Source organism: Enoplosus armatus, chromosome 1 (genome assembly GCF_043641665.1).
Source record: "Enoplosus armatus isolate fEnoArm2 chromosome 1, fEnoArm2.hap1, whole genome shotgun sequence".
Taxonomy (NCBI): domain Eukaryota; kingdom Metazoa; phylum Chordata; class Actinopteri; order Centrarchiformes; family Enoplosidae; genus Enoplosus; species Enoplosus armatus.
Genome location: NC_092180.1, coordinates 2,076,646 through 2,192,519, shown reverse-complemented (window position 1 = coordinate 2,192,519; position 115,874 = coordinate 2,076,646). Strand labels below are relative to the sequence as shown.

At 42.0% G+C, this 115,874-nt stretch overlaps 9 protein-coding genes across 12 annotated transcripts; 4 read left to right on the top strand and 5 right to left on the bottom strand.

The window, feature by feature from the left end:
• The first annotated feature begins 25,674 nt into the window (after window positions 1-25,674).
• Window positions 25,675-42,325, top strand: dis3l (DIS3 like exosome 3'-5' exoribonuclease). Its single transcript, XM_070902699.1, has 18 exons — window positions 25,675-25,804; window positions 26,548-26,701; window positions 28,340-28,468; window positions 30,076-30,211; window positions 32,351-32,518; window positions 32,881-32,959; window positions 33,118-33,297; window positions 33,858-34,027; window positions 34,427-34,588; window positions 35,357-35,607; window positions 36,726-36,818; window positions 36,922-37,210; window positions 38,006-38,241; window positions 39,017-39,171; window positions 39,436-39,614; window positions 39,703-39,848; window positions 40,811-40,982; window positions 41,170-42,325. The coding sequence occupies exons 1-18, from the start codon at window positions 25,675-25,677 to the stop codon at window positions 41,491-41,493; spliced, it is 3,153 nt and encodes a 1,050-aa protein (XP_070758800.1). The 3' UTR covers window positions 41,494-42,325.
• Window positions 42,326-42,571: 246 nt separating this feature from the next.
• On the bottom strand, window positions 42,572-46,734 carry tipin (timeless interacting protein). The gene is made up of 8 exons (XM_070909559.1): window positions 46,715-46,734; window positions 45,449-45,596; window positions 45,257-45,350; window positions 44,473-44,548; window positions 44,245-44,367; window positions 44,087-44,141; window positions 43,492-43,722; window positions 42,572-43,243 (listed from the first exon to the last, which is right to left on the bottom strand). Exons 2-8 carry the CDS (start codon window positions 45,585-45,587, stop codon window positions 42,975-42,977), a joined length of 987 nt encoding a protein of 328 aa, XP_070765660.1. The 5' UTR covers window positions 45,588-45,596; window positions 46,715-46,734; the 3' UTR covers window positions 42,572-42,974.
• Window positions 46,735-48,140: 1,406 nt separating this feature from the next.
• Window positions 48,141-54,376, bottom strand: lctla (lactase-like a). Its single transcript, XM_070903225.1, has 13 exons — window positions 54,250-54,376; window positions 54,000-54,160; window positions 53,306-53,393; window positions 52,985-53,094; window positions 52,770-52,898; window positions 52,579-52,674; window positions 51,736-51,790; window positions 51,481-51,642; window positions 50,398-50,672; window positions 49,406-49,532; window positions 49,088-49,287; window positions 48,938-49,001; window positions 48,141-48,256 (listed from the first exon to the last, which is right to left on the bottom strand). The coding sequence occupies exons 1-13, from the start codon at window positions 54,374-54,376 to the stop codon at window positions 48,141-48,143; spliced, it is 1,710 nt and encodes a 569-aa protein (XP_070759326.1).
• A 3,300-nt stretch (window positions 54,377-57,676) lies between these two features.
• Window positions 57,677-60,937, top strand: crybgx (crystallin beta gamma X). Its single transcript, XM_070903236.1, has 6 exons — window positions 57,677-57,720; window positions 58,182-58,230; window positions 58,365-58,486; window positions 59,427-59,562; window positions 60,015-60,154; window positions 60,740-60,937. Exons 1-6 carry the CDS (start codon window positions 57,677-57,679, stop codon window positions 60,870-60,872), a joined length of 624 nt encoding a protein of 207 aa, XP_070759337.1. The 3' UTR covers window positions 60,873-60,937.
• Window positions 60,938-61,679: 742 nt separating this feature from the next.
• On the bottom strand, window positions 61,680-63,943 carry LOC139300254 (G2/mitotic-specific cyclin-B2-like). Its single transcript, XM_070923323.1, has 8 exons — window positions 63,917-63,943; window positions 63,592-63,705; window positions 63,111-63,404; window positions 62,873-63,031; window positions 62,562-62,798; window positions 62,063-62,203; window positions 61,869-61,979; window positions 61,680-61,790 (listed from the first exon to the last, which is right to left on the bottom strand). Exons 1-8 carry the CDS (start codon window positions 63,941-63,943, stop codon window positions 61,680-61,682), a joined length of 1,194 nt encoding a protein of 397 aa, XP_070779424.1.
• Window positions 63,944-65,195: 1,252 nt separating this feature from the next.
• Window positions 65,196-78,003, bottom strand: cars1 (cysteinyl-tRNA synthetase 1). 2 transcript variants are annotated; one of them, XM_070921416.1, is made up of 23 exons: window positions 77,959-77,980; window positions 75,535-75,762; window positions 74,110-74,201; window positions 73,394-73,482; window positions 73,207-73,303; window positions 72,621-72,719; window positions 72,013-72,162; window positions 71,300-71,440; window positions 71,120-71,208; window positions 70,911-71,032; window positions 70,516-70,628; window positions 70,274-70,402; window positions 70,035-70,164; window positions 69,760-69,863; window positions 69,548-69,645; window positions 69,157-69,346; window positions 68,607-68,675; window positions 68,222-68,303; window positions 68,004-68,084; window positions 67,685-67,752; window positions 67,159-67,218; window positions 66,985-67,068; window positions 65,196-66,670 (listed from the first exon to the last, which is right to left on the bottom strand). In XM_070921416.1, exons 1-23 carry the CDS (start codon window positions 77,978-77,980, stop codon window positions 66,542-66,544), a joined length of 2,466 nt encoding a protein of 821 aa, XP_070777517.1. In that variant the 3' UTR covers window positions 65,196-66,541. The 2 variants fall into 2 exon arrangements, with proteins under 2 accessions (XP_070777517.1, XP_070777601.1); XM_070921500.1 differs by lacking the exon at window positions 75,535-75,762 and having other exon boundaries at window positions 77,959-78,003.
• A 122-nt stretch (window positions 78,004-78,125) lies between these two features.
• On the top strand, window positions 78,126-85,401 carry pex16 (peroxisomal biogenesis factor 16). The gene is made up of 11 exons (XM_070902365.1): window positions 78,126-78,381; window positions 79,593-79,628; window positions 79,980-80,056; window positions 80,434-80,567; window positions 81,039-81,139; window positions 81,945-82,022; window positions 82,117-82,272; window positions 82,931-83,003; window positions 83,642-83,761; window positions 84,182-84,246; window positions 84,626-85,401. Exons 1-11 carry the CDS (start codon window positions 78,249-78,251, stop codon window positions 84,682-84,684), a joined length of 1,032 nt encoding a protein of 343 aa, XP_070758466.1. The 5' UTR covers window positions 78,126-78,248; the 3' UTR covers window positions 84,685-85,401.
• Window positions 85,402-86,448: 1,047 nt separating this feature from the next.
• Window positions 86,449-96,217, bottom strand: arfgap2 (ADP-ribosylation factor GTPase activating protein 2). 3 transcript variants are annotated; one of them, XM_070902344.1, is made up of 17 exons: window positions 96,145-96,217; window positions 94,149-94,267; window positions 93,845-93,917; window positions 92,947-93,078; window positions 92,004-92,084; window positions 91,497-91,587; window positions 91,063-91,119; window positions 90,453-90,497; window positions 89,627-89,679; window positions 88,900-89,036; window positions 88,554-88,685; window positions 88,223-88,351; window positions 87,948-88,100; window positions 87,705-87,831; window positions 87,437-87,531; window positions 87,052-87,172; window positions 86,449-86,931 (listed from the first exon to the last, which is right to left on the bottom strand). In XM_070902344.1, the coding sequence occupies exons 1-17, from the start codon at window positions 96,214-96,216 to the stop codon at window positions 86,911-86,913; spliced, it is 1,638 nt and encodes a 545-aa protein (XP_070758445.1). In that variant the 5' UTR covers window position 96,217; the 3' UTR covers window positions 86,449-86,910. The 3 variants fall into 3 exon arrangements, with proteins under 3 accessions (XP_070758445.1, XP_070758436.1, XP_070758453.1); XM_070902335.1 differs by lacking the exon at window positions 90,453-90,497 and having other exon boundaries at window positions 87,052-87,176; window positions 87,444-87,531; XM_070902352.1 differs by lacking the exons at window positions 90,453-90,497; window positions 93,845-93,917; window positions 94,149-94,267; window positions 96,145-96,217 and having other exon boundaries at window positions 87,052-87,176; window positions 87,444-87,531; window positions 92,947-93,170.
• A 2,022-nt stretch (window positions 96,218-98,239) lies between these two features.
• On the top strand, window positions 98,240-109,096 carry LOC139288736 (scavenger receptor cysteine-rich domain-containing protein DMBT1-like). Its single transcript, XM_070910140.1, has 13 exons — window positions 98,240-98,352; window positions 98,698-98,900; window positions 100,487-100,624; window positions 101,454-101,571; window positions 101,897-102,083; window positions 102,825-102,966; window positions 103,085-103,240; window positions 103,558-103,613; window positions 104,004-104,179; window positions 104,276-104,676; window positions 104,789-104,885; window positions 105,368-105,596; window positions 107,189-109,096. The coding sequence occupies exons 1-13, from the start codon at window positions 98,320-98,322 to the stop codon at window positions 107,395-107,397; spliced, it is 2,145 nt and encodes a 714-aa protein (XP_070766241.1). The 5' UTR covers window positions 98,240-98,319; the 3' UTR covers window positions 107,398-109,096.
• Window positions 109,097-115,874: the final 6,778 nt, after the last annotated feature.

The window sequence follows — 115,874 nt, the reverse complement described above, 5'->3', positions numbered from 1 at the left end:
CTACTCCACTACATTACAGGGAAGGGAAATGTTGTTCTTCATACTCAACTACATTTATGTGACAGCTACTAGTTACTTTATAAGACTTTATATTAAAAACATATTATACAATGCAATACGAATGATTAAACCAATGGTTCCCAGGATTTTCCCAAATCACAACAAAAGCCATCTCATGACACGTTACAAATAGAGCAGGTCGAGCCCGACTCTTTATAATATTATTACAGAGACCCGACAGTTTACATGAGCCAGCACTCGAGCAGAGACTCTAGGTGGGCGCTCGTCTGCTTTCACATTGCATGAAAGCTAAAAGTTGTACGTGAGAGAATTTCTCTCTCTTGGCATTATGTTCCTCAACAAAAGGGGTTAGCAAGTGGAAAGAAACCGAATGTGTTAGCAAGTGGGTGTAAACCAATATGGAAGGAAAAAAACATGTAATTGCTGTAATTCACAAGAGTGGCACAGAGCGGACCATTCATAAAAAACAAATCAGCAGGACTAATGAGATAGAATTGATACAGCAACATCGACTGTCTGTAGGTAATGTCATAATACAAAAAGCAAAAGGGAAAGCAACGCAACTAGGGTGCAAATATGGAGATTTCCAAAAATGTGAACAGTGCAGCACCTGATTCACAAAGCAATGAAACGTCTGCTTGGAGTGATCCGCTGTTATTTTCTGTGGAGCACGAGGGGGGGGGGGGGGGGGGGCGGCTGAATGCACGTCAGGAGAAAAGAGCGCTGTTGAAAAGTTGAAATCTCCTGTACTTTATGCAAATAAAATAGCAGGGCACGCATGCACTGCTGAGAACGCCAATCAGCAAACACGGCTCTGCAAGCAACAACTCAATATGGGTGCTGTGTGTCTGACACAACCAATTTTGTTTGCACAGAAATCACTCACTGCTTTACATAAAGGTTAGCTACAACAGCAAAGGCAGCAGCAGGGAAACAGCAGCCTTTACTGAAGCTGTCGCCTTTTTTTTTTATTTATTTTTTTTCCTCAAATGGGAAAAACTGAATCTCGGTGCAAAAGAATTTAAGGTAGCGTCGATTTTTTTAGCTTCATAGATTATTATTGTTATTGTTGCACGTGTCACCACCTTTACAGCTGTGACGCAAGAGGAGAATTTAAGGCAATTTCTGACCAAATTATTACCAAAACCAGTCTGAATTCCCAACAGCCTGAGAGGACAAACATCTCCACTGAGGCGCCTGCATCTTCTGCCCAGTGAATGTTTCCTGGGAGTGCTGTTGACGGCAGCTGTGGGCATGACAGTGACATAAGACTCCACGGCGGACCGATTCCTCATGCCGTCGGGCCGTTTCAGCGGCTCACACACTGACAACCCTGGAAAATCATGGCGATGATGAATAAACCCCTGAGTGACAGAGGAGGTACGAGCCAAATTCCCCCACCCACGCTGCCCCGTAAAGGAATGACATTATGATGGTGGTTTGTGGACAACTGCTGGAGTGTTCTCGTTATGTGTAATGTGAGCGAGGCCATGAGGAGACACTGAGAAGTCAGACAAGATGCTTTTTTTGTTGTTTTTCTTACAGGTGGCTGCTGTGTGGAGGCAGGCAGCACACAGGTATAATCAAGGTGAGGCAGTGAAGGATGAAGACTAATTATATGAATCATATAGGAAGACTGTTTTTCATAATGTCCTGATAATCTTACCTCTTGTCATCTAGTTTAGCTAGTTGGCTACCAGTGTGCAGATATTCAGATGTTCAGATGAAGCGCAATAACAAAATACTGTACATACATGAGAAATACTCCCTACATGAACATATAAGCCCAGCAGAAAATACTGTTAATTAATCACAATAACGCAGAACCATTGTTTATAATAAAATGATGCTAGAGCAAAATCCCCTCATCCCAGAATTACTTGTATCATAGTTTCCCCAATAAAATGAATGTCTCTAAGGACGAGATCCCGTCAAATTTTGACAATAATTTACGTATCATATATTACGCATATTCCTCAGAGGTATCCTGAATGAACTAAATGGATGCTTTAGTTTATTAGCCTTTGTCGGAGAAATTCAGCTCGTATCTCACAGCTGGGGTTAAATTCCCGCCTGGTGCCAAGAATCTTTCCGATGGGTTAAATGTTCTTTTTTCCTTATTTCAATGTGAAATCCTGAACGTAACTTTGAGGAAATAGCTTCAGTTGCCTAAGTCACCCTGACTTTAGCGTTCCAGCTGTCCACAACAGTCAATGAATGCTTCTGAACTGCGTTGTGTGTTTCGGCAGCGTTAGCCTGCAAGCTAACAAGAAACACTGGCGCCTTTGTGTTTGCCTTCTTACTAAAAGTGGAATCAAAAGGTGGATATAAACTGTAGGCTAAACTCGTCCTGACCTATCACAAGTTTACGGAGCGTGACCAGAGATAAGTATATATAAAAGGTGTTAGTTAGACACGAAACGCAGCTTACCTTGAGACACAGTGAGCGTGATGAGTGGTGATCTGTCGTGAAACTGAGCTCCACCACAAGAAAAAGATGACGATGGTGAGACTGGACCTCAGGATGCCTGTGTTTAAGACAGAGAGGAAGACACTAAGAGCTAATATATAGTATTACCATGAACACACATATACATATATACTGTATATATTCTTATCTTTCAGGGATTCAGATAAAAGTTGTATTTTTCACAACAGAAGTAAGGAGCTCTCCAGGTGGTGCAGGTTTTCACTCCACAGACTGTGAAAGTTTTCTCCAAATGTTGCACTGCAACAACGTCTTAATCATCACCTTCTCGTTAGATGCACCCGAGGACACCAAAACTGCAGAGAAGTCACTTCCTCAAATTAATTCAATTTCAGCACATACAGGTAGGAGCTTCCATCTGATATTCCTTAGGATTAGAGATAATTCAGAGCCATCAAACATTCAGTCAGCAGTGGATTTACCTGAGCTCTGCCATATTTTATCACTGCAGCTCGTGAAAAGTACAAAAACTCTCCAGTGTGTACGTACAGTATGTGAATGTGCGCCTGCTCGTGGGAATGTATGTTTCTGTTTGTGTGCATGTGTGGGCTTTGTGTTCACTGGGTGCTGTTTTTCATAAGCAGCAACCCGCAGCGACAGAAAATCAATGAAAACACTGTTATTGTTAGTCAAACAATATTTCCCTGGGCCTGATGAATGTCTCAACATCAAGGTTTTCGCAGAGCAGAGCTGTCAGACGGTGAGCTTAGACAGAGCTGCCGAGATGCGGCACAGACACTGGTATTATGAGTTTACAGGGGAAGAGGATATGATGTATCGCAGTATACAGAGAGACGTACGCCAAAATAACTCTATTAGAACAAACAGTCAGGAAACAGATCAGATCAGTAGTTTCAGAGGAAATACACGAGTCATCCGATTTCATCTTTACGCTACGTAGAAGCACATTAAAGCTTTCTCTCCAGAGACTTTTTAGTTAGCATTTAGTTTAGCTACCAGTTAAAACCCTCAACACTTTATGGTCTTCTACTGCTATATGTTCCGATTTATCCTTTCTTGTCTTATTGGACTGATCCTCACAGAGATGCTTAATCACAGCTCTCACTATATCATAAGTTAACATCTGATTTGTACTTCGTTAGTGTTTATGGACAGTCTTATGGACTTTTGTTTGTGCTGCATCCTATGTCTCTATGTTATCCAGCACTTTAGCTTGACTGCACGTCAAATGAAAACAGGCCTTACTTTTAGATTTTAAACTGGGTTATTAAGACATCTAAACATTTTAGGACATACTTCAAAGGGTATAGTCTTCATGGAGTGTCTCTTGGTGTCAAATATATATATATATATACACACACACACATATATATGTATATATGTATATAGAAATGTTGTCTTAACATGTTGTCATGCTCAGTGATTGTGATGAACTCAGGTGTATCCTTGTAACTTCTTGATGATGTCACTGATTGTGCATCACCAGGTCACACTGTCACAAAGGATTAAACTGAGATACTGTTCTTCATCCGCCTGGACTTCCTGGTGGGCCACTGAAGGTGACGTACAGTCACTATATAGAATATGTTTCCATCCAAATGGTGCAGAGATTTTAAAAGAATGCAAATCAGTGTCCTTTTCTGTTTTCCAAATATTCCAAAGAGGCCTCAGAGCTCCTCTGGAAACTTCATCGTGGCATTTCATTGTCGCTTCCCACCTAATGTGGTATTTATGGGTCGTTCATGAATTATTTTTCTCCTCTGGCCACACGTACCCCTCAGTGTTTCTGTCTGGTTTGTACTGATGGGGAACAGAAAAACACTGATGATGTGTCAATGAAATGACAAGCAAGACATCAATACATAACGGCTGCATGCATAAACACTAATTCACCTCTCCCTATATAACAGACACTCAGTAGTTCACTCTGCAGAGAGTAATTCAGACACTCATGAATCATCGTCTTTTTCACGGCTGTAGATTCACAAAACACTCATTTGTGCGAAGATAAAATGTGTCACATTGCTTTGCTTTTTTTTCGTTTTCCACAAATCCACAAATTTCACAATTCAGACACTCAAAATAAACCTTATTTATAATAATAAATCACATATTATAAATGAATAACACGATATAGTAAATAGGGTGTGAGTTTGGACACAGACCTCAGCCAATAAAGAGAAAACTTCAGACACACTTGGTGAAGAGGTGACGGGACACGAGGACAGAGAGAGAGACAGTGTCCCCGGCTGAATGGAGAGTATGTATCTGGGTCACCACAACGCCCCAGCTGTAGGATTTGATTTCCATTCATGTTCGTTGTACGCACACATTCAAAATATATACGTGAAACAGGTGGACAGAAGCCTCCTGATTGTGGGTCTCTAGTCTTGACGTGGCTTTGTCCCACAGACCGCTACCCCAATGTGAAGTCCACTCAGACTGGAACTACAATTTGTCTGAGTCCATCCATTTTTTTTTACATTTCAGAAATTCTTTTGTACACTTTTCCAGTTCTGTGCCTCCCAAAAACTCTGCCTGTAAACGTCTTTCATGGTGGAGAGTTTCTGCTCTGATCTGCAAATAAAATAAAATTCCATGTGCGATTTTTTGTAAATCAGTGACAAAACGTCCGAATTAAAATGCAGAGAAAGAGTAAGGGGGGTTCTGAAAGTGCAGAAGAAGAATAGTGTCACTGCAGCTAGAGAGGAGAAAACGTTTGGGTCTAATTTACCCGACTCTGTCTAACAAACACATCTTTCCCTGAAACAACTCCCTCATTTCATGACACCATGGATATCTCTCTCCTCTGGGCTGCTTCCTGTAATGAACGCTCAGCAAAGGTCATCATCCCCCACAGTTTAATTAACAATGTCGATCCCAGGTTTTCCCCCACAAGTTGATTCACATCCACACCCACAACCAAACTGTGTCCACACACTCTGGCTTTTGAGTTACCAAAGACCAGTAAAGCCATCTGCAACCATAACAGACCTTTAATATGAGGCTCACAGCTTCATTGACCAGTACGCTCCCCCGTGGCCAATACTCAGCTCCACCATGATGGAGAGTCAAAGTTTGCTGACAGTAGAAAGAGACCAGTCGATCTCCTCAGTGGTCTCCCGGGGGCTCTTTGGTAATCTTAACTCAGAAATGACGTCAAAGCGGCGCCCGGTTTATGAGACAGTTTAAAAGGCTACTCCTGTCAAACACGCTCAAACGCAACCAAATATGTGTTAAATGATCCTTAACTGCTATCAGGATGAGGAGTAAGTGGGTCAACACGCCTCAGCAACATAAGAAAGATGCTTTTTATGTTTCAGCAACGACAACAACAACAGACTCAACAGAATTAATAAATTAATTAAGTGGTTCATCAAAGAAATATTACCACCACCTCAGATCTTCCACGAGCAGGATCCTGTTATCCTCAAACACATTTAATAAATCATGAGCGCTGTCAAAGTACTGTTTTTATTTTCTACAACCAAAACTGACACTAACAGGAAGCATATCTGACAGCCAGATGACGACCTTCAGCAAAGAGAGAAAACTAATTAGTTGCTTGTAGATAAAATAATCACATTAATATTAGAGATTTTTTTTACTAATCAACACTGACTCACCATCACCGCGAGCTTTGGTTAAAAAATCCTGAGCACAGTCACGAGGAGCTGTTACTACGATGGTGGAGTTAGTGGACCACGACCTCGGTGACCCAGAAGAGGCGGCTTCTCTCTCTGCGCTGCGTCTTTAAGAGCTACGCTCAATTGGCAACGCACCAATCTGTGAAATCACCCTAATCCGCCCATTCACCCTTCATCTCGCCGTGATCAATGGTCACCTATGGGCAAAGGGGAGCTGAGGATGGAGGGATGGTATTGATGGTCATGGAGTCCGGTCAATAAATTGATCACTTTAGTCCCTTCTATCTTTAAGACACGCTACTTTTGTTGATTAAGGGGTTCTTGCATTTCGCTGCAGATGGTTTTCAAATATTACCTCTTATTAAACTTGCAAAACAGGCTCAACAACAGAAATCTCTACAGGTCACGAAAACTGCAAAGTGAGAACTTTGCTGCATCTATAATGCGCTAAGTGACTTAAAGGATAAGTCTGGGCATCTTCTAAATATTTGTTTTTATTGTCAACAAATCCAATAATAAGCATTTGTAAAGCCCTACTTCACTTCACCGCTGCGCTCCATACGTCACCAGAGGGGTCTCAAACGAGGGGGAAGGGTCCGAGTGGAGCAGAAGATTTCAAAAGGAAAGCATTTGCCCTTCAGACTCCACAAATACTATTCACAGAGAAATCCATTGGCAGTTAGCCATTTGCTTAACTGCCAATGGACAGACAGTGTTTCCAGCAAATGGTTCCAATATGTGATTATAAAGTGAGATCATCAGTGTCTTCATATCAATGAAAAATATGTATTATGCTGCAGTTTTCTGAACACAGAGTGGTTTGAAATACGTCAACAAACTTTATTTTGCATTATGTTTTTGTTTCTATCAACTGACCACGCAATGCATGCTGGTTACCATTAAGGAAGTGAATGAGGACTTGTTAAACCACTATAAACACAGCAAAACCAAAAAGGCGTCGGGCCATCTCTCACTATTTTCCTGGCCACTGTAGTTTTTAGCAAAAGTTACTCAGACAGGAGGAAACTGTGCACTTGTTGGGGACTATTTTCAGCGGCGGATGAATCCACATTTGGTGCTGTAGTGAGTATTTGTGGCAGCAGGACGGTGTGTGCGGGACTGAGTCCAGATAAACTACAATGTGTGTGTGTTCACGGTGATGAAGGAACATGTCACCAAGCTTCTGCATTCCAACAGCTCTAATTTTGCTGACCTTATCCTAAATGAATGAAATGAAATGGCATCAGCACCGAGCACATGGCTCATCACACCGTCATCACAGGTCTAAGAGGTCGTAATACGTCCTTTTAAAGTAAACATGTCGAGTAGGATATTGTTGAACGTCTCATTTGGTGTCTAGTTTGACACTGAACCAGCCACATGATGAAATGACACTGTGCTGCGTGGTGATCAGAGTCATCATATATCACAACAGTGCATCATTACAGTACAGTGCCACCACAGTGGAAACACAGACATCCTGGCGTCTCTAATGTGGACAACCTTCACTTCTTAATAGTAACAGTTGTCAAGTTTTCCAGCTTTGTGGGGAATCAGAAAACTGCTGTCTCTTACTGACTGGGTTGCTTTCTTGAGGCTTATCACAAGAGACAGTGAGGGGAAAAAAAATCTATATTTCAAGATGAAACTTTAAAGACTTTCTAGAGGCAGAATGCAGTCCACCCTGCCTCCTATAACCCCTCACAGTGCATAATGTCTTTGGCTCCTGGGGCCATTTAACTTGAACTTAATGTATAATTAGCCCCAGGAAAACCCAGGCTTTTCCTGTTTTGCTGCTCCCTCTTGGTATCAAGGACAATGAAGTAATAGCTTTTTAGGAGGAGCTGAGTGTGCAAGAGAGTGCTGAGAAAGCATTTCTGCCTTGCAGGACAGAGAGGCCTGATGAGGGCAGTGGGCGAGTGAAAAGCATCCATCATCTATGTAAACATGTTATACTACAAAACAGCACAATCTCTTAAAACGCAGCTAAATCTAATCTCAGAGTGCAATGAGATAACATGATGTTCAAGCAATTCTGCAAGTGCAGCTATTGACATGTACACTGAGGAATAATGTTCCACACAGAAGGCAGCAGGAAAAAAGACTGAAGACGACTTGCCTGAGCAGCGACGATGTCATTTTTTACGCTCTTCTTCACATAAGCTGTTGTCAACAACATAAACTAATGGCCGTCCAAAAACAAGGTCTCACCATGTGAATCACCAATCAATGTCATGCTCTACCTGAAAAATAGGAGCACTTCAGGATAAATGGGCTTCCTCCTCCTCCTCCTCCTCCCAGGTTTTGTGTTACTCTGCTCTTTGTCTGGTTCTTAAGAAGGTGGGATGGAGAGTTCAATGATGTTTTGAATTATATGACAATAAACCATCTTGGTTATGTTCCCCCTCCTACGTGCCCTCAATTGTGTTCACAATTCATCAGTTCTCAGAAGGTCCCATTCAACTAAATTGCTGCCAAACAAAGATGAACTCACCTTGTTGCCCTCCTCAATCAAATATGACACTACATGTAATCACCTTCTCTCCCGGCGTCCTTAAAGCCTTTCATGCGCTGTGAGAAGGATGAAGTGTGTTAACCCAATAACATTCAAAGACAAGCAGATGTGCAGATCTTTTTGTTGTCTCTTTTCAAGGATCCGGCTCAAGAGTTTTACAACCTCCATACAACTGAACATTTTTTGTAATAGCGTGAGTCGACCCGGTGGTGAATCTTGATTGGTCACAGAATTTCTTCATCAATAAGTTGATTACACAACTGTAAATGTTTCTCTGCAGACGGATGACGGCAATGACTAACAGCCGGTTACCTACTAAAGAGAGAAAAGACTAAGAGTCTACAGCCATGCTAGCTGCTCTGTTTGGGGGTACTGGTGCGGCAGGGCGTTAAGCTAAATGAAGCTAACATTAGCGTGGCAATAGCCTAACAATAATAATAATAATATACCTGTCTGTAGGTATTGTTTACTGTGTTCACCACATTAGTTTAGCATGTCAGGATGCTCGGATTTGGAATGTCTTTGGTTTTGTGGGTCTTTAGTCATAAACTAAAGTTTTGGACAAATTGAAATTTTGACCTGATGGTGCTGGATGTAAAGTTAAAGGATCACAAACGTTATTACAACTTCACCTTGTGGGGAACATGAATATCTCAACCAAATTTCATGACAAGTTATCCACGATGATTTGCCCAGCAGCTGTTGAGATATTTTCACTCTGAAACCTAAAAATGTAAACCAACTGGTGGCACCAGATCAGTCGTCCTCAAAGTCAGCCGTATTCATCCTCTGGGGACCGTGAATGTCTGCGCAAGATGTCGCGGTGATAGTATAAACCTGCCGACCGACCGGCGAGCACGGCTAAACGTTTCGAGGCACCCATAACGGACATCAACCACGATGGTATAAAATGGAAATCCATGCCACAGCTCAGGAACACAGTCTGCCTACGTTTAAGTCGTTGTTCTGCCCACACATTTCTGGTAAAATGTCCTGGGTGTCCCTTTGTAAGACGAAACAAAACTCCAGCGTGCATCCATACATACTGTGTGCTGTGCATGCTGCACCTAAAACCACACCTTTATTTATTCTACATCCAACTGTCAGACATCTGGGGTCAGGAGGTGCACTGCACAATAAGGAATCAGCAATATAAAGCGTTTCCAGTAACAATGATCCAAAAAGTGAAAATAAATACTGCAGAGTAGATTCTGTACAGGAAGCATATTTAACCTAAAACTGAATTCCAGCCAACAGACAGCTCTGCTAATTCCAGTTTATACCACAAATCTATCCACCATGATTAGAAAAATAATCCCTTCAGTAATTGACCTGCTTTCTCAGATGACATATTGAGCGTGCACGGTATGATGCATTACTAAAAATCTCCAATCTTTCCAAGTATCTCGCAGTGTTAATATACAAACTAGTACACATCCTGCAAATGAAAGAAGGATCAATGTACAATACTGCATAATGAGTACAAGCTGTATAATGACTGCTGGTTACTTTCCCTTTGAACGTATGCCTGAATGAGGTTGCGGTCTGCAGAGCATAAATAGTTGATGTGGCCTGAGACACACACACACACACACACACTAAGGGGTTTCTGAATCATGGGTGCCCCAGTTTCTGTTTTTCTATTATGGAGCCTCTCTCAGGACCAAAGCGGACTGAACGAGATGTGGGGGCGGGCAAACCCACAATGACAAATCTGCACAGTGAGTGACAACAGTTACTGACATGGTCGACAGGGTGGTTTGTTTTGTTTTTTTTAAATCACAAAATGCTGTCATGACATGCAAAACTCAATCTAAGTGACGAAATCTCAGGACGCAAGACAGCCAACACAATCGCTCAACTATTCACACCACAAGATCTGCTTTCTTTGTTAGGCTACTGTATTCAAATCCGAACCCACACCCCAGGCTTGAAAGGCATTTATGTCTAAAAGTACAGTCACAAAGAAGGGGGTGAAGGCGATGAGCTTTTATCAAGGTCTGCAAGAACAAACACCTGATGCAAACTCTCGACATCCAAGCAGGAACTTTTCTCCCGAGAGCGCCGCGATGTCAGCTGCGTAATTCATGAGTGAAGCCTGTCAGGCAGCCGAGCCGCTGTGAGGTATTTCTGAGGCCCAGGCACAACTCGCACAACTCACTCTCTGCAATTTGTCAGGCAGGCCGGCCCCCACTGCACCCACCTTTACATTGATTAGAAGCCTAAGTATGATGCTGATTAAGCACTAGGCTTTAAAGGTTCAATCAGGAATGTATCGCACCATATAGATTTTGTGAAGACTTGGATAGTATGTTCTGGAACTGTTTGACTTTGACTGAAAATGCTTCTTGAAACTTTCGCCGTCCGATCAGAACAGTAAGTGCAGGTCAGATTTAGCCAAAAATATTACCAGGTGAACATACAAATGATGCAGGACCCCTTTCAATCACAAAACACACATAAATTACAATACGATGTCGTGTTTACATACATCACATGTAAGCTATGCATGTACGATTAAGCACATTCAAATCATGAACTTGATTAATGACAACGTATTTGCATTAGCAGGAAGATACTGTATGTTGCAAGTTCTCCCCAGGCCGAGTCAACAAGTGTGTGCACAGGTAGAGACGGACAGACACCGATATCAATACATCTAATGAGACACAGGAGTGAAATACAGTTAGATTAGAGTGAACCCTGCGATGGTGAGGAAAAAACATCCAGCTCTGAAGACAATGTGGTGCTTTTTGGATTCGAAGACAATGACGGGCGGGAAAAGCACATTTATTACAGTGCAAGCAAAGGTCACACAGAATACGTAAATATAAAATATAATGATGTTCATCCAGGAGATTAGGATTACATGTTTGTGTGACATTGTGCCTTATTATTTTCAGGTTCTTTATCATTATTATTTTCAGTTTTCAGTCGCAGTTTGGTTAGGGTTAGGAAGAGATCATGGTACTACTGCTAAACAATTCACCGCGTGTTGGAAAGGAAGGAAATCTGAAGGCAAATTCTTCACGCGCCACCTGCTGTAAAGCTGTACACGCGTCGAGCAGCAGTCGAGGCAAAAATATGAAACTACTTTGAGGCCACAGCAGATTTATTGTTCAGCCAAACTATGTAATTATACAAGAGCCTGTCGGTTTATTCATGAAAGGTCCCGGAGGATCACACGGGACTGAAGGATGGTCTCACCTGTTGAGTTTCAAAGGAGGAAAAACTATTGTGTGCTGGATGAACAATGGATCGTGAAGTAGCCCCCCCCCCCCCCCCCTTAATAACTGACTAGACCTCAGTGTTACATCTGGCTACAGGTGAGCTGTAAAACTTTAATTATACACACAGGACAACTACTGCTCAAAGGTGCTCCCATTAACGGCAGACAAGAGCCTCAGCTGATTATTCTTAAACGTAGCGTTCCATGCAACTGGACAATAAAAACAAACAGTGACAACCTTATTGTTTGGACTGCGTGCGTGAATATGTTTAATAATTTCATCATTTAACATTTCCAAGAATCTCGGGACAAAACAATAATTCTCAATATTGAGATTTTCATTTTCAGACAATTGTGCAGCCCTAACGAAGATTTTAATTTTGACCTTAAATGACCAAAAACCTTCATCATCATCATCATCCGAATACTTTATTGATCTGATGATGCTTTAAGGACTAAAGGAGAAAAGTAAGAAAAAATAGGAAAACAAACATCATCAAAAATATCACAATCGACAGACACAAGTGGAAGTTTCCCAATTTTACAGGACAACAAGAAATCATTTCCAAGCTCAAAAACGTTTATAATGTCGCTTCAAACGCCTAAAGAATCCCTTTGACCATGAGAGCGATGACACAGCGGGCTTCACAAAGAGGAACAACAGACTCTTACTTCCTGTTTCAGGCTGAGCAGCAGTGACTAAAACAGTGAAGGTCTCCGTCCTGCGAGTTCAGTACACGTTCAATACGTTGGTGCGACAGCTTCAGTCTGCCTGCCACAGAGCGCTCACCGGCTCCACATCTGGAAAATAATGAGTTACAAATTCTTTTCTGACAGCTTTTCAGACCATGATATGACAAATACAGACACCACCTGGGATTAATGGGCTGCTGTGGTGTCAGAGTCTGTAGCTGCTCCTGTTTTATAGATGCCAGCTTCCTTTAATTGTACCTTTATGTTTCCTGCTACAGATGAAGGTTTTACTGTGTTGTTAGTTTATCTTTTCCTCAATTTTAGCCTTTTCTATTTTATGGGTGCAATTATTTAACTTCTCTAATTTGACTTTATACACACACACACACACACGTCGCGTGCAGATAAATAGATTTATATTTTATTGATCCAGGGGGGGGAATTTAGGTGCTGATCCAGTGTAAAATAACCAACTGTTTATCTTTGCCCAGCAGGAATCTGTTGTCTAAACGGGTTGTATTGTTTGGGAGTGATTGTAGACTGCTGGGTTTGTAGCTTGATACACACACACACACACACACACACTCAGCAGGGTGTACATGAGATGCACAGTGGTCACAGTCAGCACAGATTTAAAGAGCTGAAGAAAAAGAACGCAAAGACGATATCATCGAAAATGCTTCCTCATCCCCATTAAAACGTACAGTCCATATTTTCCCAGATGCACAGGACAGCTGTTCAAGATATATTTCGGGGTGAAAATGTTGTATTAGGATCTGTCAATCATGTTATCTTTGAAAAAACTTGAGGAATTAGGCATCTTCTAGGGTTTAGAAAATGATGAAGATGATTCTCCCCCTGCGGTGGTGTAACTCAGATGTAGTACCTCGGCTGGAGGGAGGGTGTTTTCTCTGCGTTCTGCTGTTTCAACAAATACACTAATAGTCCTGGTGGCAGCAGGATCATTAGGAGTCAACACTGAAAGACCATCACTGCCACCAGCTGAGATTTGAAGGTTGTGTCTTTTATCTTTTTGGCCTCATCATCAGTGCTTCATCATCAACGGAGGACAAATGTTTGAAATCACTTTGTCCTTAATAGTTGTTGCTCTTATTATGAAGCGTTTAAAAGCAAATCAAGATTCATCGCAACTTCCAACTTGAATGTGAACACGCTGTGTTTAGATTAGATCATTGATCATTGAAGATGATTATCATCTTCATCCTCGGCAGAACTTCTTTAGTATTCTGCTCGACGACATTTCAGCAGCACTAACACAGTTAAAGGGTGATCTGCCTGTTCAAACGAGCCTTTTACTGTCGCTATGTGCTGCGGCATCTTTAAATCATCACCGGTTTTCAAAAGTCACCTGTAGTCGTTTTTAGGCTAAAAACACCTGTCAACTGCTGTTAGTTACTCAGTTTCCACGAGACAAAGGAACGTTCACATTTTCATCAAGGTTATTGAAAAGTATCAATCAGAGGAAGGATGCAGGAAGGTTTTCCAGGCACTAAATATCCCTCAGAGTACAGCAGGGTCTACCATAAAAATGTAAAGAATATGTCAAAGCTGTAAATCTGCCTCTGGCGGGCCGTCCTCAGAAACTCCACCAGAGAGTCTGTGTGCGAGGGGGAACCAGTGAGTTAGGGAGGCCCCTGAAGAGAGGCAGCGATGAAGGAGCACCAGGGCCCCCTGGTTGAGGTGGGAGACTGCAGCTGCTGTAACTCAAGTTACAGTTGGGTGCGTGTTTTTGCAAGAAGGTATGTTGGAGACCCCTGAGGTTCTACAATTTAGCTTTTCAGCTATCACATTGCCGCGCGACTATGAAGCTGACTATGAAGAGAGGTGGCAGCATCATGCTGTGGGGGGTGTTTCTCTGCAGCGGGCTCTGGAAGGCTTGTAGAGGTTGAGGGTAACACGAAAGCAACAAAATGTAGAGAAATCCTGGAGGGAAAACCTGCTGTAGCCCCCCGAGAGAGCTGCCAATTGGGAGAAGATTTATTTTCCTGCAAGACAATGATCCCCATCGTAAAGCCACGTCCTCACAGGAACGGCTTCAAAACAACACTGATGATGTGTGACCTCCAAAGGATCACACACACCTCAGACGCCGTCAGTGATTCAGACGGGTCTGAGTTTAGTAGGTGGGATTACGAATGGCAACATTATCTTTCTACATAGCTGGCAAGCTACATCCATGAACACAGAGATCAGGTTCAAATCGAAAGAAAATATGTCCCTCCCTCCCGACAAGAAATCAGCTGACATGAACACAATGTCAGCAGGTTGAAATGTTGCTCTTTCTACTGAATAATCTGAAGAGGATTAAGTTAAAAATTGCTACTGGATTTATACAACACAAGTTTTATAAAGGGATGTTTTCTGATAGAAAGTTGGTATTTAGAGCAGCATCTATATACACATCCAGCAACATGCAAACAGCTCCCTGCTACGGCCGGAAACAACACCGATGGATGAAAGTGAAACAAAACGGTAGCATGGAGGAGCATAAACCCAAAACAACGAGCTGAAAGAGGCTGAAACGCCCTGCAGAGTCTGTGGGTTTCTCACTACCCATTTAACATTACATCATTTGAGCTCGAAGTCGTGAAAGCGCCGCATGTTTAACACCTGAAGGAAAATATACGTAACTTCCAAACTATTAAAGTTATAAGTCCTGGCAGCTCAGTCCAGCACACTCAGCCAGAGCTGAGCGATAAAGTCCAGTCCCTCCTCTGAAGGCGGTCTGCTCCCCTGTGCCTATTGACAGACAGTAAGAGGAGTTAAGCCAGGAGGCTGCGGGTTAGTGGTGATATTCCCCTGGGCGAGCTGGCACACATAAGAAGACATATCAGCACTATTTGTAAAAAGTCACACACAGCCCCGCAGAGGACGGCCCACTTGTCATTGAGATAAACTGGCTAATAATTGATCGTCAGAGAAATGAAGGGAGGGCATTGGGGTTAGAGTAAACCCTTAAGTTATATTGTGTGTGTCTGAGTGTGTGTGTGTGTGTGTGTGCTGTGATGGAAAGACAAGAGTTAGCTTTAGCTCAGCTAGATTGTAGGATTTCTTTAATGGGAAATGCACTTGCTGCATAATAATGCAGGCAGCTGCAGGCTTTTCAGCTCTAACTGACCGACTGCATCTGCTGCCAGGGCACGTGGTCTTCAGATGGTCTGAAATTATCTAAAACAATGCGACACTTCAGGGCTCGTCTTACATGTTTTATATTATACTGATTAATATTGAACTTCGCTGATATAATGTGCCTTTTTATCCTCGTGTTTACGTATAGGCCGAGACTTCAAGTCAAAATACAGAATTGATTTAAAATTCAGAAAGGTACTTGTACTAAAGGTCGAAACCATTGGATTTACTGCGCAACAGCTGAGAGGAGAACGCACGAACAACGAATCTCTCTCCAGAGGCCCGTGCTGCGAATCAGGATCCGGGGTTAGCGAGGTAACTTCAGGTTTAACCCTTCACTTCTTCCCGGGGGGGACATCGCCATGGTAACATGTACTGCACACCTAACCTGCTCCGGAGCAGGTTTTGTTCAAGATAACAGATCAACTCGTCATCACCAATCACAGAAGATCCGTGGAGCTCGAGGCGGATCGTGAGAGGGTCTCTTAGGGGGGGGGCAAGTTGTCATACACAACACAAGAATACACCGAAACATCTGTGGACTTTTCTCCGATATTGAATCAATGGTCATTAAAGGCCGTACAGACATCCGTGGTCACCGGAGAATGACGCTTACTGACTTTTCACCAAGAGCAATCAGCAGGTCCAGATTCTTAATTAACCAGCAACGTATCTCAACATCTACTGGAAAGATTGGCACAAACGTTGGTGCCGACGCTCGTGGTTCCCAGAAGATGAACCCTGATCACTTCGTTGAGGACTTTTCATCCGGCGTCAGGTGGAACCTTTTATTTGTCCAATGCTTTTAGTTTGAAGCTGCAGCTTTGAGCTGAGAGATAAAAAGCTTGTTTCCCTCCTCTTCCTCAAATACACTCAGAGGCAAAGTGAAATTCAGACCTTGTTTTGTAAAAGACAGCAGATCTCCTTTCTCAGATATATTAATACTCCGTCAGCGCGAGGTTCATGTGTTGCCATAGCAACCTACACCACATGGCTTTGTTGTCGTATGACACCTTGAGGTACTTTTCATTATTCACGAGGCCTTCTTGATTTAATTTGCATTCAGCAGAAACAATCTAGACTAAACGCTGGAGTTTTTCAGTAGTTATCTGATATTTTGTGTAACTTATGATACTTTACACATCACATGTAGATTTGGTTAAAATGTTTCTGCAGCTTTTACATCAAACACATCATCTGTAGATGTTGGTGACACACACACGTTGCCATGGCCGCATTCAAATCCAAGATACACAACATTTATGGATGTGTTTAAATGTACTTTCAAACCCTTTAATGCTAACAGGGCTTCATCACCCATCTCCTTATTAAATGCACGCGTATCCAAATCCACCAGCATTTAACGCCTCTGAGGATTGTCAGTCATAATTAGTATGTTGTTGCAGCCCTGCTGCTAACATTAAAGCAAAAGAAAGCAAATTTATCTCCAAAGTTCCTTCAGATATTCGCTTTAGAATTCACATCAGAGCACATGAAGGTGTTTCCAATGCGCAGCAGCGCACCGCAATCAGCACTTTGCTTCATTAGCAGACTGAAGGTCATCAGTGGTGTCGTAGCTCATATGAAAATGCTTCAGCAGATTCTCAGTGAAATAAGGTGCAGCAACAGCAGCTTTAGCTTAAGGAAAAAAACTGCATTGAGACTTAAATTACTGACTAAGGAGTTGTTTATGTTCTCCGGACCCACCAAATGCCAACCCTACCCCTGACCCACCTTCACGAGGACGGTGCAGACTGACTGATCCCAAGGTTGCATCACCAACCGGGCAGAGCAGGCACGCGGCCCCACAACTCCCAGGTTATCTAAACCACTTTCAGGTCATTTTTAAATAGCTTTTTGTGCCATTTTTGTGCCTTTTTTCAGATAGTTTAAAGTAGAGAGACGCTAAGGGGAGCTCAGGTGACCCCTGCATTGTTGCCCAGCCTTCAGGCCCCGCTTCAGAACCTTAGATGAAACACAAATGCTGTGTTTAATCAAATTATCACAAAGGGTGGGGTACCATTCCAGTGTAGAAATACAGATTGGTTTCTGGGAATGTTTAAATATTATTTAAGTACATTTAACATCATTTACAGTCTAACTGGTGGATCAGCAACAGATGTTAAAACTACTGAATCATCAAAAAGCAGAGAGCACCTTGTTGTGTTTGGTTAGCAGCCGTCACGCCGCGGTCGGTAACTAACCCCAGAGACTCTCTGCAGACTGTTGAGTGTCAGAAAAGAAGGAGGATCGCTTTACAAAGAGCACGTCTTGCTGTGCTCTGCTGGACTGAGTATAATCCTTATAATCTATAATGCTTCCAGCTCTCAGGCTCTTCTATGAGGGAAGCTGTCAAAGCTGGTTAGCTTGAAGTCGACAACTTCCTCTGAAGGCCCCGTCCGAGGAGGAAAAAGTAACACTAAGACGAGGAGGCTATTCAGCCGGCAAACACTTCTCTAATCGGACTTGTGTTTTCTTTCAGAGGACACTGACAAGCGCTCCCTACATGTTCGGCACACAGTCAAAATAAACGGCAACGGCAGAATTAAATCCTTCCCTCACTCAGCCCCGGTGGATCTTCAGTGTTGCAGGGTGATCTCTGCTATAATTTAGTTCCACTTGTCTCCCAGAGCAGGCGAGGTCATTACTTATTACGAGGAACATAATGACTCGGATTGTCCGTCTCTCGGCTCTCATATTTAATGAAAGCAGTGGGAAATGCCACAAAAATCTCACACATGAATTCCCAGCTGGCATCATTTCAGGCTTTTTGGTTACTGTTCGGATATATGCGACTTGATTTGTAGTTCGGGGACCCTGTCGAGTCCCACTGTTGTCTGCTGGCTGTCTGCATAATTCTAAAATACAGAATTTAGTTTTTTATTCGATTGATTTTAGGATAGTACATGCATTGACACTGATTGGCAGCAGACCTCATCAGTTACATACCATCATAATACTGGACCACTACATTGGAGAGACGAGGTTACATGTGGCTGCCTGCATGTAAAACCTGCTTCAGGCTGCAGTCCGTGTCTTATAACAATCCACACCAAGCCAAGAGAACTCAGACCAGCAGAACTGCGACCAGCGCAGACAGAAGTGACACTAAGAGAAGAGTCGTGACTATGGAGAAACAACGTCTTGATTTATTAAACAGCAAAAATAAATAAAGAAATCAACAAATAGGCTATGTTTGGTTTGTTTGTGCAATGTTGAGGATATTTGTTTTTAATGTTCCCCAGGTTTGCATCAGTCTTTGTCTGTGCATTGTGAAGCACATTGTGTTGCCTCGTTTTGTATAAAATTTAAATAAAGCTTCATTACTATTATCAGACACAAAGCAAGGCTCAGAAAGTCAACACCTAAAGCACAGCAGGTCTTTCCCAACACAGAGGGGCTCGCTGTTAAGCAACTGAAAGGAATCTGGTCAGAACGGAGAGAGAAAAAATAGGACAAAAAGGGTCCATGCAGATGCATTCAGTCGGTGTTATTTTGTACAACTCTTTGACAGTTTGAGTGAACCTCACAAGGAGGCTGCACTTTAACTTTATATTCCACACGTCCAAACTACGGGAAGTCATCTAACCGTGTTGGTATGCAATGAAAACGTCAATCAACTGACCAGGTAACACGAGTCTACTATAATTATTAAGTGACCAACCGTTAACATGTCTGATCAGGGGGCGTATGGACAGACGCTTGTTTTAGATTCACCACACTCCATCACACGGATTCATACAATGATATACCGGCTATAAATAACGTCATGGATTTCAGCTCCAACAATGTCTACGTCACACTGTTAACAACTATTAAAATGGGCGTTGTAGACCTTAAGGAGTATGTAGACGAATACTTTTAATTATCGATCTCTAAAAGTTGTGCCTTCACCCCGACACGATGTGGATAATGTTTGTGGTTCTCACAGAATTAATAATTCAACAGCAGCATCTCTCTCCAGGACCAGTGTCCTTGTTACTCTGGATGATCCACAGACCCCCCCCCCCTCTGAGTGCTTTTCATTGGAACTACTTTCTACCATCGTTACCATTAGAGGTGATCTGTGTTGGTGTCATTTAGGTGAACCAATCATCTGCACCTATGTGGCCTGTTTCCCTCTGGATGCAAAACTTAACTTGAAAAGTGATGCAGAAGTGCCTTAAACCTGCGTTCTTTCTCATGGCCAGCAGGGGGCGACTCCACCGGCTGCAAAAAGAAGTCTGGTTGTATAGAAGTCTATGAGAAAATGACCCGACTTCTCACTTGATTTATTACCTCAGTAAACGTTTTCCTTCAGAGTTCATGGTCTCAATCGCCAGTTTGAGTCCTCTTCAATACAGCCTGACGTTCATTTAGTACATTATGGTCCCATTTAAAGTAGAACAGAGGATGAAGAAGGGTCTGCTCTGGAAGCAGTTCGTGATGATGTCTGATTGAAGTGAAAACTGTCAACCAACGATTAGTGATTCATCTGTCGATTATTTTCTTGATTATTTTCTCGATTCATCGTTTTTGTCTTTGAAATGTCAGAAAACAGCGACAGCCCAAGCTCCATCTCACTACGAGACAAAGACCAGCAGCAAATATTCACATTCGAGAACCTGGAACCTTAAAAAAAAAAGACGATTAAACGACAGATTCATTTTCAATTAATCGACTTAAATATTCAGTTCTACACATTCATCAATCACCAGATACTGAAGAGAACATGAGACCGTGACTGAAAACTGAAACTGTTGTCTTCAAGAAACTACACGGCCCCCCCTGCCCCCCCCCCCCCCCCTGCAACATGCAGAAGCCCCTGTCTGTTTTGTGTATAATGTGTTACTCATCCATTTGCCCCGAGGAGAGCATTCATGATGTTTTGTAATGGTCAGCTCCATCACCCTCCTTCCTGTCCACTCCAAAGTGCCCACCAGGCAGAACCACTTAAAAGTCTTTTATGTTGCTTTTCCTTCTTTTCTTTTCTCTCCTCTGCGCCGCCTTTGTTGCAGCATGAATGCGACGCTGAGAGCCGATGGGCGGCTGGCCTTAATGGTCTCTCCCTTTTACCTCCACCTTATGAGCTATTTGAATTTCATGACTGATGTTTTGCCATTGCCTCATCCCGAGAATGAGAGAACAAGGCTCAAACTTCTTGACAAAGTCTCTCCATAATTCATTACTCCCATCACTCACACACACCTTCTCAGCCCGTTATGCTCTGGAACACCATAAATAATGCTCTGGATCTCCATCTCCATTTCTAATGGGATAAACACAACATATGCACAGGAAAGCATAACCCAAGAAAACAGGGAACTCCTAAACTCCCCCTCCTCACACCCTGAAGCTACTTGGTATTCATTCTTTACCATCTTATGTGCGATAATGCAGCATGAGAGATTCAGCCAGCCACGGGCGCTGGAACTCCAATATAACATGTCCTTGAGAAACAACAGCCGGTGTTCTCCCATTTATCAACACTGATTAGATGTATTGATCTGACAGAACATGGAGGATTCCCAGTTGAAAGAGCTCAGCAGACTGGAAACCGCCGAGGATCATGGTCCGACCAGACTGAAATAGACGGACCACTTCAGACTCTCACCCGGCGTAATCCGCCTGTCAGGTGAGGTCAGCGTTTAACAGCGTTGTGCCAGATCTTTGTCGTCTGGTAAATACACAGTAATATTCTGCTGTCATATTACATTTTGCATGAATTATCTGTTCATGTTTGGGAGATAATAAAAGGAGATAGTTGCAATAGACAAAATCACAATATACATATTAAGAACTTCCTTTCAAAGTAAAATAGAATAAGAAAAACGTTCTGACTGCTGGCATGAAGGTAAAACACGTCACAGCTTAGTTTTGAATCTTCATAAGACATTTGAGTGTAAAATAGAACTTTTTTTTGCGCCCAGAATCGTTTATCTTTTGCAAATATTGCCTGATGTGCTCCGGGCAGCATTTTTTTTCTCCCTCCAAAATGAGCATGAATATGAATATGAATAGCATTCTGGGATGAAATAGGAATGGAAATGGAAAGTGGAGTTTAATGTGTTGGTAGACTGACAAACAGTCCTTCCAACCGTCTGCACAAACATCACTGAATGTCAGGGACAAAAAACGCTTCCGTGTGCTTCAAAAGAGGCCCAGAGGAACGGGGTCCTGCTCGCTCCAGTATCCCTCCTGTACTCTGCACCAGACCAGGTGTTTAATGGCTTTGTGGCTGCGAGGAGCAGTGGACTGTTTGGTTTGTATGCATGGGAGGGCAGCTGGCCGGGAGGAACTATTTTCTGCTGGCGACACACTTCAATACTCTGCCCTCAACAGCCTGTTATTCTTTAAACAGGGACTGGAATTATGTTTACCATTAAAGGGCTAAATCACAAGTGCAGGCGAGTGGAGGGAACAATTATTAAGATGTGGCCCACAGAGCCGAGTGTTGTTTTCACACGGGCCTAAGAATAAATTCTCAATTAATGACTCCTACTACTGCAGCCACAAATAATTAGCTAGAATACTGAAGGCTTTCCTAATCATTATTAATTCATATTTGATATTTTTTTTTTCCAAAGAATGGCTGAACATTTTGTCTTAATTTACTCCCACAGCCTCCTGTCACATCATAAGGAAATCACCTCAATTTTTTATGGCTCATAATAAGAGCTTGTTTTGGCAGGTTTTGACATTAAGTACCTTAAACGTGACAAAACTTCAGTGTCAGAATTTGCCATTACGTGGTTCAAAACCAGCATGAAAAGTCAAATTTGCATTTTCGCCTTTTGCACCGCAGCTTCACGAGCATTGATTGTTAAAATCATGTAATAATTTTCAACCACATCAGAACTGCAGTCACCTGGATGACCACAGGGTTCACGTCCGTATCAAATCTCTCTCTTCCTCACGCGTGCAGCCATCTGCCATCGGTCGCATTTAATCTGATGTGTCAACAAATGCAGCTTCTTTTTGTCTTGTGCAGAGTGCAGCCCTCTCCTGCACAGACTCACTCCTGGCAACTTCTGAGTCCTGAAATGCTTCTTCAACTGAACTGTTGACCCACCACCATCACCACCACCACCACCACCACCACCACCCAAGCCTCCCACACAGCATCATCTTAAAAAGTAAAACTCATTTAATTAAAGTAAGAGCTCAGGAGTCGTCAAAAGCTGCATTACTATTATTGCCAGGGCACATTTGTGACAAATGTCTCCGTGACATATTGCACAGCACATTCTCCAACGACAGCAGCTCAGTAAATGGAGCTACTTGAGGAGGGAACACGAAACAGGAATTGAACAGCACTTCTCTCAAGCACTTGCCAGCTCTCTCTCTCTCTCTCTCTCTCTCTCTGTGTGTTGGTTTACTTTTGACGACCCATTGGCTTTGAGCTGTACATGCAAATATTGTGAATATTCCATTTATTAGAAGTATTGAAAACACTCTTCAGAGAGACACGAGCTGACAGCTCCGCACACTACTGTGTGTGTGTGTGTGTGTGTGTGTGTGTGTGTGTGTGTGTGAGGAGTCCTGCAGACCAGCTGTTGGCTCACATGTGCCTTGCTCAAGGTCGCCATCTAGTGCTGACTGTGTGTTACTCCCTGTGACAAGTCTGGAAATCCTGCAACAGCAGCGACCATCCCGACCCATGTCATTAAGATCAACACCTTTTGATCAGCTCAGTCCAGACTCCCAGCTGGGAAACTGTCTCAGTACACACCAGTGGTCTGCAGCCCTCAGCAGCCTCACTGTTTAGGTCGCAGCTCACTTTCTCTGTCCCACCGTCGACTTGATTACAGTTAATTGCATTCACCCGTCGGCCAAGGTTGACTACGTCCAGATTAGGTGACTGGAATAAAACGCAGCAGACCTCTGGGACCTAAGAACTGAGTCAACTCGCAGTAAATAAAGATAAACCACAAAGCGACTGCTCGTCAAGAAAGCACACACTTATAAACTCATAAAAAATACAGTTTTAGGCAAGCCAGCCTCATAATGACGCCTCAAACACAGACAGTGATAATATAAATACATAATAGTGGGTTAATTAGAAGTGACAAAGACAAATGAATATAAAGCCGTGTGATTCCTTCTTTATAAGAAACAGAAATAGTGTTTACTTTCCTTTAGTCTGAGGTGCCCATTTAGCTCAAATTTGAAGCGAAGAAGCAGAACATGCAGCTTATTTCAGGCCATAAATATCATCAGAGGATCTATCAGTCTGCTGCAAATCAACCACAGTGTTTGCAAAGTATTGTAATTACAACCAACTTCAGCCCGTTAGCCTGACAACACAGCAAGACGTGCTTAAAAGAATAAAGGAAGAATATTCCAATGATAAAGTAGAATATTAAAAAAAAAGCCTTCATGAGTGCGATGATGCGACTATAAAAACATGAAACCACACACTTCCTCTGAGTCAGGTTGTTCTTTGTGTTCGTTAGGCGTTTATCTGATCGTCTCTGTGTAAAACAAGTCATTTAAAAGCCGACAGGATGAACAATAACAGCTGTAGAGCTTACCTGCGGCAGGGATGCGTCCTGAATAAAGTTCATTCTCGTGGACTACGTGCAGATAAATACGCTACGAGGTGAGCGGCCTCAGAGGTGACTCGGAGGAAATCATTCTTAAAAATTAAAATGTCTCAAAGATGTCGGTCTGGAGACATGAGTAAAGTCCTCAGCATCCGTGTCGGTGTAGTTGCCAACTTGAGCTCAGCGCGTCCTCTCTGCCGGGGCTCTGCTGCAGCGTCTCTCCACCGCGCAGCCAAAGAGCAGCAGCGGCAGCGAGAGGAGCAGCCCCGCCTCGCCGCCGCCTTCGCTTGTGGAGAAAACACAAAGGTTTCTGCGGTTTATGACTCAACAATTTGAGTTTCTCTATATTGTTGGACAAAAATGAAATAAAACTACAAGTGTCAATTTCATACTTGATAATTTGAAGAATAAAAAACACTGAATGAGCATTTACTTGTCAAGTTGCCATGGCTAGCATGCTAGCAAACATGTCACACATCCAGCAGAGCAGCATGGCCATCTGTTGAAATTGAAGTCCAATATGGTCAACTCCTGAGACAATAACTGTCTGTTTAAATATTAAACTTTCACCAGTCGCTCCTTTATATCTGCTCTCAGACATTTTGTATTCATGAGGAAACAGCTTGTATTAGAGGCTGTGTTCACGGCTTTAAAGGGAGCACCGTTGTTTTGCGTGTGTTGTGATTGGAAACTCTAAACATGTAGCTAGCTGCTGAGTAGATTATTGTGGTACATTACCTGTACTGATATAACCACATGCAATACATGTCCCGACCACCAGGGGCAGCGCTGAGCACTCCAGTCGGCGAGCTGCGGTCTAAGGGATCCGCCATCTTGGATTTTACATGGGTTGTATTGATATTAATGGAAATCACCCACACTATATCAGATTAAGTTGTGTGTTGTTGTTTTTTTTACTTTACAACCGCCTGTCATCGACCTTTTTTCTCCGGAAATATCGCCGAGAAGTGCAGCTTCCCCGATATTCATTCAAATGTTCAGCACACTTCCGTTAACAAACTTTAAAAACACCGATTACCTGGCATGTTGGGTTCACTGTAGACTCGGATAGCCAGAACAATCTCCACATTTAGCAGATAGCACCACAGGATTGTGGTACTAGTGACCGTCCTGCATCAGGAAAATACTCGGATGTATGTTTTACATGGAGGTTTGGCTTTTCTGTTCTCTAAGATGCAACGTTATCAGACATTGGTGATTTCGGGATTGTCAGAGCGTTAATAATTTCTCTTATGTCCAACAGCACGTGAATGCCGCAAGAGAAGGACCGGTTTGTGCGTCATGACGTCAGCGGGCGTGTGTCGGCTTGCGCACTTCCCTGGAGCTCAGCGTGAATGTTTACAGGCGTCGCTTCCCGCGCTGTGACAAAACAGCTTGTTTACTGGAGGAGCTGGCTCCACATGGCTCATTCCTGAGCTCCGAAGATGATAAAGACCGAGAAGATCCTGCATCTGAAGAGCTGCCGGGGGCGGAAGGTCCGTGTGGTCCGGGAACATTATCTGAGGGAGCAGGTCCCCTGCTACAGCTCCCTGTGTCAGGCGGACTGTGACAGCGGTAAAGTCAGCAAAACAAAGGCTAACACACAAAACAGCCTTTTGTTTACTTTTACAACGGACCGAAAACACACTGTAGCTAATGCTACAGCTAAGAGCGAGACAACAACCCAGACTCCCTTAATGTATTGATGAAACTAAGCTAACGTTACATACATTTCTTTTTGTTGTTGTTGTTGTTGTTGTTGTATACAGAATGTGCCAAAGCTAGCTATTAGCTGTTAGTTTTCACCTGGTGTTTGTGTGGAGAAGGTGGATCATTACACACTGCAGAGACAGTTGATGAGTTAATGATGCAGGTATAAGGAAAGGAAATATATGATCAGATGAGTAATGAGCAGTGTGTCATGTGCTTTAATCTTACCAGTAATACCTGTAATATTAATGCAAATACCAGTTACATTATTTTTTACCTCGAATGGTGTCAGAATATATTAACTCACAAACACGCTTGATGAACCTTTCAAACTTGTACGGGTGGATAACATATTAACTTATGATCGTTATTTTATCAAAGTTAAACTGATCTTTAGCAACAAGACAGGTTGCACTGAAATCCACACAAAAAGGACGGTCGCATGGAATCTTTAAAACAGAAAATCACAGTCCGTTTGCCAGAGATGTTGGACTGGTTATGATGAGCAATTTGTACTCATCTCCTTCAATAAGTGGTGACGCTTGTAAACAGTGTAGTGTTTAGTAATAAATCAGGACACAACCCTGCTTCCCCCACTTCCCAACCAGATGGCAAGGTGCTGCCGGGAGATTTGACCCACTATGTGGTACCTGATGTTGGAGTGGTGGTTGACTATCTGGAGATCCTGGAGTTCAGAGAGCTGCAGGGCATCGTCTTCACCCAGACTGCCTGCCAGGCTGTGCAGCACAGCAAAGGACGCAGGTACTCTCACACCAACATGCTGTTAATGTCCTTTTAGCCTTGCACTTAGTTGTCTATTATCATGTCAAAACTAGCATACTGGGGGTCAGCAAATACAAACATTTCAGCTTCAGGCATCCTGAAGGCAACAGTACAGCTCCTGTGGTGAAGACCTTTTAAAGGTCCCATATTGTAGAAAGTGAGATGTCCATGTCTTGTTTGATTATAAAGCAGGTCTGGGTGCTGTATAAATACTGTGAAAGCATCAAAACGCTCAGTCCAGGGAGAAATGCACACAGCCCCTTTTCAGAAACTGCGCCTTTAAACGAGCCGTCAGGACCTCCGTAAGGTTGTGATGTCACAACTATCACCACACTCAGCCACACCCCCAGCAGGTCACCTGATCCAGGCACAGCACGCCCACCAAGTACAGGGACGCTCATCCACCCGCTCAGTCGGAGTTATTGGAGCGCTCTGCTCAGGACGACTCTTCAGGTCTTTGGAAGCTGTTTCAGGCTTGTTTCAGACAGACGGTGAACTGATGGGCTGCAGAAAGGACCAGCAGAACGTACATGACTTTTTATAAACTGTGAATCATGAAGAGCTACTGACAACCTACCTGCACAAGTGTGCACGGAGTGGGTAGGGGTCAACCTCATTATATCAAAGCTCTGCTGACGAAGCTAAATGAGATCTGGCCTGTGACTTGAAATACCTGTCCAGCACAAACACGCAGGAGTGCTTTTGACAAACTTGATGAACACTGTAAATAAGGAGTCCCACATGACCTCTGGCTTGGGTTTTTTTTATTTGTGCTTACGCTGCCGTTGTAAAATGTTGCATCATTAATATGATGAAGCTTCACTTTTGATAATGTTAGGTAGACATAGCTGGTGGAGCATATGCTGATGCCATACTGTGTCAGTAATTGCAGTTTTCTGTTCACTTCAACACGCACTCTGAGTGTGTGTTGACACAGTGTGTGTCTGTATGACGACCTGTGAGTTTCTTTGCTTTTCTATCAACCCAGAATTTCATATCTAACTGTAATTGTCTCCCTCATATGTAGGAAGATACTGTGAAGTCCATCATACGGTGATGTACTCTTGTTCTCTTTTCTGCCGAGAGTAGGATGTGCAGATTGATACCACTGTCATGTCTTTATGGTAAATATGAAGTTGGAGTGCAAAGGCAACACAATCCTCTACCAGTACGCAAACTCACTAATTAACACGTTAGAGTTTGTTTGTTTAATCTGTACACAAAGCAAAGTGTGAAAACAACAGATTTTGGTTTTACTGGACTGATGTACTGGACTGATGTACTGGACGGATGTACTGGACTGATGTACTGGACTGATGTACTGGACTGATGTACTGGACGGATGTACTGGACTGATGTACTGGACTGCTTCTTGGTTGGGTTCCTTTTACACTTTGGTTTTTGTTTCGGATTAAAGAAATGTTGTCCTGGTTACTGTAGCTTCATATCTACTGTACAGACATGAGAGTCGTATCAATCTTCTCATCTAACTCCTGGCAAGGTAGGGAATAAGATGTCAAACTGTCCCTTTAATCTGTTGTATTAATGTTGTAGTTGTCTCTATGATTTGGACCTCAAGAGTCTCTCCGTGTTTTCTGTGGGTGTCCGTCTTTGAAGGCAATACAACCGTCTGCGAAACCTGCTCAAAGACCCTCGACACGACTGTGTGCTGTTTGCCAATGAATTTCAAGAGTATTCCTATTGTCCGCGAGAGAAGGGGGAGAGCCAGGAAAAGTGGCAGACCAGGTCAGTGCTCATTACATCATTACATTACTCAGTACACTAAGGTACAATCAGAACCGGCAGCTCAGGTTTATAGCTAGGATTAGCATGGGTCATGTAGTTACCTAGAGAATACAGGATTTCATAGCGATGTAGTTCACAGACAGCAGAAGCTCATCAGTGAAATAATGTGGTGTGTAGTCGGGATGGCACCATTTGGCCTAGGAAACATCTGTAGCTCTGTCCAATCAAGAGCCATCAACTAAGTAAACATCCAAAAGTGAATTAAAAGTATTACTTTGTTGACATCTCACTCCGTAACTCTGCATATCTTGTTTGTTTAATGCAAAATTTGTGCAAAAAGTATAAAAACAGCATTTTCTACGGAGGGTTACGTGCCAGACTATTTTCTTGGCCACTAACTCTTGGAAAGAAAGCGACGAAGTGTTGAACTTAGTACTCGTTAACTTTGTGAGAACAGTGTAAAGTAGTTGTGATGTACCCGCTCCTCTGGGTCCTCCAGCAGATTTTAGATGAAAGTTTAAAAATGCAGTTTAGTAATGCATAAACCCTGAATTCTTTTCAACTTTAGTTCAACTTGTGCAACAGAGGCTGGTGGTGCAGAACCATATGGCGCTTAGCCCCCCCCACCCCCACCCACTGACTAAGCTGTCAATCAAACACTCATCTCCAAAAGGGCTTGAGGGCCATTTCAGTAATTCCAAAGATGTTTTTCCTCCTCTTCAGGTAGAAATATATAAAACAAATACAAAAAGAAAGAAAGCAGGAGCACTTGAGAAAGACAAATATGCAGCGTAGACTTTATTATAGCCTTTGTTAATTCTAATAAATGATATTAAAGAGTGTCAAGATGTTTTGAACAGTATAGCACACCTCCCCTGCAGAGTTGAGCACATAAGCCACAAAGTGGATGATGTTTTTCTTCCATTCAATAATAAAATATTGAAATTTCAATCTCTGCCTACGGTCTGATAGACAGAAGGCTTAGACGATGAAATGAGTGCTGATGCTTTGATTTATCTTCATTGATTTCCGCCTGCAAAAAAAATAAGACAAATAGCCAAAATCCATGAATCAAAAGTTCAAAATTATTATCAATAAATTTTTAGATCAACCAGTTATTTCAGCTCCACTGTGGCTGCGTAGATTAAACGGTCTGCCAACAAGGAAGATGAAAGGTTCAGTCAGCAGCTACTGTCTCCCTGTTAGAGCCAAACCTTCCCTCTAATACAGAAGGAAGAGATAATCAGGCGCAGTAAAGGTTCTGTTTACCGCCGTGATTTCATTAAGAAAGATGTAGTCCTAATGCTGTGGCTCTTGATGATGTGGTCCACCAGTGCTCTACGTTATGCTGTCCCCAAACTTTTTAGTTTACTTTCAAAGAGAGAAGGCAGGAGGTGCAATCTGCTGTCATGAAATGAGTTTATTGTATAAACAAGACAGTAAACGGAGCCGTAAATGACGTCTGTGTTCTTTATAGTGTTGAGTTACAGGAAGTGTTAATGTATACGCCAGAGTAACTAAATATAAAATATCCACGTTTTTACAGGCAAGCTGTCTGCGTGCATCTTGTACTTGTGAATTAACTGTGTGTGTGTGTGTGTGTGTAGGTGTGTGTACTCTGCAGCAGTATGGTACCATAACCACCTGGCAGGTATGAAGGATATAGTGATGATCACAGAGGACCAGGAAGCCGTGGCTGAGTACAGCAGCCTCAACCCTGGAGTGTACGTCATCTCCGTCCAGGTACAATGACGTAGCTGTGCGTTACCGTTCACACCACGTAAGGCTAATCTCTGCACTGCTGGACAGTGGGAGGTTTTGTTGTTCTGGCTCCAGCACACTGGATTTGAAATGGTGTTAACATCGATTGTGGTTGAACACTATAGAAGTTGTAGCCCTGTAATTTTCCTGCTGCTTTGTTCAAAAGGGGCAACGAGTCCTCCGCTGTTCAGCCAGCACTGATGTGAACAATACATGTTTACAACAGACAGTCTGCCTTCTCCTCCAAATAAGTTTGTCTGACCTGGGGGTTTGTTTACTTCGCCCTGCCAGACTTGTTTTTAGCGATTGTTTGGTGATCACAGTGATGTCATGTGGTATTATAAAAGGTATTATTGCCAAAACTACGAAAACAATAAACTGGAATTGCCCTTAAATTACAATGTGCTTGGAATCATTAATTTGAACAACAGGAATCTGTAGTACAATAACATGATACGATCATATCTTCACAACACAATTGTAAGTGAATGAACTATGATTAAATCATTTGAATTATCGCCCACGAAGACATCACAGAACTTAAGTACTACAGAGGATGCAGTAAATGAGTCAATAGACCAACAGAATTATGTCTACAAACTAAGTACAAAAGACTGTCAAACATCTAGAATTTTACATCAATAATATATTTAATACATGTATCTCCAAATGGTCTCACTTCATTTACCCTTAAATCCTAAATCTTGTTTATGCAACAGCACATAATGTGAAATTTGTTGTACTGTCTAATTGTCTTGCATTGCCAGCCGCCGCGTATATATATGCTCCTCCATATCGCTCCACTGAGCTGCCTGACAACTAATATGCTGTTGGAGTAGTGAAGGAAGAAAATGTCAGAAAGAGTAAAGTCTCACGGCCGGTTTAAAGCTTTGATGAAGCAGCCACAGCGCTAAGAGTTGTTTTAATGGATGAAGAGCAGTCGTGTACTCGTCTTGTCTACCTGTTAACAGTCAGTCATGTCATTATAGAAATTAGTTTATAATGTTGAAAAATCAGCTGTACAGTTCCACCTGTGTATCAAGAGATCTTGGTAGCAAAAGAAAAAACAGTTCCTTTCCTGCTTGTATTTTTCTTGTTTTCAGCTGGGAGCTGATATACAGCGCTTAACAAATGTACCAGACCACCACCCAGTGGGAGGTGTTTGCCCCCGCTGCCCTACATTAACAGTAATACTGATGACCAAAATATTTGATGTTTCTGTAATGGTTAATCCACCAGTATGTGCAAGCCAAGCTCTTTAATCAAAATGATCTCTTTAATGCTAAAATATAATTATTGTTGTTATCCATGAATTCTCAAATTTACTGTTTTACAAAAAAGCAGAAAAAAATAGTAAAGCACATTATTATTTTTTGATTGAGATGCCAGATCACAGTTATTTACTTGCATTCCTGAACAGAAACATTTGTTTTGTGGTTGCAAAGAATGCAAGCTGTCATCAGGGCCAAAGAAGGACTATTTAGTTGTTCCAGTTTGTTGTTTGCCTAATAAATAACAACACAATCTTTAGTTTGAAACAAGTTTTTGACAGATTTCTAAAATATTTGTGTTTTCTCATTTTTATGACAGGTGGTCTAATAAATGTGTTAAGCACTGTACATATATGTGTTTGTGTGTGAGAAGTGAGTCTATTACAGTTTACAGATTTGCTACAACTCTGATTCCCGTCTCCGAATGGCTGCTTCTCCATAGCAACGGCAGCCGTGGCTGATGAGGATGAAATGACTAAAACTGGTGGCCATAACGTGAACCTATAGTGTCATTACAACATCCAGGAGACTCCCGTGTTTCTTATGTTAAAGAACATTTAGGATATCATTAATTATCACCTGCCGCTCCTGATACTTTGCAATCCACTGCTGACTCAGCTGTAAAAGGACCACAAGCAGGGAAGTCTTTAGAACCAGGGAGGCTAAACACAGCCTTTTATTTTGAATATGAAACTGCATTGTTGTCCAAATTGTCTTTATAATAGAACTCTACGTGAGTATTTTGTCATAATTGTTATGCATCATTAACAACACTTAAGGTAAGACCCCGACCCATAATGCCAGTCATTGTTTCACGTGTTCCTGAAACGTGTCTCTCTTTATTTGCCAGGACTTTTTGCAGAACTTCTGGCCGGAGCTGCAGGCGGCTCATGAGCTGTACAGCTCCATTTCCCAGGCGCTTCAAGAGAAGGAGAGCGACGGCTCGCAGAAAGAGTTTGCCGAACATCTGCCTGCTGAGGTCCTGGAGGCTGGAATCAAGTCTGGACGGTACATTCAGGTACAGTACAAGTCCACCTACCTGCTTTATGTCTAGTGAGTCTTTCCTTAGAACTGCAGTTACGACGTTGGAGAAGAAAAGAAGTTCTGGAAAAACACAAAATATCAAGTGCAGACTTGTGCCTGGCTTTGCCTCACAGGTAGCCACCAATATGAAAATCATCTTGCAGAGACTTGAAACTGAATTAGGTAATTCCACAAGTGGTCTGAGTGTTTTCAGTGGCGATGGTATAAAGAAAAGAAAAGTCATCCACCAAAAGAAGCTTCAGGGACAGTTGAGTGTATCTCAACCTCCCAAATGAAACTAGATTCTTAGTATTTCTAATCTCCAAATAAATCACATCTTTCTTTCCTTCTTATCAGGGTATTCTGAACGTCAGCAAGCACCGTGCTCAGAATGAGGCTTCAATCATGACCGAGGGTTTGTCCAGCAAGAACATAGGTGCAAAACTGACGACATACTGAATACAATACTGCCCACATTCAGCTTTCATTCGCTGCAAACAAACTCCTCATTTCTGGTGACTGGATTTGTCTCCTCTCTTTGACTCATTCTCCTGACCCCCCCCCTTTCTGTGTCCTCTCTGCCACCCCCCTCAGATATGAGTCGGGGCGTGTTGGTGTACGGTGGTAAGAATCGTAACAGAGCGGTGCATGGAGACTCGGTGGTGGTGGAGTTGTTGCCAAAGAGTGAGTGGAGAGGGAAGGTCACAGCCCTGACGGCGGGCCGGGGGGAGGAGAAGAGCGGAGAGGAAAACGAGAGTAAACCCATGCCGACAGGTGGGACTGCCCATAGTCACCGAACTCATGATGCTGTTATATTGTTTGTGTGTTTGGATGAACCCTGGACTCAGTTCTGTGCTTCCTTGAGGTCTAACACATTTAAAAACCTGCATTGTTTACATCCGTGTTTGCTTGCAAGCTGAGAAATTGTTGGCGTATTGCAACTAAAACAGTTCGCAGGAATATGTATCATCACGACAGCCTCAAACATTTCGTCATAGCGCCGTTAGAGGTCAAAAACTCCACACGGTACCTTTTAATGCAGGATACTTTAATACTTTAAACGTTAAAGTTCAACGTTGACTTTCGGAAACAAAACAATCAAACTCAAAGGTCCACTTCACTGAACGGAGAGCAACGCATCAGCTGAAAGCTCTGAATGGATTTAAGTGGACTTTTTGAGATGAGGCAATTTAGTTACATAAATGTTTAACACTTTTCAGATTCATTCATTTTATTCAGTATTTGTTAAGATAATCAGAAGCCAAGATAAGTTTGGGCAAATTTTAATATTGCAAAAGTGTCTCAGTACTGATGTCTGATGTGAAAATCCACAGGCCGTGTTGTGGGGATCCAGCAGAGGAATTGGAGGGACTATGTGGTAACTTTCCCCCCCAGGGACGGGACTCAGTCCCAGAGCAGGAATTCCCAGCGCATCCTGGCTGTGCCCTGGGACCATCGCATCCCCAAGATCCGCATCAGCACTCAGCAGGCTGACGCTCTGCAGGTCCGGTTTTCCTTCATGTGGCCTCTGCTTTATTTACTCAGTCAGACACTAACATTGGATTGCTCTACACCATCAGCCGTTCTTATGACTGGATATCTTATTATTTCAGAGTTTATGTGAACTGTCCGGGTTGAGTCATTCGGTCACTTAGCTGGCTTTTTGTTTCTACGTTAACATCAAAATATATCTTAAAATATAAATAATGTAATCATGGTGAAAGAAACATGTTTCCATTAAGCACAAACACGTGGAATAAAAAACAATAGGGAGTGAAGGGAGTTCATCTATGTTTCCCTCCAGTTGGCAGCGGCTGAAAGAAGTAACTGAGGGAATGTATAAAATGTCTAATGTCTCAAAATGCGGCCAGTGTTAAACTGTGGTCCCTGCTTCTTCACCCAGGACCACAGAGTGATGGTGCGTATCGATTCATGGGAGAGCACGTCGCTCTATCCCAACGGCCACAGTGTGCGGGTGCTGGGTCGGGCTGGAGAGCTTGAGACGGAGGTCCAGACCATCCTCATAGAGAACTGCATCCACGTGCCTCCCTTCTCTGATGCACAGGTCAGAAAGGAAGCTTCTCGCTCTCTGAGGTTAAACCACACTTACATTATACAAACGCTCACTGAAATTAAAGCTGCATTAAGTGCTCAGAGGCAGACAAACTCCTCAACAACTTCTGACATTTCATTGCTTACACAGTCGTTATAGCTGAGACGGCAGCAAATCATTGCCTACTTGCACATTTAGCAGACACAGTTGTGTTTTCGGGCACCTGATAAATGTAAGTGAAATCATTTTAGTATCCTTAAACAGAAGGATAACATGTGGGGACACTGCCACCTAGAGGCCATGTCCCCGAACACTGAATATATAGGTATGTATGTATAGGTACCTCCTATTCTTTGAAAAGGACATTGACCAGATGAGGACACTTTAATGAATAGTTTCGATGCTCAGTGTGTCGTACACAGAACAGTGGAATGGCCTCGTTGAAACTACGTATGTCCTTTTTCCTTTTAACTTCGTACAGCAAACATCCTTTTTTCAAATGGCAGTTCAAGGGCTTGATAGAATTAAATGACCTTTTCTTTCTGCTCAGATTCATATTGCTCATTTTATTTAGTAAAGAATGGCCTCTGGTGAAAGACGTGTCTCGGCACAGCGCACAATATCTGCTGCTGTCTTCTCAGCCCAAAGCACAGGCAAAATAAATTATTCATATATGTCCCATCGCTTTGGCTCTAGTGTTGCACAGCTGCATTTGTGAGGTTTTCGAGACCTTATGCAACCGTGTGTTTTCTACCTGTGACTGCGTCTGTCTGTCCTCAGCTCAGAGAGATGCCAGTCAACTCTCCCGAGAAGCCGTGGAGGATGGATCCTGCACAGGTGGCAGAGCGGCGGGACCTCAGGGAGAGTCACCTGGTGTTCAGCATCGACCCGCGGGGCTGCGAGGACGTAGACGACACGCTGTCGGTGCGCAGACTCGCCGGCGGGGAGCTGCTGGAGCTGGGGGTCCACATCGCAGACGTCACCCACTTTGTCAAAGAGGGCTCGCTCACTGACTTGGAAGCACGTACAAGGTAAGGAGGCGGTGGGATTATTGCGTAGGTGCGATAGAGAACGGGGTGGAAAAAATACCAGAAACACCTCACAGCACCTTGCAGAAGTTTTCAAGGAAACTTTCAGAAGCACAAAGAGGCCAGAAAGTTGCTGCCTGAATGTCTGTTGCATCAGTCACACACTCCTTTAATTTCTGTAACGTGGCGAGTCTCAAAATCATTACAACATACACAGAAAAGAAGCAACAGTAATCACAAACAACACTGACTTCTCTGAACATCTGCTGAATCAGATGTTTCTCAGGGCAGAACAGCAAACTTCAGGGTGAATAAAGGGCCGAAGCACACGGACTGATCGCAGCCTTCAATAGTTCAAACACACCGATATTTTAACACGAGTGTCTCTTCATCGGAGCCAAAAAATACATTTGGGGGGAAAAAAAGCTTTAACTCTCCTAAAGACAAGGTGGTGTCGAAACTTTGGTCTTTGTGGTTTGTTCGGTGTGTTCAAGTCCTTTTTCCCTGTGAATGTCTCTGAGGGTCTCAGTGCTGTCTGGTAAAGTGTCTCTATTATTTTGTCCGCCCCTTGTGTATAGTGTAGATAATAATAACAGATCTAGTCAGTGCTGGATCACTTTGGCTTCACATGCAGTTTAGAATTCAGTTCAAAATTCTTTTGATTACATTTAAAGCGCTCCAAGGTTTTACTCTGCTATATATTTCTCCTCTTTTAACTCCCCCCCCCATTTTTAAACGTTTTCTTTTTTGATTCAGTGGTTTTATGTTCTGTTTGGCCTTCAATGAAGTCACTGTATTTTATGCAAACCCTTGAAGCATCTTGTAAGCTGTTTCTGGAACCTGCTATAGAAATAAAGTTTATTTTCTAACTTACTCCCTTTAAATTTTAGAGTTTCTGCATTTTCAAGTGTAGTTTTAAACTTACTCACTGGAGTGTAAGAATAAAGAAAGTGAAGAACATTTGCATGAAAAATAATTACAGAGCATTATCAATTGTTGCTGTAAGTGGTCCCAGCCTCAGTAACACAGAGGAGGTGGAAAAACCAGCGGACATTTTCAGGAAGATGCAAATATCACTGCTTTTTTCCCTTGACTTCCTTCTCATTTGGTCTCTTTCTAAGGGCTACGACCTACTACCTGGCGGACCGCAGGTACGACATGTTGCCTGCTGTTCTCAGTGCAGACCTCTGCTCTCTGCTGGGAGGAGTCGACAGGTGCGTAAACTCCACGTCTCCACGTTATTTTGTTTTGGAAGGTGTTTTAGTTAATTAGCACATTAAAACATGCGGTCTGTACATCTGTGTGCATATGTTCCAGGTATGCGATGAGCGTGCTGTGGGAGCTCGATGCACTCACCCTCGCTGTCAACAAGGTGTGGTACGGTCGCACGCTCATCCGCTCCTCCTACCAGCTCCACTATGAGCTGGCCCAGGCGCTCCTCAATGGAGAGCAGGCCGAGGTGCCGGAGCTGTCCGAGCTCGGGTCTGAGGAGAAGGACGCTAAGCTAGCTGAGCTCACCGAGGCTCTGGAGACGCTGACACGTGTAGCCAGACACCTCCGGGCGCAGAGGGACAGAGGAGGCGCGCTGGAGCTGGAAGGCGTGGAGGTATGATTGGTTTCTTCTTTATTCTTTTAATCAAGGAACTATCCTGTTCTGTCAAAACAAAAATAATCTCAGGGGTTTTGTTTGTATGGAAGCAGCACCGGTTGAAGATTTCATCATCAGAGTTCCCGTACAAACAGTAAATACAATATGTGCCTTTGGCTTGGACCAATATAGTGGAGTTATGTTTAAAACCTGACGCCGAGGCCAGCAGAGAGGTGTTCGTCTTACTTATTCAGTTGGAGTATTAGTAGAGGCTGTGTGAATACGGAGCACCACACTGTGAAACTGGTGGCTGCTCGGTCATCCGTCAAAACAAGATATGAATTCTTCTTGTTGTTCATCTACAAGCTGCTCTCTAATAAACTGTCCTCTGCCTTATTTAGATATGTCTGATAGACGGAGTTGTATTGCAGTCGGTGTCATCATTATTAATTACATGGCGGTAGTTTGTGCCAAATACTGTAGGTTGCACAAAATATCCATTATTTATTTAACCTACTGGAATAAGAGCATCACTATTACCTTCCTGTGTAGTTGTGAAAATATGTAATTGTGACATTTATTATTTCACGATGACATTTTCATAATGGAGCTCTATGGCACAGAGGAAGAAGATATATCAGATATTCTTTAAAGTGTTCTTGTAAAGACGGTGAAATTGTTAAGAAACACGCTTCCAGTTCGTTCCCAACAGATCCCAACCTACCAATACCACATTAAAGTCCCCATGATACCCACATGATCTTTTAAAATCCTCACATGTTTGAATCAAACGGTTTCACCATCCCTCCTCAGGTGCGTGCCCAGCTGGATGAGGAGAGGAACATCACAGCCCTGGTCCCCCGTCAGCCCCTGGAGGTCCACGAGACCGTGGCCGAGTGCATGATTTACGCCAACCACTGGGTGGCGCGCAAGATCCAGGAGACGTTCCCTCATCAGGCCCTGCTGAGGAGTCACCCGCCACCACGGCAGGAGTTCTTCAGCCAGCTGGTTGACAGCGCCAAGGCTGGGGGATTCACCATCGATACCAGGTGACTGATTTTATGAGTACACATTGTGTGTTTTCACTCATTTTACATACAGAGGGGTCCAAACGTCTGAGACCACTAGTCAAGATTCTTCTATTTTGCATTTGTGGACTGTGGAGGAAAGTCCATGACAGTCAGGACTCCTTGGTCTTCTTTGGTCTTCAAGTAGTTCTTGCAAAGCTCTGAGGTGTGTTTGGGGTCCTTGTCCTGCTGCAGTATGAATTCCTCTCCACAAAGCTGCAGACCAGAGGGTACAGCAGGTCCCTAAAGGATGGAGTGGTGCTTCTCCTCGGTCAGGGTGTAGTCGATTCACTGCAGGGGTCCAGCTCCAGAGTGAACGAGCCTCCGATGTCATCTGAACGCACAACGTCATAACTTGTGTATGTTTCTGAATCCTCAAACTTTGTGATTATTTCCAGGTTTACGTGAAAATATTTGAGATTTTCAATGTGGTCTCTGACTTTTGGACTCCACCGTACGTGTTGTTTTGGAGTCAAAGATGGCTTCCACTGCTCTCTGCCGGTGAAAATCTCCAGCTAAACACAGCTGAGAGGGGCAGCGAGTCAATACATTAAAACTGTTGCACTCAGTGGCGCAACAATTACTCGACTGACATGATTTGTTACACTCTATTGCACTATCAAGCCAAATTCTCTCTTTGTCAAATCATGATTTATTCTCCCTGCGTCACGGTTTGCCTCCACATGACAGCTGTAGCTGTCAGCACACACTCAGTTTAGAGAGGCGGATATTTGAACAGGTAATTCTGTTCCTGCAGGACCAACAAGGCTTTAGCTGACTCTCTGGACCAGGCCGTGGACCCACAGGACTCGCTGGTGAACAGGCTGCTGAGAATGATGGCCACTACAGCCATGTCACAGGCTCTGTACTTCTCCACTGGTCTTCTGCCCCAAGACCAGTACTACCATTACGGTACACGGGACAATACCTTAACAATATCTCCAGCCTTTAATGTGTTATTCAGTAGAGCTGCATTTGGATGTCTTTGTGGTTTTTCCCAGACTTTCAGTGTTAATGAGGGATCTAGGTTTGCTGTACTGTCCCGTTTCTAAATTTCTAGGATTTGATGCGGTTATTTAAAGAGTAAGATATTTTATTTTAGACTAAAAAGAAGATTAGAAAATAAAAACCTTTTTACTGGTGAACTGTACTGATGTCTATTCTTCTTTCACTTAGGTCTTGCTCTAGACCGTTACACACACTTCACCTCACCCATCCGTCGCTATGCCGACATCGTGGTTCACCGCCTTCTCACCGCAGCCATCGACATGGAAAGGGGGGTGGACCCTGCGAAGGCAATAGCCAGTCACAAAGAACTGGAAGAAATGGCTCAGAATATCAACAACAAGAACAGGGTCAGTGTTGTTCGTGAGTCTGATTCTTATTATATATGTATGATACTGTCGGCCTCTGCTGACCTCTGACCTCTGTGTTCATTTCCAGGCAGCCCAGCGGGCCCAGAAGTTGTCCACAGAGTTGTTCCAGTGTCTCTTCTTCAAAGAAAGAGACCCTCAGACAGACCAGCGCTGCGTGGCGGACGCTGTCATCTACTCCATCCGAGACAACGGCGTGTTGGTGTTCGTCCCAGAGTAAGAAACTAACTAAAAGCTGAGGATGACAATGCTGTACTTTTTAAATAACAGCTCACAAATATATAGTTTTATTTTATAAAAAGGCTCAGTAAGTTCCTAAAACAGCTGCGCGCTGCTCTACACGTCCACATTCAAATATAGACGGTCAATGCAAAGCGGCACATGAATATTGATGCGTATAAATGAGCCTGCTGATCAACGGTACGTCACAGTGAGTCACGAAATACTGAGCGGACGTTGATTTAAGATTTGAGTTGCTTATATCTTTTCATGGGATACACTACAAACGTAAATAACACTGCTGGTTTTAATGTTTATGATGACATGGCTCTATAATTAACGTGTGATATTAAGTGAAATGAGGCGTCATCATACAATCTGGCTTCAGTTCACCACCTCACCATCCAAACTGTTGGTTCGCGTGGCTCAGAGTTTACTGACCGCCAAGTCTGTTTTGATTGATCACAACTTTTTCTTTCAGGCCCCGTTTTGTGCGTATGCAGCGGTTATAAATGAGACCCCGGTTATTGTAGTTTTTATCAAAAGTTACTCAAACAGGGGGAAATAGTGCATTTGTGAGGGACTATTTTCAGTGGCGTATTAATTCACATTTGGTGCTTTAGTGATTGATTTTAAACAAGACTAAATGTTTTCTCAACAGTATTTCACTGACTTAATTTCAACACAAGATTTGTACCTGCTTCACATTGAAATATGGTTATTTTAATCATTTTAAAAACAACATTTATTTATGTGACCTAGACGTCTAAAACAAAACTTTCACTCTGGCCTCGTTTTCATCCTGACTGTCTCGAGATCCTTTGACCTGCCAATGGGATGGTGTGGCTTTAATAAGCAGAAACATCGAAGAGACCCTTCTGCAAAATATCTGGAAAACAAAATGTACTGATTTAATAGTAAAGTTCCAGCAGTCCTGACGACACCTGTGCTCCGTCCAGGTACGGCGTGAAAGGGCCGGTGTATGTGAAGAATCGAGAGGGCCAGGTGTTGTCTGCAGGACAGGACGGCAGCTGTGAGTGGCAGAGCGGCTCCGTGCGACGACACTCAGACCACATCACCACCACCTCCGGCTGCGGCACCTCCACCTTCAGACTGTTTGACCACATCACCGTGAGTCGCGGGACAGTTGTTATAATCTGATATTATGTGTATCCATGAGCTCTTTCCATGATTAGTTTTTCACAGATATGTTGATGACCTGGTTTCCTTAATGAGTTATTAATTTCACAGATACTAATAAATATTATTAATATATGTATTAATACTGTGTGACGTCTGAGTCCTCTGCTCTCCACAGGTTCGTATTTCTGTCCACTCGACACATTGCCACGCAGACAGCCTAAACCTGGAGGTCATCAGCAACAAGCCCCACCGCAGCGCAGAGCCCCGGCAGCCCCGCTCCCAGGGCCGCAGCCAGCTGGTCCAGGAGGTGGTGCGCCTGGCCGAGGAGGCGTCCCAGCAGGCCCAGGAGAAGGCGGCCCGGCGGCCCAAACTCTCCAAAGAGGAGAGAGAGTTCAGCCAGAGCAAAACTCCCAATCTGTACTCTCTCCTGGAGGAGGTGAGAGAGCTGGCTCTGATGGACCTGGAGATGGCGGCGCAGGTGTGTGTGACGACAGCGTAGAGCAGCCGCAACACGAGCGAGTGCCGTTAACCTACATCAAATCAGCCACAAGCAGAGGAAGCTCCTCTCTTTCACACGTGGACCGTGTTGCGTTTCTTCAGCCTTTTTCTAATCATGACGGCAGATTTGTAGTTATTTATTATCCGCACACTTTCCATCATCTGAAGGACAAACGCTTGACGATGGGAAGCGTGGATGAGGTCTTTGATCAAATGAGAGGAAGAATATGATGATTGTGGACGTTTTCATCATGTTGGTCCAAAGATAACGACCACAGACTTTAGTTATTATGTAAATACAGAAGAACTGTTGGTTAAAGTGACGGTGATCATCGACTTGCTCATGTTACGAGACGGTGAAAATAGTGCACACACTGAGACGTTAAATGATATGGAGCACTGACTTTTAATAGCTACTGACACAAAAAAGCATATACTAATACATGAATCATGATTCATTATTAGAGCGTAAATGTATCAAACATGCTAATAAATCAAAGTTTGTGCCAATTCAAGTATACATTGTGTGTTCTGTTGCGTGATATAATGTTTTGGCTGTTAGTTTACATGAAATTATTGCACTTCACAGAGTTAATCAAGCTTTTCAGACTTTTTGAACACTGCTGCCAATTTCCACTTTTTCCTGCAGCGGTCTCACCACCGCCCACAATAAGGTTTAATTTCATACTGAATTGCATTTAGATTTTTACTGAATTGATGGAGTATTCTTGTAGTTGATGCTTCTTTGTATGAAAGTTAAGTGTTTGCACTGAATCTGTTTTTGTAACATGGCTGATTATGTCTCTTTGGTTTTGTAATTAAACCTGTTTGGATGAATACTAAACTCTCATGTCAGTTGTAATTTAAGATATTATTCAGACATCTGGTCTGAATGAGGAATGACTGTACAATGCTGTTTTTTCACTGTTCGTACAGACCTAACACACAGAGTAAAGTTACGCCACCGGAGCTGAATGTCTTTAAAGTTTTACTTTGACTTCAGCAACCTCTCCACATTGTGAATTTATGAATTTATCACAGAGGTGTCCTTATACTGAGCAGATTCAATTTACAAGGAAATGTTTATTGTTTGGCATTTTAAAAGCACTGGAGAGGACAAGATAAAACGGCTGAACACAGATTTACAGACATGTCCTCAGTGTAAGCTCCAGAAAAGACAAGGATTTAATAAGTTACTGCACTGATTACGGTACAACATGAACAACAACAAGGCGCTCTTTAACTGCAGGCAGCCTTGTTCTTTATAAAAACCTGTTTGTAGTTCCTGACATGAAGCTTCTGCTCTTCAGGTATAACTGACATTTGTGAAACTGCTGCTGCCACGACAACAAAACACCAAAACATGTGGGATCAGTGCTTAATTATACATATCTTTCAGACAGGAACAAGGGGAACAGGAAGTCTGCATTTGAACAAAGTTAGCGGCTCCTCATCTCAAAGAGTGTGTGCTGCACTTCAGCATTAATCTCCGTCCTCACACCCGCTGCGCTGAAGAACCTGGCTGAGGCTGGTTTCATCCTCTTTCTCACGCTGAGGTGATTCGGCAGAAGGCTCAGAGTCTTTGAGTGGAAGCTGGCCCGGTCGCTGTGTGCTGCTGCCGGCAGGCTCCAGGTCTAAATCCTCCGCCTCCTCATCCTGATCTTTAGAGCTGTTGAGGACGTTTGCAGAGGAGACGGATGTGGGTTCATCTGCTGACGTGGTTGAGTCAACAGTCTGGGAGTCTGAAGGATCTGGTGGGGAGCAGGAGGAGTTACGCATAGTGACATGAAGAAGAATCCAAAGTTAAATGTTGTGCAAAGAGTGAAACTTTTAAGGAACTCGGACGGTTCACTTGAACTGCTTTCCACCATCAAAAATGATCATCTAGACATCACTGAAGGGAAATGATGTAATTTAGCACGTGTTTGAGGTTTGCCTGCATCATTTGTAGGAGATGACATCATTTGATTATTATATATACAGATGAAGGGCCTCTCACCTGTTAGCTGCTGCTGTCGGGCGAGCTTCCTCTCCAGGGCCCGCTGTCTGTTCAGCTCCATGCGTTTGCGCTGCTCCTCGGTCAGGGAGGGGGCAGCTGGGGAGGGAGAGGATGGGGCAGCTGGAGCCGGGGTAGAGTGGACCGGCCCTTGCAGGTCATTAGGGAAGACTGCCTCGTTAAACGGATCTGGATCCCCAAAGACATGTGCTTCAGGAGGTGCCTCTTCTTCACCTACACAAAACATTTTTTTCACAGAAGAGATTTAGAGAGTAAATTTGAACCTCGTTCACTCTCATACTATTATTATTTTCTGTGTGGCCTCGTACCCAGGGCTCCTCTCATAATTTGGGGAAGTTCCAGGTTTCCCTCTCAAATCAAATGAACACAACTTCCTGAGACAGAGGCTTAATGTTCAGTGTGCCGCCACATGGGATTAACATGAGGTTTCAACTGATGTTTGTGTAATTGAAAAGTTTCATATTATAGTTTTTTTATATGCCAATATGGTGTAAATATTTCTTGTTCAGATCAATGTATCCCTGTCGTAGCACCATGCATCTAGATAGTGTGTTTTTTGATCTGTTAACATCTTTACCCATATAATCTTCGTGTGTCAGTGGCATGTCCAGACGTATCCGTTTGAGACACGTCTGCCACAGGAAGAAAAAAAAAAAGGAAAATAATTAAAAACATTGAGGAAACTGTAGAAAATACATCTCATTGAAATATTCAGCATCAACATCTTCATCCCACCTGCACTTCCTTCTTGTTGCCGAGCTTCTCCACTCTGTCAACAAAGTCTTCAAACTGCAGTTTGGGGTACAACCTGTGGGCCCAGTTCTCCATCTTGTGCATCAGCAGCCGCAGGTCCTCAGCCTGGTTGGACAAAACAAACACCTCAAAACGCTGACTAAATATACATCATATGATGCCAGTATGAACTACTCCACACACATGTGCTGTTTGTTTGTCAGCTCTCACCTCGTGGCCTTTGCCTTTGAAACGGACATTATCAAACAGCGTTCGCAGAGCTGGAAGTCCCCTTTCTGAGATCAACCTGAAGAAAAAAGTGTTAAGATCAACATTATCATTCATTAGGACGTGTTTCTGTAGACGTGATGAATGTACGTCCAACATTCACTCTCCTTTAGGCTCCAGAGAAAAACACATCTGGCTCTTCAGCTGCTAAATGCTCCACTATGTGCACCGGTTAGATGCTAACTGTGTCCGAGCAGGTCGTCTTCAGTGAGCTTTTATGCTGAAAACAGCTGCTGCAGCTGGAAAAACAGTTAATGAGCTGAAAGAGGCTAGAAACACTGTAGAGCTGAGGGGAGCTGCAGAGACAGGAGGTCAATTCTCTGTGAGTTTATCACTATGAACAACCCCTTTCACAACAGGCATGTAATCCATTGTTTATATTAAAAACATGGTTAGATATTATGGAAGGTAATAAAACCGTCTCCTCCAGGATCTTTTGTGATGACTGCAGCCTAAAATGACTGAATCTGAAGCTCTTCCTGTTTCATCTTTCTTTGCAGTAAATTGTAGTAATGTTTAAAACCTGCAAGTCAGCAGGAAACAATGTGACGGTTAAATAATTCACTGTTTCTCACAATATGTAATGAACAATAAATCATTTCATTACAGTTTGAAGCAAAACATCAGCTGACGACTCAATTTACTTTTGTTATTCTGCATTTCCACGAACTGAACTCCTCTGCCCTGATGTTACTGGTGTTACTGGTGTTACTGGTGTCTGAGGTACCTCTGAGAGTCCAGCTTGGGCTGCGGCCTCTTCACTCCTTTCCTTTTAGCAGCAGGAACCTCAGCCAGCTTGGACACCTCGCCGTCTTCCTCCTCTGTACATGACAACAGCACAGGCGGTCAGCATCACTTTGTTGACAGGTCATTCTCTTACTGTCGGCATTTTGACAGCAGCCTGCATGCCGCTTCTCACCATTTCCAAAAGGGTCTCCATCCTCTTGTCCTCCCTGGCCCGGGGAGTGAGGTGGTGGGAGGGGAGGGAAAGCTTCATCATCTATGCTGTTGTAGTCAGGACGGTCAAATAGGCCATTTTCCATTGGGTCAAGCATCATGTGTAACTGCTGGAGGGGAAATAAAATCTGTATCAGCCACAATCAGCTTTAAAAGCAATAATGGTTTTAAGTTCACATAAATCTGACTTCTGTTTGGCTGCACACGAGCTAGCAGTTCATTTACTGTAGTACAACTTTGAAAACAGATGAACATGATTTACTTTGGTTTAAATCTGTGTCAGTATATGTCCGAGACGCTCAAGACATTTATACTAAACTCAAATTCAAAATTAAGATAGCACTGATTACACACAGTACAATTACTGAAATACTGTACTCACGTACAATTTCAAGATACTTAATACTTCTACTAAATGTTGTACTCCACTACACTGAATTGACATTTATAGTTAGCAGTTACTTTACAGATGAATATTGTGCATAAGAATATACGACTGGCTTATGAAATATGATGCATTGTTATACATGTAATTATTATAATTATATAACAGGATAAAGTTTTTAGTAGCTTCACCTCAACCCACTACAACATTTTAAATACTCCTTATATGTTCACTTATAAAGTATTTTTATACTGTAGTACTGCTCGTCAAGAATATGAATACTTAATCACGGTTCCTATAATATAACAGCATTTCTATTTTTCAGTTGTTCAGTGTTGAAGTTAGTCTTGCTTTAAGTTGTAATATCGAGTAGTTATATCGGCCCGGTATCAACTATCGCTCCCGTTAGCTCATGATCGGTATCGGCCATGACGGATATCAGTCGCCCACAGGTCCAGCCGCTGGAAGGCGGTAAACTCAATCATGGCCGAAACACAGAGTGAAAAGACGGCCGGTCTTCTGTATTTCACCGTCACACAGGGAGGCCGGGAGAAGCTGCACAGCCGGGGTCAACGGGACATTTGTCTGAACGTTGGCCGAACCTCACTTTATTTCTGAGAAACGTTTCAAGTGTTAGAAAAGAGTGAACACCGCGCTGCTAAGCTAACTTCACTACGAGCTGCTGATAAGATACTGTAGCTAGGTAACATGTAAGCTAACATGTAAGCTAACTGCTGTCAGCGAAGTGGTAAACAATAACGAGTCAACCACAAGTCACAAAGACGATAGTAGCTTATTAAATAAGCATTGTAGTTCAAACGAAATGCCACAATATTGTCATACCGGTTACGGGCTGTCTGGTGGGCGAAGCAACAGGCAGTGCTAAGCTAGCGACATCAACTTCCGGTACCAGCTTATTTTTTCAACAATAAAGTCCAACAGAAATGAACCTGAACTAATACCAGTGGACGTATGGGGAAATACCATAGACTGTATATAAAGATGGGAAATGCATATGAAATGAGTACAAATCCAATTGTCATGCTTCAAAGCGCGCCATAAGAAAAGTATTCAAAACTACTTATCAAGATTTTTTTATTTAGATTTAAGACTTGAATTCAGAGACTTTGTAGATCTGAAAACAGGACAAATTATGAGTATATATGAATATTCTGAATTACTCAGTCGCAGTAAGAGACTTAAGATGTGTAGATAATGTAAAGATCTGTCTGTCGATGAAGATGACACGTAAAACTGTTTCTGATCACCTTGGTAGGTTTTTGTTAATTCAGAAACATACGATTTGGGCTGAAGTTTACACCCAAACAAAGACTGAAAACATCATGCTTATATGCTTTAATTAAAGGCCCATTCAGTATTTTTCTCCCATATGAATTTAGGTTTATTATACAGGTGAAGTGATGGCTGTTTCAGTGCTGTGTTTGCAAACATTACTGATTATAGATAAGCTTTTTACAACATCAGAAAACAAGTTTAGGCTCTTTTATTTATATAAAAATTAGTCACTTAAACTATTTAAACACATCTTGAGTTGTGTTTGAGTGTGGTTCAGGCATCAAAAATAGTTTATTTTAAATAAAGATGTACTGTGATAAACCATAATAACAATATGTACTCATTTGCCATTTCCATTATGTTAGTTTGCCTGTGTCCATTTCCAGGGCTTTTAATTTGAAGGGTAAAACGCTGTACAGGAAAAGGTGTTTCTGTGAATTTTGTCCGACTTGTCATGTTTGTGTCATGATTAACGCGCAAGATTCATCAGCACAGAAGTTTCTCACTCAATAATCAGCAGAATTAAAGTCTTAAAAATTTATTTGAGATTGAAGTTTATGATCCACAGAGAGTACAACACTTTATCTCCATCACTCTTATTTCTTAATCTTACAAACTTGTTGACAATAAACCACCTCCTCTCTGCAGTTAGCTTGAGTAACCTATAAAACTTAGCTACGTCAAAAACCACACAAGACCAGTTTGTTGAAAAATAAAAAGTCATATACCAAGCTTGAATTCATTCCTCCAGAGTTGTGACGGGCACCGGCCATTTTGACTCAATGGTAACAACCTGAAAAGGTGTTTATTCAAAACAGAACAGCAGGACAGTTAAATCAACACAATGCTCGGGACAGGATAAAGTTTTACACCTTTGAAGTCACTCTCAGGTTCATGTCTTCGGCTTCAAGGCCACTGACGTCTGGTTTGATGAAAACAGACTGTGTGTGTGTGTGTGTGTGTGTGTGTGCTCTCAGAGGCGTCCACGCAGCAGGAACATGAGGAAGATTGCACTGAGGAGGATGCAGAGCGTGCACACTGTGGGAACCACAATCTCTGTCACCATCTCCATGTGGCCTATCAGCGGATCTGAAACACAGGAATGGAAATGTAAGTAAACGTCAACCACAGCATTTATAGCCTAAGCTCATTTGCAATGCAGATAAACAAGAGACGGTACAAAACAAACTCAACAGTAGGTACGTACATTAAAAACACAAAAGTCAACAGAAAAGTACAGACAAAACAATACAAGACAGAAACTACTAGTAGTAAAACTATAAGTTGCATTTCATAAACCATTTGAAATATGCTCCTTGTAAGTGCTAATTAGCTAAAGCTAATTTATTTATTGTTGGGTAGTTTGTTCTAAAAGAGTTAAATGTGTCATATCTTCTAAGTAGAATGTAGAAAATAAAATCTTAATCTGCAAAGTGACTCATAACTGCAGCAGTGAAGTGTAGTGGCTTCAGTATTCGAGGTATTTGCCTCTGAAATGAAGTCAAAGTATAAAGTAGCATAGCATAAACACTCGTGTTGATCTCACTCAGAAACGCTTCAACTTTTGTACCTAAACTTCATCATGCACTGGCCAAGCCTTTTGCATTCCTGCATGTTCCTGATTTCCCTGGGACTTTCTTCTAGCTGGAGGGGCAAAACAAAGAAAAACCCTGTTAGATAGCGGAATAACAAGCTTGAGACAGAATCTTTCTTTGTTTGGCCCCACCTAGCTTATCACAGCCTACATCTTTAATGCTTTATTGTACTAACCTGCAGCCAGGAGCTGGTTACTGGAGGAGCAAGTCTCTACGGCTTTCCTCTTCCAGCTCTCCACCTGTAAAGATCAGACAACCTCAACAGTTGATCAACATATTCTGCTCCGGAGGGATTTTTAACGTGGAGTGTGTTGTTGGAGTTTACCTCTCTCTGATTGGGAAAGCCGTTAGAGCTGATGATGCGTTTATAGAACTGGACTGAGGCCTTCGGGTAGCGTGGTTTGTTTTTGTTCCTGAAGTCCACATAATAGAGTCCGAACCTCTCGGAGTATCCTTCATCCCACTCAAAGTTGTCGAGGAGAGACCAGGCGGTGTAACCCTTCACATTCACCCCGTCCTTAATCGCTGTAAGTTGAACCAGCGGAAGAAACAAGCACATTTAGTTTGAACGTGGCAGAAAACACACACACACAGTAAAATCCGTCTTTTTTGATGTTATCTCTGAGTTGAGTTGTTGTTTCACCTTTGAGCATTTCATTGATGTAGTCTTTAAAGTACTGCATCCTCCAGTCATCACAGAGGTCGGTGCAGAGCATTTTCTCTGACACACCGTTTTCTGTCACGTATATCATGGGGTTTCCATACTGAGTCTGTTGAAGAGGCATTATATTACATTCAGGTTTGATGGTAAACATACTGATGTGTTCATATCATTACGTACTTAGATTTACTTGTACAATATATTTATACAAGTTATTATTTGTATATATATGTGACATTTCTTGAATACATTTGTTTTTATATTATAAATTTTTCTGTATAATTTTGTTATTTGATGATAAGATGGATAACTACAGAGCTGGAGCCAGTAGGTGATTAGCTTAGCTGAGCATAAAGACTGGAAGCAGGGGGAAACAGCTAGCCTGGCTCTCTGCAACGTTCAAAAATATGTATGCACAGAAGTGCTGGGCGGATTGATTACTGTTGTTTGTCAATAAATAATTACACTAAGAAACTCCCACTGAAACCGTTTTTACAGTAATTGTTGTAATTAAACAAACAAGATATAACTTGATTATTGACCTTCAGAGTCGCTGGTAGGTGTATTTTTGAACTTTGTACAGAGCCAGGCTAGCTGTTCCCCCCGCTTCTAGTCTTTATGCTAAGCTAAGATTATCACCTCCTGGCTCTAGCCTCATACTTCACCTACAGACATGAGAGTGGTATCCATCTTCTCACCTAACTTATAAGCGAAAAATATCAAACAATTCCTTTAAAATTCCAGTGCTTTCAAAGCCATCCATTGCTTTTTTAAAAGCTTTTAGGTCCTTGTTTTATTTGGCTCTAAATTCTTCGCATCACATGACTTTGGATGGCCGTGAGAGCCATCACATATTAGTTTGACTCGTAGTACAAAAACCCAGTTTTCCCAGAAACATGAAAAGATTCATTCTATATCCGACGGGTCTTATACAGCTGGATATCTAGATTTGTATTCAAATTTGTGTCGCGTACCTTGACAAAGTTCAACAAGCGTCGGAAGCCCCAGGGAACCGAATAGAGCCACTCAGAACCGGGATCAGGCCATTGTGGGTCAACCAGCTCAGCAAGGTCACGATCTGCAAAGTAGCTGTCTCCGAGGCCTGATGGGTAATTCTTCAGGGTGACGTAGCGAGTAGTGAAATGGCCGAGGCCCAGGAAGTCACAGGTCCCCTTGATGTAACTCTTCTCCTGAGGCGAGAAGACGGGCAGCCGTGAAGCTCCCAGGCCCTGCTGGCCACTCTTCCTGCCTACAGGTTCAAAATAATAACCAACCAATAATAACCAAATCTAAAAAAACAAAACATTCCCAACCACGTATCAGCCCTCAGATCTTCATCTTCATATAGTTCTTTGAATTTGGTCCTTGTGCAGTTTCTTCTTCATCTATCTGACACAGTTGTCTGTGAGACTTTCTGGTAGTAATTGTTACAATTTTATCAAATGCATAAATCATTGCAAGAAATATTCGGAAGACATCACAAAATGATTGACTGCAAACTAACAACACGCGCTGTTTCCTGGAGAAAAATGTGTGACTATGAACATGCATACATGTAAATAAACACACTGCATCAGCAGGTCGATTCTCAATTACTAATTCCTAATTCATTCGTTTTTCTTAACTAACTGTGACTAAAACCTTCATTCTAACCTCATCCAAACTGATTCAGGTTCATGAGCCTTCTTACTAGTCCTGCTGTCATTGTGAGGCAGGAGATCTAAATCCACACTCTTCTCCTGCAGCTCGATTCAGTCTGCAGAATCCTTTTCTGTCTTGAAGACCAACCTCTTCCAAGAGTACTTGCTCACCTAATATGCTAATATTTGCTAGGCACTTGTATGTTATTTCAGGCACCTGCAAGGCTTGTGGCCCTCGTGTCACGTGGAACTAAATGTTCTCAAAGGCTTGTCCTTGATCTCCTGCGGCTTGGATTGTACCTCGTTAATATGTCGCTAAATTACTAAATATTAATGTAAAGTTCCACCACCACCAAACCAAATGACAGATGCTGACATTTTTCCAGTGAGGACAGAAGATATCATGAGATGACGTACCGATATAATCTTTCATAACCTGGGGGTAGTCTCCGTTGAAGATGGGAGTAGCAAACCATCCCATGTAGAACTGGATGTATCTCTCCGCTGCTTCAATGTCCCTCTGGTTGGTGATGTCCACCGGTTCCCCCCAGTCAGCCGTCAGCGAGATCCCAACCAGGCCTGGACACACACAGCAACTTAACAGTCCAGCAGGTGGAAACTTATCTTTGACTTCAATCACAAACAATTTGTGCCGTCAGTTTTTCTTTTTACCTTTTTGTTTGCTTCGCCACTGCATGTCATAGGTGTGCCAAACTTTAGCATGTGCCTGTTTCAAAGACAGAAGGGAACTGTGTCACCTTGATTAGTTGACATTAGTAGAGCATGCACCTGCAGCCAGGTGGAAGACTTATTCTCTAAGGCTTCTCCTCAATCTGCTGTGGCTTCGATTGTACCTCATTTGTTCGTCACTTTGGACAAAATGTAAATATCGTATATAAACATAATTACAAGACATTATTAAGGTCATCGTAATATTTGCTAGTTGCCAGTGAAAGATGACTTTGATATGAATATTTTAAAAAGCCCTCTTCAAATTGCTTGTTTTGTCAAAATTGCCAAAAATATTTAATTTACAGTGTTGGAAAACAGAAAATCTTCACATTTAAAAAGATGGAAGCAACAAATGTCACCACTTTTGTTTGATGAGTGACTTAAATGATTAATCAATTTATCTTATCGATAATTAGCAAATCAAAAAACCATGATAATGAACGATATTCCCGCACAGTGAAAAAGGCCAGGCATTTGGCTGCTTTTCAGTCCGCAGGGTTAAATCCTCGTCCAGCAGACGACCGGCCAGTACTCTTATGCTGGACTATCTATCGAAAGCTCAAGATCAGCTACTAAATGGACTTTGTGGTGAGATTGTTCTGTCTAAATAGATAAGCTCTTAAAAGTAGATTTGGACACAGGGCTCATCTACTAATCATATTACGAAGACAAGTGGACATGCAGTGAAACTGGGACATTTAGGTCCCGCTGCCTGCGTGGCTGGGTTTATAATCCGGCCTTGGACACCAAACTGGACACCAACCATCCTCTCTTGAGTTTCACCTTGATAATGTGGTGGGCAGCTTTGTACGCTCCTGTCCCCTTCAGCTTCAGTCCGGGTGCATGTTCCCCTGTTTCATATCCCTCCACAGCAATGGACTGAAAACACAAGACAACACCCTCTGATGTCCAACTCAAAGATTACATCTGTTCACAGGACAGCGAATGCACCACTTCTCTCCGACCTGACGTACCCACGGGTTGTTGAAAGTGATCCAGTACTTCACTCTGTTTCCAAATCTTTCAAAGCACAAGTTGGCAAAGTCGTTGAAGTAGTTCACCATGCTGATGTTCTGCCAGCCGCCGTACTTCTCCTGTAACACCTGGGGAGTAAAACCGTGTTAGTATCCACGCTGTCGCCTCCAAGCTGTGAATTCAAAACAAAAAGTTCAGTGAGTTCAGAGCTCACCTGCGGTAAATCCCAGTGGTACAAAGTAACAATGGGTGTGATCTTATTGTCCAGCAGCATGTTAATCAGGTCATCGTAATATTTGATTCCTTTCTCGTTGATGTGTTCACCTGAAAGAGTTGGAATAATAAACGATGTCATAGAGCAGAGAAAAGCAGGAAATCCTCACATTTAATAAGGAATATTAATGCTGATTAATTTTCTGGTTCAATAACCAGCAAATAAAAATGACAACATAGTAAATAATAAAACATTTAAAAATGGTAAAGAATGACTTTCCACCACAGTGAGAGAGAAAAAATAGGTCAGGTATTTGGTTACTTTTCAGTCCGCTCGGTAAGATCCTTGGCCAGGAGATGGAGAAACGATAATGATTCAGCTTCATGTCCTTCATCAAGGTGATGTCATCCTTCAACACAAACAGCCGAACACATTTTGAAAATCTTTGCAGTTGGGGGTGAAGACAAAACAGAAAAGCTGTAACTCTCATCAACAGATGTTCACAGATGAGAACTTCGATACCACTCTGGAGCCAGGAGGTGATTAGCTTAGCTTAGCACAAAGACTGGAAACAGGGGGAAACAGCTAGCCTGGCTCTGTCCTCTAAAGTTCACTGATTAACATGTTATATCTTGTTGGTTTTAGCTCGCTTGGACAGTCCAGGCTAGCTGTTTCCCCCCCTGTTTATGCTAAGCTAAGCTAAACGTTTCCTGGCTGTAGTTAAATATTAATTTCCCCAAATTATTTAAATTCTAGTGGACATCTTAACGTTATGGAGAAAGGTGTCTATAATAATGCACATAATATTTCCATTTGATGGAATAGTGTAGCCATAAAAAACATGGGTTTAAATAAGTATTTCACTCAGTGTGTACATCATATAGCTACAATGAAGAGCTGAAATATGTATGATACTGTCAGGAAACCACTTAAAACTAAAATGAAGAATGTGTTTCAGTATATAGTCTGTGCCTTCTCCTTTTCTGGAGAGGTGCTAAAGTCTTCTGCATGTCACCTTGAATTTGTAGTAGCCCTCACACGACGAGTCTCCCGTGTCATTTAAGAATATTTTCCCCTTTTTGTGGGCAAATGCATCCCAGATGCTCATCCCTTTGCCATCTATGTTCCAGGCTCCTTCAGTCTGATAGGCGGAGCTGCCAGCCCCCCAGGAGAAACCTGCAGAGGTAAACAAAGCAACGATAAATGTCAGCGCTTTGCAGTTTACTTGTTTACTTTGGTAATGACTTTGGCGGTTTGTGTCGTACCAGTCGGGAAGGTGCCGTAGTAGAAAGACGTCCTCTCGTTCTTCGTCCAGTCAAAGTCCTCACTGGCTGACACACACAGCACCAGTGCAAGCACATGGTACGGCCTCAGGATGCACCGCTGCAGCATCGTGGTCTTTGGCAAGGAGCTCACTGTCTTCAGTTACACCTAGAGGACAAGAATGACCCAGTTTGAACTCTGATTTCACAGATATCACGGCCCACATGCTAATGTTAATCAAATACCTGTCAGAAGAGCTACAAGGCTGCTGCTCCTGTTAGTCTACCCTGAGCTGGATGAGTGGACGCAGGTCACAGCACATACAGACATGTTAAAGTAAAACAGAGATTCAGAAACTCACGCAGAGGTGTCAGGTGTCCACAGGCTCTGAGTAAAACCATCCTAACTCAAACCCCAAACCTCAGGATCATTTGTTAAATATCCACTGAAAAAGCACCCAGTCATTATCAGACCTCATGGATATAAAGGAAGAATCTAGTTTCATTTCAGCCAGCTGTAAGACACGCTGACACAAAACGCTATCAGAGACAGAAAGTAAACCAGCTTGTCCAGCACAGTCAGGATGAGCGACATCTCAAGCTGTTGTATATCTTCAGTGGTGCAAAAGACGGCCAAGATTAAGAAATAAAAGTGGGTAAAAAATGTAAAGTCGCCTGAACGTCCTGAGCTGTTTCCCTCCCTACATCTGTCCCTTTGCTCAGTGTCTGTCTCAGCCCCAGCTGCCTCACTCAGAACCACATATAGATGTCTGACCTGCTGCACGTCCTGCATTTGTCTCCGCTGGAAACTGCTCCAAAATGCAAGAAACGTCCCCAAGCTTCTGGACCTAGTTAATGCTCCCCAGTGTCACCGGCAGGTTCACTGCCAATGTTACAAAAACAAAACAGAGTGAAGCATCCAGGACATTTTCTGCTATTCATCAGCACACACACAGCCACGACCAGCCCCCCCCCCTCCACACACACACTGAATACCGCTCCATTTGAAGTCAGTGGAGTGTGAGCGTGAATTTGCTGGGGCCAACAGATCTTTTGGAAAAAGGAGGGATTTTGACACTGTAAGCAAAGTTAATGTCAGTGAGCCTGATGCATGTGCAGCTTGGTCTCTAACGTTTTATGTTTTCATGGCTTCAAACTGTATTTAGCTGTAAAACACAACAAGATATTCAGCACTCGGATGTCTTTAACAGTGAAAGACAAGTAGAGATCAAAAGATGAGCCATTCTGGAGATGAGTGTCTTTACTCTTTATTCTTCACATACATGGGGTGGACACAATAACAGAAACATCTATACAATGTCACATAGTCCACTACAATATCCCCGCCAATATAAATACTTCATATGTGAAGTTTCAGATTGTTGTTTTTGTTAATGAACGCGTCAGAGAGGAGTTCAGTTTGCGTTATATTGGAAACTGTTTCTATCTTTTTGTGGACCAAATTAAAAGATTTTGTTGGACTGAATTTTCATTAAAAACAATTGATGAAAAACAATATTTCCTGAGTCAAAAACATTTATTCAAAAATAAATGTGTAGCGTGTGATGTGCATAATTAAGCTCCTTTTACTGTGAAAAACCTGACAATGTGGTATAATGTGCTTCTTTATTCTACCTTTAATGTTCTCTTTTCTTCTTTTTATTGTCCTGCATGCTTTCTGTAGAAATGATCTCAATACGTTTGTAATATTCATCTAATACTCAGTTTTTAGAGTGACTCTGTCTTTATTAAACCTCCCGAGAGCACACTGACTGTCAGTAGTTCACTGATGGACAGGTTTTAGTAGACACTTCTTAAGGCATCTAAGAAAAGAGCATTTGTTGTGACGTTTTCAGGAAACAGTCAGTGTTATCGGACCAGAGCGAACGATTTGATTTAAAACTGTCCACTCCCTCAACAGATGCCCCATCAGGAGGGTAGGGGGTCCTATTCCTCCTGAAGTCTATGATCCCTTGAAAAGCTCGCAGCATAATATAGATAAACAGATTATACTAGAAGCTACATATCACACAAGCGAGTTAACAACTTCACATTAACAGCCGATTACATGCTGTCCTTTTTATTTATGCAGAACTACACACAGAATAAGTTGTGTGAGTTTTCAGAGTAGTCTAATAGTCTCCTCGACCTTTTGGTTTTGCCTCTGTTACTAATTGTATTACTCTTCCATGTAGTGGTGGGAATCACCAGAGGCCCCACGACACGATATTATACTTAAGTCACAATACAGTGATATTGCGATTTTAAACATTTTGCGATATGCTGAGTATTGCGATGACAGACATTGCAATTTATTACCTTTTTTTTCAAATGCAAATTATGTAATCTGTTTTATATAATAAGATAAAGTTTTCAGTCTGTTCATTTCAATCACTTTCAAATGTTGCAGCTGACAAACTGAGCCGTTTGTATTACAGTCTACATCGTCCAACCTACCTGAATGCAAACGTGTGGACTACAGTACTATTACTGTACTATTACTGTATCCCCGCCCCTACTATTGTACCTTATTTACTTCATATTGTAAGTGTATTACTGATACTATGGATATCTACTCTGTACACAGTGGACACCACCCTGCAGCTCTTGCTCGTTCTGCTCCAGGCCGAGGGGCGACACTTTGTGATTTTGGGCTGTATAACCTAAATTGACTCGACTCTCAGAGAATATTTAATGAAACAATATGTCAGATATGTAAATGATGTCTACATCACATCACTAAGATTTAAATGTAAACCAGGCGGCTGAACCATCAGCTGCTGCTCGCCAGTTACACAAATGTGCAGCAGTGGGACTGTCGGAATAGTAAAGTCTAATCTGTACATTCAGGTTTACAGAGGCTCTCTGACAGCCCCCCCCCCCCCCCCCCCCCTCAGGGTCGCGACCTCTGCAGTGAATACAGTGAGCTGGAGCTGGCCCTGCACAAAGCTTGAATACAGCCATTATCATAAGGTGCATTGTTTACGGAGCATTGTTGTGAGAAATGCTGAATTGTTCAAAGCCAAAACTGTTGGCACTGCACTCTCACATTTACATGTCAGTGTGTGTGTGTGTGTGTGTGTGTGTGTGTGTGTGTGTGTGTGTGTGTGTGTGTGTACAGAAGCTCTGTTCTCTCTGCTCCTTGTGTTTGTATATCTGCATGCACACATCTATTTCAAATGCTCTGCGTGTATGTTTTTTTTGTGCTCTGCATGCGGTTGCAGTGTTTGCAGCTGATGATGTGTGTGTGTGTGTGTGTGTGTGTGTGGACAGAGAAGACAACATGAGCATGGTTGTTGTGTGTTTAGCATATCAATGGTGTCCAGGGCCCCGACGACTGTTGCAGAACCACTCTGAGCTTTCCAGTACCTGTGGGCTCACCTCAACTTGCTATATTTAAGGGCCTTTCTTGTTGCCTCGCAGAGCTGACATGAACATCTTTACTAAGGTCCCAGGATTAGCCCAACAAACCAGGTATGTTGAGAGCGCCGCGCACCAGCCGGGGCCCACAGAGTCAGACCCCCCGGTCAGAGGTGCCCTGGTGGGTGGGCCCGTGGTGGCTCCACATCCCACCTCCTGCTGGTTCTCATGCTCTGCTCTCTGTGACGCCTCCAACACCAGTTTCCCAAAATCACCTGAAGAGTGATGGTTGTCGTAGGAGACACACGTACTGTACACGTGCAAGTTGATGGTTTTAATTCAAAAGACTGAAGCACGACAATCCTTCTGAACCACTAACAGTTTGGAATAGAAATGAAAACTACAATGTTTGTTGACCAAAATGACATAACTACTGACACTTTCAGTGGCTCAGGTCTTCAGTTTCACTTCCACACACCTGAATGTTTGTAAAGTTTCTCTGTGATTGTGATTTTAATGATTGAGCGGTGTGTTAAAGGTATAATTATTCATTAAAAATGCTTCTATATCTACAGCAAGCTGGGGTCTGTGCTCCAACGTGCCTTCTACGGGTCCAGTGGGAGGGTGAGTAGAGTGGAGTCACTCTGAGCAGATGAGGTCCCTTTTTACTTGCCTGGTATCGACTCTATGGGGCTGAATTGTTGGTGCACGTTAACATTCTTCATCAGTCATGTTTCCCGTGGTGTCTCTGCCCTCAGGTGACCCTTTTCGAGCAGCGGAACTTCGCCGGCAGGCGGCTGGACCTGAGTTCTGACTGCGTCAGGCTCAGTGACAAGAACTTCCCAGAGAGATGTAACTCTGTGCAGGTGGAGGGCGGAGCGTAAGTCTACACCACCACCTACAGTCGAGGACGGGTCTCTGCAACACACACGGCTGTCTGAAAGAGACGAGAAAAGAAAACAATAGTATCAACAGTATCTGTAGCCTTTCAGTGGACTTCAGTCATCACACTCGGGTCACCTTTTACAGAAGGGAACTCCAAATGTGTAAAAGTGGATATAATTATACCAGAAACCGAAAACCAAGTGGTTCAAATGGGCATCTGTAAATATGTACTCTGTCATTACATCTAACAAGGAGGCTTTAATATTAATCTGTCTCTGGTCAGCATTAAATATAAACTAATTCCCACTGGGTTTGGTGGACAGATGAACGTTGGGCCAGGAAAACACAGTGATCAAAAACTGATTTCCACAATGAGACAATTAGTCCAAGAAATGAATCCAAACCCTGTATTTACTCAGGTCAAATACAGGTGTACAGCAAAGTTAAAGCTGCACTAAATTTAAAGGTTCCAGGTTGTTTTTATTGTCTCCTGAAAGAGAAAATAGTCTCGGATTAAAGGAACTGCAGAAGAGAGAACACAAACACACTTTTTAAATGTCTAGGATGCGTATAACCACTGTTTCACCCACATTTCAGCGACTATTTCAACACATAGTCAGGACCTGGTTCACTACGAAATATGGATATAATATTGAAACAACAGCCACATGTAACCTTGATGTTTAACATACTTTTCTACCACAGCTGCTCAAAGCAGTACTGGGTTTGGAGTCAAATTGGACTGTTGTAATTGTTGTCTTGATTTCTTCTGTCCACCAAACTTCATGAAATTCATTATATTTAATTCTGTTCAACAAAACCTCAATAACCAAATCTGAAAATCCTTGAAATTGTGTTCAGCACTTGCACATGTTTCTGCTGTGTGCTTCGGTCTTCGGCTCATCTCTCTCCTCTTCTTCTCCGCTCTTTTAAAGATGGATCGGTTACGAGCATGAGAACTTCCGGGGCCGTCAGTACCTGTGGGACATGTCCGAACGGGGAGAGTACAACTGCTACGACAAATGGTGCGCTCAGGTGGACCACGTCTCCTCTGTCCGCGCTGTCAAACAGGTGAAGCATGACGTAACAGTACAGACAACACCGGGGAACACTGACGTAGTTTTAACATCCGATGGAAGATCCATCCACTTTGTGAAAGTGTCAGTAATTTAGTTCTAGGTTCTCCCTGTTCCCACCTCTGTCTGTGTACCCGTAGGTACCCACTCAGTATTTCATTGGTACCCCACATGTACACTCTAATGTGCAGTAACACTTTGTAATACACTGTGTTATAAAAGGTCACAGCGTTTGTTTTGCTTGACACTAAAGTGATTTGGAGGAACATCTGTTAAAGTGCGGGCTGTAAAGTTTTTCATTTTCCAGGCAGTAACACGGAGCTGAGCTCTGAGGGGAAATAATAAACTAGACTAGACTAAACTAGACTTATCTGATACATTCAGAAACACATCCACCCACCGACACTCTCTCACTGCAGTGTTTCTGTTTGTTTGTGACGTGTTCAGGACAACAACCCTGCCAGAGCTCAGCTGTTTGAGCGAGGCGGCTTCTCTGGTAAGAAGATGGAGATCCAGGACGACATCCCCAACCTGATGAGCCGGTACAGCCTCAACAGAGTCGCCTCCATCCGCGTGCTCGGAGGAGCGTAAGTGCAACGTCTCACCTGTTGATAGATCCCCGAGTGTCAATACAGAATCAATCAGGCGTATGGATTGTGGTGTCCTAAGATGCAGCATCAGTACGTTCGTGGTCTTTTGGGATACGTGAGAGGAAAGTCTCAAGTCTTCATAAACAAATTGCATGTTGAGAAAACTCACCACAAGGTCCATGTAGTAGCTGTTCTGGAGTTTTCGATCACATCACATGGTCTTCCTCAGAAGATCCCAGTCACCATTGTACATTCATAATGAATTGAAAGGTTCAAAGTTTATTTTATTGTTTTCTCAGTTCAGTGTGTGGTCTCTGAAACGTCAAAGTCCAGCAAACCCGTCACACTTTGCCAGAGCCGAAAGTGATGTTTTTAAGTGTCTGTTGTCAGTCAACAGTCAACAGTCCAGATATAATTTACTGACCGTCACAGATACAGAAAAGGCATTTCTGTTAGAAAAACAATTAGTCAGCGATTCATTTCCTTTTGATTTGTGACGAGACTACATGATTCAGTCAAAGCAGTAACTGTATTTTTCTGTTGCACAAAAGTTTTCTTGGTAATTTTGTGTTGTGTGTGCAGGTGGGTGGTGTATCAGGAGCCGAACTACAGAGGGCCTCATTACATCCTGGAGAAGCGTGATTACAACAACTTCTCTGACTGGGGCAGCCAGAGCAACACTGTGGGCTCCATGCGCAGAGTCCGCTTCAACTAAACACCACCTCTGATCTACGGAGTCCTACCAACTGGACTCCAACGCCACACACGAAACCTGTCAGCTTTACAGACACTTATTTTGGTAATAAATAAGAAAAAGACAAATGTATTTGGTGTTTGATTTCTTTTAATTTATGGAGTCAGTGAAATGTTTAAGATGGAACTGAACACAAGCAATAGATAAAAGGTTACTAAAAATGTATGAATAGCTGGTACAACCAAATCTAGACCCCAGAATTACTCTTGATGTCAACAGAATGACAGCCTTGTTTGAGTCAACTCAAGGCAAAGAATGTGCTACAAGCTAAGCTACCTAAATATTTTATTTAGCTTTATGAACAAAGTTATGTATAAAGTTACAGCACCACATATTCCACAAAATGCAAGTGCAATTCTGCACAATACAGGAACATTAACATGCATAATGGAGTACGAGAGACTAAAGCACAGATAACATTGGTTGCCAAACAAATAAGGCGCTTGCTTCACCTACGAGGTGAACTTAAAAATCTCAAATAAAATGTCTTCATGCACGTTGGTTGTAAAACAGCCTCAGATAGGAAGCTGTGCAGCATCTCAGCTCAGGCGCGACAGGATGTCGTTAAGGTGCATTGGAGGAAAAGCTTGTGTACCACAAACTGTCAGATATAAAAAGCAAACACTAGTTGCAAATTCTGAACAAACCACAAAGCTTGGATCAAAAACTATAAAAACATTTTATTAAAAAAAAAAAACTAAGTTTCTCCACATTTATAAACCTAATAAAGTGCAATTGAAAAGTCCCGATGAAATGTAGAAGTTCCCCTCAAGGATTGTTGAGTAGAGCAGCCGCCATGTTCTTGATGATTGTTGACTGCAGCTGAGGAATGAGGCTGATCTTCATCAGCTTGCTGCTCGAGTATTTGTTCTTGACGGCCTGCAGAGGAACAAATTTAAAGTTTAATTTGTGCTCAACAACATCATGAGTTCTCGTGCTTTGCGTCAGCCAACTCACCTGGAACTTTGTTTTCCCGCCATTTACCGTCACAACATTTTTGGCGATGTGCTGCATGATTGGCTTCAGGTGGGCCTCGTCATAAGTCGAGTAGTGCTCCTGTGTAGGAGACTGAGGAGGAAAACCAGTCAAACTACTGAAGCAGCAGAGAATTACACCCATTAAACCAGTGGCTGGTTCTCCAGCAGACTCACCCACGGCAGCCCGTCAAGCAGCAGCTGGGAGAGACACAGGGAAGCAGCGGCGATCTCAGAGGGCCGATAGTGCACCATGTCGTAGTCTACGAGGGTCAACTCCATCAGATACTTGGCCAGAGTGTGTCTCTCTACATCAGACTGAGACAGAAACAACATCCAGCCTGCTGAGAACTCTGGACACGCTGACATTTTACAAATCCTCTTATCGAAAGCTCAACATTCAAACCAGTCTGAAACACTTGTGTACACATTAATTTGTCCAGTCCTGGACCTGAAATGAGCGCACGTTCATGTCAGAAGAGATGTTTGCACACAGATGTATTCACTGCAACTGGAGACAGAAATTTAAGCTTTTCCAGCAATGGAAGAAACATGAGCTCAAGCTGCTCGTCTTTATGTAACCAGGTCAAACTGATCAGATACTGTAGTTCTTCCTTTGCACATCGATCAATGTAATTCTGAACAGGATTCATTCAAATCTATTGCCAGAACTCACATTAGCCACCTTGGAAGCCCGTCTGAGGAAGTGTAATGGAAGAGGACGTCCAAGCTGAAAGTTGATGGTCCTCAAAACCACCTGCTCCATCTCCAGAATCTGAGACTTGGTAAACGCGTTGTCTGTGATGTAGGCGAAGTCTCCGACCTCTGGAGCGTACATCTCCTCATATTTACAGGCCACCAACATGGCGGTCACACCAACAAGCTGCAGCTTTCTGCGAGAGACCGGCTGGACCTGCAGTACAGCATGAAACTGTTTCAGTCCGCTCACAAAACACAAAGAGAAAAGACCGTTTAGACAGTTCTTACCTGGAGAAAACGATCCAGGATGGCAACTGTGAGGTACAGAGTCTCCTGCAGCAGCTGGAACCTGGAGTGAACCTGGACCAGCCAGTCGATCAGAAGAGCTCGCATGCGTTCAGTGATTTCATAACCCTGCATGTAGTTGGCTCGTACAGCCTGCTGCACCTGTGGAAACAGACCGTGATGAACACAAACCCATGCAGGCTGAGAGCAGAGAGTCTGGCTGATGGAGGGAATAAATTACCTCCAGGACGCGTAGATAGTTATAGATATCTTTGACATATTGTGAGCAGAGCTGCGGCAGGTCCGCGTCCTCCTCGTCAACGTCCTGCACAGTGAGCAGCGCCTCAGAGAAGGCCTGGCACAGCTGCTCCTCCTCATCCTCCTTCATGGACACGTCAGCCGGCTCCTCTGAGACTGGGGGGAGAGGATCTGCAGGTGCTTGGACCTGGACTACCGGATGCACCACCTGGACCGCAGTGGGTTTAGCTTTTTGGGCACAAGACGGTTTGGCTGATGCTTTGGCTCGTCCCGTCCTCTGAGGAAACAAGTCAAATGCAGTTTGTCAGAAATGTGTGTTTGAGTTTTGGGCTGAAAGGCTTGTTAGAGCTGAAAAATGCGACATGTTTAAATGTGTATTTAAGAAGAAGGTCAAACTGAGTTACTTCAGTCCGACTGCAGCTCTCTCCCTTCAGTGGACACCACATAAACCACAGTAACCTTACCTTTGTGTTGACTGCTGCTGCAGGAAAGTTGGTGATCTCTCCGAGAGCAGCTCTCCTGAGACCTGCTGCTGTGCTTTTACTCATCTTCACCGGGTTTTCTGCGGCTGAGAGCTGCTAAAAGAAAAGGACACGCAATCTTAAAAACTTACAGAAGCTTAAGAAATGCTGCCTGGCGTTAATTTACATTATAAAAGCACAGGCGAACAGGAAGCCAAGCAGGCAGCACACGGTAATGTTAGCTAACGATGCTAGCTAGCGAAGCTAATAGCATCCGCTTCTCCAACAACTTAACGCAGAAAAACATAAATAACTTCAGTTTTCTCACCACAGCACGAACTTCCACAGAAGACATGTTTAACGTCGTGACTTAAAGAAACGACACGGCGAGTTATTTTAGCACCAAGCAGCACAAGTTACCGACAAGACCCGTGAACACCGACTTCTGCAGGTAAACAACACGGAGACGGGCCGCTTTCAAATAGCGCTCCGTCAAATCTGATTGGATACAGCTTTGAGAGGACGCTCCTGATTGGCTGACAGCCGAAGGTCAAAGGTACGATTTAGGACTTTAAAAATCGAATAATAATAATGATGTTAAACTATTTTAGTAACCACGATGCGTTTTACATTGTTCTGAACACACATGCAGATCTCCCATGTATCTATTGAAAATTTAAACTATATGGAAAGAGTCTAAATCAGATTGCCCCCCCCCCCCCGATGGTGGAGTCTGACACTCACCTGGACAGGAAACTCAAGGCCATTTCAATCATTTTCAATTTCTTAATGGGTGGAATTAAAGAGCTCAAAATTGTCATGTTTTTGGAGGAAGTCTGGTCCAAATGACACAGAGGCCTAATATCGTATTCACTGCCACGTAATCCTGACGGAGTCACTCAGGTATTCTTTAAGAGCTCTCTCAGCTCCGGTTGTGGCACAAACGTTGGTGCTTTATTTAAAAAAAAACAACAAAATCAAGTATTTTCAAGGACACTCATCGAACTTCAACATGTTTTTTATACCTGTGTTTCTTAATCAGTGGTGCAAATCAAAGCCAGCATCTATACAGGGCGCTGTGTTCAAGTGCAGCAGGTGTTTAAACTGTAAAACTGGCTGCCAACGTTCAGAACAGGCTGTGTTATGGATTTAAGAAATATCAGAGCTGCACATGTACGTTTTATACACGTTCAGGTTAAACCCACAGCTCACGGTTTCCTATCAACTTAGCGAGGAACACAGGCCATTGAAAGAAACATAATGCACAGAGTCATACAAAACAACAGGAGGAGCACCTCTGCCGGCTGCTGTTTTAGCATTTATTGAGATTGTGCAGCAAAATCACTAAATGGCTGCATCAGTATAAATCTATCCCTTCCATCTGGACAACAGATGCACAGAATTTCAAAATAAGACAGTTTGTAATCAAATTTGAAGTCTAATTCTGTGCCAGTGTGAATGTCTTGTACTTGAGTGATAAACACCTATCCATCCAATTTATCTTGGCTGGCCTTCCTTTTGAAAAAGAAAAACCATGTTATTTGACTTCATCTTGGCAATAGATGGTTCAGGACTAGAGTCAACAGCAGAAAGGAAATCAGCAGCTCTTACATCTTTTTCTTTTTTATTTGAGCATCTTCCGGAAGCGTTACTGCAGCTATGCCTTCACATAACAATGAAACTGCAATACATAAACAGTACAAAAATGGACGGTTGAGTAATAAAAAGCTATATTTTGCCAGTATGATGAGAAAACAGCTGCCCAGATTTAAAACATGTCTGATAATATTTTATATTTTTCTTATTGTCAACAAATCCCATGAAAAGACCAAAACCAACAACTAATTGAATTCTACAAACAAGAATTGCCTGACTTATCTTATTCTTTTGTGCATTAGAGCTCCATTGTTGAAATTCACGAGCTAGATGTGGATTAATCCACCGCTGAAAATAGTCCCCTTTTTCAAAAGTGAGACTATATATTTATGAGGTGTTTTTAAGGATTTTAATCTTCAGTAGGAACCGAGGGCCTCAGACAGGAAGTCAGGAAGTGTTGAGAGACAAATTGACACACTGTCGGTTTTGGTCTTTTCACAGGATTTGATGACTACAAAAGTACAGAAACATCAGCAGCCTTATCCTTTAATATTCAGATCCAAATATGTAACTGAAAAAGTATTGAATTACCTAAAATATTCTAGGTGCAGAGAATCTTTCATACAGCAGCTGGTAAATATCAGTGTAATGAAACAGAAAATGTCAGAATTTGTTTGTGAAGTCATCAGCATCAAGTTCAGACTATGATACGCCGCTCAGGCAACAATTTACAGAGTCTTGTGGTAAACGTATGTATAATACGTTATGTATGTATACGCATGTATAATATTCTCTATTTGTGCATTAGACCAAATATAAATATTTCAAATACCAATGCTATTTTTCTACTCATACCTTCCACACTGAAGCTGTTCTGGAGGCTCGTGGTGAAGCAACATCTTACTAAAACACTTTATGTTGGTTTTTCTTTTAATTTGTCACCTGTCTGTACAGGTGTATCCCAGCTTCACACATGCCTTGAATTTGTCGTCAAAAATCAAAGTAAATCATACAGTAAAAAAAAAAAAAATCAATTTAATCCTTTAAGTGAACAGAGTTTCAGTCAAAAACATCATTAATGTATGAAACATTTGTCATCATAAAACTTCACTTATTGAATTGTTTTCACTGAACAAGGAGGACGTCTCTGTCAGCGGCTCCATTTTGGTTATGAAGTGTCAACTTTAACCGTCATTCTGAAATTTACTGATAAAAAAAAAAGCAAAGCAAAAAAAAACAATCACTTGCTGTTGTTTCCTGATTCCAAACAGATTAACAGGAGACAAACGATGACCCAGCATCTCTGGCCTTAGCTTTTATTCTGCACAGCGGATGGCGTGGATAGTTTGAAACAGAATCAGTTGCCATTTTGGGTCATCTGAAGATACTCGTTGTGTAACTTTTCCTGGGCCTCGTAGAGCTTGCGCAGCTTCTTGGCTTGTCCTTTGCTCAGCTCCTTCCCTTCCACATCAAGAGTGGGGAAACCCTGTCGACAGCAATAAGAACAAACAAGCACGTCTTCAGTTCATTCTGATTGGTCAAGTTTTCATCTCAAGGAGGCGCAAACTGCAAACCAATTTCCAGAAAATTGGCAAAAGAAAACTCAAATGAATGTGTGTTTTAATCCGTTACCATTATGTGAATATCAGATAAACAGCTGGCGGAGCTCTTTCTCCAGTCAGGTGTCATTAACCCAGAAGAGGAGGACGTAATGAGGGGTCACATAGGTGAGCAACCAAAACACGCAAGCACCCTTTAAATATTCATCTCTTAAGTATTTTAAGTAGCGGAGGGATTTACCATTTCATCAAATTTGGAATACTTGTCAGTTTCTGTGCGAAACATTTCACACGGAGGGACCTTCATCTTTGCGAGTTTAGCCGCCTGAAACGGAGACAGAGACGAGTGAGTGAACATGATGTCAGAGACAAAAGAAGAGGACTGAATCTTTCCATAATGAACCATGTGAGCGACCTCTTGCTCTTGTTTCTTCCTGGTAGCCTCTTCCTTCTTCTTCTTCTTCTCTTCTTCCGTCTGTGAGAGAAGAAAACAAGAGTTCACAGATCATCTTTCTTTTATAGTTTAAAAATGACTGCTCAACTCCTGACGTTATCCTCCGACCTGATCACAAGTCAACAGTCACGCAGACTAACGCATAGCTTGTCTACTGGGCAGTTACTGGTTGCCAGTTCGTGGACCTTTTGTGGTGTTCATGTCATGCAAGACGAATGAAGGACTGGAATCACCATCAGTCCAGACCTTATTTGGCTCTGCTCGGCTTTCCAGGCAGAAACAACAAACTGGCTGTTGGATGTGAACTCTCTTTATACCCACGAACCTTTGTGTCGTGTTCTGCGTCCTGGAGTTTTTCAGACCTATTGATGCCATTTGAACAGGACTTTTTCTCACCGATCAAATTCTAGGAAATGCTCGCAGGTTTACGGTGAACAAACCGCTCCGAACAGGAAACCCATAGTGATTATGTCATCTCCTCCCTCACCTTCTTCTTCTCCTCTCGCTCCTTCAGCAACGTCTCCTTGTCCACCAGTTTCACCACCGTAGGCAGGCCTGTGACACAGTTTCACCAAGAGTCATTCTCACTGTGCCACTAGAAGCTGATTTATTTCCCCGTCTCCAGTGTAACTGCCTTCACTTCTTTCACTCACGTCTTGGATGCCAGAGTCGCTTATTTTAACAAAATGACCCACTCATGCTTCTTTAACCTGACCTGGTACATGACCCTGAAGTGACAAGTTAACATTCTTTTCCTCAAAAATACGAGCTTATTTTTGTGTTAGATAATGTTTTCGTTCTGTTACCTTCGTGATCCTCCAGTCGGACTCCCACCTCCGGTAACAGATCATCACGGACGATGTCACACAGCTGCAGCAACTCCGTCACTACACAAGATTAAAGAAGGACTTTAAAAAGACCCTGAAGACATTGCGACAAACGTTTCCACCTTCTCTGATTCAACACCGACAGGATATTTTAAAGAAATCGAGAACAGACTCATTAGCTTCTTTTGGACACTTACCTTTCTGCTCTAGGGCAATTTTGCGGATGCCCTCTCTGAAATCTGACAACACCATGAGGTACGGCATCACTGAGCTCTCCAGCTGCAGACACAGCAACGGCATTTTAATTTATTCATTTTACAATTCAAATTCCCCACAGCTTGAAAATGTAAATCTGAGCATTAACTATTTGGTGTCTGTTACTATGACGATCTTCAGAGAAAACAAAGAAATCCTAAAAAGCCGAGTGAGGCAAAAGCAGCATGTCAGGGTTTTTGTTTGCGAGGACAAATAAAGCCAAAGAATTAGAAGTATACTGACTTGGTGAAGGCTGTCAGTAACATGAAGTATGTGTTCGATGCAAAGTACAATGAGCCCAACAATAAAAACAGTCTCTTTACTTACGTCAATGTTCTGACTCTGTCCTCTCACTGGGAAACCGATGGACTCTGATTCTTCAATGGCACCAAATATCTACATGACAACAGACTCACTTCAGAAGGTTTGATGGAAGCTTTTATAATAATAATAATAATAATAATAATAATACAGAAATCAATCAGGAATAACGAAGGCAGACAAGCTTCAGAAGTGAGTTACACATATCTCACCTGGATTACAATCATTTGTAGTTGTTGTTTGTGGTTGACAGGTTTTATCAACTCTTGTATATTGTTGACCAACGTTTGACAAATATTACCCAGAATGCTCAGAATTACTGTGTTTGTTTACGGGAAAAAGTCCACAGGACGCCTTAAAGCACTCAGTTAAATCAGTGAAAGCAAGTTTAACCTTAGTGCTATCTTACCTTTCAGATCATTTTAAGTACAAATCAGGTCTTTCAATGTTCCTGTAATTTTTAACTAAGCTTTGTTGACTGTGAGGCAGTAAAGTTCACCCCCCCCCCCTCTTCACGGCAGCAAAACACTCCAAAACTGTAACACCATGAAATCACCTTCAGCATGTTGGTGAGATACACAGCGATGCTCTCCACCAGCATGCGGTTGGGCCTCAGCTTGGCGCTCTTCCTGCTGGCGATGTAGCTGTTGCTCTGGCTGACCAGGACTCTCATCTCGTCCATGGCGGTGCGAGTGTCCACGTTGTCACACAGAGCCTCGTGGACGGCAGACTTCCTGTCGTAGAAACTAGACAACGCGAGCAACCGTTTGGCTTTGAGTGGTGAACTTCTGGTTCAAATGTACAGACGAGTCCTGAGACAGCGAGTGGACAGGTAGGTCTTCTGTTTTTACATGGCTTGTCTTTCTGTTTTTACTGGTTTGGGAAGATTTCAGGAGGTTGTCTGCTACTGAATGTCTCATGTATCCCTCCCATCTTTACTCCCTTACCTGTTGTTAAGCTCCACCTCTGCTGCTTCCCACTTCTCAAACTGGCCGGTGATATCAGTGGGAGTGCGCAGAATGTCTTTCACGTTCAGGAAGAACTCCTGTTCCACGAAAAGGGCACAAACAGCAGATTCATTTTAAAAGAAAAAGAAGACATAAACATTAAGATTTATACCACCTAAACTAAAGGACCCGTTCGTCATGTCGTCACCTACATTCATGAACTTCTCGTACTGGACGGCTGACTCCATTGTGTTGGAAGAGTAGTCCAGAGTGTCTTTCCAGGAATGCATCAAGAAAGCCAGACGGAGCTGTCGAGCTGCAGGAGGACGAAGAGGAGCGCTCAAACACCTCTACAGGACAGTTTGTAATGGTGACGCAAGTGATGCGACAGTGTTGAAGAGTGAAACCAGTTTTCACTGTCACACCAGTGAAGTGTGTGCACGAATACTTCAACATTAATGACATCAAGCTGAACCCGCTGAGTCACCTGTGTTCTTTGCCAAGGCCTCCTTAATAGTGATGAAGTTCTTCAGAGACTTTGACATCTTGCAGCCTGCGATCGTCAGGTGTCCGGTGTGCAGGAAGTATCTGACCCAGTGATCGTTCTCAAAGAAAGCCTGTGAGGGGAAGAAAACAAAACCACAGTCAAAGCCTGTATTTTACTACATGACAGTTAATCATCTTTAACTGATGCCAGAATGCTTTCTGTGCGTTCTGTCTTAATACCTCAGACTGAGCCAACTCGTTGTCGTGGTGGGGGAATCGAAGATCAAACCCCCCTCCATGGATGTCCATGGACTCTCCCAAGACAGAACCGGCCATGGCCGAACATTCGATATGCCAGCCGGGCCTTCCCTGTTACAATATTTAAAAAAAAACATCAATTGTGCATCAATTACTTGAACCTTCATCGATCACCATGTTGTGGCTGTTGGATATCAGTTTAAAACATTAATATGAACCCTCACCTTCCCCCACGGAGAGTCCCATGAAGGCTCTCCGGGCTTGGAGGCTTTCCACAAGGCGAAGTCATTGGGAGACTTCTTCTCACTTAGTCTGTCAGCAGAGATGCTCAGGTCTCCTACAGGACCAGGCAGCACACAAAGAAATAAATAATAAAGGCCAAAGAAATAAAGCATCTGACCAACATGACCATACTAACAGACTCGGCTAGTTAAGGAAAAAAGTAAGGAAATTGATGAAATGGAGATTCATCTTCAGCATTCATCGTTTTGTGCACAAGTTGAAAATTTCTGACTATGGCTTTCTTTCATTTTTCTGCTATACTCATATGAAACTTCCACACATGGCGACTTTAAGGAAGTCAAAGAGTTCCGGTTGTTTAAATGCAGCAGAAACGTACCTTCTCCCTCCTCCAGAGCTTTCTGATCTCCGACCGCCTCCGGCACCAGTTTGGCATACGAGTGCTGCGGACTGGCATCAAACTTTGAGGTGTCAAAGTACACAGAACCGTTTGATTCATACCTGCAAACATCAGAAAAGAAAATAATTCAATGTGTGCTGCTGCAACAATGTGGGTGTAATACGAATTGTTAACGGTTTCCTTCTCACCCGTAACCATTTGAGACAACCTTCTTCACAAACTCCACAATCTCAGGCACGTATTCACTGACTCGAGTGAGGACGTCTGGAGGAAGAACCTGGTGGCCACGAAGACCATTATTTCTACACAACGACAACAACAACAGAACAACAACGCCTTAGAAAACAGTTTGCTCTGCTTCTACTTACGTTCAGGGCCTCCATGTCTTTGTGGTACTCTCCCTCCCAATATTTAGGGAGGATGGAGAAGATTGAATTCTCTGTGACTTGACTTCCAAACTGTTTGTCCAACCAATCAGCCAGCAGGTCCTTGGAATTCTCCAACAGCACCTTGGAAGAAAGAAAGAGGAAGATGAAAGCCTGGAAATCAGTATTCTTTTTAATAACTAATGAATCTTTCATTATTTTATTATTGTATTGTTTGTTTTTTCATGTTATTGCTTTCGGGCCATGTCAACCAATTAAAATTGACAGACGAAATATAACGAACATGAGGCTGAAAATAAACGGTGAATATTAAATACTTCACTTTCACAGTGAAAAGCTGCGTGAATTAAATATACAGTCGGCTAAATAAAATCAATTAATTAAATTAAATTAATTGAGTCAATATAAGACTTTTTACTACACATGAAAATGTCTTTGTTTATCATTTTAAGATGTAATTCTTAAATTCTAGACCGAAACCCTCTCAAAGGAAAAGTTCCACATTTTGGGAAATTAGATGAGAAGTTTCTCACGCCTGGACCAGTAACTGACTGGAGTCACTGGTCCTTTCTGTACAGATTAAACAAACAATCAAACCAGTCTTTGTGCTAAGCTAAGTTAGCCGGCTGCTGGCGATAGCTTCATATTTAGCATACAGACATGAGAGCGCGATCACCACGTCCGCTCAGCCTCACCTGGGCCAGAGGCTGTACGACCTCCTCTGCTGCTTTGCCCTCCATCGCTGCCTGCAGGGGCTGCAGAGCGGCTGTAACGGCAGCGTCCAGCCTCTCCAGCATCAGCTTCTTATCTGGGTCTGTCGTCGAAGCCAGGTGGGCCTGAAAGGGCTGAAAACAACAACACAAGGATTTAACCTACAGTGATGCACAATAAACTGTATAATCATCATGTGTTCTGACTTTTTCTCTTATTTTATATATTATTATTATTATTATTATTATGCTCAATTAATATCTATTTTCATTTAAATACTTTTGCATTCAATGCAAGTTTAAATTTACAGGCTAACAAAGAGCAATATGGGAGTGAATGCAGTTTGTGTCAGTTTAATGTTCAAGTGCAACAAAACTGTTTTGTTTCCAAACATTAATTCAAATAAATGCTTGTGATTAATAATAATCTCCACACATTGAGAGAGGATCTGATCTTTAAGTTTGCCCTAAAGCAAAGAGAGTAAACATCCGTTTTTTATTCACGCTCTCCTCAAGAGAACATCAAAATGAGGCTAATGCTGCCACAGACGCCGTCATTACTGCATCAGTGCTGAGTGAGAGTTCGGCCTCACCCCTCTGGCACTCAGGACATCCTGCAGGATCTGAGCAGCTTGTGGCTGCTTCTCCTTGTACTGGTCCACCAGGTAGTTCTGCCGAGCCCTTTTAATGATCTGGAAGAAAGAAATACCAACATAAAGCCCACACATGCTAACACACATGCTAACACACATGCTGCAACAAATGATGCGTCAGTGCCGATCCACTTTCAATAATGACTACAAACCAATTACATCTATCGTATCTCGAATGTTTCATTCTATCTCAGATGCCACGAAACTTTATTCTGATTCTTCCAAACAGACAAATGTCTGGAAAACGAAGACATGAGGATGGTATTGTGGACATGATCTGCCCTCATGTTTTAGCCTTTTGGTTATCGATAAAAAGATGGCAAGCTATATATTCTAAAGTACCGAGTACGTGTCCACAAACACAAATACTTTGTGACTTAAGTATTAAATACATTACATTAGGTTAATGAACTATTATTTTTGAAGTCAAGACAATTTTATCTTTGAAGACACAGAAACAGGTCGAGAGAGTTTATTAAAAGTACAAACCAGTGAAGAATAAGCCTTTCTTATAAATCACACTTACTTTGTCGTCTATGTCTGTGATGTTCATGCAGTAGAAGATGTCATACTTGAAGTAGTCCATCAGTATCCTTCGCAGAATATCGAAAGATATGTAGGATCTGTAAAATAAAGAGAAATAAAATCTTGTTAAAACAGGACAAACATAAACTAAAGAATATCTTGAATACTTTGTGCTGTGATCTGTTTACCTGGCGTGTCCCATGTGTGAGGCATCATACACCGTCGGTCCACAGCTGTACCACGTCACTTTATTCCCTCTCTGAGGAACGAACGGCTCCTGACACATAAACACAATGACATTAACGAATAAATCAAACAAGCTCCGAACACTTTGACTGTGATAAATGAGGCCGATACAGCGTTAGGTCAGATTAGATTTCATGGTTTGATGGTTTGACAGTTTTAACTTGTCCTTTCTAAGCTTTCTTGACATGCGAGATGTCCCACATCTGACCCACAGAAGAAAAACAACCATGTTTGTGTCCTTGGGCTCACAGTGATTTGAAGGCGTAAAGACGGTGACGACAAAACAAACCTGACTGCAAAACATTTCAGTGTAATTCTGATTAATACAAACTTTACGAGTCTGCGCTGTCTTTTATTATCTTCTATTATATCTTCAAGCATTGATGATGACTGTATAATCACCCTGCATGGCGGTTACGTCACACACAGATGCTGTCACTGCCTCGGCTCTTTATTATAACCTTATCGCTGTGCAGGGGACAGATAAAGATCCTGAAGCAGAGAATGGGAAGCTCCAGCGCTCACTGCAAGATGAACTGCCAAATTTGAGGTGCAGAGTCTTTGCTAGGAAGTTTATTCTTTCCGAGACAATTTGTGAAGATCGTTTTCCGCAAAGAACACAAGCACCGACAAGGACTTGAGGTTTGCCTCTAACCACCTTTGCTCTCGTCAGGCTGTTGTAGAGTCGAAGCTGGGGAACATCTGTTCCTGCTGGTGGAGTCCAAGGGGGCTGAACCCGCTTCCCTTTCACTGAAATGTAAACAAACATAACAACAACGATTTTAATGATGTTATTTTCAAATAAGAAGCTACACATAGGGGCATTAAATGGAATACATATTGTTAATAATCATTAGTTTAACTTGAGGACCACAGAATTTCCCCCCCTTGCATCAGTAATACACCATTACTGTGATCTATGGCTGAAAATATTGATTATTTTCATTATCAGTTCATCTTTTGGTCTGTAAAATACCAGAAAGTACTGATAAATGCCACTGCAAACTCCCAGAACGTAAGCTTTTGCTCCACAAGAGAATTCACCTACAAGTTATTATTTCACTTCAACTGAATTCATAAATAAAGAAATCTAATTTAAGCCAGAGACACAGAGCACACCTGGTAAATTAAAGTTATATTTTCTTTATAATCCGGAGGAGGAAGTAATGCTAATCAGCATCAAAATACATTGTTGTTACTAACTTGTTTTTACCTGCATCTCAAGTGTGAACCAGCCTGACTGTAAAACTCTGACATCATCTTGCAGGAAACAGCAGCAGTAAAGCATTAAAGCTTCAGGTCGACTCATATACAATTTCACAGTTAAATTGGGGTACTTCCCCCAACAAGTGTCATTTTTATCATCGTACTTATTTGTTTAGCTTCAATTTCATTTCCAGTGCAACATTTGCTGCAGGCTACAATATTCTTAAAATGCCTGAAAGAGGAACGAGCAAGTTGGGTTAGTCAACGCTCGGCTCAGGAAAAGAGAGCAGAATCTGCTAATTTGTTTTAATTTGTTATCCTTTCATCAGATGCCACAAAAGTGAAGGATCATCTTATTCTGAAAGGCACGCAGCCATACATGTTCAGTTAAGGAGCTCTCCAGTTACAGCCAGGAGAAAGTGAGCTGTCAGAGCCTCACACAGCATGCACGAACACCCAGCGGGGACAGCACGTAATACATTCAAACGTTATTCAACCCTGCGAGAAATGAGATCTCATTTCCTGTAAATGATGTGTCTGCAAAGCCGTTTCAACATCAGGTATTCTTTGGGGAGGTGTCTCTTTAAAGCAACATGTGTGAGTGCGGTTTGTCCCAGCTGCTGTGGTTTTGTTTACACGGTGATAAAGGAACTCTCCTCAGCGCTGACTGCACGCTGCGATGACCGACAACAGAGGCGAAAGCTGAAGTCGTTCAAATGTCTGTAAAAAGACAGGGGGGCAGGTCCGAGCTGCTTTTAGTTTAATCAGTGAGAACCTTTCCAGCCATGAGGGACCTCAGACAGCCTCAACATCCAGGCTGGTACACAGGGGACCATGACCACGTCTAGCCTGTTCATGCCTTCAACTGTCTACTCACTGCTGCTCTCAGGGGCGAGGTCCTGCTGCAGGGCTGCTATGTGTCTGTACCAGCGTAGAGCGTGGACATGTTGCGGGTCTGGGGGCCTGTGGAGGAGCTTAAAGGCTCTCTGGTCGGCCTGGGAGGGGCAGAACCCAGCCAGGTAGCTGCGTGAGGTTAGGTAGTCATTCAGGGCCACTGCCAGCACAGCCTCCTCATTTATCTGTAGCAAGAAGCCATACTCAAAGGCTGCAGAAACAAGAGGGCAAATAGTCGCAAAGAATTACCGACTAGGCTGCAACAGCCTGAGAAAACACCAACAACAGCACCACAAGTTTACTCTGGACAGGAGGATAACCATCAGCCTCACAGCCAAAACCCACTGCATTTAGCAGCAAGTCAGCACACCTCCAACTCACATTATGTACAAAATGTTCAAACTAAATTGAAATCCTACAGATTATATGACACTCCCAGTGGCCATATTTTGCCTTTCATATAGTAGAATACACAAAATTGCTGCCGAGTGTGATCCTTCAGACTTTTCTCCTCTCAGTATCATGTCATAACTTTAAAGAGTAGATTTTCAAATGAGATTTGGTATGTGATGGACAGACGTAATACTGTATTCATGAGTGAGTAAAAGGAGAAACTGTGCTATCTTTATTTCAGTACAGATGTTGGATGTTGCAACAAGTGTCTGACAACAGCAATCATGACATCTTAAAGACGTGTGTAACCTGACATGATCGTGCAGAGTTAACACGGTCTCTGGCGACGATGCTGGATGTACAGTATTGACAGGAACGGGACATGAAACAGAAGGAATCTGACGCTACGTGGGCAAAATGACTCTTAATGTGATTTGAATGACAAACACGCATAAACAAATAAAATGTTCTGTCTGTACAGTCTGTACAATACACTTCACAGAAAAGACCACTAAGAGTGAAACTGAAAGGGATTTACTTAATATTCCAGCCACACTCAGAATGAAACCCAAAGAGTGAAATTGAAAGTTAATTTTTATTTTCTCCATCCACGCATGAACAATGAAATACTGAAATAATTTGCTCAAATAAACACAAAGAAGAGCCACAAAGGGGATTAGTGAGGTCCAAGCACAACGTGAGAGCTGGAAGGAGAAGGGGATGGAAAACAACACTTTGCCTCAAAGATCATGACTGAAAAGTTGCTCCAAAAATACTAAAATACATACATAACATATATTTATATATACATAAAATATCATATTTACATAAAATAGAAATGAATGTGTTTTTTAAAGCAAACTCTCATCAGCATGTGTGAACACAGTAAAGAGAGAAATGGGGAGACAAAGAGGTTACGTAGACCATGAGGCCTGGGGGGGGCCCGAGTTATAGATATAATCTGGGTTATTGAGGCTTATTGACTTTATGATTTACCTATGCAAGTTTGGCACTTGAACCTTAATAAATTGTATATTAAACAAAGAGAAATTGTCAAATAGGAACATAACGGATACTAAACTGAAACTACATGATACAACAGATAAAACTAGATGATGCAACAGGGCAATACAGAAAGTAAAAACATATTAACACTTATTTATAGAAATGTACAGAAATAACAAAAACTAACATTTCACAAATAAATTACAGCCTCAATCATTTTCAATGTTCCCTGGAAATATTCTCAGTCTACTAGGATGTAATACAACACCTGCCCAGATGTGAAGACAACCGTTATAATCTGTTAAAGACGGAGACAAGCTGAGCTGCAACAGTTCAGGTGGGGTGAGGCAAAGTAATCAGAATAATGTCTTATTTCAGGCTCCTGTAGATTACAGTTTGGTGGTTATATCAGCATGTTGCGTTTTATTCTCACAATATCACATGAGAGGAACAACCCACTGTTTAATTATTACATTAGCTATTACTAATTTTTTTATCAGTCCAAAGATTTTTCAGTTTATCACAGTGGCACAGTATACCATATATACCATGTTTTCTTTTGCAGAATACGCCAAACCAAACACCATTCAAAATTCTGAACCAATAACAACACTAGAATTTTCTTTTTTCTAAATAAAATACTGCTTTATGAAACATGTGTGCTGAATAAAGAGTGTCTCCTTTAAATTCAGGAAAGCTGTTGAATCGTATTTGATGCCCTGTGTGTTTTTGCCGATAAACCCGCTCCATTAGCTTTGACTTTAAATAGACACATTTTCCAAAGGGGGTTCGGCTCGTCACTCACTGACCGGTTACCTTTAGCTAATCGGCTCGTCTGCAAGCAACGTCTGCAAGCTTTGGACCACAGCTGTAGATAGCTAACAGAGCTAATGTTAGCTTAGTGGCTGTGACAGTTCGTGAAAACACATTAAATCGTGCTGCCATAGCCTTTTCACGGATTTTGAAATGACGTGTCTATAAGGTGAAAAACAAACATTATGTACTGTACCTGGCTCTCCTGAGGTCGACATCGCCACAGTGCTGGATGGTTGGATGCTGATGCAACAATAACGTGTCCGGAAGAAGAACCGGTGGCTTAAATGCTAACAGTAGGAACAGGAACCAATGTGTCTGAACCTGAGAGCGGGGGGGGACCTAAATCACCGTCGGTTCATCCACGCGGAAGTTTGTTTAGTTTTAAAGCAAGTGCGAGAAGTGCGATGTTTTCCAAACTGTGTAAGTCCTCGACATAGCTGGCACATTGTGAACACGGCGGCTAGATGAAGAGTGAAAGCTGAAATGTCTCACTTTAAAGAGCACGTCGACAAAGTGACTCGTTTTTATGAGCGGTACACTGAGTACGTGAGGAGAAACCCAGCTGCTACAGCACAGCTGGAGAGCACGGTGCGGACGCTCTCCTACCTGATCGCAGGTCAGTGACGGCGGGGTTTTATACTGATGTTAATGATGCAGAATGAGATGTTAGACAGCTCGGAGGCTGCGTGAAAGCTCAGATTCAGCTCCAAGTGCAGCTACCTCGACTTTGTTTCACACCAGAGATCAGATTCACCTTAAACACCAGAATCCGCTTTATTGTGTTCACATACAAGGAATGTGACTCCGGTTTTAAGATGCTCTCAATGTCACACACACAGTCCCAAGAGCGATTTACAGGAAGTTAGAAATACACATAAAGCTAAAAACAAGCACAACAAAGAAAACATAAACATAGAGGGGTCAAATCAAATGGAGGTTTTTGTTTACATTTTAGATTTGTTCAAACTTTATTTATATGATATGTGACTCCAAAAAATCAAACATTTTATTGATTTTATTTATTTTTCTGGGAATGTATCGTCAGACATGTAACTCCTAGAGCCGTGACATTTGGTAGCGTCACAAATAAAACGGTGTACAACAGATCCAAATGATTGAAAGGCACCAGCACACGTCATATTTTACATTACTGGCCCTTGAAAACCTTGAAATAGTGCAAAATGGGTGGTTTTGGGTCCCCAGGTAGCCCCCCAAAGTATATACATATGGAGGTTTCCATACTTCTGGCTAAAACTACAGTATTTGATTGATGTTTTCCCAAGTTTTAGGGGCTCTAACATAAACAGAATCCAATATATGGCAAGTATGACAAGACACGGTTGCAATTTCTTGCCTTTTTGAGATGCCAAAATGGCGATGTGGACTCATTCCTAGAGGCATGAACATGGGTGTGAAAATGGGTCTATAGTCTATATGTGTGCATTTTGTGTGTAAAGTTACAAGGTCCTTCCATGTTGTCTTCATGTTTACATTTATAGAAAGACATGAGGCTTATTATACATAACCTATTCCAAATACTTTCCCAGGGGCAAAAAACTGTGCAATTCTCAAAATTCAGCACATTATGTGCATACAAGTACAGGTGTATATACAGAATGATAGATATATAAACAGCAACAATGACCAACAACATATAATGTCTATATACAAGTCAAGTGTTTCTGTAAGTTGTAAACAAATAGTGCGAAGGAATACATATTGAATAAGTAATGTAGTAGACTGTTTACATGCATGACGTGGGAGGTAACACTGGTTATTTATGATGCTCATAATGAATGAAAACATGTCATGACTTTTATCTTTCAGGGCGATTTGCAGATTCCCATGAAATATCTGAACTTGGTAAGTGAAAGTAAAAGTCAAGGGTCAAATCTGCCGCTGTTCCCAGGCCAGTTCTTTCTTGCATTCACTCCTAGCAGTAAATAGAGTTAGTAAATCAGTTAATGATATATTAGTATTAGCTTATATGTCAACCGGTAAATAAGTTCTTTAAAAAAACACTAATTTTTATTCAAAATGTTTGTTTCTGTTCAATGTTTCAGTTAAAACAAAATAGTAACTGAGATATCATTATGAGATTTTTTTTGTTACACAACATGGTAGTAAAATATTCTGTTGCAGGATTATTACAGTGATGTACGGTGAATGGTACTCGATACAGACTCCCTCTTCATGGCTATGTGTCTTTTTCAGTGTACTCTGCCTCCAACCTCCTGGTGCTGTTCAATGACAGCATTCTGCGCAAAGGGCTGAGATGTGCCTTCCCTGTGGTGAGCACCGCTACACGGTCATCCCATAATCTCAGATCTCAGATCAGGGAAATTAAAGCTTGCTGTGTTTTGCAAAGGGTGGGTGGTGTAGAGGATTTCTTTGGTTTATAGAAAGGATGGAGGGATCATTGTTTAGAGGGAGGGAGGGGTGCAGTATATATGCTCTCGTCCTTTCTCTTTCTTTATGGATTCTGACTCTCAGTATGAGTTTGGAGGTATCACCCATTAGTTTTCTCTGTGGCTCAACAGACTCCTATGGGACAATTCAGTGTTTCCTTTTTTCCTTGAAGAAACAGATTAGACAGAAGTAGCTTTCAGTTTTCGGGCCATGTTATTCCTGTGCTGCAGTCTGACTAGAGTCCCTGCTGTGTGTTCAGTCTCTGTCTCAGCAGAGGCTCCTGAACTGGCTGTCTGTGTTGGAGTATGTGGAGGTTTTCCTGGAGATGGGAGCCTGCAAGCTGTGGGGAGATGTTGGACGCTGGCTGGTGATCGCACTCATTCAGATTTTTAAGTATGTTTTCCTTCTCTTGTGAACTGTTGTTGTTTCTGTATCAAAGAAAAAAACAATATATATTTTGTATTTGTAAAAAAATGTGGACGCCCCTGCCTGCATTCCAACAGTTTGTTGGCGACCCTCTCGTGTTTCAACATGACGATACCCTCGTGCACAAAGCGGCTCCATAAAGAACTTATTTTCCCAGTTTGGTGTGGAAGAACTTGGCTGGCCCGCACAGAGCATGTTCAGTGTTGTGTATAAGCATTAACAAGCCTCCTATACAAAGAGAGTACCTCAGTTCTGTTCAAAGTGTGTGCTGTGATATCATTTTCTGTGGTTTTAGCAGGTAATGTGTGTGTACTGTTGTCATATCTAGAATACTGTGTGATGAACTGCCATTTAAAAAAAGAAAGAAAATAAATCCCGTGCTTCTGTAGCACCATGACAGTCTGCTCTTCTGTCTCTGACCAAATATTCTTCTCACAGGGCTATTTTTCGCCTCGTGCTTCTTCTGTGGTACAAATCCGGCATCCAGACTTCACCTCCCATAACCCCCCTCGACAGAGGTGCAGAATTTGTCAGTGAAGGTCAGTTGTGCTCTTTCTTGTTTATTTTTATTTATTTACTTTTTAAGAAAAAGGAAGAGGAAGTGGCATAAGAAGTGAATCCACAAGGCATCAGCATGTTAGCATTGTCACTGTAAGCATGTTAGCATGCTGACGTTAGCATAGGACTCACCGAGCTGCTAGCGTGGCTGTAGACTCTTAGTCATTTATTTATACACGCAGTTTCTTGAGAGGTGGGACTCGTTGATCCCGACATGTCGTGGGTGTGTAAAAAAGCTCATTAAAGCTGCACTAATCAATGTTTTTACCTGAACAGAGGATCAGATGACTTCCTGCAGTGTGAAAGGAGAGAATCATCACCTGACTCTGCAGGTCCCCTCGCTCCCCTGAGCCTCTTTTAGCTCCTTGTTTTGGTTCTACAGCACATTTACTGTTTTGGTTCAGTCTTTGCACGCTCATCAACCTTTTTTTCCAGCTGTTTCCTGGCAGCTGGTTCCAGCTTAAGAGCTCTGATGAACTCACTGTACACTACCTGCTCAGGTAACTGGCAACTAGCTGGAGCATTAGCAGCAAAAGAGGCAGATATTGCCCCTCGAGGGCTGGAGGAAGCCACAACAGAGCTAAAAGGAGAATAAATATTGGACTTCCAGTCTTCAGGTGGACACTGTTGCTCCGTGGTTGTGTAAATACTGCAGGTCAATGTTTGCCAAGACGTTCACCATAAGCAATCTATAGTTGTCTGTCAGTGTTGTCTTTACAGCTCGTTCCACTTCCCAAAAAGGAGTCTCAGGAGTGAATGAGAGTGTTTGCTTCCTCTTCTCCACAGATGACGGTAACAGGGAGCACGATGACACCTGCTTTGTGGGCCAGAGGTCAGGACGAGCCATCAGGCCACTGGGCAGCGGTGAGACGAGTTAACACTCTTCTTTCATTGCTGTAGTAAAGTCACTGTAGTCACTGTAGTAAACTTGTCCTCCTCTTCGCCTCTTCGTCTCCAGCCCCCTCCCTGCAGGCCCGGCTGTGGGGAGCGCAGAGTCAGAGGAGGAAGAGGAGGAGCAGCTTAAATGGCGAGAAGCTCCACAGCAAACCGACACACCTGAGCCTTCAGGAGACAATCGCAGAGTCCGTGTACATCGGACGGCCGCTCGTACACTGTATCCTTCCCTCGCTGTCACGCCGCTTCACCTGTTGCATAATTAAATGTTGAAGTAAGAAGCACACACACAGAGGACATACCTCTGCCGAGGCTGCATCCTCTAAATGTCCATAGAAAGTGTTCGTTATCTTTATCTGGTTCTGGATCTGCAACAAAAAAAGTCCAAAAAGTTGTTTTTGGACTTCTTCCCTCTCTAACACTTAAACAGCATTTTGTAAAACTTTATCAAAGTCTAATCACGTGTTCCTCTGTATATGGTTTAGTTCCAACTAACAGCTAAGAAGAATAGGGATTACTTTTTAATATCCATATATAAATGAGCGACTGCTGTACCACCGCAGCCTCTGCTGAGCTGCGCTGACTCAGTATGTGACGTTGTCTTGCGTTACTTGTGTTGACCTCCAGGTGGCAAACTATTGCCAGCTGTTTGTGTGTTCACCTGCAGAAAAGGACCGACTGTGTGCTGAATGAGAGACGTTCTGAATATTCCTTCAAGATGCTCCACATTTATACAGATTACCCAAAAACATTCAACCATTTACACAGAACATGTTCAAGTATGACTACGTCTCAGTAGGTTCCTGATGTTTTATTGTCGTGTAGTTTGTCCTTTTTATGAGACGTGTTGTTCCTTAAAGAAACCCTCCCGCCTGCAGTGCTCTGCCTTGGACTCTGTGGAAAACAGTCCTGGAAGCCGTGGCTCGTCTCTGGAGTCCTTGAACTTTCAAGGTGTGCAGCCTCCTCCTTTATATATTCGTTCACAGTCACTGAATTATAAATGATCCTGATCTTTATCTTTAGAGAACTACTAATGTTTAATATTTAATTGTCTTGGAAGGAAAGCGCTCCTCCATTATTTTTATTTTTATTAGAGACATTAACTCAAGACAAAACTGTGGATATATTTGTGAAGATGTTTTCTTTCATTTTTAGATTTATTGAAGTCCTGTTCTGGGGTACAGAATCGTTTTTTGATGGGGACGACCTAATAAACGATGTTATCCATGTTAATGTTTGGATCTGAACTTGGTTTAGGAGTGGAGGGTGAAATATGTATGGACTGGTGTTGTGACACTCTGTCAACAGGTCTGACAGTCAGGTCAGATTTACTTATTTGCTCTCTTACATTTCTAAAACCCTCATGAAGCATAACGAGCTTCCTGCTGTGTCTTTAAAGACTTCAGCTCTTCGCTGTCATTGAGGATCTCGTCAGAAGTTTATCAGACTCGAGTTATGAAAACATGAAGCACAGATAAGTGTCTGAAGTGACGCTTATCTTTCTCTCTCTATCCAGCTCCTCGTCCTCTTTTGTGCTTCAACAAAATGACGGCATGAGAAGTTATGTCAGTTATTTGTCCTTCCTTTAGTTTCGCAGTGCTCAGCGAGAGAACATTTCAGAATCGCTGGGAGAAGGCCGAGATGAGGAGGAGGACCTTTCTTTTGCTGTATTACCTTCTTCGTTCTCCCTTCTACGACAAATACTCTGAGTAAGTATCTCTGAATGTCTGCTCACTGCTGTATTATAGAGGATGGAATCTATACGATCAGGGATGCAACTCTTTTCATTAACGATTACTCACTTTACTTCATTTTGGATGAATTGATTCATTATTTAGTCTATAAAATGGAGATAAATCACGATTTCCCAAGGTGTCGTCTTCAAAAACATATTCACTTTACACTCAAATAAAACAGAGAAAAGCATCAAATCCTCACAGTTTAGACCTGGAAGCAGAGAATATTTGGCAAAAAAAAAAAAAAGATTTCTGTTGAGGGGTTTCAGCCCTGTTTGAAACACACCAGTCTGTCTTGCAGGAATGAATGCAGTTCTAGATGTTTATAAAATAGTTGGTATTTTGTTGGCACTAAAGTTGTTTGAACAGTTGTGACTGTTTCTTCATCTGCAGGGAGAAGATTCTGTTCCTGCTCAGACTTCTGGCGGATCATGTTCCAGGAATAGGTCTCGTGGCACGTAAGTACTGTACTGCTCCATGATGCCGACCTCTCATATGAGCTCTTTAAAGCTCCTGAAAGTATTTCATATAACAGTAAATATTCATGTCTTTCGAAAGCAACAAAGTTAAAGTTTGGAGAAAAACAGTCATTATTTGAGGCTGACCCTAACCCCAAAAACTCAATCAATCTAAAAGTTAGCTCGTCTGGCTTTAAATACATTTCAGTTTGAATGATTGAATTATGGCCCAAATATAACAGACTACTTAGAACTTATTAAGACAGTAAGACTCATGTACTGTCATTTTATGAACAGTGTATTTTCCTATCAGCAGCATTGAGTGTCTATCCAGTTCATCACATATCGGTGCTCGTTTTGATCCCGTTCGTCTGTTCAGGCCCTCTGATGGATTACCTCCCCACCTGGCAGAAGATCTACTTCTATAACTGGGGATAAAACTGCCGGACCTGCTCCGATCTTTGATGTTTGCCAGTCAACGAGGGTCCTGGCGAGAGAGGGACCGGCGGGCCCAGAGGACAGAGACACTTGCCATAATTCCCCTAAAAATCAGATCAAATGATGTGGAAGTGATTACCACATCCGACTGACAGCGAGGACCTTCTTAGTAACAACATTTCTTGATTTAGAAGACTACTTCAGCAATAAAACCCACATAATTATCACGACGTTATTCAGAAATCAGCAAACTGATTCTGACACTACAAACGTTTGACTGATGCTAAAGAGGCATGTTGGAGAACTTCATTCTCATGTCACATGAAGCTGTGTTGCATTTACAGTTGACATTTGTCTGATTTTATCATTACAGTCTTGTTAAAATCCCCTGAGGTGGTTAATCTGTCAACGTGTGCAGCACTTAAAGCATGCGTGACAAAACAGCTCACTCCCACCAGCAGGCACTGACTTTCCAGTTCTTGATTCAGTGTTGGAGAGTTTTCATGCAGAGAACAGGCTGCACACACAAACAACGAGCTGCTTTGAAACACTGGAAGCAGATTAAAACTTGAGACAGCAAAAACAGGTTTACGGTTGTGTGTGTGTGTGTGTGTGTGTGCTGGAGTCAGTGACCACAACACGGAGGAGGTTTTCAATCTTTATTAACATACTGAATACGTTTCTTTTTGTAGCCTACAAATAAATAGTTGAGTGTTTCATCCTTTCGGTTCACACGTTTTACTTTTCGGAGAGTTGATCGTGGGTGGGACACACACAGGCATGGCCACGCTAGGAAAAATATGACACTCTGATCTATCAAAGAAAATTACAACCCGGTTTCCAGACCTCTCATCTACTTGGAATTTTAACAACGTGTTGAATGTCAAGTCTGCCAGGAACACACAGGTGAGGATCACTGATACTAGATGATTAAGATGCACGCCACCTGCCCCTGAAATTAAATCTTTCAGTTAAACAATGTTGGACAAATATTAAAAGGGTACTTTTTCCCCCCAAAGACAAATCATCATCTCATCAGTTATAGGCACAACCATTGTGATGTGGTTTACACCTTGAATGGCAGAAATATTTTTCATTGGCCAATATGTGGCGAACTGAGCAGATAAAACTGTAAACTGAAGACGTCAGCCTTCCGAAGGCTTAAAAGGTTCAACTGCAGAGCGAAGAAAAGGCAGCAAAACGTCTCAGAGTCGAGGGACATCGAGGCAGACTTCAGATTCAACCAGCAAGCCGTCGAAGTGGAGCTGCATAGTCAAAACAGTATCATTGTTTTATGAGCTGGGACTTTGCATGTTCTATCTCACTTATTATCTACATACTTTAAATGACACTCCATGCTCATTCGATGTGGTTTGGGTTGAATCCCCCTTAATCCCCAATTTAAAATCTCCAATTCACTGTCTTAGGTTTGTTGGAACACACGACTAATAAGACGCTGAATCACTTGCATGCTCCCCGGGTTTAACCATTTTAAAAAAGACAGATAATAAATAACCACAGCAGCCAGGACATCAAATATCTGATGCTCCAGCTTTGAGAATATATACTTTCACCAGGACAGAAATGTAAAAACTCAGCTCACAAATCGTGTGACATCGTCAAGACTGTCAGTGCTTCATGTAAATGACAGAGAGACCGTGTGGACAAACTGTACTGTAAGTGAACTGCAGTGAATGAACACCGAATGCAAACATTGTGGATTCTCTGTTCAAATTAACGCTGAAAGTCGAAAATATATACTGCACCTTTTTAATATCACAATAAAAACAAAAGAAGACTTAAGCATTAAGTATTTGATAATAAGAATCAAAAACACTTTGATTTATGTATAAGGAATAAAATATAGTAGAATTAACTCTGACGTCATTTTGAAAACTAAGACCAAAAAATCCTCAACAGTAAATTACAGCTCAACTCTTGGTTTAGAAAAGATTAAACCCTTCGATGGTTTCCTTTATGAAAATAAAACTCAAGAGTCTGCAGATGAGAAGGAGAAGAAAATACTGTCTCACTCCTGTTAAAAGTGTCTCTAGAAGAGGGCGAGAGGGATGATTTCTTTTCCCCATGCAATCCTTTCTGCGTCCCGTCGCTCTCTCGTCCATCCACTTCACCAAAATGCTCGTGTCAGTGAGGAGGCTGGTCGGCTCTACACAGGCGTTAGTTAGTATGTCTTCCCACAGGCTGGTGCTCGTCTCTCGGGGCCGATCAGTAGGAGCCGTAGCGATCCTGAGGAAACACCAAAACAGACATTAGCGTAGAGGCTGATGAAGGTAGCCGGACGTTGAAGCATTTCCTACACTTCCTACATCGTCACACAACTCAGCTTAAGGACGACTGATGTCTCACCTGGATTGTATTCATGACACCGTTGGCGAGGACGGCCATCTTTCCCGCTACGCTCTTCACTCCTTGTTTGAATTGTGCGATGTCCGGGCCGGAGGGGAGCACGCTGTCAAAGCCCGATGCCCTCCCTGAGAGGAGGGGAGGAAGAATTTACTACTCTCTTCTATTTTAGCAGTACGTCAACTAGTTTTAAAAAAAAAGACAGTTTGGTTTATAACAGAATGTATGAAGGCATCAATGATGACAAGCTTAGGAATACGTTGAATGATAAGGGTGTGAATATCCTATATTTATCTCATTGTCACACATTCCTTTAAAAGCACGATGCCAACAATTAACGTATCTGCTAACAAGTATTGTGTGTGTATCAAAGCCTGATATATCTCACACGTTACCTTTATGGTCACTGCCATCCCCAAACAGGTCAGCTGAACTGATGGAGGTGCTTCCAGACATGTTCTCCAGTCTCGTCTTGGCATCATACTGTAAGAAGAAGAATCACAACACCTGGGTCAAACAGTCCACGGTTTACAGATGAACAAACAAGTAGCAGGCAAATCTCTCTGGAGGATTTATTACTTTAAATACTTGTAAGCTTGAGGTGGTACAACAGTTTACTTGTTACTCCACAGTGAAATGAAGACGAGGTTTCTCACCTCAGCGCTGCTCTCCCGACCAAAGAACATATCCGAGGAGATCGCCTTTGCATTTGCAAACTTCTGTCTGGCCTCGCTGGACTCTGACACTGGAGCGGATACCTCGGCTTTTCTTCTGCTGGGAAGCCTGGATTACACACAAGACCACATCAGAGCTGCACCCCGTCCAGTGGACACGACTGTTATATTTTCATTTTTTAGAGAACAGACAGAGTGTTTGTGCACGAACGTCTGTGTAGATACCTCTCTCCAATCGGCTGAATACTAGAGATGGTGACCTCCTCTTTGGGGTCCTCTTTCTCCAGAGCCCAGGAGGTGGTAAAGGAGGCAGTCCCTCCCTCAGTATCCCATCGGGATCCAAAACTGTCTCCCACTGTAAACGGGTTGTCCTTATATCTGAAACATCAAACAAACTGGATTAATAAGTCCCCGCTGGACTGGGACATCAATCAAGCCGGTTGACGGACGTAAACTGAAGCAGATAAATAAGCAGGTGTCATCTGAGGCGTCATACGTACTTCGGGGGTCCAGAGGTGAATCCCGGCTCATCAAACATGTCCAGTTTGGAGCGAGAGGAGGACTTGGCTCCCACGGGACTTTCCTGCTCAATCACCTGCATCTCTGACATCACGGAGTGAGACACAGCACTGAAACAGGAAACACACACACACACACACAGATGAATCATAGTGTTCACACATATCTGTCACTCGAAGGTGTCCTGCATTAGGAAAAGGATTACTGTTCCTAATAATGAAAGTTGACCATCTGCAGGGAAGCCTCGGGGAGACAATCCCCAAACTGTGATCACAGGATAAAAGCAACATAATGTTTGTGTTGTGACGTTACCTCCTGTTGCCGAAGCCCATGCCCAGTCTCTCGGCCTGCTCTCTCTTCTTGCCTTCCAGGTTCTGAAGCTTTTTTTCCTCCACCTTCCTGTCGATCTCCAGCTCTTTGTAAGCCAAGCGCATCGAGGCCACGCTGCAAAAGCCAGAACGAGTGACGTCAGAACGCAGGTGGACGGTTTTACGTTTTAAAATCTCTTATTTTGAAAAACAGAGAATGGAAATTAAAAAAACAAAATGTGAGTGATTTTACAGTAATAAAGTTAAATAGTTGAAATCCTTGTTGTGACTGGAATTTCTTTATGGAGAGCAAGTGAAAAGAATAAAATAAATATTTCTGTATTCCTTACATGGACTCCTCAGCTTGTTTCTTCGCTTCAGCAGCCTGCTCCGCTCTCAGCTTCTCGGCCACTTGCGCCTGCTTCTCCACCTCCGAGAAACTCTTACTGCTCACCTTCTGGGCACCGAGACCTTTCTTTGCTCCGAGCTGCAGCAGTGGGGAATGTGGAACACACATTAGTTCCAGGTCAGAGTTAAAGTTAGATATTAATGGTTAAAGTGCGTCCTCGGCATCGGGCTGCCAGCAACTTGCATCTATTCAATTTATGACCAGGTTATTGAACCTTCTTGTTAAAAAACCTTATCAGACAATTGTTATTCAAAGCAGAAAACTTTATATGTCTTCAGATATGTTTGGAGGGGATGTTTAAAGAGCACTGCACTCCTATAACACAACTCACTATGGACAGTGAAAAAAAAAAAAGATCAAAGTCAATGCAGGAGAACCAAAGATATCATCTTTTTCATTCCACGCATTCTTCTTCCTTGTCAAACCACAATGCAACTCAACCACCAACAGTCATGCTAGCTTTATTGCACATATGCAGTCGTAGTCCCCAAGACCCGTAAACAGACTTTGACGTGGTGTCCAAACTGGTGAAGTTCCTGCGCCTCTATTTTAATTCTTCAAGCGGTCGCTCGTCTTCCATGTGAGCAAAGTGACCAAGTCATCAAATATGGCGGCTCCTAAAACACAAGGTTTGTGGTTTGGTGAAAATATGACTCAATATGACTTACCCCTTTTTTGGCAGCCATGGGCTTCTTCTTTCCAATGATGGAAGGCTTCACATCTGTAACATGACAATCTATTAATGACAATCTATTAAAGAAAACTGCAGGATATTTTTACTTTTAAGCCTCCATTTAGCCAAGTAGGCAAATTGAGAACTTTTACAATGACGGCCTGAAGTCAAAAACACACCAGCTCAGAGATACAAGCTAATATCGCAGAGAAACAGCACTGAGAAGAAATGTTGTTAATTCTCAAACGGCTAACGCTCAGTTAAGGACATGTAAGCCAGTGCATCACAGCATTTCAAAGTGACCCTTTGACCTTTGACCAAGACGAAAACCTTCAAGCTCTCATTACACTGATAGTCAGTCAGTTTCCCTTCAGAAGTATTTGCAGCTTGAGAACATTCACATATCGAGAGGCAGAGACTCCAGCTATTGTGTGAAATCTATATTTAGACTCCTTTCGTTCGATTGTCAGTGAGATGTTACCTGACGAGTTATGACACCACAACATCAACAAGTGCGAGCAGCAAAATACTTCTCCACACACTGACAATGACTGTCCTCACTGACACGATGTAGGAGTCCTCATTCATTTTTCTGACTGAGAATACCAGCGTTACTTTGTCAAAGACCAACCTGTTCAACAGCAGGTGTTCACCACAAACAGCACACAACGATTACAAGCTAAGTCAGCTATTTCCATTGCGTGATAAGCAGAGAAGGCAGAATGGGAGGCGGCCGGCGAGATGTCAATCAAGCAACACAACCGTGCGTCTGAGGCATAAACCAGCCGGTTGCAAGCACCAACTAAGCCCACACTGACCACCTTTAGGTGTCCATCCATCCGGTGATGACAAACGCATGGAGTCCCCTACAGGACAGGACAAACCAGTCGCCACAATCATGATCCAAAACACAGAAGCAGCTGATTTAATGTAATAAAAAGAAATTGCTTGCATGTGTCTTTTTACGTTTGTTTGTTTTTTTCTCCATTTTTTGTGAAGCGCACTGTATTGCATCTTTTTGTATGAAATATGCTATATAATTTATGGGATACAGTACATGTTCATGGGTATAAAGAGAAACTAAAAAGGACAAGTGCACACTGCTTGTCTGTTCCCAGTTCTTCTTTTTATTCTATGTAGGACATAAGTGATGGTCTTCTGCAGCTGAAACGCTGTCAATCATGTTTACAGAGAATAAAATGAGCAAGGGGTGGGCAGGTATTTTCTTTTCTTTGTGCAGATAATTATTGCAAAGAATTAAAGGATGGGTGTGAAACTCTTGGAGATTATCCTTTTGAGAAAAAGTATGTACCATCTGAATAACAACAAATGTCAGACATGAGCAGGAGAATTGCAGGTGACAATGCTGAAGTTATGAAAGCAATGCTTGTGCCTTTGCGCTCAGAGGCTGAATCAAGCTAATAGACTCACCTATGGAGGCTCTGGGCGAGGTGGTCAGACCGTCGATGCTGGGTCCTTCCTCTGGCTCTAGACAGGACCAGATTAAAAACTTTTCAAGCAACACAACAAAACTTTCCTGACTTTTACTCCACAGCTTGGTGAATAATCTCCAGCTGGTATAAATTTGATGCACCCTATTATATACCACAGAATCTTCTTTATCCAAAGCCTACACTGTGGAAGCCACTTCAATCCACTGACATTTTAACGCAGTAGTCCAGCAGTGTCTGGGTCAAGCTCCAAAAATGCTGGAACTTACATTTCCCATAATGCAACTCTATAGTGTCTTTTCATTAGACCCTACCGTGTCTTTCCGTTATCTGGCCAACACAACCCTGATGACATCACTATGACATAACAGACAAACAAACACACAGGTTTGATTTACTAATGTTTGTCATTACCTCTGGCCGTCGTCTCCGTCAGCTGTGGGGTTACAAAGGCTCCATTCTGCTCTGGCTCAGAGGGCGCCGCCATGCTCCAGTCATTAGCAGGCTGAAAGAGTAAAAAACAAGTCCAAGCTATTTATATTTTCAATTAAATTCACAAGAATTCATAAAGGAAGCTTTTTTTTTTTTTTATAATTTCATATTTTCGGTCCAGCAGCATTCACACAAATTCAACATCAAACATTTGTACCGAAAAGACATTTAACCTATGAAGCTCATTTCAGGCATAACACAGATATATCAGTTACAACATATACTACATCAGCTGCTGTGGTAACAAGATATTGCAGCACAGTAATGCCAACAATACTGTATGTTATCTGTCTATCTAATAATAAAAAAACAAAATTAATCCAGTTCCACAAACAACACATAAATTAATCATTCCTGGATATGTGGCTAACATTTCATAAACTCATTTATTGAAGATGGCAGCAGAACACGACTTTGCAAAAAACAAACCTGTGTAAGTTCAGCAAAAAAGTCTGTCTCCTTCTTCTCGGGAACTGCAGGAGTGCCTCCAGCAGGAGAGTCGATCCATAGCTGCAACAAGGAGAGGAGGACCGTTTGTTATAGTAAGAGACGTTCACACAGGAGGTCTACCATTTTGACTTTTCATCTTTTTGCACACTGCCTGTGATGTGATCATCGCATACTGCGATTTGTACACACCTTGTTGACTCTGAACTAGATCTGCTAACTCAGCTCAGACACTGATAATCACTTAAGATAACTACAGTTATGTAATATGTCACTGACCCACAGGACACCAGTTGATTACTGTTATTTCGGCTGAGTGAGAGTCGTACCTGTGAGGTACAAAACTAAAAGCAAAAACAAATTATTCAGCCACTCCATCAGGTTGTGTGCAGCTAATAGGTAACAGACTACAGCAGCTAGACCAGAGGTCAGATCAGTATTGGAAAATTGAGAAACATATCACGTAATGGCTGCAAATATTTTGAAATATATAAAGAAAGTTGCCGCTCAGTTGCTATAAACCTGTAATGCTCACTGCATGTGCCAATTAAGGGTTCATTAAGTGCAAGTTTGTTCTCCAGCTGAGATTGTTATCAAACTAAACTAACCTGTTATTTCTCCAGTTAGGATTAATGAAGTCAGGCATGTTCTGTCAGATGACTTGTGGCCGTCTGAATTAAAATCACTGCCATAGAATAAAAGCTGAAAGTGCAGTTTTTTGATGTTTGGATGCATATAATAGCCAAAAAAGGCAAAGGCACTGTAGCTTTAGCAACAGTAGCTTTAGCAACAGAGCCAGGGATACAGCCTCGCAGTCTACTGCTGACGGCATCAATGCAGAGACTTGGCCTACAATGAAATGGTCATGATTTAGGCTACAAGATATGATTTATTCCCAAACATTTTCCACTTGATCGATACTCACATCTGTGCCATGTTTAGACAATGCAGTGTTCGCTTGCTGCCGAATCTTCTCCCTGTACATCTGGGCAGCACGACTATTATACTTGGCGTTGGTGTCGTTTGTGGAGCAGCCATGCTGCCGGAAGAATGCCGTCTTCAGACAGAAGGAGAAAAGAGGACATTGCATTACAGCCAAAACCACAGAAATGGAGCAATACTTTAATTACACTGCCTAGAACATTCACTAACATGTCATTCACATGAAACAGTGTTTTCCATTAATTACCTTGACTATGAAGGCCCGCCACAGTTTCATGATGAACCAAAAACATTTTTACACTTCTTATAACAAAATAGATCTGCTGCGGCATTTTGAGGACACATCGTTTGAGGTAACGTTGCAAGCAGGTAATGTTACTGCAGAAGTTATCAGTGATAATTAACGTTAATGTAACGTCTCCTCGCTTATGTTAACTGACATATCCCGCTGCTTTTCATGAAAAACAATGTATAACATATGTAACGTTAGCTAATTATTATTACATTAGTTAATATTTGCACTGTGTTCCTCACTGGTTGAAGAGAAAGCTGTTTCAGGGAGCCAACTGTCCGTTTTAGTTTTCAGTGCTATTCTATTACTATTACTATCTATACAACCAAAGATTAAATTGTTTACAAGAGCACAAAGTTTTTCAAAGATCTAGCCTCATAATTTTGCGCTTGAAGTGCACCAGATGGATGCATTTAACTTTAAAAAGGTACAAAGGTTTCTTCATATCCCATATCCCCGGACCTCCCTACAGGGTCAGAGGTACACCCATCATAGTCTCACAAAATCCTGCGGGAAACTCTGTGAAAGATCTTAATTAATTTCAATTCAGGCCTAACCTCCGTTTCTCAGAGTGGTCAGTCTGACTCACCGCATTGGCATTGCCTCCAACCTGCATACATCTAAGCTGGAACCAGTTCCAGTTAGAGTCTAACTCAGTGGATCTGAGGGAAAAAGGAAGAATATGGAAAGTCAACTCCAGTATGTCAGGTACACTTGATCATGGCACTACAAGTGTCTGCAAAGACTCATTCACAATCTGTGGTCAAAAGACAAAACTATTGGCTCCACAGGTCACATGTAGCCCAGAGGCACTCACACATGCTTTTCTCTCAGACTGTCAAAGAAGTACACATCACTGTGATATGTTGACAGCTGACAACACTGAAGCATACCTGATGAAGCTGAGATGCACTCCCAGGGAGCGGTGGATGCCAGAGCAGTCAATGCACAAGAACACACCATATGGAATACTTGCCCAGCTGGGGTTTTTGGCTGCGCAGTCAAAACATACCTGTAGAGAAACAGTGCGTACATTTTGTGAAGGTCGATAAATCACCTAATCATTCCAGCTTTAATTTTTATAACTGGGGCATCTGGTGGCCTCGTGTATAAGACACATACCATGCAACTGCAGCCGGTGTGACATGCGGTGTGCCCCCATCGCATGTCTTTACACACAAAAGACACAGTGAACTCAAGAACAACATAGGCCTCTTCATATTTTGGATTTAACTGACATGTTTGCTTGATGAACATCACCTGTTTTTCTTTTACTCATTGTCAAAAGTCTGTTCATTATGTTGTTTTCTTATTAATTATTGCAATGCCGCAATTAATCATTGTTAATTAATCATGTTATTAGTAACACCTAATCAAAATGTCTGCTGTGAAAGAGGTTTATTAAACTTTCACCCCACATTTTACTCTGGTCATGTGCCACACATGTATAGCTCTGCACCCTCCAGTTTAGTAACCACTGGCGTAGACTGAACGTACAGACCCTACTGTAATCTATTTGAAAATAATAAATATGACAAGGATAAAAATATAAAAGCATCACCATAGGAACATTATAGTGACTGGTCATAAAAATACATCAAGTGTCAAACTACAGCACCACAGAGACACTTCAATTTATATGAATATTAAAATTATTATAGTGATACTTTGCTTACAGTCAGTTACAACTGCCACAATAAAAACACTCAGTTGGCACAACAAATTGTGGGTGGCCACAAACACATATAAGCATAGCATGAACACTGTCTGCAAATACATCACTAACCATGGAAAACACACTACAAGAAACAAGCGAAATACAACTGGTAATCACATTATGGGATGAAGACCAACTTATCTCAAGTAGAGCTGAAACAATTAGTTAATCTAATATAAACTATTTTGTCAACTAATTAATCATATCAGCAATTTGTCAAGCAAAAATGCCAAATATTATCTTCTTGCAGCTTCTCAAATGTGAGGATTTGCTGCTTTTCTCTTTTGTCTTTGTATGTCTTTGTATTTTGGACTGTTGGTCAGGCAAAACAAGACATTTGAAGTAGTTGAAGCTTAAGTTGGCACCTTTGTCTCTGGTCTGTCATCGTTCAATGTTTTGACATTTTATAGACTAAACTATTCATCGATGCATATTAATGTATAATGGGAAATAGTTATTAGTTGCAGCTCTTGTCCTCAATTAATGAAAACCATATACTGAAAAGGGGACAGGTGAATGACTCTTTCTATCCAAGACTGGCTTTTTCTTTTGGGTCCAAAATACAGACTTCAATGAGAAATCAAAAGGTGCCACTCTGATTCACATAGTGCCAAACCATGTAAGTTAGGCCTAGCGTGGGTGCAGTGGAAGGAAAAAATAAAATCAAACGTATAAACTGAACATATGGCTCTGACAGGTAAGCAGCAACCCTGCCAAATACCATGTGCACTAGTTACTGTACATCAGACACTGCTAGCATTAGCGACATATGGTTCAATACTGTCAAACGTTACGACTTCAAGTGTGTAATTTGACGTTAATATCTTTACTGGACTGCGTACCTTATTCTGGATATATCTAGAGTTTAGTCCAACCAGTTAACACATTCTCCTTTAATTTCCCAAACACAGCGTAGCTTAGGTGGTTAGCGTCGTCAGCATACACAAATCGTATACGTGGCCTTTATGTTTGACTGTTTTACCGGTAAGCTAGCAGCAGTTAGCTCCTGTTAGCTGTCTGACCCTGTAGCAGGGCCTAGCTACGTGCTAGGAAACAGTTAGCCAGCCAGCTCACCGCTTCTGACCGGACAGATAAAGCTAACCGACAAACTGCCAACACAAACCACATTAACGGAACGATACACGTACAACGGCGGCGTCTTATTCTGTTACCTTGTTTGTAGGAATGGACCTTAATCTTTTGAAAATGGTAAGGATTTCAGTCTTATTTGGTTCCGTAGCCATCTTGCCACTCTGACAATTTCCAATAAGTGGCGTCACTACGGATCGTCGTGTGCCCCAAATTTAACAAAAGCGATTTCTTCCTGACCGTCGCTCGCACGTAAAAACCCCTACATGAGTTTGACTTTAGGGTAAAATCATTGGTGCGTAACCTATGACTAATAACAACAATAATAATGAATATTTTGTCACGTCTGTTAAAACAGTTTTCTCCATTTTCACTCTCATACAATCATAGCCAATTAAATGCTATAGGCAACACTTATTGGTTGACCCTGTTGTGCTGCTCAACCAATCAGCATTAAGCCCTTAATAGGATCGAAGAGCAAGATTAGTTAGGTCTATATCCTAAAGATACAAAAGACTGGGCTCTGTGGCTTATTTGTTTCCTCATGTGCAATTATAATATTATCGAAATCCCACTAAAGTTGTCTGGCTTTCATAACCAAGTATAATTTCTCACCACTTACATATTTTATATGGAATAATAAAAACAAAACTGGTGGATCAATCATTCAACAGGGGAGGCAATTTACAAATGTTTTTGGTGTACTCCCTTCGGGTATATGTATGGTATTTAGGCAACAACCAAGGGTTAATCCCCAGTGGTGCCCTCTTTTACCCCAGCACGCACTCCTGTAGGGATTCATTTATGTATTTGCATCTCAAAAATGTTAGTATTCACAAAGGAGTACATTGACTCGATTCATTTCTCCATAGATCCAAATGTGGATCTGTGAATATTATGAAGAATTGTATTTTGTTCTCTATATAAATATAAATATAAATCTTTATATGTAATATAGCACTGAAAACTGTTAACTTTTCTTATCACAGAAGTCAACAACAGCTGTGGATGCAATCATTCTCTGAAATCCATCATCTCGATATACTGGGGATATACAATCTTATCATAGATCATGAGATAATTGACTTGTGATCTCGAGATAATGGGATAAAATAAGATCAATGCAACCGCAGCTGTTCTTGACTTTCCATTATAATCTATATTGTATATTTTCTCTTTGTTATATGGTACAAGGAACATGTTCTTGTTTGTTTACTTCAACAAAGAAGGAGAAAAGGCAAATTCCTAAAAGCCTGTGTGGCATATATTTTATAAGGGAATAACATGAACTCCTCTTGGTTTTCATATTTGTCTTTAACATTGGATATTCTTTATTTATTATTATTTAAGCAACAATCTGAAGGATCAGAAGTCCAGCAAATGGGCATCGACAAAAATGCTGAAATAACCAAAACTGTTCTAACTGGCAGAAAAGAGGGGGTCCTCGTAGGACCCAGTCTCTCATAGAGAGAACTTCATTTAGAAAACAGATCATTCACAGAAATTCATAGATTTTAAATTCATATATAGTTTTAACAGTTGTGGAATGAAGTTAATTTACCCAAGTATTAATTAAAGATTTCAGGTACTTCTACTTCCCTACATTCTAGAGGCAAATATTGTACAGTGCAATACATACATATACATTGTTATTGTTTATATTTTTTACTTTATTTTTCACTTAAATACTGCAAATGTGTATTTTTTTATTTTCTATTTCTTATTTTTATATTTTGTACATACTTTTAGCTCTAAATGTATGCTACTTTCTACTCTTGAATGGGAGCACCGGTACTGTATTTCTGATTCATTTTTATAGATTAAACTTCAGAAAAGTATGCAAAATAGTCCAAATTAGCTACAACAATAAAATGTTGTTTGCACATGAATACATCAGTAATAATATATATTAAATCTATGATATTTTAAATTATAACACTGACATGAGTCAGGATACAGTCTCTTTATAAGTGTAACTCAAAATGTCCTCCAACACAGAATCTGAGTACTGAAATATCGCAAAGTGTTTTCTTAAAAACACAATAAGTCTGCTCCCACCAGCACAGATCTGGTTAGTCCTGTCGGGTGAATTCCAGGAGAACCGCCTCTCACATCTTTGACATTGAAACTGACTGAATAAGCTTTTGCACGAACAGATATTGTAAGACATCATGGAGGCAGGTGCAGTTCTCCTGCTGCTGTTCGCATTCTCGGGTTTTGCTTCGACTCTCAGCTTTTATGGAGGTAGCATCACTTTCATGGCTCCACGCAAGAAGGGTGGGACATTCAAGGTACGCTGTTTGTTATTATTACCTTCTTGAAATGTTCATATTTATCATATTTTATTAAACAGGATGATAAAATGAATCACAACATTGGAGGAAATCTACCTCTAAGGATTTCACTTATTTCTATGTCATAATGAAGTTATGAACATTTTGTAAGAATAGAGTCATTTCACTGATTTAAGGAACCATAGAAGTGCTCATCGGCAAAATATATATACATTTTTTTTTTAGAAATCATTAAAGGAAATCCACTAATCCATTTAACCCTGTTTTCTATATTTCATTGAGGAAACTTGAAGCGCTTTAAACTATTTCGGTATCAATGCTGTATTTTCTCGAACCCTGTAGGTGGACTTTCATCACAGACAGAACGGCAGAAGCAACTGTCCAGGTCAGTCATCCTACGCATGTGTGAACGGGGTGTGCCCCAGCTTTGAGAAGCTAAGTGTGCTGCAAACGGACCAGGACAGCACAGGCCAGGACAGGTGGTGCCAGTCTGAAGGACACACGACAGCGACCATCTCCACCAATAAAGCCTCCTTCTCTCTGAGGTGAGCCCCGCTCACAGGAGAACACTCAGGCCTGCAGGCATTAATGCTATTTTGGGTGTTTCAGCTGTGGGAACAGCACATGAATGCAGCTGTGGCGTCGCTCATAGGCTGAAGACAAGATTACATCAGACAGTTCTGCAGGTGTGGGAGAAAATGAGGAGCGTTATTGGTCAATGTGAAACACAGCATTAGGAAACCAAACCTCAGCTCAACACAGAGGCTCATTTCGTCGTCAAAATGGCTTTAAAGACATTCTGAAGGAAGAATGCGAGGGCTCTGTGTTTTCTTATATGGGGTTAAAAACATAATGTGATCCACTTATATAATAACAATAATCTTTGTTTTTACAGCACTTTTACTTCTAAAACAGAGTTACAAAATTGCTTCACGGTCGGAAAAAGAACTCATGCCGGAACAATAAAATATGAGAAATAGAAGAAAAGATGTTTGATTCATGTAGACTGACCATAATAATCATATATAACGACAGAGCACAAAACGAAAAGTGATTCTAATTCATATATTTTTAGAACATTGTTGACTGTTAAAATACTCTGAAACTTTAACAGAGTTTGGTTGACGGCAGTTCAAAAATGTCTCAGATGGATGGGGTTCTGCTGGGGGAATCTGGATTCCCAAATCTGTCTTGTCCAGTTGCTGAGTCCAAAACTGTGATTGTGATTCAATGTTGTATCACAAAGATGAATGTCTTTATGAAGCCGGTTACTTTAAATGATTAAATATTCTGCTGTAAAAATACGTCTCTGTTAACTTTCAGCAGCTGTCAAACACAAAGAAGTTTCACCTTTTTGCTTGAAATTACAACCTGATTTAAATGCCACCCTCAACAAACACCTACGTTGACAAAAGGACTTTTCTCTCATGCCTCTGGGTTTGTAGTTGTATTATCACATGTATTTATTTTATTTATTTTGTGTTTTACTGTTGTGACTCTGTGTATATACACACACATAGATATGTATTTAGCCATGTAACTATGCAACTTTTTATTTCTCATTTTGGGATATAAGATAATTATAATATAATTGTATATATTTTAATAAGATACTTTAATATATTCTAATAATAACAATAATAATAACCCTTTAAAATCGACTCCACATCACGTCACTCATCAGTGTTGACGTGAGTTTTCAAACAGTGATTTTTTCTACTGGATTTGATTCATGTGAAGGTCTGAAATGGTGAAAGTGTATTAAGTGCAAGTATTATCAGCAAAAAGTACTTAAAGTATCAGCAGTAAAAGTCCTCATGTTGCAGTAAAATGTTCCCTGTCAGTGTTTCTGTTCTCTCTGATGTTTCTGGATTCATATTTCTGCTGCATTCTGCAGTCTGTGTTATTTTCCTGCTGTAGATGTTTCAGGATCGACTTTATATACTGTTGGGTACTTTTATCTTTTGTATAAAGTTGCATAAAATGGAAATACTCTTGTTAAGTACCTCAAATGTGTACTCAAGTACAGTACTTAGATATACAGGAGCAATATGAGAGCAGGGTGGTATAGGATGTTGCATGTGTGTAAGTGTGTGATCAGTGATAACACACTCCACCTCCTTCCTTTCAGGGACTCGGGCTGCTGCTGGGAGTCCAACGTCAACGGGAAAACAAACTGGACGTCTCATGCAGAGCTGGACCTGGGAACTCGATCTGACTCGTACTCCCTCAACAGCTGTCCCGTAACGACCACAGTGTCCTCTCTGCGGTACAAACCTTTTCTCTTCAAACATGGATTAAAACATGAAAATCACACAACAGAGATCCGCAGACACCAGCAGTGTGATACCTTCCTGTCAGTGCACACGGAATAATGCTCCCGTAAGAGTAAAGACACTGTTTTGGCCATTATTCTTTCATCAGCACTGCTTTCATTCAACACTGTACAAACACACTCGATATATGTTTTGTTTACAGATAATGTCTAGATCAATAACATGAGAAACAACATGAATATCCCCTCGGAGATGCTGCACGTTATTTGCTCTTTTACATTTGAGTTGTCCAACAAGCCGAAGTGAAACCATAACAGTCTTTATAATATAGATTACTCTACACTCGAAATACAAGACTTTATATGAAACACAACTATGTGACTTATGCATGTTTTCACCCTCACAGTTCCACATATAAGCTGTTCTGTTTGGCAACAACAGAAGCTGAAGTTTTGTGTGTGTGTTTGCTTCTCCATGTCCTTTATGAAAATGTGTGGCTCAGTGTGGGAAGATGTTGATTTCTCTGTCAACAGACAACAGAATGTAATGGAAACTGTGCGAGGTTGAATGTGTTTTGTTTTTTGTTTTCAAAACGTATTTAAGTATTCATTAATTTTCTTTGAATATAAAGTTGTGGGAGAAATATATATTTGTAATTCAACTTCTGTAAATAAATGGTTGCCAAAGGAAAAACAAAAACAAGCCAACTACCTCCATGAAAATAACCATGTTCTATTAAAAAACACAGTAAATGCATGAACCTGGAAACTGGTTGCTGTGCGTACTCATGTGTTCAGTCTTTAAACTGTTGTTTTCATGCAGGGGGCCTCAGAACTGCTTTTCGAGGCTTCGTCTTCTGGCACACGACCCCGACGGAGATGGTGTGAGATGCCGCTTTACTTCAGACGCTGCAGTTCACTCAAACTTTACTCTGGATGAGGTAATTAACGCATAAATAATATCTATTGTATATATATTATATATATATATATAGCACCAACAGGAGCTGTAAAGAGCTGTGAATATATTTGGCTTCGTGCATGTTCACATTATAACAGGGGACACATGTTTTTATGCTTTTTATTTGATCTCCCAACTGAGTGTCTTTGCATTTATCAGATGGTTTATTAATATTATACATTTACAATAGTTATTGTCACTGCAGTCGAGAGGTTAGCTGCTCCTTCACATCGATAGATATTGATATTGAAGAACTAGTTCTAGATATTTGAATGGTCTTCTTTCAACCCTTCATGTCCTCCCAGACTGCGTGCACGCTGACAAGTACAGGTGAAGCCGACATCGGTGTCCACGTGTTTGAGATGATGCTGGAGGACTTTCCCACCAAAAACATCACTTTGACCTACATCGATGGAACATCAGTGCATCGGGAGGCCTCCGACACGAACTCACCACCTCTCTGCAAAGTAAAGCTGCAGTTCGCAATAGAGAGTAAGTGATTCAGTAAAATGTGCATTTGATAAAAGTGACAGTGATTTGACCTGATAACCACAAAACAGGAGTTAAAGGGGAATTCTAGAAATGTTATCATGCTCCTCTTTACGTTGTCAAATAGACAATGTCAAACCTACCCTGCGGTGTTACAACATATCCTACTACAGGAATAAAGGTCATAAACGTTTGATAATAAGTTGTAATTTAAAAGAAAACACATTACGTTGTTACGTCACATTTTTATGCCAATTTTATTTTACATTTTGGTCAAAGTAACAACCTTTTTCTCAAAATATTATGACTTTATTTCGACGATATCCATGAAGTTACACCTTCACTCTTTTTTCTATGACTACTTTATTCTCTCAATATTACATTTTTCTTAAAATACTGACCTTATTCTTTATTCTCTTCTCAAAATATTTTGACATTATTGTCAATATCTCTTTTTATTTAAAAAAAACATTTTTTAGTTAAATACTGGTAACTTATTTCTGAATCATTCTTAATAAATCATTCCTTCTTTCTTAAGTCACAGTTTGTCCTCCGTACTCTTACCAAGGGACAGTAACAGTATAACAATACAACAACAACACACAACTAGGCTTAAACTAGGCTTAAACTAGGTTTAGACAGTCCAGGCTAACTCAATGGACATTTGAGAACTGACCAACCAAGTTTAACACAAAGAAGCTGTGAATGGCCTCATATTGTGTGTTTGTATTGTCTGTGTTTCAGTCCTTCCTCCAATACCAAACTGTGAGGCTGGTCATGTGCAGCCCATGTTCTTGTCCACGACTCCTTCACATGGTGATGTTCTTTATGCCACTGAGGGTCAGAAATTCCAGCTTCATGCCCAAGCACAGGCTCACCATGCTAGGTATTTACTCTGTTACCCATGCCACTAACACGGCTAAAGAAACGCACTATGGACATGCATTAACACTGTGCACGCCAAACAAGGATAACTCTTTATTTTTGCCTCCATTTTCCCGAAGCATACACGACTTCCAGGTCAGCGGCCCCCAGAACATGACCAAAGTGTTCAAAGATGGTAAGAATGGAAAAGCTGGCGTCACTCTGAGCTGGACACCACAGCAAAGTGACCTGTACAGATTTGTCCCAGTCTGCTTCACTGCAGAGACAAATGAAACGTGAGTGGTTTTATGTTCGTGTCCTGGAAAATTATAATTTCCTGTTTACTGCTTTGTGCCATGTGAGCAGAGCTGAGAGCTGCTGTGTCTTTCAATATGTGACCAGCAAGGACGGGAAAGAAATAATCCTGGATCCACTGATTTAGGAGATTGTATGTTTCTGGTTTCTGTCAGTTATTATTCTATACTTCACTTTACACTATACCACCCATCAGATGTTATCAGTGACATTATCATTATTATTTCTATTACTCGTGTTCTTCTTCTTCTTTTTGCATTTTCCACTAAAACATGTTTTTCTTTGTTTTGTCATTCAGCCAATCAGAAATGAGGTGTGTTGTTGTCATGGTGACCCAAGCGTCTATCATTCAAGGTTTGTTGATCATCATTAGTTTGTTGTGCAGCAGGCTAACAGCACCGGCCCTTTCTTCAGACACTTACACAGTGAAACTGCTCTGTAGGAACATGATCATATGGAAGGCAATGACAGATGAACTACTGTGGCAGGTACACATCCCATTTCCAGCTGGTATTAACATGCCATCAGCATCTGGATATCTTATCTGGTTAATGAAAGACATGTTAATGTAGGTGTAAATGCACGCAGAACATCTGAATCTGATTTCAGCCAAAGTTGTTTTACTCACGGATAATAACGCGAACACAACGTGTGGACCGCGTTAGGGTCTGTCTGAGGTTCAGGCCGGAGTTCTGTTGTCCTTATTGATGAAGAAGTCAAGTTAACGTGGAATGTGATTCACAGGAAAGGCCACTGTCGAATGCTCACCCAACAAGATGATGGTGGCCCTCGAGAAAGCCTCCATGTCTGGCATCGACGAGAACTATCTGAAGCTGAGAGACTCGTCGTGCTCTCTCTCCTCCAACGCCACTCACATCATAGGCACCATGTCGTTCAGCACCTGCGGCACAAAACTGGAGGTGTGGAAAAACATCTGCACTTCAACACTGTAGCTGTGACACACACTGAAAAGTCACTAATGGGTGTTCGACCACTTTTCTTTGTCTTAAACGCAGGATAAAGGTGACTTCATCATTTTTAAGAATGAGATCAACTCCTACGAGCTGCCCAACGAGGTTATAATCCGAAGGAAGACAGTTAAGATCGATTTCTCATGCCAGTTCCCCAAAACCATCAGCATCTCCAGTTACTACAATCTGCACCAGTCTGACTACATCTTCACTGAGTCCAGCTTCGGCAGCTTCGGCTATACCTTTGAGATATTCCGCGACAGCAACTATACAAATAAAGTGAAGGCCGACGCCTATCCAGTGGAGGTCAAGCTGTTAGAGACAGTTTTTATGGGCATTCAAGCTCAGTCGGAACTACCGAATGTGAATTTGTTTGTCGAATCATGCAAAGCCACTCCTGATGACAACCCTGAGAACACGCTCTCCTACGACCTCATCAAGAACGGGTGAGTGCTCACAAACAAACATGTTGGCCTTTTGATTTGAAAGCCAGTGAAGAGAATAAACAGTTCCGTGATCCCACGTGTGACGTGTTACAGCTCATCCTTTTCCTTACAGGTGTCTTCAGGATGAGACAGTGAAAGTCCACCCATCTAATCAAACTTCATTCAACTTTGAGGTTCAAGCCTTCAAATTCACTGGAAACTTTGACCTGGTAATGATGATGAAATCGTACACGACTTACAAATATATTATTCACACAGATGGAGGAAACCTCACCCTGCGGAGGGGATGAGACAGTGTACAACCTGCGGCAAATAATAATAATAATAATAATCATTGCAGAGTCTGGTTTGTCACTGAAAAGGCAAAGAAGAAGCATCATTTTTCATGAGATTTTAAAGCACTTTAGTGCAGCGACGTTTACTCGCAGCACATCCCTGCTTGTCGGGTGTATCAAACACATAAAACACATAAAACAAAATGAAATTGATTTTTGGTTGCTGGTGGTGGTTACACAAACTAGCTAAGCCTCAGTGTAGTTGTCTTCGCCTACACTTTAATACTGGCTAATACGTGTCACTAAAGGTGAATCCACATCTGGCACAAACAGCCGGAGCTCTTGAAATGTTGATAAATGATGCAAACAGACGCACAACGCGAGAGGTTTACTCGAGTTCCTCTGCCACCTTACAGGTGTACGTCACCTGCTCCGTCATCCTGTGCGAGACTGACAGTCCCTTCTCCAGATGTGCCCAGGGCTGTCTGAAGGAGGCATCCCGCAGACGCAGGCGGGGGCTGAGCAGGGAGACGGTCAGCCACTACATTACCCAGGGTCCTTTGCAGTTTGTCGGGCAGGCTGTTCCCAGTGCAGCCGTAGATGACATCGATGTCGGGGTGAAAAAGAGTGACACGCCTGCTGCAGGTTAATATGTGATCTGTCTGTCTGTCTGTCTGTCTGTCTGTATCTGTCTGTATCTGCCTGTCTGTATCTGTCTGTCTGTCTGTCTGTCTGTCTGCCTGTATCTGTCTGTCTGTCTGTCTGTCTGTGTCTGTCTGTCTGTATCTGTCTGCCTGTATCTGTCTGTCTGTCTGTGTCTGTCTGTCTGTCTGTGTCTGTGTCTGTCTGTCTGTATCTGTCTGCCTGTCTGTCTGTCTGTCTGTCTGTCTGTCTGTGTCTCTCTGTCTGTCTGTATCTGTCTGTCTGTCTGTATCTGTCTGTCTGTCTGCCTGTATCTGTATGTCTGTCTGTGTCTGTCTGTCTGTATCTGTCTGCCTGTATCTGTCTGTCTGTCTGTGTCTGTATCTGTCTGTCTGTCTGTCTGTATCTGTCTGTCTGTCCGTCTGTCTGTCTGTATCTGTCTGTATCTGCCTGCCTGTCTGTCTGTCTGTCTGTCTGTATCTGTCTGTCTGTCTGTCTGCCTGTATCTGTCTGTCTGTCTGTGTCTGTCTGTCTGTCTGTCTGTATCTGTCTGCCTGTATCTGTCTGTCTGTCTGTGTCTGTCTGTGTCTGTCTGTCTGTATCTGTCTGCCTGTCTGTCTGTCTGTGTCTCTCTGTCTGTCTGTCTGCCTGTATCTGTCTGTCTGTCTGTGTCTGTCTGTCTGTATCTGTCTGCCTGTCTGTCTGTCTGTGTCTCTCTGTCTGTCTGTATATGTAAACTGAAAAACTGCCGTGCTGTTGTCTTCCGGTGATCCCCCCACCTGTCTGTCTGTCTGCCTGTATCTGTCTGTATCTGTCTGTCTGCCTGTCTGTATCTGTCTGTCTGCCTGTCTGTCTGTGTATGTAAACTGAAAAACTGCCGTGCTGTTGTCTTCCAGTGATCCCCCCACCTGTCTGTCTGTCTGTATCTGTCTGTCTCTGTCTGTCTGCCTGTCTGTCTGTCTCTGCCTGTATCTGTCTGTCTGCCTGTCTGTCTGTGTATGTAAACTGAAAAACTGCCGTGCTGTTGTCTTCCAGTGATCCCCCCACCTGTCTGTCTGTCTGCCTGTATCTGTCTGTCTCTGTCTGTCTGCCTGTCTGTCTGTGTATGTAAACTGAAAAACTGCCGTGCTGTTGTCTTCCAGTGATCCCCCCACCTGTCTGTCTGTCTGTATCTGTCTGTCTGCCTGTCTGTCTGTGTATGTAAACTGAAAAACTGCCGTGCTGTTGTCTTCCAGTGATCCCCCCACCTGTCTGTCTGTCTGTATCTGTCTGTCTGCCTGTCTGTCTGTGTATGTAAACTGAAAAACTGCCGTGCTGTTGTCTTCCAGTGATCCCCCCACCTGTCTGTCTGTCTGTATCTGTCTGTCTGTGTATGTAAACTGAAAAACTGCCGTGCTGCTGTCTTCCAGTGATCCCCCCACCTGTCTGTCTGTCTGTATCTGTCTGTCTGCCTGTCTGTCTGTGTATGTAAACTGAAAAACTGCCGTGCTGTTGTCTTCCAGTGATCCCCCCACCTGTCTGTCTGTCTGTATCTGTCTGTCTGCCTGTCTGTCTGTGTATGTAAACTGAAAAACTGCCGTGCTGTTGTCTTCCAGTGATCCCCCCACCTGTCTCTCCAGACACCAAATCAAGCGAAGGAGGTTTGACGTTCAAGCATGTCTTCAACGCGAACGCCAGCACCATCGTCTTTGGCAGCGCCTTCTTGGCGTCACTGGTGATGCTGGCTGTGGTCGTTGGTTACTTCACCAGGAAGAGAAAAGCAGAAGACCGCAAGTCTCTGATAGTCTCCGAGTGGGAGCACTAAACCCAGCTAATCTCAGCTGATCTCAGAGGAAGACATTCTGCTGTCTTTCGCAGCGTAGTTATTGGTTTTAAAAGTCTCTCTTAAAACAGTACTCGCATGACAATACTGCATGTGGGCTGAAATAGTTTTTACTTGCTGTAATCCTTCATCCTGTTGATCCCGGCTGTTAAACATGCTGTCAGCAACTTTATTTGTCTAACTAACAGATAAACTTTAGAAAGTATTTTTGCACAGAATGAAGCTTTTGTCCCCCATCACCTACATGGGAAGAGGGATGATTACAGGAAGCAAAACCTGTTTCGATGTTCATATCAACGCCTGACTATTGTTTTAAGACTTGACAGACTCGGGTTTCCCTTTTTTTTCCCTTTCGAGGCTGATATGAATCTTTATGAAGGTCGTAATGCATAACGACGTGCCCGGATTGATTCTGACGAGGGTTTCATGTCGTCACAATCCTTCCACGCTCTTGTTTCCTTTCTCCCTGTTTCTGTCTATACCAGTGATACTCAACTTATGGCCCGTGGGCCAGAAAGGGCGCCGGGTGGCCGGCGACCATTTTCTAATTCACAATGAAAATAAATTGATTCACTCTGGGGATTTTTTGTTTATACCAATTAATAACTGTTCAATAATGTTACCTGGGAAGTTGCATGTTAGCGTATCAGTGGTCTGTGCAGTGGTACACCTTCAAGGCTTTCTGCCAGACAGAAACCCGGACCGCGATCGTTTCCTAACCCTAACCAACTAACCAAACTGCAACCGTTTCACAACGTTAACCACGCGTTAGAAAGGCTTTCTGGCATAAAGGCCTATTCATGTTTGTTTATTAACTGCCCCCCCTGGCCTCGCGTCATCTTGCAAAACTGGCCCCCCGGGCAAAGCGAGTATCCCTGGTCTGTACTGTCACATGAAGACACAAGCCATTCAAATGATCTTAAAAAACAATGTGATGCAGTACATTGTTAGTACATTGCACAATACAGAAAGAAAAAAGCTAATGAATGCCTTTCTGAAATAGTTACAACCCCACCTGCAAGTTCACTTAACCAGTTTCAGACTTAGCTATAGAACTTCAGTTCTGGCGTACACTTCCACCGCTGTGAAAACAAAACTTACAGGTTCCCAGCAATTATCTTCATGTGTTGAACGTCTTGGTCTGGTTCAGTAATATGTACAGTGCAAAACATGAGCTTTGGATGTTTGCATTTGTCTTGTAAAGGCCCCAATAATCATGGCCCCAAGTATCATAGACTTATAGATTATAAATTAGCACCCGTCATAAGTGGAAACACAGCAGTGACCTGTTAAACCTCTGCATTAACAGCCATTGCTGATGTAAACATTGAATGTGACCAGAATATTTAGTTTAATTTAGTTGTCCATTTATTGAAAGACCTGTCAAACTATTTGGGAGTGAAAGCAGCTTCAAATCCTGCGTTTTGAAATGTGGTGGTGGGGAGACCCTTTTGTCTACATTTGGATCATGTAGTATTTCACATTTGTAGCTTAAAAATATGTTGCAGTTAGGCATGCAGCTCTGGTGAGACAGAGCAACATCTGTAACGGTGAAATGATATGTTTGTGTCATTTAAATGGGATTTTATTTACAGTAACAGGGGAATGTGCATTATATCGACAATCCTTCATCTCTTCATTGCATAATAAACAACGCTGTGTGTGTGTGGTTTGTTTTGTGGATGTCTTGATTCATTTCTAAAATGTAATTGCTATTTGGGGCTGATTATTAGGAATATTTAGACATACAACGAGAAGGAGAATCCCAGTTCAGTGTGAACGGACCGACTCACCATCTTCAGACGTCAGGAGAAGAAGCTGCCAACAGCAGTCGAGAGCTGAGTTTCGGGCAAAATCAATATGTCAGTTGTATGAAAATGGTTATTTCCTCTGCCAGAGAAGTTCAGGTTACAGCTATATGTAATCCCAGGTTCCCTGAGAATCCCCTCAGAATCAGAATCAGAATCAGAAATACTTTATTGATCCCGGGGGGGGGGGGGGGGGGGGGGGGGATTGTACAGTACCGGTGCTCCCATTCAAGAGCAGAAAGCAGCATGAATTTGGAAATAAAAGTATGTACAAAATATAAAAATAAGAAATAGAAAATAAAAATATACACATTTACAATATTTAAGTGAAAAATAAAAGTAAGAAATATATACAACAGCAATGTATATGTATGTATTGCACTATTTGTGTGACTATATATGTATTGCACTGACATTTAAGAATAAGTAATAGTGAGGTAGTATATGTAGAGGGAGGAGCTGAACAGTTTGATGGCTGCAGGCAATTGACTGTAATTTAAGTGTTGAGCAGCACATTACAAAACGTGCTTTAATCAATTAAGGAACATTGCAAGAATTCGACCTATGTTAAGTTTTAAAAGTACAGAAATGATTTTACATGCTTTTATCTCATCACGCCTGGATTACTGTCGCAGCCTTTTTAAATTCCTAAAACAAAGAAAAACCCTGTAGATCGCCAGAGTGAAGAGGTTTCAGCCTCTTTACACTGGCTTCCAGTAGCTTTTAGAATTGATTTTAAGGTTATCTTAATTACTCACCAGGCACTAAACGGTCTGACTGCTCAGTGTATCTCAGATCTAATGTCCCTGTACGGTCCTTTTATGTGTTTTATCTGGTCCAGACTCTCGGCTGAAGACTAAGGGCGACAGAGCTTTTGAAATAAGGACTTGCCTTGCCCGAGGATATACGTCAGGCTGAGTCAGTGGCTTTTTTCAATGCTAAACTTAAAACGCACTTTTATCACACTGCCTTCCCCTGATATCATCTGATTCTAGTTTTTATTCGGTGTATGGGTTTTACCATTTTCTCATGTGGTACGTTTAGTGCTTTTATTCTTTTATTGCTGTGTTTTTATGTTTTTCTATGTTATGTTCTCTGCGTTCTCTGCCTGCCATGTAAAGCACTTTGTAACTTTCTGCTATATAAATAAAGATATTATCATATTTCCACCAGACCACCTGATGAAGTCCAATATTCACTCTAAGATTCACTTTGGTTCCCTCCAAGCGTCACTTTAACCTTAACATCAGTGTGGTAACACTTCCTCTAGTGCGTTATGGGGGCATTCATTGTGAATTCATGACATATGCTTTCTCATGCACTGTATCATAAAACATTATAGATGTGACTTATAATTATAAATTATAAATCAGAGGTTGACTGATGGGGGATTATAATACATACAGCCAAATCAACAACAAAAGAAACTCACAAACAAAAAAACTAAAACATCTATTGCAGCTCTAAACTACATTCAAAGGACCTTAGTGATTTCTAGTACCAAAAGTTATGTTTGTAAAACATTTCTTCTGCTTTCACGGACATCTGGAGCCAAATGAAACCAAAGCGTTTAAAAAGAAATGAATCTTAAATCTTAAACGTGACCAGCGTCTTCTGATTGTTGTGAACACACAATTAAGGAAAACACATCTGGTGTCACCTTGATTGATAGTTTTACATGATGTGGACAATATTAATTATGCTCTGCTTACCTTCACGTCAATCATCTGGTACATTAGAAGTACATCATTTACGGTAACACCTGCAGCTGCCAGCCAAGTGCAACAGAGCTGGAACAAACATACCGGCACATGCAACAACATCTGCAAGAAGCGTGAGACTTTCTGCCCACAGAACCATCTTCTGTCATGTGGTAATAAACCCTGTTTGGGCCAAGATGGCGTGTTGCCTTCTGTCCAAATCTTTTGCATGTTTGCCTTCTTTATTGGCTCCAGTTTGATGTCGATAGAAACTGGGAAGAATTGGAGATGGGAGGTGACATGCAACAAAGGTTCCTAAATCATAGCAAGGACATCATGTTCACATGCACACATCTTTCTTCGATGCAACTACAGATATTAGGGACAACTTCCTTATTCACTGAAATGTGGCATAAGTATGTATGTATAGCAAGATTTTAGTCAGGCGATTGTAGGAAAATCATAGGAATTAGTAAGTTAAGGTCACTGGGCTTCAGCAGTTATACAGACTCCACTTCATTCACACCTTGATGTCAGTTTCACATGATTAAGACTCAAACTCATTCACAAAGATCAGAACGAGTGTAAAATCACCTTCTGGAACAATAAGTCCGACTACGTTTTCATCATTTCAAGACTAAATTGGTCAACAGACTCTCACTGTGTCCTAAAACTATACTGCATGCTAACTCTGAGTAGGATTTGAGAATGTAATGTGTTCACACTGTCGACACAGCCCAGCCTCAGTGAGCTAGACAAAGAGGGAGACCACACAAGATTTAAGACAAAGGCAAAGGTAATCAATTAATCTGTAGTCTGCAAGTCAGTGGTGAATGCAAAGCTGAATGTATGTGTAGTGTTGTAAAGGCAAAACCAAACCAAAAGACCCAATCATGATGGCAGGAGAGAGAGAGAATACAGAGCCAACCTAAAGAACCTAAAGAAAGAACCGAGGGGAGGGATGTAAGGGGTGGTTTGCCGGCAGGTGAACGGCAGCCAAAGGTGGGATGGAAGGGGAAGGGGTCGAGGAGAGGGATGAAGGGGGCCGATTAGAGCCGTGATGAGGCTGGAAAGGCTTTCTGCTTCATCACCCTCCCTGTGGTTCCTATATTGGAAGAAAAAGAAGAACAGTAATTGATGGTGGGAGGAAACCGGAGACAAACGGGTGACAAAGGAGATAAACACACTTATCTTTATTTCAGTATGCAAAGTTGCATTTGCTTACATACATACACTGTATGTATGTAAGTGTAACACTGCATTTCCTTTGATTTGACGTGACACAGTGTATTTGACCCATCTGGCAGAAGATACTATATTAACAGGCACATAGTTACTGAACAGGTAACACATCGTTGCAAACATACGCAGTTTATACGTGTGATTTGCAGCCTGCTGATGCAGTGCAGCACCTTCCAGCTCCGTACTGTGGAAGCAACACACAAACAATTACAGAGGGACAAATATCTGCAAACCGGCTGCAGTTGATGGAGATCTACAATATCTCTTTTTCAGTGCCTGAATCTGAATTCACCGCCTCTCATCTCCAGATTAACATCAGACCAGAGCGGCACCGCCTTAACTAACCCAAACTGTTTCCCAGAACTGAACGTTTTCACGTGACAAGAATGTGACAAGTAAGAATGTCTCATAAAGATCTGATAATCTGAAAGAAGCCAACCACATCAGTGCTGTCACAGTGGCTGCCATTTACTGTCAGTGAGGTAATAATAATTAATAACCTGCAGTAGGCACAGCGATCAGTCAGCAGCAGGCAATTTCATCGCCATGGGCTCAGTGGTTCATTGGGTGTGACACTAAACAAACAAGCACTGGAAGAACAATAGATCTACATGGCTGCGCGCCGATGAGAAGCCTGCAGCAGTCCATGGCAATCGTCTGGGTCATGGGTTCATTTTCGGGGATCAGGATATGATAAAGATGATTGGAGGAACAAAACTTCTAAAATCAAAACATATTCCGTCTATTTTGCAGGTTTTGTTTTATTGTTTTTTTTAAAAAACCTTTGTGTCATTGTGTGGGACAACAAAGCTGTCGGCTGAAGCGGTAAAACTTTCCACTCCAATTCAGATCACAGTTCACAGCTGCACCACACTTTAGCTGCTACAACATGTTAATATTAATGCATCAGTAATCAGATAATATGTAATGTCACACTCACAAAGTACTTTTGTAATACTTTTAAAACTTTAGGTACATTTTGCTTTTAATGCTTCGGTTCTTTTACGCTTTTAATGCAAAACTTCCACTTGGAACGGAGTATTTTTACATCGTAGTATTACTACTTTCGCTTAAGTAAAGGCTCTGAATACTTCTTCCAATGCGAAACACATGCAGACATGAACATTCAGACTCTGAGAAATGCTCACTTTGAGAAAAGAAGGTGAACATGTGCGCGTGAGTTTGATGTGAATCCAAGACGTCCAACAGTCGCTGTCCTCTACAAAGAAGCGAGCTGACAGGTGACACAAATATAAAACGTACCACCACGTCCACGTTCTGCATCATGGATCTGTGGAGCACCTGTGTCTTGTTTCATCTTCACCCCCGGGATTATTGTGACATCCTGTACAGACATTCACGGTCCCCAGAGGATGAATCCTGATCTTTGGGTTTTAGTGATTTGTCTACTTACCATATTATAGTGTTTGAGAGCCATAAAATGAAAATAGGTGTAAAAGCAAGTTGAATATAGTAATTATAATATTTGTTCTTGTGGCACTTCTCTTACAGTTCATTCAGTCTTTTCAGCGTTGTCAGTGTGGTTTAATTTTGGGTGATTATGTCTTCAAAAATAATGTTTATTTCAACATATTGTAGTTATTGAGGGCAACTTAGCACAGACTCATTTACCAGCTTTGTGCTGCGTTTCAGAAACGACGACGACAGAGTGCATCAGTGCGTCTGGACTGCTCATACTCGCTCATATTTTCATTATTTATCAGCAAAGTACATGGGAGTTAATGTTCACTTGTTCACTGCCTTATCTTGGCACACCACTGCTGAGATTTCCGGATAAAGTTGATCCGTTTACCGTAAACCTGCAGGTGCAAAGAAGGAGGGGGCCCACGAATGTTTCTCATAACAAGGCTCGGCTTGAGACAACAATACATTCTGCTGACTGAGGTGATGAGTAATCCAGCATCACAGGCTGGATTCGGCTCAGCAGCAAACTATAATAATCTCGAAGGCATGAAATATTCAGTGTGTTGACTTAAGATTTTATGTGTGCCATTTGTTGTACACAGGCTCATTTCAAACACCGGTTGCTTAAACCAGCCAGAATTGCAGTCGATGGACCCTGGACTTTTTCCCTTAGTGTGCACGTTTATTCTCGTAGAGACTTTTGGATGAATTGCTATGAAAGTTTGTACAGACATTCACTGGTGAGCCTCTGAGTTTTCATCTGGTGGCTCCACCAGGTCAGAGATTTCACTCATCTGGTGAAATGTTAATATTGTTGAAACATATCGACATATTTCAACTTGATCGACTGGCAGAAACGAAGGTTCACACTTATGGTTTTGAGTGAGATGTCTCAACAATTACTGGATGGATTTGAAATGCACAGACAATCATAATCACGTCAGGGTGAATTGCAATAACTTTGGTGATCCTCTGACTTTTCATCCAGCGCCACCATCAACTCAAAATTTGACCAAATTCCTGCAAAACTTCCCATCAGCCTCTGCTGTAGTTTGTGTTTTGAGCTAAATAGCAAATGTTAGCATGCTAACACGCTAAACTGAGATGGTGAACATGGTAAACATTATACCCGCTAAACAATAGCATTGTCATAGAGAGCATGTTAGCATGCTGACGATAGCATTCAGTTGAAAGCGCTGCAGTGCCTCCGTGCAGCCTCACAGCGCTGCTGCATGGCTGTGGACTCTGTGTCTTCACTGTCTACCTCAAGGAAGCATGCATGTAGCATATAAATACGTACAATATACACGCATCATCAAATACAAACAAACTGAAGGCCCAGAGCAGAACGGAAATAAAAAGCAACTTATATTTAGAGAAAGATAGAATCACTTCTGTAATTCATGTCTACATTACACTACATTCATGTTCTGCAGTTTTAGTTTTAGCATCGTCTTCGTCTATTTCATGTAATTGTGTTAACTTCCTTGTTGATGTATCTGGTACATGAAAGTGTGCGTGAGAAAGAATTCTTCGAAACAGACTGAGATAATTAACAAACCAAGTGCTGAGTGATGGATTAAGGTCAGCCACAACCCTGTCCATGAGAAGCGCTGCAGCTTGCATGCCATTTAGGAGAGAGTTACTCTATAGTAACAAAATAAATAATCCCACAGTCACACAAATGATTACTGTAATTCAGAATCAGAATCTGAAATACTTTATTGATCCCCGGGGGGGAAATTGTACAGTACCGGTGCTCCCATTCAAACGTAGAAAGCAACATAAATTTAGAAATAAAGGTATGTATAAAATATAAAAATAAGAAATAGAAAATAAAAATATACACATTTACAATATTTAAGTGACAAATAAAAGTAAGAAATATATACAAGAGCAATGTATATGTATGTATATATACATATATGTATGTATTGTACATTGTACATTAAACAACTCATTTTCACAACAACACAACATTTTCATTAATCAATCTGACAACATGCCAATGCAAATACAGAAAAGACAGGCGATACACAGGCCTGCAAACTCAAGTGCAAAGGAGAAAGTAACAAGTGGGAAACTTAACCCCTGCAGGGAGTCCATGAGCATCTCCACCCTTATCTTCTTAGCTTAGCCTTGTGCCTTCTTCCCCCTGACTGTATTGCTTAGCGTCATGTCATTTGTTGCGGACGCACCTTTCAGACAGAAGTAGACAAGGTACAGTAGCTGGGATTTGTCAATCTGATGTGCAAATAAACTTCATTGTATATATACATAGAAC

Excerpts from the sequence above, each read along its gene's own strand:
- dis3l (XM_070902699.1), top strand. The coding sequence starts at position 25,675 with ATGATAAAGACCGAGAAGATCCTGCATCTGAAGAGCTGCCGGGGGCGG. Across the intron at positions 32,960-33,117 it reads TTTGTCCAGCAAGAACATAG|ATATGAGTCGGGGCGTGTTG; the intron begins GTGCAAAACTGA and ends CACCCCCCTCAG. Across the intron at positions 36,819-36,921 it reads CTGCTGGGAGGAGTCGACAG|GTATGCGATGAGCGTGCTGT; the intron begins GTGCGTAAACTC and ends CATATGTTCCAG.
- tipin (XM_070909559.1), bottom strand. The coding sequence starts at position 45,587 with ATGATGCTTGACCCAATGGAAAATGGCCTATTTGACCGTCCTGACTAC. Across the intron at positions 45,351-45,448 it reads TGGAGACCCTTTTGGAAATG|AGGAGGAAGACGGCGAGGTG; the intron begins GTGAGAAGCGGC and ends TGTCATGTACAG. Across the intron at positions 43,723-44,086 it reads GACACACGAAGATTATATGG|GTGAAGAAGAGGCACCTCCT; the intron begins GTAAAGATGTTA and ends TGTTTTGTGTAG.
- lctla (XM_070903225.1), bottom strand. The coding sequence starts at position 54,376 with ATGCTGCAGCGGTGCATCCTGAGGCCGTACCATGTGCTTGCACTGGTG. Across the intron at positions 54,161-54,249 it reads CTACGGCACCTTCCCGACTG|GTTTCTCCTGGGGGGCTGGC; the intron begins GTACGACACAAA and ends TTACCTCTGCAG. Across the intron at positions 51,791-52,578 it reads CTGCCCACCACATTATCAAG|GCACATGCTAAAGTTTGGCA; the intron begins GTGAAACTCAAG and ends TCTTTGAAACAG.
- crybgx (XM_070903236.1), top strand. The coding sequence starts at position 57,677 with ATGAACATCTTTACTAAGGTCCCAGGATTAGCCCAACAAACCAG. Across the intron at positions 57,721-58,181 it reads GGATTAGCCCAACAAACCAG|CAAGCTGGGGTCTGTGCTCC; the intron begins GTATGTTGAGAG and ends CTATATCTACAG. Across the intron at positions 59,563-60,014 it reads CTGTCCGCGCTGTCAAACAG|GACAACAACCCTGCCAGAGC; the intron begins GTGAAGCATGAC and ends TGACGTGTTCAG.
- LOC139300254 (XM_070923323.1), bottom strand. The coding sequence starts at position 63,943 with ATGTCTTCTGTGGAAGTTCGTGCTGTG. Across the intron at positions 63,405-63,591 it reads CAGCAGCAGTCAACACAAAG|AGGACGGGACGAGCCAAAGC; the intron begins GTAAGGTTACTG and ends TTGTTTCCTCAG. Across the intron at positions 61,980-62,062 it reads TGCTTGACGGGCTGCCGTGG|TCTCCTACACAGGAGCACTA; the intron begins GTGAGTCTGCTG and ends TTTCCTCCTCAG.
- cars1 (XM_070921416.1), bottom strand. The coding sequence starts at position 77,980 with ATGTCGACCTCAGGAGAGCCAG. Across the intron at positions 71,209-71,299 it reads AAGACATGGAGGCCCTGAAC|GTTCTTCCTCCAGACGTCCT; the intron begins GTAAGTAGAAGC and ends CGTGGCCACCAG. Across the intron at positions 71,033-71,119 it reads GTTGTCTCAAATGGTTACGG|GTATGAATCAAACGGTTCTG; the intron begins GTGAGAAGGAAA and ends TGATGTTTGCAG.
- pex16 (XM_070902365.1), top strand. The coding sequence starts at position 78,249 with ATGTCTCACTTTAAAGAGCACGTCGACAAAGTGACTCGTTTTTATGAG. Across the intron at positions 78,382-79,592 it reads GCTCTCCTACCTGATCGCAG|GGCGATTTGCAGATTCCCAT; the intron begins GTCAGTGACGGC and ends TTTATCTTTCAG. Across the intron at positions 81,140-81,944 it reads TGCAGAATTTGTCAGTGAAG|ATGACGGTAACAGGGAGCAC; the intron begins GTCAGTTGTGCT and ends TCTTCTCCACAG.
- arfgap2 (XM_070902344.1), bottom strand. The coding sequence starts at position 96,216 with ATGGCTACGGAACCAAATAAGACTGAAATCCTTACCATTTTCAAAAGA. Across the intron at positions 90,498-91,062 it reads CTCGCCCAGAGCCTCCATAG|GGGACTCCATGCGTTTGTCA; the intron begins GTGAGTCTATTA and ends CCTGTCCTGTAG. Across the intron at positions 88,352-88,553 it reads ATGGGCTTCGGCAACAGGAG|TGCTGTGTCTCACTCCGTGA; the intron begins GTAACGTCACAA and ends TTCCTGTTTCAG.
- LOC139288736 (XM_070910140.1), top strand. The coding sequence starts at position 98,320 with ATGGCTCCACGCAAGAAGGGTGGGACATTCAAG. Across the intron at positions 102,084-102,824 it reads GCTGCAGTTCGCAATAGAGA|TCCTTCCTCCAATACCAAAC; the intron begins GTAAGTGATTCA and ends TCTGTGTTTCAG. Across the intron at positions 102,967-103,084 it reads GCACAGGCTCACCATGCTAG|CATACACGACTTCCAGGTCA; the intron begins GTATTTACTCTG and ends ATTTTCCCGAAG.